This window comes from Protopterus annectens, chromosome 5.part1, assembly GCF_019279795.1.
Source record: "Protopterus annectens isolate FY-2018-M chromosome 5.part1, PAN1.0, whole genome shotgun sequence".
In the NCBI taxonomy this organism is placed as follows: Eukaryota; Metazoa; Chordata; order Ceratodontiformes; family Protopteridae; genus Protopterus; species Protopterus annectens.
The window spans coordinates 476,583,479-476,727,657 of record NC_056736.1 but is presented as its reverse complement, the minus strand read 5'-3'; positions in this window follow the sequence as shown (position 1 = coordinate 476,727,657).

The following is a 144,179-nucleotide window of genomic DNA, read 5'->3' as shown; positions in this document are numbered from 1 at the left end:
AAGTTTTGTTAACTTGTAGTTGTGCTTTCAGTTCCTCTTCTGACGACCTATACAGTTTTAAATCATTGACAAAGAGAAGATGAGCAGTCTTTACACTCTGTTGTTTTCTAGGAGCCAAATTATAGCCATGGCCTAAGCTGTTAGGGAGACAGCTTAATGGGTTAAGTGCAAGGCAGAATACCAGCGGTAACAAAGAGTCACCTTGGAATATACCCCTTTGAATTTTTGTCCATGGAATAATAATTTGTCCTTTATCATGGCTTAATTTCAAAGTAATCTGCCACTGTTTCATGGTCACGTTAATGTAGTCAATCAGTGTAGGGTGTATCTTACACATATTTAAGCACTCTTTTATCATTGAATGTGGGATACTATCAAATGCTTTTTTGTAGTCAATCCATGCTGTACTTAGATTATTTTCCTTTGCAAAGTTCTCCACTATGACTTTATTTAACAACAAATGATTCTTTGTTCCATATGACTTTCTTTTATTGCCCTTTTGTTCTATTGCCAGAATTGAGTTTTCTCCTAAATGACTATTAACTCTGTCGGCATTATTTCCCATGTATAGTTTATATGTCATCGAAAGGCAAGTTACTGGTCTATAATTTTTAGGGTAGCTTACAGGCTCAATCTTAAGTAAGAGAATTGTTGTTTCAGTTACTAGCCAGGTTGGTGTGTGTTTGGGGTGTGTATATAAATAGTTCTTACAAATGGCAAAATCTTTGTGCAAAGATGTTAATACTTTTAGCCAAAAGTTAGGTACTGCATCTGGGCCTGGAGTTTTCCAATTAGAGGCTTTTCTTAACTTTGTTTCAGTCACTCTGGCTGTTAGTTCATCCCATTTCATATCCTGTACCTTTAAACTTCTTATTCTTTCTTTTACTTCTTCTATCCATTAGCATCTTAGTTATGTTCTACAGGATCTTCATAGATACTTCTCCAAAATGTATCTATTTCTTCTTTTTTTGGCAGTCTTTCAGTTCCATTTACCTTGTTTCCCAATTCTCTATAAAACTTTTCTGGGTCATCAATAAAGTGCTTAATTTGTACTTTTCCTTTATATTTATCTGCATATCTTCTAAGTTTTTCCACCTGTGCTGAGATTTCTAGTTTGGTATTTGCAATAGTATGTGATAGATCCTGGTCTGTTCTAATACTGTGCATTGCTTTTATCATGTCTATCTTTCTTAGTATTTTTGTTTATCTGTTCCCTCTTCTATATTCGTCTATCAGTGACACTTCCTGTCTTAATTGCTTTATAGTTTTCGCTATTCAATAGTTCCATGATGGTATTCGATTTTTCCCCTTCATTTCCCTCACTACCCTGTGTTCTTGTGGTAGAACTTTATCAGTTATTAAATGAGCTGTACAGTAATATATCCTGTTTACTTCTGTTATATCACATGGATCTCTATGGACAGTCCTAATTAGTGTGCTCATTTGCTTTATCAAACTTCTGACTTTTTGAGTTTTACTGACCTCCTGAAGTCTATTTCTTTTATTGATCTTAATATGTCTATCCATGTCTATTAAATCAAGCAAGTCTTCTCTTAGCTCATTTTCTTCTAAACTGAGAGCACATTTTTTGTTTTCCATTTCCTGTGAGCATTCTATAGAAAGTTCTATAGCATTTTCCTGTGGCACATTTTCTTGTTTCATCCTGTGCCATTCGTTGCTCTGTCATAGGGGAAATCACTGGACTATCACTCCTCAACATTGACTGCATCAGTTTCTACAGATTCATGTTCCTTCCCTTGCTGTCCAGCTTCAAGCAAACATTTATACTAGTTTCGTGTGGAAGGCACCAAAATATCTTCATATGGCACCTGACCAATTACTTCCCTGGTTTCCCACTGGTTTCCCTGTAATTTGGATATCCATTGTATGATCCTGTTGTGTTGCTTTCTGAATTAGATTTTCTACACTGAATCCTTCACTTTGCAGGTACTCTATAACCTCTTTTCTATTTCTTTGACCTCTCCATTACTGATCTCCTTTTCTACTTTTCCTCTTTGTCTTCTTATTTTTTGTATTGTAAAGTTTCCATGTCTGGATTCCTTGGCTTGTATTTCTCTTCAAATATCTTTGGTGCTGCCCTTTTTGTAATGCTTAGTTTTGCTTTCTCGTTTGCATAAATATTACACCATATTAAATCTCCTTTTCTTTCCCATGTCCATATTTCTTCTTCAGATGTCTCCTGATCTTCCTGCTTCTCCTTACTTTGGGGATTCACTCCATCATGCTGTGATATAACCTGTGATAGACATTCTATACCAAATCCTTCACTTCACAGACACTCCATAACTTTAACTTCTATTTTTTTTAACTTCTAATTTACTAATCTTCTTTTCTCCAGTCACTCTTTGCGGTATTATTTTTTATTGTGAAATTTTCCCTACCAGGATGACTTTGCCTGTATTTTTATTCCAATATCTTCCTTCTTTAGATTGATTCATTTAGCTTTCTCCTTTGCATAAATATTGTACAATATCAAACGCCTCTTTCTTTCCCATGCCCATATTTCTTTTTTATACTTTTCAAAAATCTCTATGTTTTAATGTTTATATTTTTGCACTTCCTCAAATGCTTCTTTTTCCATGCAGATCAAAGTTTCTTGATCTATATATTGTTTTTCACAAATCTGTTGTATTAGTGAATATACATTTTTATTTGAAACTTCTGACAATTTTTCTTGTGTATTTTTCTTTCCTCTAATTTCCCTCTTAATCATTCTTAAGACTTCCTATATGGTGTGTTTGGATAATACTTGGGTATTATGTGTTTTTGTCTTGGAATGTTCTCAAGGTTCAAATCTAGATGTATGCAAAAATGTTTTGACTGTTTTGTATGACACCTTTGGCTGTAAATGTTGGCTACACTTTTCCTTAACACATCAATAACCTGCAGCTAAATTAATGTGTCTATTCCTATTATGAAGCCTGTATTGTATAGATCCTGCCTCAATAATTATGCTGATAAAGCGAACAAATAATACAGCAAAAAATATGTACAGAAATGAAACAAGCACTAGTGTGCTATTACGTCTGCATTGTGTATTCCATTCATCAACTGTCCAACTCATCCCACCACTTCTGTGTCATTGAATAAACATGATTGTTTACAAAATGTTTCCAGAAGCCATGTTTCATCCAGCAATAATATGTTTGGCCCCTCATGTGTTTCATAATATATCTCTAACATTTGTATAAGGAATGACTAAATGCAACTGTTATGACAAATGTGTAAATCATGAAATACATGCCCATAATATATATCTGCTCTTTATTTAGCAGGTTCAAATATGGCTGCATGTATATAATGCCTCTTCATAGGTTCATAGGAAGGTACTAGGGTATCTGCCCGAAGGCATTTATAAGCCTAGCTGGAATGTGTTGGCTTTCACCGTCCCCTTAGATTAGTTCCCTGTGCCTCTGTCCAGCATAGCCATTGAAGTGATTCCTGGGGTAAACTTTCTGTTTCCCATCCACTTGTCAAGGTTTCTCTTGAAGAGGGATAATGAGGAGCTCTCCCTAATGTAGATCAGAATCTTTTTCCAGAGCATGGGAAGTCTCTGGGACAGGAAACTATCCCTCCAACACATCCTATTTATTGTTGTGGTGAGTTTTAGATCCATGGAGCATGTGGCTCGAGGGGATATGGTTTTCTTTAGGTGGAGCATGTCCATCAATTCTGGGTTGGGCATGGCCTTGTATGTCAGGCAGAGATGACCTCTGAGTAGGCAGTATGCACCCAAGTACAGCTGGAGTTTCTTCAGTCGAGCTGCATAGGGCATCTGCTTGAGGTCAGTGATCCTCTTGGTGAGGTACTTCTGTGGTCTTTCCAGTTGTTGCAGGTGTCTTGTAAGGTACATCCCAAATGGGGCATTGTACTCTATGATGGGTCTGATGAGTGATAAGTAGAGGGCCCCAATGACCCCTTTCGATCTGGATGCAAATCCTTTTGTGATTAGGTGGGCCACATAGAAGGATTTTCTAACCACTTTGGCAATGTGATTATCAAAGAAGAGGTTACTATCTACTTGGGTCCCCAGATCCCTTATTACATCTTCCATATTTAGGGGGCTACCACCTATGTGATAGTTTGTGGGTACTTTGTTTTTTCCAAAGGGGATGACTATGCACTATTTGGCATTTAGCTTGAGGCCATGGTTTTGACACCAAGTATTTGTCCCAGTGAGACCCTTTTGGAGGATGTCTGTGTCAGCCGGAGAGTCAATTATAGCCCCTAGTTTGCAGTCATCTGTAAACTTGGTCAGCCATAGTCCTCCTGTGCTTGCCTGTACCTCTGAATAGTATATGCCAAACAGGAGGGGTCCTAGGACTGAGACATGGGGAATGCCTTGTAACCGGTTTAGATTCAGACCTAGCTCCTGCAACTCTTACCATGTGGGTTCTGTCCGTGAGCCAGGTGGCAACCCATCTCATGATGTAGGGTGTTTATGTTCAGGCTGGTGAGCTTGTCTATAATACTTGAGTGGGGAATGGTGTCAATGGCCTTTGCAAGGTCTAGGTAGGCTGTGTGGACCACCTTTCCCTCATCTATAGCCTTGGTAACTGTCTCAAAGATGTCCAGCAGGTTTAGGAGGCATGATCTGCCCTTAACAAAGCCAAACTGGGTAGTTTCCAGTGTTTGGAGGTTCCCAATATCTCTGTTAATGAGATCCATGATGATGCACTCCATAGCTTTGCAGACCAAGCTAGTCAGGCTTATAGGGCGATAGATCCTGGGGTCTGTTGTGGCTCCACCTTTGTGGAGCGGAATAACTATTGCTGTGCACCACTCTGTGGGCACATAGCTTGTGGAGAGGCTGAGTTTAAACAGTGTGTTTAGGTGAGGGGTTAGTTCATCTTTGAGCTTGTGTAGGACACAGCCTGGGACACCGTCCAGTCCTATTGATGCTATGTTTTTGGCTTTGGAGAAGGCTGTTTTAACATGAGTGTCTGTGATTTCAGGGGCACTACATTCTTCTCGTATAGTTATGGGCCCTTTTGGGGGTGAGAGGGGGGCAAAGTTTGCACTGAACCTGTCTGCTAGGATGTTGGATATATTGGTTGGTTCAGTGTATTTTGTGCCATTCTGCACTAACTCTGAGCAGATCTGAGAATTGCCACTTAGATTCTTGACATAGCTAAAGAATGCCTTGTGGTTATCTTTGGAGTCCATGGCAATTTTTCTTTCAAAGTTAGCCTTGGATGATTTTATGAGGAAATGTAGTTTCTTGCTGATACTGATCAGGGATGTCTTCCCTTCTTGGGATTTTACTCTTTTCTGTACTAGTTTCCTCCTTCTATTGTATAGCTTGTTTATGGCAGGGGTCCACCAGACTGGTTTCCTTTTCTTGGAGGAGTGAGTCTTAGTTTTGTTTGGGATAGCACGATCCATGCATTCTTGTAGGTGCCTGTAGAGTACATTACTAAAGGATTTTGCAGCTTGGACAGCATTATCATTTAGCATGGGGCCTTTGAAACTCCCCACCTTGGACGTAAGTAATGTGAAGTTTGCTTTTGAAAAGTTTTTCATGGTGGTTTCTTTGACCAGGGGTGGTGGCAGAATGTGGATATCAGAGTGATTAGTTTATGGTCAGATCTAACTAACGAGGGGTTGATGTCCAGTGTGGAACACCAGTCACCCATGTTGGTGATGACCAGGTCCAATATGTTGTCACCTCTGGTGGGAGTGTTGACCAGTTGATCCAAGGTGCTTGAGTTTATAAATTCTAGGAAATGTTGGGCAAGAGAGTTTGTAATTGAGTAATTCTCCCAGTTAATGATTGGGTAATTGAAATCACCCAATATCAGGGGGTTTGGTAGGACCTTTATGTTTCCCAGTGTTTCCAGGAATGCAGAGTGGGGGTCCTGGGACATGGTGGGTGATCTGTAGCAAGCTATAATTTGAATAGCAGTTTTGCCCATTGTTAGTTGCATGTGGATGATCTCTAAAGCATCATGCTGTGCCACTAACCTGGAGGTGTGGGTATCCTTGATGAATATGGATACTCCCCCGCCTTTTGTATTTCGGTCCAGGTTTTGTGGCTGAAAGGTATGGTATGAGTTGTAGCCTGGTAGTACTGGGGTGCTCTCTGGAGCATTAAACCAGGTTTCTGTTACTGCACATATATCGATTTTCTCCATACTGAGGAGTGCCTCGAGTGCATGCATTTTGAGGTTTAGACTTCTGGTACTGAGTAGCATTACCCTTAGTTTTTTGTTACTTTTGCTATTTATGGTGGTGGGTTTGTCTTTTGAGCCTTGCCTAAAAAAGGCACTATGGCGGTGGCAAGAGCCTTGGCCAGTATTCGAAAGCTTAAGGGTGACAGGTGCAAGCCATCTCTAGTGAAGCAGCGTTCCTTGTCGAGCATGTCATCCCAGGCTGACACACTGGATCCCCTTTGAATGACACCAGAAGCTTAGCCAATTGTTGAAATTGATAATTTTTTCTCTATACCGTGATAACATTCTTGGTGGGGGCAGGATGCTACTCAGGGTCAGGGTCATACGGCCTGGGCTACGTGATTGGAGAGCTCCTCCATGTCTCTTTTCATATAGTCCAGGGAGGTATGGCTCAGGTCATTCACACCAACATGGACAATCACAGTGTCATATTTGTAATTGTTCTGAAGTGACCTGAGTGCTTGTGTTATGTGGCGGATCCTGGCACTCAACAAGCAGCTAACAGTAACCTTCTCCTTGTTCAGCCTAGTGAGTGGGACGTCAGTGTGCCTGACTATAGAGTCACCTATTACTAGTGTGTTGGGTATGTAATTTTCCCTTAAGGGCTGTGATTGCATGGCACACTGGTTTTGTGAAATATGTGTTTCATGGTTTGTGTTGGGGGTGGAGGTTGCTTGGATGTCTGCTTTGGAGGTCTCTGTTGCTTTTGTAGATATTTATTTAGAGCCTCCAAGTATGTTTTTCTGTATTTATGTGGGTTTTTTGCCAGTGCTGGTTTCATAGGTCTATGTGAGACTGGTGGTGTGATGCAAGTAATTCCCTTCTCCTCGTGACTGCCTGGTCCAGTCTTGGATTAAGAGAGCTTACCTTCCAGTTTGGCTGTATAATTGCATCTCTCTCATGTATTAGTGTTTGGTGGAAGGAGGAGAGGGTTGTCTGTGTACATGAGGCAATTGTAACATTGCCTCAAAATGCCCAGATTTACCAGTTGGACCGGAGAGTACACCTGAAACTGCCCTTTGGACATGCCTGGATAGGTACAGTGAACTGTTTTACTGACTGGCTATTAAGGTCGAATAGAGAGCCTTGTCCTTCTCTACAGTATAGGGGGGTCTAGTGCTAAGGTTTATTGGTGCTTGCTATGAGTTTTGAGCAAGTGCTGGAATGAGAAGTGAATGGTTTGAGTGCTTACGTTGAAAGTTTATCTAGTTCCAAGGGAAAAATTGAAGAGGACACTTTGAGTAAAAATTGGCAAAGAGCACAAAGAGCACTGTAGATTACAAGTAATTTGCCATCGACAATGCAACTGAGCTTGGCAGCAAAAACAATAATAATTCTGTTTCAGTTGCACATTTGTATGTCTGTATTGAATTTTGACAGAAAGTTATTTTGATTTCAGAGTGATGTTGACTCAGTTAATTCTGTCAGTTAAGCCTACATGGCTCACTAAAACCATGCACGTATTGCGGTGCAAAACACACATGGTAGCTCTCTGATTTGTAGAGCCATGCAAACACAGTAAACATCATGGAATGCTAATTACAACATAAGCAGTTGAATTGTATGCTAATCAATCAATCCAAGATGGAAGAGCTGTTCAGCAAGTTATATAACAATCATGTACATTATTTCCAGATTTTGGCCTCAAATTCCAAAACCTACTGGAATACAATCACTGAAACTACTCTACACAGAAATAATGTTAGGGGCTGCTGATGCTGTTCTGCATGTGTATGTGCAACAGACTCAAGTCTATGCTGCTGTTGTTGCTAATAGATATTGGCCAAAAAGGAGAAGGGTGTTCAGACTCTGTTTAACTTTTCATGGTCTGCATGAGGTGGAAAATGTAGAGAGCTACAGGGTGGATAGGGACACGCTACAGGGACTCTGCAACCTCTGTTGTACTCAATTGAGATCAAGGGCAAACTGAGGGGAACCAATACCTATGGAAACTAAGGCATGTGAAGCAGTTAGAATATTAGCTACAAGAACCTTCCAGAGACCAACAGGGATATGCTGGGGGTTTCAGAGGCATCAGTATCCAGGATGTTCCATCAATTTCTGAATGTTAGGCTACAGCATGCTAGTGACAACATACATTTCCCCAGTACACATAAGGACAGAGCTACAGCTATGCAGGATTGATTTCTGCCCTGTAGCACACTTGTCTGAAGTCCTAAGTGCAATTGACTGTACACACATTGAGATCAAAGCATGCCCTGGGGAACAGGGAGAGGATTATATTCTACTTCCAGGTCATGAGTAATGTTAACAGAATCATCCTGATTGTGTATTCTGGCAACCCTGAGAGTTACCATGACTCCCATATCTGGCAGAACTCTCAACTCTATCAGAGGTTTACTAGGGGGATATCCTACAAGGGCATTTACTGGGTGATGCAGGGTATGCACTCAAACCATCACTGATGACACCCATAAGAAATGCATACAAACCCACTGAAGAATACTATGATAAGGCATATATGCTCAAACAAGAAATATCATAGAATGTGTATTTGGGCTGCTGAAGTCATGGTTCTAGTGCACAGACACATCAGGCAGAGCCCTGCAGTAAAATTGCTGTACTTATGCTTAAATTCTTACTGTCTGTGCTATTCTTGTCAATATTATCCTGAGAAAACAGCTTCAACAACAACACCAAGGGGCAGGTGTACACATCCCAACATCACTGGCAAGGTCAACATGGCCACACGCAGGTGAGGTGTCAGAGGGGAACCACCAGCCTCTGTGGGTGTCGCTAGATATAGGCATGCACAATATGTCCTTGCCTTGGCCAAGAGGCAACAGCACACATGCTTACCACTGAGAGGGTTACAACTTTCATTCTACACACATACATACAGTAAACCTGATTCCAGGCAACACTCACAACCTTTACTTACCCATGTAATTGCTGTGTACTGCTTTCATCACACAGATTCAGTCCTGAATTAAAACACATGTAACTGCCGGACTATCAAGGTAAGTGTTGAACCTGGAATAGGAAAATAAATGGCTAAGGACATAAATGAATGGCAGATCCATGCATACTTTTACTTACTAATGTACTTAAGCAGAAGGTGGGTGATTTTTATAGCAATGACATCAATATGTGACAGGACTGACTTATGTTGATAGATAGGTTCTGCATCAACTAATAGGTATCATGCATCAAAGATACACACAATACAAAAACCTGTAAGAAAGCAGTACATGCATCCCAAACACATATATACCAAGCACTCAGTCAGCTATGCACCATGTGCATCAAACAAAAGGCTTATGTATCCCTGAATCCAAAAGTTAGACTCAAGGAGATGGCACAGTTATCATCATTTGTACAGGGTATTGTTTGGGGGACAGGAGGCCAAGACTGACAAAAAAGCTAGTGAGTGCATGTGAGTAAGAAAGGCAGGCAGAAATGTAGATAAATTAGAAAATGGCCACTGAGACAGAATGAGCTGTAAGCCTCACAAATGACGCATGTACCTGTTATGTGTGTGTGTGTCTGTATGGGCACTCAAGGTGAAACATATGCGTGAGTGTTTGCAAGAACACAGCCAAGATCTGTGCTAGCTCTACATCCTGGCATATCAGACAGGTATGAGTCATCGATGGTAGAGGTAACAATTCATCATCTTTGTCCCTACTGCAGGAATTGGCTCTGCCAGGAGTTGCACTAGCTCATCCATATCCATGGTCAGATGTACTGTTGCTACTTGAATGTGACTGATGTCAGCTGGATGAGTTCTCCTCATGAGCACACCCAGGACCATGACCCCATAGCTTACAATGTCTGGGTATGGAAACCTCAATCACTGACAGAACAGTAGAAGTAGTGCAACTGCAGGACCATGGTCAAGCACAGCCAAGTTGGTTAACATCAGATTATGATGCTGACCTACATCCACATGGATACTGCCCTCCTTCCAGCAGATTTTTCATCACAGACACTGCCTGCTTCAATGTGCCATTCACCCAATCTATTGATTTGGCCACATGGCAAAGGCAGTCATGCGTGTCATCCTGTGCCACATCTACAGCCCTACGCATGTCTTCAGAAGCCCAAGTGAAATGTGCTTGTGCCTCCCTGATGGTCATAAATATGCATCGAGTGGTACATAAAGAGACACCAGGATCAGGTGGATGGTGGACAGCAGTCCTCCTCCTAGCACCCCAATAACCCTCCTGCATGGCACCTCACCAACACTTTGGTTGCAGCCAGAGACAACTGGTTCTGAAGCCACAGTAACCACACTACCCTGATCAAGTGTGCCACATTCCACCTGTCCAGTATCTGAGAGCTTATTAGAATAGATATGAGTAGGCCTATTGAATGTTTCTGAGGGAAATACAGTGGATGGCTTAATGTCAACCTCAGTGTCAGATTCAACCTCTGTACCCACCAAGTCTGCCTCTGGTTGACTACCATCATCATCAGAGTCTGCTGATACTTAGACATCAGGTGGTAAGTGCCCTACCTTCCACTGTCAGGATCATCTGTGATAATAAACAACAAACACAGGAACAGAATTAATACTACACTATATATTTAAAACAATTTATAAAACAAACTAACAGTGGTTATGCTATCATAGATGGTACAGCAATACAGACACTCATAACACCCACCGCACACATACAGATAAATGCATATATCTGACAAATGGTCATCAATAATCAAATAAACATTTTCGGCATACCATGTGTAGATGACTCCACATTTGGTAGGGAGGATGATCCTGGAAGAAATGAAGCAAGGTAAGGATGCAAATTAATCATCATAACTATAATAACACAGTAGGACAATGAATACACAGTTTTGCCTATATGTCCATTAAGAATAGTTTTAACTGAAACGTGGCCAACACATCCACCTACATCCTATGTGCATTGAACAAGTGTGTCATTAAGTCTATTAATTTTTCAATAAGTTTATTAAAACAAATCCACAGTAAGTGTTAGTTAAAATTTTACTGTACAAGCAAATCATAAAACTTGCCATATATAAGCTTACCTGGAAGCGCCTCCTGGCACATACTTGTCCTCCCAGACACATCAGCACCAAAACCAATCACATATTGGTCTGCAGTTTACACTGTGCTCCCTGGATCTCTGAGGGTGGACAGGAACTCTTCATCTAGTGTCAGTGGTGGCTTGGTAGCAGCCACCCCCCCTTCATAGCCAACTGTTCATAGGCAACTGCAGCTGCTCTCCTCCAGACTGATTAAATCATAACAGTGGCCCTATGATGCACCTGATTGTAAGTCCTGGAGTGACCTCCTACTGCCCAGACATCATCCATTACTGGTTCTAAATCTGCATTCTGGCAGCCATATTCCCACATCCTCTGTTAAACAGAAAAGCACCATGGTGCCTGAATGTCTGCACTATTACATCATTTTCAGAGTCACTGAAAGGGTGTTTACATGGATTTGTACACTTAGGTGCCATAATCCTACATGATATAAAACAGAGAAGGATACAACACATAAATATCACCTAAGTAAATTCCTGCTTATATACACATATTTTTCAACATTAAGCACTGGAGCTACACATTTAAATCATTGAAATTGAATATTATGTGGCTGTATCACATCATGTTCACACATAACAAAGTTTAGTCCAAACCAAGGAATACCACTTTAGTAATGTATTGTTTCCCACTTAAAAAATAGGATGACTACACATTTCAAGAGAAAACCTCTTCAAACACACACACTTTTGTTGTGGGAACACACAAATGGTAGTTGGCTCCCATTTCCCAAAAACAACAAGCAAATGAAAATTTGTACAAACTAAGATATACCATATAATTCAATTGTTATATAAGCTTTCAACACAGTTCTCATAATACGTACACATTTACAACAGAAAAGTCAATTTTATATGATTGCCATTCACCTCTCACTTTGCCCACCACTCCCCTGGATGAGTCTCTGGGCCATCATAGAAGCATAACACCATGTGTCATTGACATAGTTCATTAGATTTCCCTGAAATAACATAGAAGATTGTAATTTAACAATTTTGACAATAACACTTATGACGGAAGTTAATAACCTGTCTATCTGGGAATTGTAAATGCGTGCCAAAAATGCCTATGAGAACAGTGAACTATCGGTGCATAGAGATAAAAGTTCCACTTTCTACTGTATATCTATATATATATATATATATATATATATATATATATATATATATATATATATATATGGGTCCTAGTTGGTTTAACGAAATTACATTTAATTGAACTCTAAATAATTGAGATTAGTTTGCTGAAACAACAATATTCCGAACACTAACTTTGCCAAACCACAAAACACCATAAACAAACCTTGTTAAAAATAAACACAAAAAACACATATTTCCCAAGCCCCCACTACTCCCCACACCCCATGCAAATTACATATACCAACTCCAAGATCACACTACAGTGACAACAAGGATGGATTTCCCAATCTTAACTGTAGTATCATCTCCATTTAAATGCTACAATGCTGTGAAAATAATTTGCTGTATACTCAACAATGCTAACATTACTGTAATGTTCACCATGCCAAAAACCAGTATGGTGTACAAGAAGGTACATAAACCCTGTACACTTGTACTTATCACACTGACAGCTTCACATTTGTAATTTCACTGAAGTGAACTTTCTTCAAAGTCAGTGTCTGGAATACTGTTGTTTTGGTAAACTGGACTCGGTTATTTGGAATTCAATTAAATGTAATTTTGGTAAACAAACTCTAGGACCCATATATATGTGTGTGTGTATATACATATATATATATATATATATATATATATATATATATATATATATATATATATATATATATATATATATATATATATATATATATATATATATATATATATATATATATATATATATATATATATATATAATTTGCTTTGTAACACGCCAGAAAATCTAGAAACTACTTAAAAATTACAATCATACCGTAGCAAAATCTGAAGCTTCCCCTGCAGATAAACCAAAAAGAAAAGCAATGTTCTGTTTTCCCCAAATACACAAGTCTCCTCACCTTCAAGTTCCGAAGGTACATGATTACTTTTCATAGTGTAGATTTGTGCCTTTGAGCATGGTGAATATGCAAATGAGTTGTGAATTCTTAATAATTGCTGAATTCCAAACTTTTGACTTTGTGTCGCAGTTGTAAACATAGTGTAGGCACTACCTCACTGTTAATTGCTAATAGATTGCAACTGTGAATTATTAGTGAGAGGGAGAAGGAAAACACAGCAGTGACTACTTTACATGCATTGGGTTTGTCACCCAGTATACACTTAGAAATAATTTTAGCAAGCTCTTAAATGGAACTAAACAGCACACATTTATCATTTTTGCTCTCTAATAGCCAAACTCTCCTGCCTTTTTTGAAAAACGCTTTTCAATGTTCATAGGTTCATAGGTAAGTACTAGGCTATTAGCCCTAGGGCCTATATAAGCCTAGCCAAAAAGGTACCCTGGCTTTCGCCACCAAAGAAAATTATTTTCCTATGCCCCTGTTGAGCAGAGCCACAGAAGTGATCCCTTGGGTGAATTTCCTATTTCCCATCCAATCATTAAGATTTTTTTTTGAAGAGTGCTAATGAGGAGCTTTGTTTAACATTGAAAGTTAGTCTGTTCCAGAGTATGGGAATCTCTGGGACAGGAATCTATCCCTCCAGCATGTTCTGTTTATTTTGGTGACAAGGTTTAGGTCCCTAGAGCATGTAGCTCAGTGGGATTGGGATTACTTTAAGTGGAGCATGTCCAACAGCTTTGGGTTTGACATAGCTTTGTATGTTAGGTAGAGATCGCATCTGAGTAGGTGATATGCGATGCAGTAAAGCTGGAGTTTTTTGAGTCAGTCTGCGTAGGGCATCTGTTTGAGGCCAGTAATCCTCTTTGTGAGGTATTTCTGTGACCTTTCCAGTTGTTGCAGATGTCTTGTGAGGTACATACCAAAAGGAGCATTGTATTCTATAACGGGTCTAATGAGTGATGAGTAGAAGGGAACAATGACCTCTTTTTTTCTAGATGAGAAACCTTTTGTAATGAGGTGAGCCACATAGAAGGATTTCCTGACCACTGTGGCAATGTGATTATCAAAGGAGAGACTACTGTCCACCTGTGTCCCAAGGTCTCTTATCACACTTTCGGCATTAAGTAGACTGCCACTTATGTGGTAGTTCATGGGTACAGAGTTTTTACCAAAGGGGATGACAATGCACTTTTTGGCATTGAGCTTCAGGCCATGGCTTTGACACCAGGCATCTGTTTCAGTGAGGCCCTTTTGTAGTATGTCCACATCGTTAGGAGTTTTGATTATGGCTCCTAGTTTGCAGCCATCAGCAAACTTTGTTAGCCAAAGACCTTCTGTGTTAGCCTGTACTTCAGAGAAGTAGATACCAAACAAGAGAGGACCCAGGACTGAAACCTGTGGTACTCCACTTGTCACTGGTCTGAAGTCGGATTTGGAGTCTGCTACTTTCACAGTGTGAGTTCTGTGAATGAGCCAGTTGGCAACCCATCATGTGACATAGGGATTTATACCTAGTTTACTGAGTTTATCTATAATTCCAGAGTGGGGGATGGTGTTGAAAGCCTTGGTGAGATCTAGATAAGCTGTGTGAACCACTTTACTGTCATCTATGGCTTTGGTGACTGCTTCAAAGAAGTCAGTCAGGTTTAGGAGACATGATCTGCCTTTTACAAATCCGAACTGAGTAGGGTCCAGAGTTTGGAGATTACCAATGTCTTTGTTTGTGAGTTCCATGATGATACGTTCCATGGCCTTGCAGAACAGGCTCATCAGGCTAATGGGGCAGTAGTTCCTAGGGTCCGTCGTGGCTCCCCCTTTGTGGAGTGGAATAACCATTGCGATGCACCATTCAGTGGGCACAAAGCCTGAGGTGAGTCTATGATTGAACATGGTACTTAGGTAGGGTGCCAGTTCATTCTGTACTTCATGTAGAACGCAGCTTGGGATATTGTCAGGTTCCATGGATGCTGTGTTCTTGGCTTTGGAGAGTGTGTACTTTACCTGTGCAGCCATGATAACAGGAACCTTGCATTCTTCTGGTATAGAGATGGGCCCTCTAGGGGGTGAGAGGGGGGTAAAGTTAGCACTGAACCTATCTGCCAGGATGGTGGCAATATCCATTGGTTCTGTATATTTAGTGCCATTGTGCTGTAACTCAGAGCAGATCTGACTGTTGCCATTGAGATTCTTGACATAGCTATAGAATGCTTTGTGGTTGTCTTTAGAATCAGTGGCAATTTTGTTTTAGTAACTAGCTTTGGAGGATTTTATGAGGGATCTCAGCTTCTAACTGAGGTTGACCAGGGAGTTCCTCCAGTCATGGCATTTTACTCTTTTTTTGCAACAGTTTCTTTCTTCTGTTGTAATGTTGGTTTATGGCAGATGACCACCAGATTGGCTTCCTTTTTTTGGAGGATAGCATCTTGGTTTTATTAGGGATTGCATGATCCATGCACTCATGTAAGTTCTTATAAAGTGCATTTGTGTAGGAATCAGCAGTTGTACCTCTATTGTCTGTCTGCATGGGTGTCATGAAGTTTGCATTTCTTTCTTAAGAGGTGTGAAGTTGGCTTTGGAGAAGTTTTTTTACAGTGGTTTCCCTAATTGACGGTGGGGGTGGGATGTGGATGTCTAGGGTGATTAGCTTGTGGTCGGATCTGACCAATGAAGAATTGACCTCTGGTGTGGAACACTGATTGCCCATGTTGGTAATGACCAGGTCTAGGATATTGCTGCCCCTGGTGGGGGTGTGAATAAGTTGATCTAAGGTGTTGGAATTTATGAATTCCAGAAAACGTTGAGAAAAAGAGTTGTTACATGAGTAGTTTTCACAGTTAATTGTGGGGTAGTTGAAATTGCCCATTATTAGGGTGTTGGGTTGTACCCTAGTACTTTCCAGTGTATCAAGAAATGAGGAGTGGGAATCCTGGGGCATGGTGGGGGGTTTGTAGCAAGCTACAATTTGCATTGCGGTCTTGCCCAGAGTTAGTTGCACTTGGATAATCTTGGATGCATTATGCTGTGCAACTAGCCTGAAAGTGTGGATATCCTTAATGAATATGGACACACCTCCACCTTTAGTGTTTCATTCCGGGTTAGGTGGCCGAATGGTGCGGTATGAATTATAGCCTGGTAACGCAGAGTTGCTCTCTGGAGCTTTGAACCAGGTATCTGTCACTGCACAGATGTCGATGTTCTCCATTTTAAGGAGTGCCTTGAGTGAGTGCATTTTGAGGTTTAGACTTTTAGCATTGAGTAGCATTACCCTCCGATTTTGCTTGCTTGTACCTGTTACGGTGGTGAATTTGTCATTTAAACGTTGTCTAAAAAAGGCACTATAGGGATGGCAAGAGCCTTAGCCAGTATTCAGAATACCAAGGGCGACAAATGCAGGCCATCTCTAGCAAAGCATCGTATCTCTAGCAAAGCATCGTGGTCTGTCGATCATGTCATCCCAGGCAGACAAATACTGGATCCCCTTAGAATGACACCAGAAGCTTAGCCAACTGTTGAAGTCAATCATTTTGTCCTTGTAATGTGGTATCATTCTGGGTGATGGCAGGATGCTACTCAGCGCTAGGGTAATACTTGCCTGGGCTACAAGATTGGAGAGATCCTCCATGTCACTTTTCATGTAGTCCAGGGAGGTACATCTCAGGTCATTCACACCAACATGAACAATGACAGTGTCATATTTGTACATGTTGTGGAGTGACTTGAGTGCATGTGTTATGTGGTGGATCCTGGCACCTGACAGGCAGCTGACAGTAACTTTCTCCTTGTTTAGCCTGGTGAGTGGAACATCAGTGTGCCTGACTATAGAGTCACCTATGACTAGAGTGTTGGGTACGTTATGCCTTATGGGCTGTGGTTGATTAGCACACTGAATTTGTGGGCTATGTGTCATTTGGGTTGTGTTGGGGGAGTGGAGTTTGCTTGCATTTCTGCTTTGGAGGTCCCTGATGCTTGGGCAGGTTTTTATTGAGAGCCTCCACAAATGTAGGTGTGTTTTGTGTTTCTATGTGTGCATTTTGGTGGTGTAGGTTTTGAAGGACTATGTGATGAGTGTGGTGTGGTGCAAGTGTTTACCTTCTCCTCTTGACTGTCTAGCAAAGTCTTGGGGGAAGAGAGCTTTACTTCCAGTTTGGCTATATAAGTGCATCTCTCACAGGTTGTAGTGTTGGGTGGTAGGAGGAGAGGGTTGTCTGTGTACATGAGGCAATTGCTGCATTGCCCCAAGATGCCCAGATTCATCAGGTAAACAGGAGAAATCTCCGGGAGCTGACCCTTAGAAATGCCTGGATCGGTGCTTATTTATTAAGTGCTAAAAACTGATTTCCTCTAGACAAGTGAGGAAAGATGAGTGCTGTAGTAATTTGCAGCTTATTTAGTGCTTACAATGAGTTCTGAACAATTGCTGAGTTCAAAGAAACAGATTTGAGAGCTGAAACTAGAAAAATGGCTAGTTCTAAGAAACAAAATTAAGCTAGAAGGCTTCCCTCCAACACAGAAAGACTTGTGGGCTCAGAAGCCTACAAACAGTCTAGACTACTTACAGGAAAGGCAAGAATCAAGCTTAACATTTTTTTTCTTTCCCAGATGCTCTCTTTGTACACAGTAGGAGTGCCCGAAATCAGAATATGATCTCACTGCACTCAGTTGAGTGAGCAAATGAGATGGGCCCAGAAGGAGTATCCAAACACACATTTACAAGGGGGCAGGCAATTTCAAAGCCACCAAGATTAACACCAAAACAAAACCAGGGAGGGTGGGTGAGGAACTAACTGAAAAAACAGAGTCAAAACTTCCAGTTCAGTTAATATTCAATGCAACACAAATAAATCAATTAAAATGTTGTATTATTTGAAAATAGTGCAGATAAAAGGTACTTAAATTCTCTTATACATCCAGTTGAATACAGCTAGATCTTAGCCGGCCAAAGCTCAGGTTTTAAGCAGAACATATTCAAAAATGTACCACTTAAATAGGCAGTAACAGGATATCAATGATTGAGACAACCCCCAACTGCAATTACTGTCTATGCAGGAATTCCAACAGACAATAAAATCTAGCAAACATTAACTGAAAAAATAGAGTCAAAACTTCCAGTTCAGTTAATATTCAATGCACCACAAATAAATCAATTAAAATGCTGTATTATTTTTAAAAAAGTGCAGATAAAAAGTACTTAAATTCTCTTATACATCTAGTTGAATACAGCTAGATCTTAGCCAGCCAAAGCTCAGGTTTTAAGCAGAAAATATTCCAGAATGTTCCACTTAAATAGGCAGTAACAGGATAGCAATGAATGAGACTACCCCTGACTGCAATTACTGTCTATGTAGGAATTCTAACAGGCAATAAAATTTAGCAAACACTAACTGAAAAAACAGAGTCAAAACTTCCAGTTCAGTTAATATTCAATGCAACACAAATAAATCAATTAAAATGCTGTATTATTTGAAAAAAGTGCAGATAAAAGGTACTTAAATTCTCTTATATGTCCAGTTGAATACAACTAGATCTTAGCTGGCCAAAGCTCAGGTTTTAAGCAGAAAATATTCCAAAATGTACCACTTAAATAGGCAGTAACTGGATATCAGTGAATGAGACTACCCCTGACTGCAATTACTGTCTATGCAGGAATTCTAACAGGCAATAAAAGCTAGCAAACACTAACTGAAAAAACAGAGTCAAAACTTCCAGTTCAGTTAATATTCAATGCAACACAAATAAATCAATTAAAAAGCTGAATTATTTGAAAAAAGTGCAGATAAAAGGTGCTTAAATTCTCTTATACGTCCAGTTGAATACAGCTAGATCTTAGCCGGCCAAAGCTCAGGTTTTAATCCCATGTATTTTAGTATAAATTTAAAGGACAATGATACAAAATGCACTGTAGACTGTATGTCTGAGAATACAGTACAGATAAGAGAAGAAGGAGCATAGTACAAAGAGAAGACAGAGCTGCACTTGTGCCAACATAGTCATAAACAGTTACGTGATCACTCATCGCACTAAATATGTAAGTCACACATGTACAAACAAATGAGAGTGTACAAGTGTATATGTCTTGTAAATACTGTGTAGGAAATAGGAATTGCTTGTATGCACATGATTTGCTTTCCAATGCAAATTTTTTTATGTTTCAAAGATAGATAAGACACGCTTAGTGTGCTTTGCAGGTTCATTAATATGATAGTTCAAATCCAGAGTTTTTTCTAAATATTAATATTTTGTGTGGTATGTGGCTTAGTGTAAATCCTGTGAAATGGATAAATACTTTAATATTAATGGAATGTGCTTCTATAATAAGGATAGTATAAATTAGAGCTGTAAAACAGCTTTGTGTGTGTACCAACCTGGTAAACATGATGAAGCATACAGCACATAGGATATGTAGATCATGGTTCACATCCCCCATTATTCTTTTAATGATAAAAATTTATAATAAACACTTTTTATAAAAATAATTAATGTTTTGCTTCATCTCTCTCATTAGCACATTGCTCACTTACGTGCAAAAGTGAGTGCTGTGTGGCAATCAGCATGTATACACAACACCCGTAGTTCCACAACACTTGCAGACAATAAAAAGACTGCCAATTTCTAAAAAGACGCATTGTAACATGTGTGGTCTTCCATTGTGCAAACATTGTAAGTTAAGTCATCTAACAAGTACAGCAGCATGCAAGCCTTAAACTAATGTTAACGGTCACATTACCATTCCTATTTCATAAGCTGCTTTTCTCTGTTTGGTACTGCTGCTCTCCTCTTAAAATTGTGCCAACTTGGTTGGCATGGTTGTGTGGGTTTGCACATAAGCCATAAACCACTATATCACAAATTGGTGGGAAAGTACTTTAACTGTTGCTGGATGATGTCTGTAGACAGGGCAGGAGCTAAGAAGGAAGATACCCAGTTTAGAGGTCAAAGATGGGATGTAGAACAGTCCAGAATATTAACTGAACTCCTTGCAAGTGCCAAAGCTATAGGCTTCTGCAGGGGAACTCTAACGGGGTCTCAATTTAAATTAGAGGTTTGGAATAGTCTAGCCAAGGCTTTTTCCATTGTGACTGGTATTCCACATACCATTATAATGACCTGAAAAGGTGCAAGCAGGAACAACTCAACTAGTTGCTTGATGGGTTTAGGAATGCTGACATCCCACAGATGTGTAAGTATACAGATAAAGATACTTTAAATCATACACAAAGCTGGAGATAGCCAAGACTGGTATGCATAATGCTATTCTCTTTTCCACTCCTCTTTATTTTACAGCTGTCCATGTGATTTCAGCAAACAGGGAGGCCCATGCTGAATGCTTAGATAGACTGAGAGAAGCAAGGGGTATGCATGCAGCACACATTGATAATTTATTTTATTAAAAGTATTGCTCTTCCCTACATTAGTAGAAAATTCAGCATGCATATCTTAACCATAAAACCAAGCATACATACTTCATTCTGTACCTCAGTGTAATTGTAGGAATCAATTGTAAAAGTGTATTCACATGCCATGGGTTCAAATCCTCCAATATCAAATACATAAATAATAAAAAAATAAATATTAATTTCAACAAATTTGGAGTAAATAGCATGTTAACTTAATCTGTATTATTTTTAAAAGTATATGTGCAATATATGCATATTGAAAGGATTATTTGGAACAATTCCCAGTTCTATTTTGGATTTTTAAAAAGTATAGTTAATGTATAAATAAAAATATATTGGTATTGTAGTAATTTATTGATTGTGACATATGATGGTTCTAGTTATCTTTTTCTTTTTTTCTCTTACCTCACCCTTTGGCTCTCTTTTTTTATTTTTATATGTGTGATCACATCATTCTGATGTCATAATTATTTGATAACTGACACAATTATTTCTAAAACAGGGAGGTAGGCCAACCAGTGTTGCTCAGCCTGCCACCCCTCCAATGGCTGCCACACCAATGCCCACCACATCTGGGACACAATCTGGCATTACTGTCTCTGCAGCCCCTGCAGTACCTGTGCCTTCAACATTAGGTACCATTACCCTGGCAGGTGGCACAGTGATACCTCTGGTGGTATTGGTGAAAACTGGGATTTTGCTACCCACCAGGAGCTGCCAGGCACGGTGCATAAGATTATATAAGGTACTATCGGTGCATGTCTCAGCCATTTGGAGAAGATGCTCATTGGAATACTGAGAAAACAAAAATTTGAGGCACTCTAAAAGGAAGCCAGGGAAGGGGACAGTGATGACAGTTCTGAAGGTGAGGAGTCTCACTGTCCTCATGCTTGATGGGCATAGTGATGCCGCTTCCCTATCCCCGATCATGGTGCCCCCCAACATTTTGTGTTCCTCACCATCCCTGTCTCTGTCTTGTTTGTCCTGCTTGTCTGCTCCCCAATCATGGTGTCCCCTAACTTTTTGTGTCCCTCACCATCCCTGTCTCTGCTTGTTTATCCTGTTTGTCTGCACCCGCTTCCTCACCTACCCTACTTACCTGACCCTGACATACCTTACCCAACATTCTTCTCTTACTGTAATAAAATCAAAAAACTTGGCAGCTGTCCCATAAAAAAAGAAAAACTTCATCCCATACATAGCTCACCACTTCACACACATGTCTTCTTGATGCAATTGATTTGGTCCAATTGGCTATATAACACAATTCCATTGTTATCCCCCATCTGTGTTGTGGTGGCAGTCAAAATCATCCCGTTTTCTATCCATTTTCATATTTCACTTTTGAAAAAGTGGATAGCTGTGTTTTTCCTAATTCCCTCCTGCAAATTCCTATCTTGCTTCCCCTTTGCCACCCCCCCCATGCTTGCCCCCAATTTCACCACTTTCCTATTTACCCCTTTTTCAAACCTTCAATCTGATCAAAAAATAGAATCACACACCACACACATGGCAGAACTGACCCATAATAAAGCCCTTCACTTTTTGTCCTCTGTATTTGTGCAGAGTTTGGCATCTTGCACCAATGCCAAGCAATGGCGAATGGCTCTTAATGTCCTATGGCATAGTTTATTTTACTCCGTGCAATGCTGCTTAAACTTGCTGCACTAAAGGAACACACAGTTACAACAGATTAAAGGCAGTACTATGAAACATTTACTGTAACATATACTTAGACTGCTGAATGTATAAAATGCAAATATATATGTGTATTGTTGACATAAATCAGTTGACTGCTGTTCATTTTGATACAGTACTTCACAGTAGTCTTTGCCTCTCACATTTGCAGAAATTATCACATATACTTATGTAATGGCATCCTGACATGTAAAACAGTTAGAATGAGCTGGATTTGAACCCTGTGTTATTTGTTTTCAAAATATGAACTCATTGCTCTTACACCTACAGTCACAGGGAAAGCTAGGCAACAGGTGTAATTGTCACACTCAGTACTGTCCAAATTGCTGACAGCCTTGCCTCGCCACTTAGTGTGCTTGCGCGAAGGAAGCTGAACCAATAGAAATAATACTAATTTTCCATTTAAGCAGAGAATCATGTTTGCTCATCGCTTAATGCCGCATAAACAGGGAAGGCAATAGCAACAGTCCTTTATGTTATAAAAGTTATGACACAACATTTCCAATGTAAAATAAAATAAGAAAACAATAGTATCTATCAACTAGTTCTACCCTAACATATATGCATAAATAATTTTAAAGTCCAACGTGTATTCAGTCAATGTGAATCTCGCATGTGCAAACACTTTGCCATCAATCTCACAAACCAATTGCTCAGATTGTGCACTATGGAAAGAGCTGATTGGAGTGTATTAGTATGTTTAATGTTCAGTTAGCCTTCATCCCAATAAAATGCATGTAGAAACACAAAGAGAAGGTACTTGTTAGTGACTGAACACATATTTACTCAGACAAATGTGTGCCGTGCACCCATACACTTGAAAAAAGATATGTCAGTAATAGCTCCCAAATGTCAACTACACTGAAAAATAAAAAGCACAACTGCATTAGCACATCATCTAAAGCTTTCTACTGACAATAAACATGCAGACTGTATTATTTATGTCTTAATGTGGACATCAGTTCATCACACATATGAACACACTTATATCCACAGTTGCATCCATGTTGATCACAAAAGATTGTGTGTGTGTGTGTGTGTGTGTGTGTGTGTGTGTGTGTGTGTGTGTGTGTGTGTGTGTGTGTGTGTGTGTGTGTGTGACTGTAAGGGTGTAATGTACACAACATGTTGAGAAACAGGTGCATATATCTAGGTTCTACAACATGCATTCCTGGCAGCTTATTGAGTCTAGTTTAAGAAGCTGTCTTTTAAAGTATTACAGAAAATCCAAAGTCTACACATATGCTGTGTAGAGGTGTGGATGTATGATAGGCCTACAGCAGTGTATTCCAATCTGTGATTTGAGGTGATGTATTGATGTCCATTGCTCCCATTTTATTACATGTTCCTTACATAAAAGTTGTAGTAACATGCCTCCTGAGAACTATTGAAGTGTGATGATGTTATGAATATTGTTTCCTTACTAAGGTATATGTTTTGGTAGTGGAGTATACCAACAGTCTAGCCAGTTGTCATTCAACCATCACAGTGACACGTGCAGTATGGCACAGGTGTGCCTGTGTATATCTACCATCATTAAATGCTCTGTGAGATACATTCATATAACATCATACTGATTACATGGCCAGAGAAGTCTTGTTTCAGCCACATGTAATGCTGTTATATACATAAACATATGAGTAGTCCAGATTCAGTTCAATCTTTGTGAATTCATTGTATGCACAACTGTGTTGCTATTCACAAGGATTATTGAGGTGGTCCCCAACAGCATTGTCTGACTGACAGCACATGTGCCAGTAACTGTTCTGAATGAATCACATTCACCTCATTTGTAATGTGTCCAGACATGTTATCAGGGCACTCACATACAGCTCTACAGTGACATATATGCATATGATGTGCAATTGATGTAATTATGTGACACAGGCAGAGCTGTGTGACTGTGTGAAGACTTCCACTGTGTCACATATGATGTGTACCTAAGGTTGTATTTGGAGGTGCTGTCACAAATCAGTTTTTTAAATAAGTAAAACAATTATATTGGGAATTCAGAACTACGCACTGAACTGTTTGTGGATAACACTACACATACTCAACTGTAGGAAACAGACAATCTGCTAGCTGACAGATTTGGATCCCATGTCCACACTGGATATCACCCACAGTATACAAGCAGACATTACTCAGCTTATTTTTCTCAAGAGAGTAGCTCTTCTGTACACTCTCTAGGGCTAAAAATTGCATTAAAGGGCCCAGACAACATCAGAGGTTGCCTTTTCAGTAACTTGCAACCTGACCTAGAAGACATAGTTGGATCCCTTAACCACAGCCTCTAGATAGGATATATTTTGGCAGAAGGGTGTACAGCGACAGTCATCCATATGACTAAGGTGGGACCATCACCTGACTCAGGGAATTATAGACCCATAAGCTTGACTCACCTCATCTGTAAGGCAATCAAAGTAATCATCATGGATCTTATCAAAAAGGGCACAGATAATCTCTTGACTGTGTACCCAACCCATTTTTGATTCCTTAAGGATACATCATGTCTGTTACACCTGTTTGACTTCTTCAAGAAGACCACCAAGGGAATGGATGAAGGAAAGATGGAGCATCCTGCATAACTAGACTTAGACAAGGTATCTGATACAAATCCACACTCATGTTTTATAGATAAACTGGCCATAAACACATACATCACCAGGTGGGTAACCAAGGGGATCACCAACAGGACACATACTGTCAAATTGTGTGAATTCACCACTAGCAAGAGGCCAGTGACCAGAGCCATACCACAGGGTTCTGTACTGTGCCCTTTCCTGTTTGATATTTACTTCTCAGAAGTCAAGATAAAGTTAGACAGCCTTTGTCTTACCATCTTTGTGGATGACTGCAAAACATGGACAATCACTGAATCCACAAACACTATTGATATACTGTAGAAGCTATTAATGTAAAAAATGATTTGTGCCATTACAAGGAAAAACACTACATGAACACAAAAGCATAATTATTCCCTTTTGAAAACCAAATACCCAAGCTAATTACAGTATAGACAGCACTACTCTATGATTAGACCCAGTGGTACATGACCTGAGAACTCAGTTATATAGTAATTAGAATGTCGACCACGATCTTTCCACAGTGTTGACAAATGCCTTTTATATGGCATAACTTAGAAGTATATTTCGACCATCCACATTAAAGGACATTATAATGCCATTATACTCAGCCCTCATCACACCAATAATTGAGTACAATGCACCCTTTTGCATGTACCTCACCACACATCTGCAACAGCTGGAGCAATTCCAGAGTTTTTGCACAATGAAGACATGTGGTGCAAACAAATCATATTCAGATTTAAAGCCCTATCACTGAATTATATCTGCAACAGACTACTAAAGTTGATTGGTTTCTGGCCTACACCGCACCCTACATTCTGTCCTTGATGGAAATGTTACACATTAATGCAAAGTGCAAACGGGTCACTCCTTCCTAGGATGTTGACCTAGCCTCTGACATTATAAATCATGTTGGAGGGATCGATACATTTCTCAGGCACTACTCCTTCTCTGAAACAGGCTTGCCATTCATGTAATGTGAAGACCTTTCCTAACACTCTTCAAGTGCAGCATATATAAATGGATGCTTAATTATGATTGCATTCCTGGTGTTGTGTCCATGTCCCTCATTGCTAGAAGCAGTTGGTGTTAGATAACATAGCATAGGCACATCCCAGTGTGTAAACTTTTCACTTAGTTATTGAAAACTGTGTAAGTCAGGTAAAATATGGCTAAGCTTTTGTGGGATCTTTGAACTTTAGCCTAGTACTCTCCTATGCACCTATAAACCAATCAAGTTCAATTTTACCCTAGGTACATCTATAGTGTGACTGTACAGCATCATGGACATACCAGTACATCACATCAGTATTACCACATGACAGTTTGCATGAACACATATCCATGCATGTCAAGATTTCATGGTAATACAAAATTTTCCAAGGCAATGTCAGGGTGACAGTGATCATGTGGCACATGTCTTGGGTTTGACATGTGCTGATAGAAAGTATGCTCCATGTATTGACTGATATGTGAACAATGTCACAGTGAGAGCTTCCTCGCTCACTGAAGCTAGACTTTGTAGTGCTTGAGTTTCTGTGCACATAAGTATAAATGATGCATTGCCATAAGTCTCACATAGTGCTGTAACATTCATTATGATGGATCACGTATGAATTCACATATAAATTGCAGATATTATGGACAATATCCATTGCCATTACATGTGTCAATGGGGAAACAGTGGAAAGAGTGAGAAGCATGAAGTTTCTGGGAGTTTACATGGATGAAGACTTGTCTTGGAACACAAATACAAATGCCATAGTCAAGAAAATACACCAGAAATTGCACTTTTTAAGAAAGATGAGGAGAGCAAATCTTCCATCGACAGTTCTCACCAGTGGTGGCTGGTGGCTTCAAATCAAAGGGGGGCTGCAGGACAGCTGAATGATTGGGGCAAATGGTAATGCATGTGGCAAACTAGAAAGGGGTGGAGCTATGCTAAAACCCGCAAAAACAGGGACTTTAATTAAATACGCTGCCCTGGCTGCCAAACCCTCATTATGAGAGTCCAATCAAGACAAAATGAAGTGTAGCTGAAAAAAAAATATTTTGATCCATTGGCTACATGACAGCTTACTTAAAATCTAGATAGAAACAAAATGGTTGTGAGGCATGAAAAAAATAAATTAGTTTTTAAATACATTACTGGAATGCCAATCAAAATCAAGTATAAAAAAACAAGCAGCACTCAACTCAAATCACTTCTCATTGCACTGCAGTTCTAATTAAAATTTATATTCAGCTTTATAAAAGTACCAAGTAACATGCTGAAAGTAGCAATCTCTGTGTTGCCCCCACTTGTAAAAATGTTTCTTATCCAAAAAATACATTCTGCCTGACAATAACTATTTACTTGTTTCATGGTAAAAATATGATCAAAGTAAAAAATTAACAGCAAACAAAAAACAAGCTCAAGATAAATTGCTTAAAGGATTACTGCACAGGTTATTGACCACACATGAGAGATTGGTATTCTGTTTAGTTTATGGGTAAAGCCTGCAAAGATGATTGCAAGTCTCCAACAAATGTAATGGGGTTCCAACAATACTGTAATCCTGTCCTTTATTACAAATATCATCATATGCATTTCAATACCCAAGGTTTATACACTATCTAGTTATGCAAATATTCTCTGCATGGAAACAACAAAAAGGCTTTCAGTGTTGGTAATTCTTTAACAGTATGCTTATTAAAGCTTATTTGCATCTTATAGTCTCAGACAAGCTTACCCGACGGTCATTAAAACATTGCTACTTAAACACAAAGCAATAGGCATTGCAACAACATGCATTTTCTGAATAAGAAGAAACATAAATCAGCATTATAAAAATATGACAGAAAACCAGAACATTCTGCAACATCAAGGATAGAAGAAAAGCAACTGTATTACTTGTGTCTACCTTAGATGGGGGGATACTTTGCACACTTAACACTGCATAACTGCTCCTTGTTTTGCTTGGACACATCCAGAGTCACTACATGGAGGAGTGGGATGCAACAAGTATGTCACAATTTGAATTGTATCTGGCTGATGGTGATAGCCCTGACACATTTGTCATATGTCTCAGCCTCACAGCAAGAAATCTGGACAAAGCCATAAATAGAAGTGGGACAAAGACCCAAAAATTAAGACAATTTTTAAATATTGCTCTTATAAACTTAGAAAGATAACAGAATAGTAGGTTTTGCATTAGTATGAATTTTCTGAAGGGTATGAAATCTGAAACTCAAATGTGTGTCATTATTTTCTAACTTCAGTCTTTAATGATTTCCTACTAATTTGCCAGAAAACCACAATTTTATGAAAAACAGACCAAAAATGTAATGCAAAAATATAAAATAGCCACACAATGCAGCTGGGAACCTATCAAAGAAGGGACACTTTTTAAAGTTAGTACTGTTAACTTGAGCAGCTGACAAAATAAGAGAATCTGCATGCATTTCTGAAATTAAAAGTAATCTATAACTCTGATCATTACAGTTATTTATTAATTGTAAACCTTCCAAGTTTTCTTCCAAATTTGCCATTTTGCAGAAGGATTATTAGGGGCAGAGCAACATTTTGAGCCAAAATCAGGGACAATTGAGAGGTTTGAATATACCTAATTATATGAAGTGATTTATTTGCACGTGCCTTTTAACAGGAAATTTGGACAAGGCCAAATATATTGGGGGAACATACAAATAGTACTAAAAATTGCTCTTGTATAAACTTAGTTGACAGAATAACAGGTCTTGCATGCATTTTTCGAAAGGGTATGAAGTCTGAAATGCAATGTCTGTCATTATTTAGTGACTCCATTCCTAAATGATTTGTCAGAAAACCACAAATGTTATGAGGAACAAACCAAAAATAAAAAGCAAAAATCTATTAATTCTGCAAAAATCTAGACAGTTGAGAGATATAGTTCAGCCGGGACTCTCTGAGTTTGCCACCCTTCCCCCCTCACAAAATCATGGTCAAATGGGGCCTTTCCCCTGCAGCTATTCTAATGTCCCATTACTTGGCTATGTTGCCCTATTTATCATAAACACTGTAATGCACATACTGTTTTACTTTTACAATGATTTTGAGTTCATTTAAAAGTTTTATTTTACATTTTACAGCACACACACTAATATACATCTGCTAAAGAAAGCAATGCAGTCTCACAATGAAAATAGACTTAGCATTAAAATGTCTCTGCCCTTAAAACTCACATTCATTGAAACAGCATTGAAGCCAGCATTCAAAGAAAATACATCTGGCCAGTGGCAGATAAAGATTAACTTTGGGCTGTTTTCAAATCATAGGCTCCTTGCACATGAAACATACATGTGTTCTTTGATACACCTTCCTGATTGTATTAAATTATATTGCTTGTATAATACAGTACAGCTGTTAGAAGGTGTTTTAAATTTATTGTTTTGAACATTTTTCCAGTAAACAATGAAACAAAATGCATGCATCAGTAATGACTAAACTGCCCAATTCAGAACATTTCCATCAAAAAAGTCTATTCAAGCTTCTACAATCCACCAGTATCAGTAAATATGCAAAATCTTTGCAAAAGTAAAAGTCATCTAAATAATTCCACATTAATGAGATATGTAACTAATGAAGAGATTGCTGCTAGCAAACAACTTTATATTTAATTGTTTCATCTACAAATAAAGTGCCTGTTGCCCTTGAGGAATAAATTGCCTATGTTACACAATGCATTTACATACTGTGGGAGTAGAACCCACAACCTTCTGCATCAAAAGCAAGTACACTACCTGTTGTGCTATTAACAATGCAAGCTAACTCATAAGCAGCACTAAACTTCTCTTCAAGGTTTCAGCACCTTGTAAAATCCACTCGACACTCAACTGTATCTCTTAATTTTGAAGCACAAGAAATCTGGAAAAAGCCAAAATTTATTGGGGAGTGGACAAAAGCCCAAAAACTAGGGACACATTTTAAACATTGCTTATATAATCTTGGAAAGCTGCTAGAATAAAATGCTGTACTACCACCATACTTTTCATTGCCAAGTCTTGAACACAGGACCCTAAACATTACAGTCAGAGCAACATACCACTATGCCAAATCAGGTGTTTCTTGAAAGACAAATAGACTGCAACTTAAATGGCTATAATTTAGTGAATTCAGTTCTCACTATAGCTCTCAACTTCTTAGCACAAAACACCTAGACAAAGCCAATAATGGGGGAATACAATCCCCAAACATATTCAGTGAATTCAGTTCTCACCGTAGCTATCAACCTGTTAGCACAAAAAACCTGGACAAAGCCAACAATGGGGGAATATAGCCCCAAAATAGGGACACATTTAAATATTGGTCTTATAAACAGAAACTTGCTAGAATAAAAGGTTTTGTATTACCATGTACTTTCTGAAGAATATGAAGTATAAAATTCAAATGCCTGTCATTTTCCAGAAAACCACAGATTTTATGAGGAACAAAACAGAAATATGAAGAACAAATTTCTAGCCACCAATATTTCTTGAGTTCTTCTAGTCACTGGGGGCATTTTACACACACACACACACACACACACACACACACACACACACACACACACACACACACACACATGCACACCCTGAGCTTGATTCCACTAATTCACACTCCTTTGTTAATTCAAACATCCTACCTGAGCTTAATTCGCTTCCTGCAGCAGTTTGTCCTTGTCCCCACTAGAGCAGGCTCCAGTCTGCATCTGGGACTCGCATTTGTTTCTTATATCTTTTCTTTTTTTTATTTCATTTTTTTCTTTTAAGCTTTGTTTCATTTTCTGTGGGGGCTGCAGTCTGGCAGTCCAATAGTATGAGCCGGCCCTCACGCATGCGCAGAAGTCCGGGACTCGCATTTGTTTTTTTATTTCTTTTCTTTTTTCGTTTCATTTTTTTTTTCTTTTAAGTTTGTTTTATTTTCTGGGGGCTGCAGTCCTGCAGTCCAGTAGCATGATCTTCCCCTGGTTCTCACTACCTTCTACAGAGGTACAATAGAAAGCATTCTGAAGAACAACCTCATAGTATGGTATGGAAGCTGCTCTACCGCTGAGCGCAAATCCCTCTAGAAAGTGGGGAAGACAGCTGAGAGTATCATTAAGACCACCTTCCCACCTATCAGTGACTTGTACTTATCCAAATGTCTCAGCAGGGCCAGAGGAATAATTAAAAACTGCACTCACCCTGCTTCCAGACTGTTCCTGTATCATCTATCATCCGGAAAGTGCTTCCAAAGCATATATTGCAGAACTACAAGATTCAGGAACAGCTTGCTCCCTAATGTCATCAGGCTGCTGAACTCTAGTAACCAATACACTCCATGATGTCCAAATGGGTCAGTAGAAACTGTCTCAGATTGTGCATTAGCCTGGTTATCAGTCTTGTCTAATACTTAGTGCAATATTCACCATGACTGTACCTTATAGGCCATATAGGGCAGTAACAATGTAGTAAAATATTTCTTCTTTCAGTGCAATACATGCTGCAAATTCTTAAATTAACCATAGTGCAATATTCTTAGGCCCATAATGTAATACTCTAATGTTCACAGTGCAATACTCAAATGTTTCTTTCTGTGGAAGGATCACTGCAATGTCTTAACCAAGTACCTGTGCAATACTAAAGTCTCATGCAAATAAGTGTTTAGTGAAAAGTGTTAAAATGTGTTTTTAATTATGTGCAATATTATTCTGTCTACCTGCATGTCCGTGATGTAATATCAAGGTGCTATATGTGTAAATGTCTGTGAAAATAGTCTATATGTTGTATGTACATTGAGTCTGGAGACACATAATTTCATTCAGTTTTTGTACTTGTGTGATTTCTGAATGACAGTAAAGTTTACACTGACTTCGACATTTGACTTTGATGTGTCAGATGCATGTAATACATAGCTATGTGCAGGTATCCACACATATTAGTCAGTTGTTTTTAAGTGTTGTTATCCATATGCCCAATACCTATGTAATTCAGGGATGCTTTACTCAAATGTATCACTTTTGGTACAGTAAGCGCACACACATCCTGTTGGCTATACGTAAGTATTCTTTGTGATGCATAGTCATTAGAACTTGGCAGTGCAGACTTCCCTTCAATGATGCATATGTGATAAGTATGTCTATGATACTCCCAGTAAATACACAGCTCCTTGAGAACATTGATGGCATGGGATACATTCTTGAAGGTGTGGATTTTGGATAATGTGTCATGCAAACTTTTCAACTGGGCGGAATTGTCTCTAATTTAAACTAGAGGTATAACACTGTCTCTCTTAACACCTGAAAAAAGTGGTCATTTCTGAGGAAGTTGTGTTGAATTCCCCTTATAGATTACTGATATATCAATATAGTTGTACAAATTTCTGCAGAACATGTGTAATACCTTACAATCACATATTTTATGTCAATGTCACAGATTGATAGTGGTATTAGTTTAAAACTGTCCATGATTGATGCTGCTTCTGTCTAATGTTTTCCATGGGCCTGTTGCAATGTGTCCCTCATTGGCTGAGACATATGCTGACATTTCACTCATATTCAAGCAACTCATTTTGCACACCTTCACAATATGCACAAACCCCATTGTATATACTGTCCTTGCTAAATGTCCTCTCCAGTGTTTGTGTCAGCATGTTTATATCACAGCCAATCATCTCCATTGATGTGTACCCTTGTGTGACAGTCACATAACATATACTATAATGTGTGATGATATAAATAAAATACTTGCACAGGAGCTGTATATAATGTGTGATGATATAAATAAAATAATTGCACAGGAGCTGTAAACAGCAGTATGTACTGTGCTATGTACATATGTGCTTAATGTTATGCTACTTTATTGCCTTTGGAGTGTACATACATTGACATGCCCTTATGTAGTGTACATTACCATATATTACATGTCATCCTCCACTTTCTTCATGTCAAAACATGTTGTAGTGTACAATCCACTGAGTACACATTTCTGTAATGTTTGATTCTTGCTATCATTGCAGAACTTTTAGCCATGATGATCACTGTGGCTGTCTGTGCAATTTCAAGAACAAGTTGCTCACAGGTTAATTTGTCTGCATGTTCTATACGTGTTCATGCAGCTTTACATGGTTTCCTGCATGAAACCTCACTTGTATTTGTATAAGGGTGATGAAGGGCATGCATATGCAATTAACACTGTTGCTCATCAAGCAAACATGTAAACTCTGTGCAAGCTTAGCATGAAGCCTACATGGAGTTTTTGAATCCCCAGGATAACATCTGCTCTCCAATGGTTATACCTGCAACTGTGTTATAGTGTTGGTTAACCTATTCACATATAATCCCATCACTGTTTCTCTACTGTGCACTATCTTGTGTAGGAAGTGTCTGTTTGTCTTGTCAATGCACATTGTGCAAGAATGAGACAAAAAGTATCCTTGAATGAAGTGTCAGGACAGTATATAAACCTTAGTACAGAATTATGTCATCATATAGGACAATCACGCTGCTATGTTGTCCTGAGCACATGTATGCATTTGTCCCAAAACCTGTGATGCCTGGTACCATTTGTTACAAATAATGGATTTTACCATTTACAACTTTGCTTTTTACATAATTAAATTTAAGTTTTTCCTGTGGAGCTTACGAGTAATACTGTGTTTCTTAGATTATGTAATTAGATATATAGGAGGTTTGATGTTCACCATGAGAAATTTGTGTTTGGGGGAAAAGAGTGACACTAGTAATGTTTGCTGCTGTGTCACCTTCCCCATAGATCTTTGCACACAGCTCCTTTATCCATCTTTTAACAGAAACATTCTCTCTGCAACACAACCATGAGGTCATCCTGTCAAAAGTGCATTATTTCCCCTTAAGAACCAAACTTTTTCTGTAGTACTTGCAAAAAATACTATGCACTCTAGATTGTCTAACTAAATAGGTAGGAGGTTTGATAATCAATATAGGAAACTTATGTGTCTGAGTGTTGCTTTTTGCTGTGTCTTCTTCCCCTAAGGAGAATACATTTAACTTTGCACACAACTACCTTATCCCACTTTTAATAGAAACATCCTCTCTGCAACAAATTGACAAGGACATTATGTCAAAATTGAACTCTCTCCCCTTAAGAAGCAGATTTCTCCTGTGATGTTTATGAATAACACTATGCTCTATATATTTTGTTACCTAACAAGGTAAGAGGTTTGATGCTCAACGTGGGAATCTTGTGCATTTTGTTTGTAGTAGGGGGTGTAGAGTGTCAGGTGAGCATGGACTCCTACACAACCACACTCAATCAACTTCCATTCTAGAGAGATGCTTTAAACTGCTAGATGACTTCACCATCTCCTTATCCTACCTTTTAAAACAACATCTTCTCTGCAACACACTGATGAGGTTTTTCTTTTTAAAGTGCACTCTCACACTATAGAAGTCAGACTTCGAGATTCAAGATGGCCACCAGATAAGAAGCACACACTTCTGCCTGCTCTCAAAATACATATCAATCTAACCAAATCACTTGAGGCTGCTATACTAAATCAAACAAAAAAAGCTTAAGGAATATAAGGTGATTCGTAAGTTTACCTACCTGCTCTTCAGTTTCCGGAAAAAATAAGCCAATTTGGACTAATAATCTCCTAATCACAGTGGCACAGTGGTGATCCTGGATACATGTGCTTGGGCCTACCAGTCTTCAAAAAAGTTGCCTAAACGAGTAAATAAAGAAGAAAAAACATTCCAATCAAAATGGAACAAATGGAATCACAAACTACTAAGACTAGACTTTCTCTCATTAACTCTCCTGAAAAGGAGGTTTCTTCAAAAAGACAAAAAACAAACAAGCTGCATCCCGAAGCAACTAAGCAAGTTCAAAAAGCTAAAAATGAGCAACCATTCACACTAGAAGACTTCAAAGAAGCTCTACTCCCCCTTCAGTCAGAAATACAGACATTCTCTACAAAGCTAACATAATTTGGAAACAATCTGGAACATATGATGGCAAGAATGGAGCAAAATGAAGCTAAAACGCTTAACAATGAAATAAAAATACAAGAACTACAAAAAGAGGCTTCAGACAGAGACATCACCATCACAGAAATGAAACAGAAGATTATCGACCTAGAGGCAAGAGCTAGACGCAACAACATTTTAATCAGAGGCATACCGGAGAAATATGATCAGTCACAGCTTACTGGAATTGCAAAAGAAATCATTGACATTGTGCTGGAAAATAAAGAACTATCTAAAACAATCACAATTGAGAGAATACACAGGGCACTAAGGAAAGCCCAAGTATCTGAAACCCCGAAACAAGTTTATGCCAGAATCCTAAATGCTGAACATGCACAATCTATAATTGTAAATACCAAAAAGAAGAAGAGCGTCATATTGAATGGCTATAGAATAACAATAGCACAAGATTTGCCCCTTCCAATCAAGCAATCAAGACAAGACCTATCTCCTTTTTGTAGTTACCTGCTAAACAAAAACATCAAATTTCAAATGAAATATCCGGCGACTCTCTGCTTCCAACGTAATAGTGTCAATTACTCAGTGAAAACTGTGCAAGAAGCCAAATCATCATTTTCAAATGCATTCAAAGAGCTACCTTCAAATATAGCTTAAATTCAACTTTCCAAACGAATCTTGACTAGCAATGGTTGTTCTACACACATTACTGCTCCACTAATGGTAATAGTAAAGCCAGAAGTCAGGCCAGAGTGAAATTATACTTATCGTTTAAAAATTCCACCTTTGGGCCTAGTCTACAAAGCAAACATTCAACCTTTGCCCTCCGACCTCACAAGCCACATCCAGGTTATGATATAAACATCAGATCGCACAACAGCAGCTCCGGAAATATACTGACTGACTTACAACCAAATGTGTACAAAAGGGGAAAAGAAAAGGACAAGGGAAAAAGAAAAAGGGAAGAAAGATAAACACTGCATGTCACCTGCTAAAGCTGTTGGATCAACCTAAAATCCAAACTAAAATTCAAATAATACAAGCTAAATAATCTACCTTACATACTAGATTGACAAAATAATAAATTGTTACTCTTCCTTGCTTAAATGCAACTATCACCAAGTCAAAAAACTGTAAAATCATCTCACTCAAGAAAAATATACCCATAAAACTAATACAATGGATATAATATTTGCTAAAACTATCTTGGACGCTAATCCTCATTTACAAAAAAGCATAACCTATATGCAGCTGAAACATATTACAAAACACCTCTAGATGCCTCTAGATTGGAAAACAAAAATGGAAATACAAGGCAAATCAATGACTTTATTCCCGGACGACGAAATACAGGCAATATTTACTTTAATATTTACTTTAAATTTCTTTTTGTAAAAACGGAGATGCTAGCACAGTATTAACTCAACTTTACAAAACAAAACGGAGAACTTGGCAAGACAGCACGTACCTGGCATGAATGGATGAGGCGTGACGCTTCTATCCCTGATTTAGTGTAGATCTTGTGTGCGATGCTTCAAGGGACATGTAGAGAGTGCTGCTTGGCTCCTAAAGAAAAGATGAAAAATAATCCTTCCCTTTGAGCCCTTCCAGCTGTAGTGCGCAGAGTTTGTTCTTCAGGTGAGCCGGATGACGATGCGATGCACTTTGGAAGGTCACAGGGGCGTAACTTGCACACAAGTGACGCCGGCTGACAGCTATATGTTTGCGTAGCTTTGTAAGTCATAATGTTATGAATCACTCTATATCCAGTATTTGGGGCTTTCTCTAGCTGGCAGGTGTAGTCCTTTAAGTCTTTTATGCCCTAATTTAAAACAAAAAAATGAAAAGAGAAAAAGTACATAAGGTAAAATGGAAAAAAGGAAAAAAGTAAGAATGTAAGATGACTGTCAAATAAGATTGTGCTAAAAAGATATCCAGGTTACCATGACTAGTCTAAATGGAGAGTAAGATCTGGTTCCCCTTGTTAGTTTACATGCTAGTTGGCATGCCATATCACTGTGGTGTTCTAAACAGATAATTTAGAGAGAAGATGTCTGTAATATTATCGGAATTTCAAATGACATGAAAACAGTATATTAATAACTCACATTTCAAGAAAATTTACTTAATGAACAAAAAAAAAAAAAAAAACTCCCACCAAATACTCCTCTACTCTGATGTATGTTTCTACTTAGACCCTTGGGATGACTCACACTGCAGCCATAATGCAAGTTCCTTACTATAAGAATATGAAGATCTTTCCAATTTCTCTGCCTGTATGATGCATTTTTTGGCTGGAGAAACGAGTCCCTAAGTTTAGGGTGTTTGTGTAATAGAAATGGAGTCTGGCAACGGGACTCAAAACAGTTTTCCCTACCACCTCCAATATCTTGCCAAGCTTATACCAGCTCTTGTCACAGTGGGGATATTTTGTCAGGTCATAAAAATCTGAAGAAATGGGAAAGTATATCAACACATCAGACATACACCTTCTTTACCTTCGGAATATGGTCCTCTTGCAGTTAAAGTAGTTTGATCCAACTGCGCCCCACAGACAAGAACTGGAAATTGAATAGACCAACTTGGCCCATTTACTCCCTTAACTCTGAACATGACACAAAGGAGAATTACCGCTGGACTGCGTGATAAGGGGGCCCTACCATAAAACCTGTCCACTATCTGTTCGGAGGGAGAGAGGAGGAAAAGAAGGATATGGCACTTAAGGAGGATGAACAGTTTTCAAATTTTGACAGGTTTGTACAAAGATGACTGGGAAATAATCTTAATGACAGGCAAACTCTGATGAAGCGTTATTAAGAACCAGCTGTGAATCTACTGGTTGTTACCTCATGGTGCTCTGGAAATGACACTGCATGTCAAAGTGAGACTTAAAAAGTATATAGCACTACGATTATTCTTGACCTTAAATGCTTCAGTTTAATAGTCAAATGACATCTAGTTTTGTTGATACTGTTGCTATTACTATTAATACTATCAATCTCATGATAGCTGCATGAATATTACCATTGAAGTAATTTGTCTGCACAACCTTATAGAGTAAAATACCGCAAAGCTTAGTTATACTAGCAAGGATCTTACATTAAAATTAACAATGTGTCAATAATATATATGTATGGCAGATTAAGACATAAATAATCCAAGAGGACATAATACTATACATTAATACTACAAATTATATCTTGACTATATTGCTTAATGATTAAACATAGCTTAGCTTGGGGATTATGTAGGCAGATAGATTAGTTATGACATACTGGAACCCTCTATATCCAACTACTTCAAACAACCTATATTATTTTAGTTCATATGAGCATAAATGGTAATAAGTATTCCAAGATTTAAATTAGGATTTTCTCAAGCTGTATCTACGAAACTCTCTAAGTGACTATACCAACTTAAGCCTCTTTTAATACACTATATGACAACATAGTTAACCTGCTTAAATAGTGGGCGCTACCTACACTAATACCATTTTAAAGTATTATCTGGACAATGATGTAGCTGGGCTTAAGGGGAAGGAAAAGGAAAGAGAAAGGAAATAGAAAAAAAAATGTGTGTACTGAACTATCCATTGTTTAAGGGATGACTGATCATCTTAAACATAGATTCTAAATCTCATAACATGGTCGACAAACTATATGAGGTATATAATTTAAAAATACTTAATGCATAAATCTACTCCCTTATATTACTTGATCGGGAGGGTGGTCTAAGCAACATCCTTTGACTAGAGCTAAAATCTCTTTCAATAAATCAATAAAACTATTATAAAATAAACTAATATAACATAAGCAGATGCAGGCAAGGAAGTTAGTACCGTGCTAAGTGTCTGATGGATCTTAGAATAACAATAGGATTTTGTAATATAGTTGGGTTTGTATATATGTCTCTAATACCTCTTACAGATAATAGAAGTTCATGGATATGCACAGGTGGGGGTCTGCAAGGGGTGGGTTGTCACTCATGAATTCTAATACTGTTGTCAACACCTCACTACAATTTCCATACCACTTACTTAAACAAATTTTATCACTCCTATAGAAAGGCTAAATTACACCTTAATTATAACATTAGCATTCAAACTCAAATGACAGTAAAGACAAAATGATATTACTGGAATCATGGAATGTTAAAGGTCTTCAGAATAATAGAAAAAAGAAGTTAATCCTACATCTAATTTATAAATCAGAGGCTGAAGTAACGCTTATCCAGGAAACACACATGACTTCAGCTCAATGGGAGAAGGAAACAAAAAAGAAATGGGTAAAATCAATCATAGCTGCCAGAAATGATACTGCATCTAAAGGGGTGGCAATAATAGTTAAAAATTCTTTCAATGGCACTATAAAAACAAGCGACTGCGACCCTAATGGCAGGTGGTGCTACTTAGTATGTTCCCTTCCATCTTTCAACAGAAACATTTTAATCTTAAATGTCTACAGTCCTTGTATGTACCAGACTGATTATATTTATGATATATACTCAATTTTAGAAAAATTCCCAAACCATCTATATCTAATAGGGGGGATTGGAATATGACTACCAGACCTGAACTAGACAGAACCAACAAAGAAAATAAACAACCTGTCGACTTAACAAATCTTATAAATTAACTAATAGAAGACTTTAATTTATTTGATCCCTTTGAACTCTTCAGACATGAATCTGGAATAAGTAAATTCACCTTCTTTTCAACACCCCATAAAACCTGGTCTATAATAGATTTTTTCTTAATTTCAACAAATTTCAAAAAATTTGAAATAAAATTCTACACAGATCCCAGAATCTTGCCTGATCATGCAAAAATTAACCTAAAAATAAATGAAACTAAACTAAACAAAAAAGAGCAATATGAAATAAACTGGACCCTAAATCAGAACCCCTTAAAAAACAGGGAACTCTGTCAAGAAATAAGAGAACTACTTGACCAGACCAACAGTAACTTAGAAAAAACAAATATCCCCTTTGATATACAATAGGCAGCAACCAAGGCAACACTTAGAGGTATATTAATACAAAAAGCATCAATACTCAAAAAAAGGCCAAATCCCACATTGACAACCTAGAACTTAAACTAAAAAATCTTGAAATACAAATACAACATAAGCATGCTTCGGATCTTGAGAGGCAGATCATCTCTGTACTAAAACAACTACAAGAAGCACAAATGAACCAACTCTCTCTTACTGATCTCAGACTTCTACACAAATATGCCGAATGGGCCCAAACTCCCTCTAAAATTCTAGGCAGAATAATCAACATAAAACCCCCATCTTCCAGAATAAAACAAATTAAACATAATAATAAGTAATTCAACTCGGATATGGAAATCATAAAAACTTTCGAAGAAATTTATCGGGAGATCTATGGCCCACACCATCTCGAAGATGAAATAGCAACTAATAATTTTTTAGATGACCTACATTTCCCACAAATAAGTGTCACGCAAATAAAGCTTCTTAAAGCACCAATAACTAATGAAGAAATATTCCTAGCTATCAACAAAATGAAATTAGGAAAATCCCCAGGCCCTGATGGCTATACATCAGAATTTTATAAAGCATTCATGAAATACCTAATCCCAATTTTATTCAAAGTATACAACTCCATAATAAAATTTAGGGACACAGACTTATACATAAATAATTCTAAAACGATTTTTATTCCAAAACCTAATACACTCGGCAATAACCCTAATGACTATCGCCCAATTACACTAATTAATCTGGACATAAAAATACTAGCAACAATATTGGCTCACAGATTGAACAAAGTAATTTCCCTTATCATATCTCCTGAACAGCTAGGTTTTATGAATAATAGACAAGTCTGGGATAATACGTTGACAATAGAAGCAATAACAAATATGACAGTCAAAGACACTTCCCCTAACTATGCACTCTCTGTTGATGCACAAAAAGCTTTCGACAGAGTTAATCTTAATTTCTTGTTCAAGATCTTAAAATGGTTTGCTCTTCCCGAGGAGTATATAGCCATGAATAGAGCCTTATATAAAAATGCCACCACTACATTACATATAAATAAAAAGAACTCACACCCTATACATATTATAAATGGCACTAGACAAGGATGCCTGCTCTCCGCATACCTTTTTAACCTTTACTTAGAAGTCCTCCTTCTAAAGTTAAGTCAAAAAACATTTAACCATTCTATTTACATCTCAAATGTACAAATTAAATACAGGGCATTCGCCGACGATCTCAACATCTATTTTCAGTATCCCTCCACTGATTTGGTAAAAATTCTAAATTCTATTGACAAGTTTTCTGCAATCTCAAATTATGCTATGAATCCATGTAAATCAAAAATATTCCCACTAAATCCTTTTAATCATAAGGGAATTTTCTTTCCAGATTCAAAGATTAAAATAGAATACTCAGTCAAATACCTAGGTGTCACCTTTATCCAACCACATAAGGAAATTATAAAAGAAAATCTTTACATAGTTTGGTCAAAAATTACAAAAGATTTGGATAGATGGGAAAAGTTAAACCTCTCTCTTCTCTCCAAGACATCAATCATAAAAATGAATATACTTCTCAAAATATTATATCAATTCCAAGCTGTTAGCCAATGTGTTTCAAACAAATTCTTCTCAGGAATGAAAACAACATTGGGTAAATTTATGTGGCACCCGAAGAACATTAGAATTAGCTATAAGAAACTAACATTACCCAAAGAAAAAGGTGGCTTAAGTCTTCCTGATTTTCAGACATATTATCATATTATCAATGCTAGCCACATTGTGCGTCTAACCCAATATGAACCTTCTGATACTTCCTGGTACCCTCTTTGGATAAAAATTTATTACCAGAAACTAAACACCTCTAATATTAACCCAAAAGTTATTCCTTTCCTCAGCAGCAAAACCCTAAGAAATTTCAAAATACATCCCATAATAATCAATAAGGTAACATGTTTTCAAATGCTTGTCACTTCCTTAAGCATAAAGAATTCCTTAATTATGGCACAACCAATACACATGAATCCTGAAATCAAATTAAATAACAATATGTTAAACCTAGAAAAATATCCAAATATTAAAAACTGTACAGTATGGGATTTCTAGCAATTAATAGATCAACCCCTAAGCTATATTGTCGATCATTTGGCAGCAAACAAAAAATACCTTTTGATCATTAAACAAATACTATATTTAATAAACCTGAAAATATCAGAAATCAACGTAACTTCACAAGAATTCCAGATATACCAACAACTCATCTCCTATCTACTACAAAAAAAACAAAATGCTATCAAATACCTATAGACTAATCACCCGAACCAAATATCAAAATGAAATCTTATACTCAAACTACTGGATGACCAAAAATGTGAATTTAACTAACGTACAAAAATTAGCGGCGATAGACATAACTAAAAAACGTACCCCCTTCAAAAAATCAATCTATACTGAAATCATGATTAATAACAATGCTTACCATACACCATTTTTTCTAAATAAAATAGATCCTAATTTCTCACCATTTTGCCCCATATGTGTTAACATAATAGCTGACACTCTCCATATCTTATGGTCTTGCAAAACTATCCATAAACTTTGGTGCTCTCTAAGAGTGAAATTGGACAAATCAGGCTATATGAAATCCACACTCTCATGGGAAATGTCAATATTAAACATTTTCCCCAATACATCCACATTAGAATCCAAACATATCATAGTAACATTAAGTACACTGCTCAAATACTACATAGCTCTTAACTGGCTTGACAGATCTAAAATTTCCTGGTCAGAATTCAAAAATATAGCTATTCAATATGTTTTGGCTAACAAACTAAAAACTGTGAGTTAAAAGAAACTGACTTACTTCAAGAAATATTGGGAAAAGCATAGATATCCTATCCTGAATCTATGCTAAAACTAGAATATATTACTTTATTTTACTACCCCCAAAGCATTTCAAAACCAATCCTTCTTCCAGCAAAATGCTGAGATTACGTACATCATACTATAAGAATGCTATGTTAAATACATTAGATATACCAGCGTCCACTACCACCTATATATTCAACTCTTAATTCTATCACAATATCCTTCAAGAGTGACAACCCAATGTAAATATATGTAAATATTGTAAATAGTTTCCTTTGATAGATACAGGTATAGAATTAAAATCTCCTTCCTTATAAAAATAACAATGGTCAATGGCAAAAATTATAAAAAAATTTTGATGTTCTAACTCTTAGTGAGATTCCTATTAAATTCATATTACAGGATGTCTTTGTCATTTGCCAAGGTTTATTATAATGATAAACTGTCTCTTTTTTCTCTTTAAACTTGGTTTATATTCTGCACCAGCAAGGACAAACTCACAGAATTTTGTAAACCATAATATAATGTGTGCTATTTGATCTTATGTAATTCCATTGTTATTTTTTATCTCTACTATGTATTAACTGTTTATAACAAGCAGAATTTTTTTTTTTTTTTTTTTTTTCTTCTTTTGGAAACTGAAATAAAAATTTAATTTGAAAAAAAAAAGAAGTCAGACTTCTCCTATGGTGCTTGCAGTTCATATTGTGATCTCAAAAATGTGAGCCTAATTAGGTAGGTAGTTTGAATACAGCACTGACAACCATCTGTGGGTAGAGCTCATAATGTGTTAGAATGCCTTCACTCACACTTGCATTGGGTAACATTCCACCCAAGTGGCATGTTTTGCCTAAAACTGTCATCCAACATGAAGGTATTGAGTTTTAACCATAGCTTTGTTTCTACAATGAAGTGGTGATATCATCCTCAAAGATTCTTCATGTGTCACTTGTAGCCAGATGGCTGTTGTGGCATGTACCATTTAGTGTAATGACCTGTAGATTTTGTAACTAGATAGGTCAGATGTTCAAATCTCACAGTGGTGAACTTGTTTGCATGGGACTGTAGATTCAGGTAGTTTTACCTTTGACAACAGCTGAAATCAAAACACTTCTACATGCAAGATCTTTATACAGATAGGTAAGTTCCCTTATAACACTTTTCATAATAAAATCTTCTCTGTGACATACAGATGAGTTCATTCTTTCTAAATTGCACTCTCACTCTTTAAAAATCAGACTTCTCCTGTGGCACTCACGTTTCTTTTACTATTCTCTAGGATAAGAAACCAGATAGGTAGAAGATTCAAATACAGCACTGATTATTTATTTATTTATTTAATTATCTTCTAAGAGTGTGTGTGTGTGTGTGTGTGTGTGTGTGTGTGTGTGTGTGTGTGTGTGTGTGTGTGTGTGTGTGTGTGAGAGAGAGAGAGCAACTGTAAATGGACTCCGGACTGGTTTACACACATTTGTAGTGGAAACAGTTACAACCCCAGATGGCTGCAAAAGTCATTTTAGCACACCCATCTCTTTAGCAATACACTGCTGATCTCACTCTTCATATATGCACTTTTAAACAGAATTCTCATCTGGACCTGGCTGCTAATACTGTGCTCTATAGATTGTGCAACTCGATACGTAGGCAAGTGTTTTGAGTCCATCCTTGCTTAAATAATGTGAATATGATTACTTTTATATAAAATTGGCTACCTCACTACCACTATTATATACAATTCCACTTATGAAATATATTTTCATTGGCACTGTGTTGTTAAACCTAACCCAGCCATTGGGATGCACAAGCCAGTGCATTTCTTTGTGACGGTCCCAAGCCCAGATAAATGGGGGGGTTGCATCAGGAAGGGCATCCGGCATAAAAATTCTGCCACATCACTTATGGCGCAAAAATTTCATATTTCCATACCGGATCGGTCGAGGCCCAGGTTAACAACGACCACCACCAGTACTGTTAGCCAACAGGGTGCTGGCAGAAATTGGGCTACTGTTGGCTGAAGGAGAAGAGGAGGGTGAAGGCATGCCCAAAGGCAGGAAGAGAGGAGGAAGGTTAGGAGTGTAGCAGTGAGGGTAGGAACTTTGAATGTTGGCAGTATGACTGGTATAGGAAGAGCTAGCTGATATGATGGAGAGAAGGAAGGTTGATATATTGTGTGTGCAAGAGACCAGATGGAAGGGAAGTAAGGCCAGGTGTTTAGGAAATGGGTTCAAATTGTTCTATCATGGTGTGGATGGCAGGAGAAATGGGGTAGGGGTTATACTAAAGGAACAATATGCCTAGAGTGTTTTAGACGTGAAGAGAGTGTCTGACAGAGTGATGTTTATGAAGCTCGAAATTGATGGTGTAATGATGAATGTTGTTAGTGCATATGCTCCACAAGTTGGGTGTGCGATGGATGAGAAAGCGAAATGTTGGAGTGAGTTGGATGAAGTTGTGGTGAGTGTACCCAAGGGTGAGAGACTAGTGATTGGAGCAGACTTTAATGGGCATGTTGGTGAAGTGAACAGAGGGGATGAGGAAGTGATGGGTAGGTATGGTGTTAAGGAGAGGAATGCAGAAGGTCAGATGATTGTGGATTTTGCGAAAAGGATGGACATGGCTGTGGTGAATACATATTTTAAGAAGAGGGAGGAGCATAGGGTGACATACAAGACTGGAGGAAGATGCACACAGGTGGATTATATCCTATGTAGGAGGGCCAGTCTGAAGGAGATTGGAGACTGTAAAGTGGTGGCAGGGGAAAGTGTAGTTAAGCAGCATAGAATGGTGGTCTGTAGGATGACGTTGGTGATCAAGAAGAGGAGGAGGAGTGTGAAAGCAGTGCCAAGGATTAAATGGTGGAAGTTAAAAAAGGGTGATTGTGCAGTGGAGTTTAGGGAAGACTTAAGACAGGCACTGGGAGGCAGTGGAGAGTTACCGAATAGCTGGGTAACTACAGCAAAACTAGTAAGGGAGACTGCTAGAAAGGTGCTTGGTGTGACATCTGGACAGAGGAAGGAGGACAAGGAGACCTGGTGGTGGAATGAAGAAGTACAGGAGAGTATACAGAGGAAGAGGCTGGTGAAGAAGAAGTGGGATTGTCAAAGAGATGAAGAAAGTAGACATGAGTATAAGGAGATGAGGCATGGCAAAGAGAGAGGTGGCAAAAGCTAAGGATAAGGCATATGGAGAGTTGTATGAGAGATTGGACACTAAAGAGGGAGAAAAGGACCTGTACCAATTGGCTAGACAGAGGGACAGAGCTGGGAAAGATGTGCAGCAAGTAAGGGTGATAAAGGATAGTGAGGGAAAGGTACTCACAAGAGAGGAGAGTGTGTTGAGTAGATGGAAAGAGTATTTTGAGAGGCTGATAAATGAAGAGAATGAGAGACAGAGAAGGTTGGATGATGTGGGGATAGTGAATCAGGAAGTGAAACAGATAAGCAAGGAGGAAGTAAGGACAGCTATGAAGAGGATGAAGAATGGAAAGGTTGTTGGCCCAGATGACATACCAATGGAAGCATGGAGGTGCTTAGGAGAAATGGCAGTGGAATTTTTAACTAGATTGTTTAATGAAATTTTGGAAAGTCAGAAGATGCCTGAGGAGTGGAGAAAAAGTGTTTTGGTACCTATCTTTAAGAATAAGGGTGATGTGCAGAGCTACAGTAACTACAGAGGGATAAGACTGATCAGTCACAGCTTGAAGTTATGGGAAAGAGTAGTAGAAGCTAGGTTAAGAAGGGAGGTGATGATTAGTGATCAGCAGTATGGTTTCATGCCAGGAAAGAGCACTACAGATGCAATGTTTGCTCTGAGAGTGCTATTGGAGAAATACAGAGAAGGTCAGAAGGAGTTGCATTGTGTCTTTGTAGACTTTGAGAAAGCATATGACAGGGTGCCTAGAGAAGAGTTGTGGTATTGTATGAGGAAGTTGGGAGTGGCAGAGAAGTATGTAAGAGTGGTACAGTATATGTACGAGGGTAGTGTGACAATGGTGAGGACTGCAGTGGTAGTGACAGATCCATTTAAGGTGGAGGTGGGATTACAAAAAGGATCAGCTCTGAGTCCTTTCTTATTTGCAGTGGTGATGGACAGGCTAACAGATGAGCTCAGACAGGAGGACCCATGGACTGTGATGTTTGCAGATGACATTGTGATCTGTAGTGAGAGTAGGAATCAGGTAGAGGAGACTCTGATGAGGTGGAGATATGCTCTAGAGAGCAGAGGAATGAAGGTCAGCAGGGCTAAGACAGAATATATGTGTGTAAATGAGAGGGAGTGTAGAGGAATGGTGAGGATGCAGGGAGTAGAGTTGGTAAAGGTGGACCAGTTTAAGTACTTGGGATCAACAGTTCAGAGTAATGGTGAATGTGGAAGAGAGGTGAAGAAGAGAGTACAGGCAGGGTGGAATGGGTGGAGAAGAGTGTCAGGAGTGATTTGTGACAGACGGGTACCAGTAAGAGTGAAAGGGAAGGTCGACAAGAGGGTAGTGACACCAGCTATGTTATATGGGTTGGAGACAGTGGCATTTGCAAAAAGGCAGGAGTCAGAGCTGGATGTGGCAGAGTTAAAGATGTTAAGATGTGCACTCGGTGTGACTAGGATGGATAGGATTAGGAATCAGTATATTAGAGGGTCAGCTCATGTTGGACAGTTAGGAGACAAAGCAAGAGACACGAGATTGCATTGGTTTGGACATGTGCTGAGGAGGGATGATGGGTATATTGGGAAAAAGATGCTAAGGATGGAGCTGCCAGGTAAGAGGAAAAGAAAAAAGGCCTAAGATAAGGTTTATGGAAGTGGTGAGAGAGGACATGCAGGCAGTTGGTGTGACAGACCAAGATGCAGAGGATAGGAAGAAATGGAAAGAGATGATCCGCTGTGGCGACCCCTAATGGGAAAAGCCGAAAGATGATGATGATGACTGTGTTGTTAAACCTGCAAATTCTAGCATCCCCATAGAAAATACAGTTTTGGCAATACAATGTACTTAATGGTTATATAACTGCAGTATCTCAAAGTTTGAGTGCAACTTCTTCTGTGGTGACCAACTTTGATATGTGCTTTGTAGATTCTGTAGCTACATAAGGTAGGAGGTTTGAGTCCAGCTGTGAGTGTGTCTTTCACTCTCACACTGCCTACACTACTCATCAAATACACATATAATGTGTAGCTGTATATTGTTATCATGCCCTTCAAAAAATTGCTAGCATAAACATCCAGCTAATAATGGTGATATCATCAATTCAACTCTGCAGTGTCATATTTGTACAGAAATACATCTATGGCGGTTGCAGTTTGGGCAATAATCTGTAACTTGTGGTCCTAGTTATCTCAGATCCAAGTATTACTGCTCAGACTACATTGTGTCAGTCTTATTGTGGATGCACATGCCTCCAACACTGTCATCAAACACATCTGCTACATCCACATATAAATAATGATTCATCTTACAATAAACGGATGATTTCTTATATAGCAATACTTTCATGCAGCGTAATGAAAATAGTGATTACATATTCCTTACTTAACATTTGTAGTCAGCATTCTCCTCTGGCATAAGGGAATATTCAGTATGTTGTTGCCTAGCAACAGCAATTACAGGTACATGTGTCTGTTGCAGCAAAAACATGATGTAATGCCTTGAAATACGGACACATATCACAACCGTAGTGTACTTTCTACAGTGCCACACTCATGCAGTACAATATCATGCATTTTCTGTAGTCAAATGTTCAGGCGCTCAAAATCCATATTCCGTGACTTTTAATATTTTGTTGTGCCTTATACCGTAATGCATGAATGGCATCCATGACAGTTATAATGTGTACATTTACAGTGGGAGAGCTCTTCTGCAACACTTTTATCTCATCTTAAAGTGATTGCGACACAATCATGTATTGTAATGACTTAGCATTGATGAAGTATCACACTTGTGTTAAGACTTCCACTGTAGCACTTGTGTTTCATCCACGTCATTTGTCAGTAGGCTTACTTAGCTTGCTGTTCAATTCCAGAAAAGGACATTATATGAATGTACTGATATTACACAAAACCCATTTTATCTAGTCATTCCTGTCCATGTTATGTTGGATAATGAGATATAATCACATGTTGTGATTGCATGGCAATACTGTAAATGCTCTTGTGGTGCATGCATTGAGTACTGGCTTGTATTGCATATCTAAACACATAGAATGTGGTTTAACTCTGAGACAGTGTATATACTGCTCAGTGTTGTGTGGACAATAACATGTTTAGCATATTTTCCACATTATGAATAAATCAGATTGTTGACATGATATTCAAAACTCCTTTTTTACTTCACACATTGATTTCAGTTATTTGTGACAGCTTCCATTGCTATCTCCTGTGGTACATGCAGTCAATACAGAGGTCTATAGAGAGCTTATTATCACAGGCAGAGGTCTGAATCTTGTAACGTCTGTCTGTCAGGCAACTGTGTCAGACAGTAGTAGCTTGCACACAGAAAATAGTTATGGCACAGTCAGAGGGCCACCATTTTCAGGCATTTCCTACAAGGTAGGATGTCCATATCCCTTATGATAAGAAAGTTCTGTAAGCCTTTCCTGGGTGTTCTTCCTGACAGAAACAATACGCATATTTTTGTGGCATCCATGATTGGTATACATCTCTGGATCATAGGATCATAGGAGGTTACTAGGCTATTGGCCCTGGGGCTCTTATAGGCCTAGCCAAGAGTGTATCCCATGTTTAGACAAGTCAGCACTCAAAGTCCCTGTTCAGCAGGGACACCGGTGGAATCCCACTGGTGTATTTTCTGTTTCCCATCCAGTTATACAGGTTGCACTTAAAAAGGGATAATGAGGTAGTCTGCTTGACATGGAGAGGGAGTCTATTCCACACATGGGGAAGTTTATGGGACACAAATCTGTCCCACCAACAAGCCGTATTGATATTACCAACCAGGTTGAGATCATGTGTATGGGTTTCTCGAGTGGAGCTTGACTTGCGGATAAGCAGTAGTCCCATCCAAGGTGGGGTCTGAGATTGCTTTGAATGCCTAACAGAAGTCACCTCTGAGGAGTCTGCATGGAACTGAGTAGAGGGCCAGGTCATTTAGCCTATCTGTGTAGGGTAGATGTTTGAGGCCCTGGATTCTCCTGGTGAAGAACCTCTGTGGTTTCTCCAGCTGCTGCATGTGCTTTGTGGGGTACATGCCAAAGGGGGCATTTTAGTCAATAATTGACCTTATAGGGGAAGAATACAGGGATGTTATGACTGCTTTGTCCCTGGAGGAGATACCCTTTCTTATGAGGTGGGAAATGTAGAAAGCTTTCCATACAAAGGAAGCAACATGGTGGTCAAAAGTCAGGTTGCTATCAACCTGGTTACCCAAATCCCTCACTACTGATTGTATACTTAGGACATTGTTATTAATGTGATAATATGTGGGGACATCACTCTCCCCAAAGGGGATGATGATGCATTTTTGGCATTCAGTTTGAGGCCATGTTTCTGGCACCAGTAATTTGTTTGGGTGAGACCCTCTTGGAGGATGGTCACATCACTAGGGGAATTGATGAATGTGTCCAGTTTGCAGTCATCTGCAAACTTGGTCAGCCATAGCCAGCTGGTTTTGATCTGCACCAAGGAGAAGTATATCCCAAATAACAAAGCCCCCAAGACCAATCCCTGGGGTACGCCGCTCATTACAGGTCTACTGCTTGAGGTGGCTTCCCCTATTTTGATTAGGTTGGTTCTATCAGTGAACCAGTTTGCTACCCATCTGGTAACATATGGATTGATGCCTAGCTGAGAGAGTTTATCTACTATGTCCGAGTGAGGAATAGTGTTGAAAGCTTTGGCCAGGTCAAGGTAGGTGATGTGTACCATCTTTCCCTTGTCCATGGCTTTGGTGACTGTGTCAAAGAAGTCAGATTTAACAGACATGACCTCCCTTTGACACAGCCAAACTGTGTGGGGTTGAGTATTTGGAGGTTGTCAATGCCCATGTTAGTGAGGTCCATGATAATCTGTTCCATGGCCTTGCAGTTCAGGCTAGTTAGGCTGATGGGTCTATAATTTCCCAGATTGGTGGACACTCCACCTTTGTGTAAAGGGATGATTGTGGCTGCCCTCCACTTGGCTGGGACAAAGCCAGTACTCAGGCTTTGGTTGAATAGGGTGCCTAATGTTGCTGCAAGTTTATGCCTGAGTTCATGTAAGATGCAGCCTGGGATGTTATCAGGCCCCATGAAGGCTGTATTATTTGCCTTTGAGAGGGCAGTGATGACTTCTTCCCTAGAGATAAGGGGTGGAGGGCAGATACTGGGGATGTCCTGGTTTGCTGATGGGGTCACAGAGGGGAGAAGTTTTCACTGAATCTGCCAGCTAGTAGATTGGCTATATCTATAGCATTTGTGATGTGGTGTCCTTGACCATCAGTTATGAACAGATCTGGGTGTTTCCTTTGAGATTGCTGACATATGTGAAGAAGGCCTTATGATAGTCTTTAGTAGATGTGGCCAATTTGGACTAGAAGCTGGCTTTAGGGGGTTTCACTAGTGCTCTTATTTGACATGTTCAGGCTAAGGAGATATTGCTTCCAATTGCCTGCTCCTTCTTTGTCCTGGACAGCAATTTTTTACTTTTGTTATATAGTTTATTTATTTTAGATGTCAACTAGGCAGGTTTACTCTTCCTTGCGGAGGATGATTTTGTCCTGTCAGTTATTCCTGATTCCATGCATCTATAGAAATGCTCGTATAGTACTTTGGTGCAGCTTTGGATATTGGTGTCAGTTCCTACTGGGGTGAGAGGGATGTGAAGCTGTTTATATCATCCCTCAGGAGGTTGCAATCAGTTTTGGAGATTTTTTTTGTTTGACCCTAGCTAGGGGGAGGTTAGGAGAGATGTTGACATTGAAAGTGACTGTTTTATGGTTGGATCTTATCAGGGAGTATGATACTGTAGGGGTGCTGCAGTGGTTATTCATTGTGGTTAATACCAAGTCCAAGATATTATCACCTCTTGTGGGGGTATCAACTAGCTGTTCCAAGGAATCTCAGTGATAAAATCGAGGAATCTCAGGTCATTTGTGTTCTGGTATGAGTAGTTTTTCCAGTCTATGGTTGGGTAATTAAAGTCACCCAGGATCAGGGTAAATGGATGAATCCTGATAGATTCCAAGAGGTCCAGATAGGTAGAGTGGGCATCTTGAGTCAAATTTGGGTGCGTGTAGCTAGATATAATTTGAATAGGGGTCTTGTCAATGATTAACTGCACCTGGAGTGTGTCCTGTGTATCATACTGTTTGACCTGCCTGGAGGTGTGTGTGTCTTTAATATATATTGAAACTCCACCAACTTTGACTTTGCTGCCCACAGTTTGGGGTCTGAATGTATAATAGGATGAGTAACCAGGTAAGACTGGGGTGTTCTCCGCAGCTTTGAACCAGGCTTCTGTGACTGCACAAATGTCAGCATCTTCCAGGGTTAAGAATGCTTGCAATGAATGCAGTTTTATGTTTAGACTCCTAGCATTTAGCAGCATGACCGCTAATTTGTATTTTGTTGAAATTTTTATGTTCCTATTATCGACCTTATGACTTTTCCTAAAAAAGGCTCTATGGGGGAGACAAGGGCCTTTGCCAGAAGCCTGAAGCCCCAGTGAGACATATGCAGGCCATCTCTAGCAAAGCATCATGGTCTGTCAATCATATGTCCCCAAGCTGTCAGGTACTGGATTCCCCTGGAATGACACCAGAAACCAAGCCAATTGTTAAAGTCAATCATTTTTGGGTGATGGTAGAATACTGTTTAAGGCTAGGGACATACCTGCCTGGGACACATATTCAGTGAACTCAATCATGTCTCTATTTATATAGTCCAGTGAGGTACATCTCAAGTCGTTCATGCCAACATGGACTATGACAGAGTCATAACAGTACATGTTGTTGAGAGACTTGAGTGCATACTTGAGTGCATGTGTGATTTGGCAGATTCTGGCACCTGATAAACAACTAACCGTGACTTTCTTCTTATCCAGCCTGTTGAAAGGCTCATTTGTGTGTCTCACAATGGAGTCTCCTCTGACTAATATGTTGGGTTTATAGTTAGGCCTTAGTGGTTGAGAGAGACTGCTGTGGGGACCATGCATGGTATGTGGTGTGGAGGGTTTTGGAGTTCTCATGTGTTTTTGCCTCTGAGGTCTCCTTTGTTTGGGTTTTATTTTTGTTGAGAACCTCTGCATATGTGGGTCAGTGTTGTGTAGTTGCTGGTGGTGTTTGAGGTGTAGTGATTGTGTTGACAACCTTCTCAGTGGCAGATATACTGGCTCATGAGGGAGAGCATAGACTCTAGCTTCTTTATGTAATTGCATATGTCACAAATTGTGTTCCTAGGTGGTAGTAGTAGATGGTTGTCCTTGTACATGAGGCAGTTGTTACTCTGTCTCAGGATGCCCATATCAAACAGGCTGGCAGGAAAAAACGTAGGACATTGTCCATCCATATTTGTCAGAATCTGAGGGAGAGAGGTCAGGGAGATCTGAGGGATAGTCCTAAAGCCCAAGAGCTTAAATCAAAGCTAAGAGGTTTAGAATAACACTTAAAATATAAACAGGCTAAAAACAACCAGTAGTAAATGCAGCAGAGAAGATGCAATTGAACACTTTAGAAAACAAGTAGCAGAAAAACCAAGATGAACTTATAGAGTAGGGAGGAGGAAACACAAATACTGTAAAAACAGCTGAATATATTTTTTAGTAAAATGGAAAGGGATAAAGGAGGAACAAAAGGCCATAAGCAACTACTTAACCACCTTCTCCATAACAACTTACTTGCCAACTGTCAACATGGATTTAGACCTTTCCACAGTACCACCACTGCCCTGCTATCCTTCATAGACTGTATCAACAAAAATCGTAACAGAAATATTCTTTCCTCTGCAGTCTTCATCGATTTATCTAAAGCTTTTGACATGGTCAATCACCAACTCCTTTTACACATACTGAAATCCCTTTCACTCGATCCTCCAGCCATGAATTGGTTCAAATATTACCTAGAAAACCGGCAACAGGCAGTACTCTGGCAAAATAAACTATCTAATTACCTTCCCATTCCCCTTGGCGTTCCACAGGGCTCCATATTAGGCCCACTTCTATTTTCCATTTATATTAATGACCTCAATCAGCTATTCCACACACTAACTGCATTCAATATGCAGATGACTCTACTATAATCTGTTCAGCCACTTCTCAAACTGAAATTCATTCTCTGACCCAAAAAGCTTTCAATACTCTAGAACAATGGTTCTCAAACTGCTGTCTCCTCCTAAACCCCCCAAAAACTAAACTGTTACTCTTCACACCAACCCGAAAGTCCACCTGTATACAATTCACACTCACATCCAATAATGGCACTTATTTCTCCTGACCTGACTATTAAACTCTTAGGAATAACAATAGACAACAACCTCAACTTTGATACTCATATTAACAGCACAATAAAAACAGTTAACAAAAAACTTGGATCCCTTTACAGAATCAAACCCTTTCTTTCACCAGCAGCTAGGACCGCCATAGCCATAACTCACTTAATCTCCAGTCTACTCTATGCTTCACCTATATACACTAATCTTTCTAAAAACAACCTCAACATACTGGCAACATCCTATAATGATATTGCTAGATTTGCTACAGGCTCTCCTTTCAGAACTCATTACTGTCTTAACCTAAAACAACTTGACTGGCTAGAATTTCTTAACCTGCTTCAATTTCACCAGATTGCTATAACCCACAAGACCCTGTATCAACCCACCAGCACTCCAATACTTTCTAGCCTCATTATACCTTACAATAACCTTAAGAACCTATGCTCCTCAAACAAACTGCTGATCAATACTTCCAAATCCAACAACTCTGCATGTGACTCCCTATTCTCCAACACAGTTGGAAAACTATGAAATCAACTACCCACTGATCTCACAACTCTGACCTCTCTCTCACGCTTTAAAAGGATTATAAAACTATTTCTCAATACACACTGGTTATGCTCCTGTACTAACCCTGACTAACTTTTTTTCATTTGCACTAATCACCACTCTACATCTCTTTAATCTTACCCTTAAAGATGTTATTGCAAATAAAAATTATGTATATATGTATATTGTACCCTCTCTTATACAGTTCCTATGTTATGCTCACTATGAGTATGGTATGTTGTACAAAAAAAAAAAAAAAACAAAAAAACAATGATTTTATGAAACAATAGCTGTTTTGTTTAGTTTGATCTGTTTTGACTTTTATATTAATTCTGTATGTTTCTTGGAGCATTTCTCCCCGGGCCTCTACTGAAAATGGACATGTATCCAGCTAGACTAGCCCGGTCAACAAATGTAAAATAAAATAAAAGAAATAAAATAAAAGAAAAGATAATTCAAGGTTAAGAAACTAAGGGAGTTTATCTTCCCAAATGTTCTCTCTGTATTAGGTAGAATGAGCTAATGATACTGGACTGGAAGGAGTGTCCCAGATCAAATTTACAGTAGGGGTGGGCAACTGCAAAGCCACCAAGTATAAGAACAAGACGTCAATAGTGAGGGAGGATGGGAAACTATGCTACAGCTACTAGCTATACTATTTTAGGCAGAAAATACTACAGAAATGTTTATGACAGCAGAAAAACAGCAGTGAGGCACTAAATGAAAGTTTTAAACAGATAAAGGAGTACAGAGACTCTAGAGAATGCTTTTAACTGCAAACAAATCAGTTATATGATACACTCCTTGGCAGGAAATCATAACAAACTAACAGATGCTTAACAAATGGAGAAAATTTCCAGTTCATACCTTTCACACAGTGAAACTAGCTAAAAAGGCTTTACAAATAGTGTGACAGCAGCAAAAGTGATTTCCAGGCCGTGTAAAGGCCCTGTAAGGCAGACGAGTTCAGTGCAACAGTGCATATTACTTTATAGCAATAAAATGCAGTAAAAAGTAGGCAGCAGCCAATAAAAAAGTGCTATAAATGATTAGAATAAGTAATAACTAGTAAAATTAAGCAAAAAATAAAACAGGATACTTATTGTTATCTATCACAGATCAGAGTTGTGGTCAGTGACACACCTCCATTCATCTCAGTGTGAATAAACATGAATCCTCTCAAAGGTAGGGCTTAAATACCAGAAGGTACAACCTGAAACAACTTTAAAAAAGCTTAAAAGACCCAATGAGTGCTTACTCCAATTCTTAGACCAGCCAACCTTTACCAGCCAGTGGCCAGTCAACACAATCCTCTCATTAAAGTGAAGAAAGACTCTCTGATATCTCTTCTGGAATGTGGAATGACAAGATGCAAATGTATTGCTTGTAGGCATTACTTGTTTCCAAAATAATTATACTTTGTGTTACATCTTCCTCCAAACATTTCCTTTTTATTGCAATTCTTTTCTTCACACTGTGCAGCTTAATGGTAGATAAGGGATTCCATAAAACATTTCTTAATATATGGCATGTTGCCAGATCTTCAGAAAGTGTGTCTGGGCCACTGTTATGACACTTTCTTGTGTGTTGCTGCAGTTGAACTGCTGCTATATTACTGTGCCTTGTAATTCCTTGTAAGCATGCCCAGTATAACAGCATATTGAGATGTGTGCCATTTATCAGTGGAAAACTTGAAATCATGAAATGTCATACAAGCTGTGCTGTCATTTGTCACTTATGTATGTTGAATGTTATTATATTATCATTTAGCCTTTACAAGACTATATAACACACACTTGCTTATTGCATCTTTGTAGGCGATAAACCCCTTTCCTATGGGTGCCAATAACAGTTTTAAAAACACATCCTTTTCTGATGTGATGTGCATGAACCAACAGCTGTAAGGCTCATTAGTTCTTGTGTATACATGGTGAAATGGAGAATACAGCAGTGTTGTTGGCTAGCATACGTACATTTCCTGTAAATACATCTCATATAAAATAAGCACAATCTGTGTATTTACCCCATAATGCATATACTGTCTTTTCCAACTGTTAATCTCAACATAGCATTTTAACATGTATGTCACAATAACCTCACTTTGCTACACTGTAGTTTATGCCCCCTCACATCCTTTGTTAGCATGTCCATTTTTATGTGCAAAAATCAAATATTGTCATTAAGATTAATTATCATTACATCAGTAAGCCAGTATTTGTGTTACAAATGTTTGACGTCAGCATATTTGCCTGCAGTTTCTGAATATAGTTTTTTTCAATTGTTTTCTCCCCTCTTAATTTTTTTATGCAGTACAACACATGTTATCTGTGTACAGTTCTCACATTTCATTTCCCTTCCTTCACAGTTCTTTTACTGTACTTGCCTTTAGTATTTCTGGGCTACAACACAAGCTCATGTATTAGATTTGCCTATAAGCAAGCCATTTTGTTAACATTCTGTGGTTATGCTCACAAACACACTTCCATGCGTGCGAACACTACCGCTGGCTACGAAAAGGTGCTTGCACATGTGTAGGTAAGATAACGAGCATACATACTCGATTAGCACTGCTGCTTGTCATGCTAACATGCTTAAATGGCTTAGGCTTAGTGCAAAACCTACATGATTGTTAATGAATCCTAGAGTATTTTTTTCAGCTTTTGCATCACATCACTAGATAAAGCAATGCGTGAGCTGAATAAATAATTTTTTTTCTGTTACTAGTTTTGTCATAAATACTGTATCTGGTGTTGAATGCAGGTAGAAGCAATGGCATTCAGTGTCAACTAGCTTTATCTCTAACTCATGCTGCAAGAGAGTGCTTTGCTATTTTTGTGAATAATGTACAGCAGGGAGAGTTAAATGCACTAAAAACTACAGCAAACTGAAATGATTAATTATACTGCATTTAAAACTGACTGCTTGTGCTGCAGTATAGCTGAACTAAGAGACTTTTAAAGAAAGTTGAAGTTTCTCCTGTACTTAGAAACGAAGTAGGCATACCTACTGTATGTCACATTCCAAACTGTTTATAAAAGAAAAATAATAACCCTGCAAAAAGCTGTGGGAATCAGACCGAAATTGCAGTTATCAAATACACCACTGCATCTCTGTTTTATCCGTGCTGGCAGAACTTGAGTAAACTGTGGAGAAATTCCTGAAAACCCTAATTCAGAGATGGAAGAATATAGACCACCATTTAATAAGCTTACAGAACCATGTGAAAATTATTGTCAGTGCACCATGCAGTCCCAAAACTGTCCCATCTTTTAAAATGGTATAGGGTGGCATTCATAGTCCCAAGGTTTGCAGGTTTGCTGGTTATCCACAAAGGGCACCACTATGCCTGTATGAAATACATTGAGCACACAGTTTATTGCTAGGGGCTAAATAAATGTAAAGGTGTTATAATATTCATGCTTACTTGATGCAAAAGTGTAAAGTAGCTGAAGTTAAGTATGTGCAAAATAACTCCATGAAAATGTTAGGATTCATATGGTTTTATATGTACATGGATATTGTGAACGAATGTGTCCTTATGTGGATACCCTGCCATTTGCTTTAAAGAATAGAAAGGGGAAGATGGGAAAGACTGAAAAGGGAAGCCATAACAAAGAGAGAAACAAAAAGGGAGCACATCAAAAAGGTTGTGCTGGAGAAGATGGGAGAGGATGGGTATTATGTTTTTGTTTGGGATAGACTCCATTTTTTTTTATTTTTCTACATAAGAGAGTAGTTTAGGTGGGATGTAGGCAAGAACATATAAAAGATAGGATATGGGTAGGAGGAGGGTGATCAGGGGTTCAGCCCAGGAGGAACCCCTGGTCAATAAGACCTCAAACGTTTCCCCATCTGATGGTGTTGCAGTGGAAGACCCTAATGTTCATGATGCAGGGACCTGTCGTAGAGTAGTATGGTAGGCATCAATTAGGGTAGCAAGTCTTCTACCCACTGCAGAGAATCATGGACTGGCTGAAGATGCCTGTGCCCTACCCCCTCCACCTGCATTGTCAACCAAGTCCTGAAGGCAACCTTCAGTGACGCTTGCCAGACTGCCACATGCTGTGCTTCCTACAGGACCAGTGCCACTACCCTGACTCTGTGACAATGTCTCTGAACAGACAGGGGATGAATTTTCCCTAGCCTGGGAAGATTGCAATTTGGCTGCTCCTAAGGATTCTAGATCTGTAGAAAAATCACCCTAAATTGGAGAGAAGGAAAATAAAGAAGGACAAAGGAATGTGCAATTTGGATAAAAAAAACAAAGAAAAAAAGGAGGAACAAAGAATAAATGCAGACAATAAATTCACACAATGTTATACATCATTGTAATCTCTATTATTACTGAATTTTTATTTTTATAAAATCTTTATAAAAATAAAACACAATTTCTGGGAAATGGTTATGAATACATATGAACCATTGGTAGACTGCTATGAAGTGGTGGTGATTTTTACTTTTGCAGTCTACTGATACAAATGAGATATGTTGGTTTAATATAAGAAATGGTAATACATTTGAAATTTCTGCCTGATATAGATTTGGCTGCAATACTGTACTGAAAGTACTGTACTCCATTTATTACCTTTGTGTATATATTCCTCTTGCAGTTTTAGAAGTGAAATCAGTTAACATTTATTTTTTAACATGAACATAATTTTTTATTCATACTTATGGTGCTGCAGTAGCGTTGTCGCCTCACAGTTAGACGTTGCCTGTTCGATTCTCAGTTAGAGCATCTTCTGTGTGGGGACATGCATGAACGGGCAGTCCTTCGTTGAAGGTTGTGCATTAGGCCCAGCAAGCCAGCATGTAAAACTCTACTGCCAATCATTAGCGGACCGGAGTTCCTCTGTGGTGACCCCTAACCGGGAAAAGCCGAAAGACACAAACACAAACAAACTTATAAGCACCATCAACTAGCCTCACCAGTCTCTGGTCCTGCTGATCTGAATTCAATTTAATTTCCTCATCAGCTGTATAGAGAACACATAACAGTGTAGTTGTTTATCTGTTCCTTAACATATCTGACATGACAGTTTGTACTATTCTCAAAGTCAATGAAGTTCTTCTTGCATTTGCTTAGTATGTAAACTTATTTCATTAAACATTTATTTTCAATTTTGAAAGATGTTTTCATTTATTAAGCATGGAAAAAGTAAAGCACAGACTGTTATACAATCATTACACATCCATCTCTGCTAATGTAAGTTGAAATAGTAGGAGTGCATCTTCTTTCAAATTATTACACTGTTCTTTGTATGCCAGATTATCTGCTTGAGGAAAGGTTGTTTTTTTCTGGACTTTCCACGCTGTAGGTTCTGCTTTCCACTATGTTTTGCAAACTTAAGGTGCATTTTTAAGTAATAGCATGTGAATTTTGTTTATGAAACAGTTTTACATTACCTTCAAGGGCAGAAGCTGTACATTCATAAAAATGTAACTGTTGAAAGGAAATTTCACCATCCTTCCAGATCAACTTTCATTACTCAAAATACATTACTGTTTACATGGATGCAATACCTATACTTCTTGATAAAGTGTGCTTTGATAATTTGCTGCTCACCATGTATGGGGATTATGTAGAAATGAGTATAGAAGTAACAAAACTGGCTGTCTCTCATTAAACTATGTACTAGTCTTTCACTTTGCACTTCGACCTTCACCACCTCCCGAACCTCCACTTTAACTAAGGTGCAGTGGCTGTCTGAATTCATCCATTTTGTTCATGCAGTTAATGACGTGGAAGAAGTTAATATGTTATACAAGTATCATACTAATAAATATTTTCTAGCCTATACAAAAAAAATCCTTTCTTTTCAAAAATTGTCCTGCATGCAGTTAAACCAATAACCAAGATAACAGCTACTGTACATGAAATTGTGTGTCAATGCAAACATTTTTTGTTCTTTTTCTTCAAATACATGCATTTATATACATGAAAAAAATAATTTAAGTATTCTCATGCAGATGCACACTTGTACTTTGCAGATATATATGCGCATGCAACTATTTCTTTACTAATACATGTACATTTGTGCTTATACACAAAAGTATGTCATCACATAAACATTCCATATTTGCAAACATATGCATTTATGTTTGCAGATCAATTTATGCTTACTCATGTATTACAGTTACATAAAACATATTGGGCCGGATTCACGAAGGCTTGCACAGAGTCTAAGAGTAGAGTAAGACTCCATGCAGCCAACATGTCCACTGAGCGATCCAGGAACAGCCGGTAGGGGCGTGCAACAGAGCTCCTAAAACGAATCTTACACGGACAGGGCTAGGATATGCAAATTACCTCATTTGCTGCTGAAAGGTATGCAAATGAGGTAAATTTGCAATTCAGAAAACCCTAACCTGTCTTAGTAAGAGCAGTGTTATTTGCAGAAATGTACTCCGTTGACAACTGAATACGTTTCTGCAAATAGCAAAACAGAGCCATGACAGCTCCAAAAAAAGGATGCATCCAGTCAAGGAAGCATGCCAATGGCCAAAAATATGGCCATTGGCAATGTCCATCGATGCAAAAATAAAATAAATTAAAATATTTTTTTTTCCCGATCGCCGATGTTTAAGCATAGCGCAGTGCCGCGCAAATACAGTGCGCTGTAAAAACCAGAAAACCAATAATTAAAAAGCATAAATGTTGATTTTATAGTAATCCCTAATATACAATGCAAGGGAATGGCAGTCCAAAGACAACATGGCTACTGAGAAGAGGTTGCTAAGGGGGGAAGCTCAGTCTAAGAGTTGTAACCAAGCATTAGTAGGCAATCCTATGCAAATGAGGGTAAGGATAGTGAATCCCAAGTTTACATAGCAAAAGAGCACAGTCAGTGTAGTGTAGGAGTAGGATAAGGGGTGTAACAGAGTAGAAGATAGGTGACATCATAAGGGGGTATGTCTGAAAGAAGTGAAGCTCATTGGTGTACAGTGGCATGTGTCTGCTGTCAGATACTAATCACTGGAAGAGGAGTGTCTACAGGTACCCTAGCTAAAGGCAAGAAATTGAAAGTGTATGCCATGAACAACACCAAAGTTCCTTGTAGAAATGCCTGCACCGTGTATGCGTGCGTGTGCGTGCCTGTAAAACCGAGTAAGCCTGTGTTCACGCGTGTGTGCCTGTGTGCATGCGTTTAAGCTGGAGTAAGCAAGTGTAAGGATGTTGAAGCCCGTGTAAGCGTGTTTGTGCCTGTGTGCATGCGTGTTAGCAAGAATAAGCAAGTTGTAGTCCGTGTAAGCATGTGTGCACGCGTGTGAGCTGGTGCGTGCGTGTTTGCGCTTATTTGCGCAGCACTGCCCCCTGAGGAAACAGAAAGGGAAAAGGAAACACAACAAATAGCAGGAAGTTAACCAGGGAGTACTAGCAGAGCTACCAGGTGAAAACAATCAGAATCAGGCAATTACACAGGCAGTACACTAGCCCAGCCCAGCCCAGCACTTAAAACTCAGCAAAAACCATTCTAGTATATTTTATCAGACACACTGCAACACTGCAGTAAGCTAATAGAAGTGAAAACTGAAAAAGCATTACTGAGAAAAAGAAATGTTAGGGGCTGCCACTGCTGTCATAAGGTGACATATGCAACATGCTGAGGGTGGTGACAATGTAAATGCTGCTGAGCAACCCACAATGAGGAGACGGAGAAGAGTGTACAGGCCTAGGGTAACCTATCAGGGGCTACATGAGCTGGAGATAGAGCAGTGCTATAGAGTGGACAGAGACCTCATGCAGCAAATTGTTGAGCTGTGCAGGCCACTCCTCACACACAGAACCAACAGAGGGGAACCCATCCCAGTGGAAACCAAGGTATGCATTGGCCTAAGAATATTAGCAACAGGTACCTTCCAGAGACCAACTGGTGATATGATGGGGATTTCACAGGCATCAGCATCTAGGGTACTGCACCAGTTCCTGAATGCCATGGCAGCACATGTCGGTGATCATGTATATTTCCCCAATTCTCATGAGATATTGGCCAGCAATATGCATCTCTTCCAGCAAATAGTGGAATGCCCTGAGGTAGTGGGTGCAATAGACTGCATGCACATTCACATCAAAGCACCAGCCGGTGAGTGGGGTAGGGTCTACTATAACCGCAAGGGTTACCCCTCCATCAACTGCCAGGTTGTGTGTGATGCCCAGGGCATAATAATTAATGTGTGTGCTGGCTGCTCTGGAAGCTACCATGACTCCCATATCTGGCATCTGACACAACTGTACCAGACATTTGCCGATGGGGACATCCCTCATGGTCACCTAGTAAGGATGCTGGATATGCACTCGAGCCGTGGCTGATGACACCAATCAGAAATGCACACACACCTGAACAGGAACGCCATAATGAGGCACACGCAATGTAATCGAGCATGTGTTTGGGCTGCTCAAGTCATGGTTCCGGTGCCTGGACACATCTGGTGGAGCCTTGCAGTACTCACCAACTACATGTACCCAAATAGTCATGGTATGTGCTATGCTACACAATATGATCCTGTGAAAATGGCTGCAGCAGGAGCAGCATAGGGCTAGGAACAACAGCCCCCCACCATTGCCAAGGCCATCACAGGCAGAGCGTGACTCGGAGGAGGAACAACCTGAGCCTGCCCCAGTAGGCAGAAGAAGGCATGCCCAGTATGCTTTGGCCATGGCAAAGAGGCATTGCATAGCATATACACTGGCTCAGTAGGAAACCTGGAAATGATACCTCTCTCCAACTCGCACATATAGTAAAAGTGATGCCTAACTTGACACTACCTGTTAACAAACATGTATAGGGAGTGTAAAATGGACATCCGACATAGGCAGCCCTGCAGCACCACCTGAGGCATGATTGCTATGTTAAGCAATATAAAGCACTTCTAAACAGCTTTCACCACTATTTAGTATATGTAAACAAAATTGCACACACTAAGTAGCCCAACTACAGGCAATGTTCAGCAATATTGTTCACTGTCCAGCAATGTTGGGCAACATTGAGCAATGTTGTGCAAGTCTGGTCAAATGTGGGTATAGTTCATCAAAAGCAGGTTAACATGTTCCTATTTGCTTCACTTTTCTTGAAACAGTCTGTTCTGGCATGTATGAAAATATGAAGCAGTGAGAGTCCTCGAACCCAGAATACAGTGCACTATAGTCATAGTACAGAACCACTAAACCATGACAGTATGTCAATGGTCAGCTTGTATGAAAAAATATTGATAAGTCAATGCTAAGTATCTCATGGAAACCTTGCAGGCATAGCATAATCCCCGTCAAGTTAAGACACAAAGGTGAGGCCTGCAGTAATAATAGAACCTGATATTCAATACACATATAGTATAAATGTTAATATTGGTAATGTTCACACACATCAACAAATGTAGTGGACCTCAGACAACAACATACTGCAAGGTCACACTGGGCATGCTCACACACTTGAAAATATGAGACAAATGTCAGGCAACAAAACACTGAAAGTCTGAACTGGGCATGCTCACACACTTAGGGAAGTTTGAGTACAGCAGTGGGCCACACATATCCCTCAGTTGCATGTATCAACCCAGGAACCTCGCACTATTCACCAATCTGCCATGTGCACACAGTGATATGGCAACAGACACAATATAATATAGTGAAATCCTGTCACAATCAAATATGTTATGCAGAAACCTAGGTTGTTCATAGGAAGTGGTAAAGCAAAGAAGAAACAAAACCTACAGTCAGTACCATCACTGAACAATGTGCATCCCAAACATTAGCATAGGTTCAGAGGTTGACACTAGGCTATCTGCCCTAGGGTATGTAGAAGCCTAGCCACAGTGTGTTTGCATTTTGCAACCCCACTAGATCAGTAGACTGTGCCTGTTAATAGTGGGTCACACAAAATATCTCACATATGTTCATTTCACTCTGCCTCTGTCTAGCAAGGACCCATAACATATCCCAGGGCGAACCATACGATCACCCATCCACCTGTGAAGATATCACCTGTAGGTGGTCAGCGTGGGTCTGTGTGTATGTGGGACTGTGATCACATTCCTGAGTGAGTGGAGCCTCTGTGATGCTAATATGCCCCGCCAGCATGTCCTATTAACATCATTGCACACGTACCTGTCCCTGGAGCATGTAGTTGTAAGGGACTTTGATATCCTCATGTGGAGCCTGTCCATCAATGTTGTGATGGACATGGCTTCAAACAAAAGGCACAGACTGCATCCAGGTAGGCAGTAAGCAACTGAGGAGAGCTGCGGTCAACATAGCCAAACTGTGCATACCATCTGTGTGAGTCCCTAGATCCACTTGGTTTTGTAAATCTGTGTACATTCCAGTTGCTGCAGGTGTTGGGTAAGGTACATCCGAAATGGGGCATTGTGTCCAAGCATGTGCCTGATGACTATAGGGTCATAATGACCCCACCTGATCTGGATGTAAAACCGTATGGGATAAGGTTGGCTAAATTGAAGGTGTGTCCAACAACATTGGCAATGTGAATGTCATAGGCAAAAGTATTAAGTATTCATGTCCCCAAATCACAAATCACACACACACTGTATGTGATGTATCAGCTCCTATGTGGTAATGTGCGTGCATGATGTTACTACCAAAGATGATGACTATGCATCTAAAGGAAGGTAGCTGTAGGCCATGGCTCTGGCACTAGTCATCCATGTCTGTGAGACCTTTTCTGAGGATGCTTGTGCTAGCTGTGGAGTCAATTATGGCACACAGTTTGCAGTCATCTGCAAACATGGTCATCCATATTCCTCCTGTGTTAGCCAGTATGTATCAGAAATATATACAGAACAAGAGAGGTCCCAGCACTGAGCCCTGTGGGATGCCATGTGTAACTGGTGTATAGTCAGACATGGCACCTGCAATACTGACCATGTGTGTGCTATCCATGATCCAGTTAACAATCCATCTTGTGACATATGTGTAGATATTGAATCCGGTGATCTAATGTATAAAGGCCAAGTAGGGTATTGTGTAGAACTGGTGTGCGAGCTCCAGGTAGGCTGTGTGGACAACCCTGTGTACGTCTATGGAACTGTTACCTGTTTAAAGACATCAAACATCTGCAGGAGGTAAGATATGCCCACAACAAAACCAAATTGTGTAGGATCCAGTGTCTGTAGGTTCACAATGTGTATGTGTATGTGTTCCATGATGATACACTACATAGCATAGCAGACCAGGATAGTTAGGCATATATTGGGGTAATGTCCAGGGTCCCTTGTGACACCAGCACTGTGGAGCAGGTACACCATAGCTATACGCCATTCCATGGGTACATATCCTGTAGTAATTGTGATATTGAACAGTGACATAATGTGAGTGTGAAGTTTGTCATGAATCTCGTGTATGCCACAGTCTGCAACACCATCTGGTCCTACTGATGCTGTGTTGTCTGCTATGGAGAGGGCAGCACACACATGTTCATTTGTGATGTCAGGGAGGCTACACCCTGTTGTGATGGACATGTGCACTGCAGGGGGGATGGTGGGGAAACATTCCCACTGAACCTGTTGTCCAGGATGTTCTCAATGTTAGTGGGTTCACTGTATCATTTGTAATTATGCAGTAACTCACAGCATATCTGTGAGTTCCCACCCAGGTCCCTGACATAACTAAATAAGGCCTTGTGATTGTCCATAGTGTCTGTTGCAAGTGTCCGTTAGAAGTGGGCCTTAGATGAATCAACAAGTGATCATAGCTATACCATAATACTGATCAGAGATGCCTTCCTGATTGTGATTGTACTCTATAATGTAGTAGCCTCCTCTTGTCCCTGTATAGCTCAGCAATGGCCATGGTCCAGTAGACAGGTCCCCTGCCTTTGGAGGAGTGAGTCTTGTAGTTATCTGGGATAGCATGATCCATGCATTCCAGTAGTTGTCCATAGAATAGGCTTGTAAAGTATGAAGTGGTCTGAGCTGTAATTAACACTGTCCCAGGGTCATTGAGGGATACCACCTCAGTTTGTACAAGTGTGATGTTTGCTCATGAGAAGTACGTCACTGAGATCACATAGGAAGTGTGTGTGTATGGGATATGTATGTCTAGTGAGATGAATGTATGTTCCGACCTTAACAATGACAGGTATACCTCTGTTGTGGAACATAGAGTCCCCATGTGGGTGATGATCAGGTCCCACATGTTTTAACCCCCTGTGGGTGTGGTGACCAGGTCTGCCATAGCATTTGAGTGTAACAATCCTAGCAACTGTTGTGCGAGGGTGTCAGTGCTTGAGTAGTATACCCAGTCAATGTTTGTGTATTTGAAGTCACACAATATAATGGTGTTTGATGAGACCTTCACATTCCCCAGTGTTCCCAGGAATAACGAGTGTTGTTCCCGAGTTTGGGAGTGTGGTCTGTAACAGTCTACAAACTGAAATGCAGTTTTGCCCACTCCCAGTTGCACATGTACATTCCCCAATGCTTTGTGCACTGCTATCAACCTGGAGGTGTGTGTATGAATGATGTATATGGATATCCCCCTATTGTTGTTGTCCAGTCCGAGTCTTGTGTCTGAAAACCATGGTATGACGTAAAACCTGTTAGTGCTGCTGTGCTTTTGTGAGCCTGAACCAGGTGTTTGTTACTGCACATATATCAACATATTCCATACTGATGTGAGTCCTGAGTGCATGCATTCTGAGGGTTAGACATCAGTTGTTGAGCACCATCACTCTCCCTTTCCTGTACCCTGTAACGTCTATGGCTGTGGTTATATCTTCTGACCCTCGCTTCAAACAGCCACTACGTGTGTGTCAAGAGCCTAAGGTAGTCTGTGAAAGCCTAGGGGTGACAGGTGCATGGCGTTCATAGCAAATGTACGTGGCATGTTGAGCATGTAATCCCAGGTTGACAGACACTGGATCCCCCATGAATGACAACAATATGTTAGGCAACTGTTAAAAGTGATCATTTCATCTATATACTGTGACATAGTACTTGGTGAGGGTAAGATGCTACACAAGGTCAGGGTCATACTGGCCTGGGCTACATGATCAGAGAGCTCTTCTATGTCTTGTCATGTAGTCCAGGGAGGAACGTCTGAGGGTTTACACACCAGAATGGTCAATGATGGAGCCATATTTGTACTTGCAGTGGACTGACAACAGTGCATGTGTCATGTGGCATATCCTGGCACCCGACACACAGCACAAAGTGACCTTCACATTGTTCAGCTTGGTGAGTGGGATGTCAGTGTGACTGACAATTACAGTCACCTAATACAAGTGTATAAGGTGTGTTGTGTAGGCCTAAGGGTAGTGACTGTGTGGCACAATGACTTTGTGAACTATGTGATATGTGTGTATGGTTGTGTGTTAGCAGTTGTTTGTGTGTCTGCTTTGGATGTCTCTGCTTCTTAGGCAGAGTATATTTAGATGCTCCAAGTATGTCTTTGTGTGTCAATGTATATGGTTTGCTGTTGTCATAGGTCCATGTGCAACTGTATTTGTGGTGTGTGTGGTTACCTTCACCACCTGATAGACTGTGCTAGTCATGGCTTGGGAGAGCTCAGCCTCCTGTCTGTCTATACAGTTGCACCTCTCACATATATCTGAGTTTGTTGGTAGGAGGACAGTGTTCCCTGTGTATATAAGGCAGTTGTAACAATGCGTCAAAATTCCAATATGAACCAGCTCTACTGGAGAGTACACACGAAACCAACCTTTGGACATGCCAGGATATAATGATGACATATACTGTCGACTGATCACAAAGGATCAGTAGTGTGTAAAGTGTGTAAAAGAGTATAACAGGGGTTTAGTGTTCAGTTTTGTTATTGCTGTGGAAAGATAATCTGGAAAGGAGTACAGACAGAAACACTACACCTCCTTCAGCTATGTCAGAAATATCAATGTACAGTAATGCAAATAGTGCGCTCCGCTAATGCGTCCGTCTCGAGTGTCATAACATAGTTAGGTAGGGGTTTGAATCCTGCAAATGCTCAGTGTGTGTGGAGGGGGGGTTAGGGTGTGTGTGCAAGTCTAAAAAAAAGAAATAAAAAATTAAAATCATGCTTTTCGCCCAGCCGAATCCACAAAGGAGGGTGTCCATATTCATCACATATTCACCACCAACACCAGTACCTCCACACAAGTGAAGCATCAGAGACCAGAGACAACCATAGGCAAGCAACTAAAAGGCAAAAAAACTAACAAACTGTAGCAGACCACCCTCAAGACCCCTCCAAATCCTCCAGCCCCCACTCAGCCATTGGAAAGACATTGGAGCTACAAATATATCACAATCTGGAGCTTCAACTACCCAAACATAGATACACAAACATTCAGACTGCACACATTTCTAGCCCTCTAGCCCTAATACAAAGGTTCAATGCACTCCTGGAACTCATCAATTCCTCTCCCACTGGGGAGATAATATACTCCCAACAGGGATGATAATACTAGACCTGATCATCACAAACAAATGGACAAAATGCTCCACACCGAAGTCACCCCCTCTACTAGACCACATGGATACAACCCTCCACCCTCCCTACATATAAAAATCCCACCAACACAAAAACACTTCTCAACCAACTTCTTCTCTAAAAAGCAGACTTCACTAATTTTTTAAGACAGATGGTATCCTCTTAAGCACATGGCACAAGTGCGGGATTCACACTACACAATGCCAAGATCCTTCACAATGCTTTATGGACAATCCAAGTCCCAATGCACTCCCCAAGCACCACCAAATCCCCTATCCTCCCTAGTGGACCTCAAGTAGCATGAAACAAAAGATACAAGCATTAGCACATTGTAATAGCAAAAAAGCATGCCCACTGCCACATCTAAAGCAAATGAAGAATCTGGAAGACATTAAACATCCAACATCAACTTTGAGAGAAAAGAAAAACAATAAAGGAGAGAAGGCCAACTAAAAGAGAGAGAAATCGCTAAATTTACTAACCATAAACATAAAGCCTTCATTCAGACAAGTTTCAAAAACAAAACAAACACATACATAAATTCACAGTACATTTAGTTCTACAAAACACAAAAATCTTCTCAGATTCTCAGCAAAGCAGAAATTCCGCTGACAGGCAAATTGCAAATCCCTCTGTCCCCTACCCCCCTGTTTTCTCAAATAGCTAAATGTAAAAACCTGTACCACTCCTGTCATCTCCGGTATCCAGGACCGAACTAACCACTTAACAAAGCTGCTAAAAAACATGAACACAATGGGTTAACAATTACATCCTTAATATGGTATACTGAACTCCAAGACAAAAAGGACCTACACACAAACAATGCTATTTCACCAGAGCCCCTGAACAGGATATGCCCACCTGAAAACACAGGTCCTGAAAAACAGTGGTCCTACTCACTTAAGGGGTCTGGAAAAGAGACATAAGGACCCTACAGACATGGACATACCAGCCTAGTCTGCAGGGACCCATAAAACTTCAAACCCAGTATATAGGCTTTTGACTCTTTTAGACTGCCACTGAGTTTCTTTGACCCACCCAGCAAACCATTGTGCCTGGCGATCCTGCCTGACAGCTTACGTTGACTTCACTAAGTGGCTGGACAAGGCATTGCCCTTCCAAAGCAGTCCATACATCCTACCTGGACTCTCTACAGCCTTCGGACACACAATGCCACTGCAGCTGTGTCAGATAAGCTCAACAGCCAAACCCAAAACCCTTAGGTCACTAGATGGGACCTGTCAGGCTAAAAAACAGAGTCCATCAATAAAAGTGCTGCAGCAACTGTCCTCTCAAAGCAAGTTTTTGCCTCACAGGATCAGTTATTCAAGGTCCTGGGTTCCTTGGGATTTTACAATCCTTCAAAAAAACTAACAGCCATGGACAAATAGTGGCCACACCACAGCTTAAACTATGCAACAAAAAAGCCTAGTCAACTGGTGCGAGGTCACATATTACATCCAAAAAAAAAAAATGTATAGTCACCCAAGTTGGGAAAACCAATCAACCACAAATTAACACATATGCCAAAAATGACCAGTCATCCAAAAGTAATCAAAAAGTAGGGGACCCAAAAGGGCAAGCGACCACAAACCCACTGAGTACATTTGAATTAATCTCAGAGACCTAACCAAGTCGACGCATACACATCTCATCACCCACGCACATCCGATGCAGGGAAAAACATTCTACCTATACTACCTCCCTCATCAGACAGGGATTTGAGTTCAGATCCAGGGATGCCCATTTACCCCTCTATACTTCCTCCAGAGACCCATGATTGGAGTACATAAAAGCATTTGCAGTATCAAGTCTCACCCGCATGAACAACAGCTGGAGAGACCACAAAGTACCTCACCAAGAGGATCAAGGGCTCCAACAAATATGTCTATGCCTGGCCACTAAAAGAAACTTCAGTCCTGTCAGTAGCATGTGGACATGTCAGGAAGTGAGAGGGATAGGACGTGAGGTTAAACACTTCCCAACAAGATCTGAAATCAGGATCTGTATTCATAGATCCACTCTCAAAGAGGATTCATGCATCAGGACCACAAGAGTTAAAGACTAAACCTCGCACTCACTATCTTATTAGGACATGCTGGAGGGATGAGTGGAAGCAAGAAAGATAAAGTTTATGCTTTCGTTGTATCCCAGTTCAGACAGTGCTCTCCTCACTAACTGTATCTTCAAGAGAAATCTTGATATCATGGGGGGTATCGGTCACACATCTGTAATTTTACAGTGTTCACAGTTAACAGGCACAGTCTACTACCCATTATATATTTCAACATATATGTCCTGAGTCAGGGTCAACTGTACCTGACTGACAATGTCGACATCCTGTCAGACAGGCCCATACATACATACACACCTCCCAGTGACAAAAGGCCCTAACATCATACCAAGAGATATCACATGCAGAATGTGTAAACTGGTCCTCCCAATGCCAAATGAATCCCATCACGTGGATGACATTGTTTCCCCATATGTGTCATAAGTGAACAACAGGACAAACAGACACTGCACCCGAACAGTCTGTTGAGCCTCACACTCTCTACAGGATTTTACACCATTGAATGTGTTACAGAAACATGTGGCACACCCCAGAAGTGTTGGTGCACAACACACCATGGGAGCTATGTTCCTATAAGCCTATGAAGTCCAAAATGCTAGCCCATGGAGTCCATCATGATTGCAGTCAGGAACAGAGATATTGTAAACCAACAAACACATAACCCAAACGTCTGTGGTATATTAATGAGCACATCATGTTCCCCAAACCTGCTAGATATCTTGCAAGGCAGCCACCCAGGACATACATCACTGACAGGAGCAACACAGGTCCCACATAGACTTTGAATAGCCCTTTACCAACATCACAGACACATGTTGTATCCACAAAACCTACAATCCGTGCATGAATATGTATTGTCATATGAAGGAATGGTAATTTGTCCACAGATAGATCACACAAGCTATGAATTGTGTATTCCTGTTCAAGATGTTCACACTTGCTGACCCACAAGGTTCATTCCTGGGATTGCATAACACTAAGTGCACACACATCACCATGTCCAGTCTGATGATGTCAGCAACCTACAAATATAGCATGTGAATAGAAACCACACAGTAAAGCATATCGCATCGTGTTAATGCGTATCTCACTAGTATCATAACATAGTTAGGTAGGTGTTTGAATCCTGCAATTGCTGAGTGTGTATGTATGTGTGTCTGTGAGGGGAGTGGCCTTTTTGGAGACTGTGGAAACACATTAGGAGTGGTGAATACCTCTTTGCCAAGTGTGATGATGTCAGCATCCTACAAATAGAGCTTTGGAATAAATGCTCCCAGTAAAGCAAATAGCGTGTTGTGTTAATGCATATCTCACTAGTGTCATAACACAGTTAGGTATGGGTTTGAATCGTGTGTGTGGGGATTGCCATTGAGAGGAGTGGCCTTTTCAGAGACTGTGGAAACACATTAGGAGTGGTGAATACCTCTTTGCCAAGTGTGATGATGTCAGTATCCCACAAATACAGCAGTGGAGATTAAAGCACTCAGTAAAGCATATAGCGCATTGTGTTAATGTGTATCTTACTAGCATCATGACATAGGTAGGGGTTTGAATCCTACAAATGCTGAGTGTGTGTGTGGGGGTGTACGTATGTGCCTGTAATACTATAAGAGGAGTGGCCTCTTTTGATAATGTGAAAACACATTGAAAGTTGTGAATACCCCTTTTGCTGGTTTGATGATGTCAGTATCCCACAAAAACAGCAGTGGAAATGAAAACACCCAGTAAAGCATATGGCACATAGTGGTAATGCATATGTGTCTAGTACCATGACATAGGTAGGTAGGGTTTTGAATCCTGCAATTGTTGAGTGTGTGAGTGTGACACTGTTGAACAAAGTGTTGTGTGTTTTGCTACTACTACTGTATGACATATCAGTAAAACAACAGTATGTGCATTGCACACTGCTGGTATCTGTGTGGCAAATACACATATGTACATGTGACCTAAATTGGTAAGTGTGTGGACAAGACATATATGTACATGTGACCTCATTCACATCATAGGTGTGAAGCCTGCTGTCAACACAACTACATCTGTCACCATTGACATTTTTTGCTCCTGCTTCTAGGACGGTAGCTCACATATGTATGTATGTATGTGACAGGTCCAGCCACTGTAGTGAGCTGTGCCCTAGGTCATCTGTGTCACACACACACATGACAGTTGTTATACAATAGTGTGAGTGTGGGTGTATGCCTGTGGCATATGACAGACATGCCCAAACACAACACAGTCTGTCAATAATGGCCATTCATGGTAGGTATACAACAAACCCGTGTATATGCATACAGACACCTTATTACTTATGTGATACACTGGGGGACATCAGCATAGCCTTGGGGATGTGGATATCAAAGGACAGATGAAATCACATGTGGCTGTCTGTACACATCGGTACCCCTGCTACACGTTGTATGCTACTACCAATGTGGTACAATCAGGATACTATGTGTAGCAAATGTGGATGAGTATGCTGTTGTTGGATCATAGCTTCACAACATGTGTTTGTTAACAGGTATGTGTCTGTATGATACCCTCATGGAAAATAGGTGTCTAATCCGGGGAATGCTTTGTAGGCCACTGTATGCATCACCAGATGTGGATGTACATATCCCTAGTGTGTCTGCGTGTATCTATGATGGACAAATGGCAAACTGGAGTGGTCACGGGAATGTGTGGTGGTCATTACCACTGGTAACTGGTATAGTACAAAACCAGAATGATTCTAATGCAACAGTGTATCCTACAGCTGTGTGTCAGTTGTCAAGACATCATGTAACAATTTGTTAATATCAGGCTGTTGAGGTTATGTACACTACAAGAATGCTAACCAATGACCAGTATCAACACTATCACCCACAGCATAGTGTCATACCATGTCATACACACATGTGTACCCAAGTTGTGACATGTGTAGTGACATGCATATTGGACACCAATAGGAAATGTGAAGTATTAACACTGTGTAGTACAGGGCATGTCACCCTTTACATGTGCCCACCATGCACATACATGCAAACAGTGCACCTCCACCATGTTCACAAATGTACACCTTGTAATCTGTACAGCACACATCATAGATGTTACATCCACTCAACAACACATGCTGCCAGTACCACACACATCAGCCAACTGTCACATGTGTGGACAATCCATGTCTGGTATTACCACTGGTGTATACAAAACAAAATTGATAATCACTGCTGGGATGCATCATGCCTGCTCAGATACACATACAAGGATATCATTACCCATTACTGTTCACAACAAGCTAACATTGCTATACTGCTAGTAGGTCACCCTGTGCATCAGCACCATGTTATCCTGTTCCTGCATCAATGTCACAGATGACAGGAGGGGCACAGTTTCATCATATGCACAGGGTGTGTGGTTGTTTTTCCAGAGCCCGACAATGACCCAGCCAATCAACATGTATGTGTGTGTGTGTGTGTGTGTGTGTGTGTGTGTGTGTGTGTGTGTGTGTGTGTGAGGGACAACAGTACAGTATGGGTCAGTGTTGATGTGATGTGTGTGTGTATGTGTTAGCCCTACGTGTTGGTAGTATGTGTGTGTGTCTGCATGCACACAGTACCCCCTTGTGGCTGCCAATTACTGGAGTTTGTGGAACAGCCACAGACTGTACCTGCCAGGCTGTACAGATCACTGTCTCCGGCCATGGACACAGTACCTGTGCCTGCCAGGGGTGACACGAACTGTATCGAGTACTAAGCCAGACTGAGTACTATCGTCAGAGGCAGAGGGATGTTGACTGGAACCATGTCCCTGCTGGGACTGCCCAGAGCCACATGCACATGGTCGTCTCGGACGGTCTAGCAACAGCCCAGCCACAACATTGCTGGGGCTGGCACTACGGGAGTGGCTGGCACTTGGTTGTCATCCCCATCGGCTGCCAGCTGAGGATGTTGCTGGCATACATCCACGTCGATGTCCCAGCCATTCTGCACTGTCCTGTCACATGGACATAACATTGCGGAGGACATCTAGTGTCTCCCCCCAATGACTATCAATGACATCGGTGTAATTGCAGATGGCACCGGCAAGGTCATGGATACTGTCATTCATCGCAGTGTTATGAGCCCTCTGTGCCCTTAGTCCCTGCCTGATGTACCGTTCCATACATGCCTGTGCTTGCATCACAGCCTGGAACATATCTGAGGTTGTGAGACCTGTGCGGGCACACCTGCCAGGGGCATTATGCCCAGCGATGCTCCCATGAGAACCCCTGGACGTATGCCTATGTGGTACCATTCCATGTGTCTGGGCATGGCTGCTGTGTGGGGTTGCATGTGCCATGGATACCACACTTTCCTGGTCAATGCCTACCATTTGCTGTTCCTCACATAAGGCCATTGGTGTCGAGGGATGTAATGGCAGTACGTATGTGTGCATAGATGGAGTGGAAAGCTGTGTACTGTCAATTGGTGGACCACCGACAGACCCTGTCAAACATGCCTGTGCCACTACACATGTATCATCATGGTCACTATTAGTGGCAGTGACCTCAGGGTACCCCGCTGCACCCATCCAACATTACCTCAGCACCTGTAAGAGGGAGACAGAAAGCACACTTTACCATCTGTACAGGATGTTCACACACATGCACACATGAACACATGCACATATGCACACATGCACACATGAACACATGAACACATATACACATGCACACATGCACACATGAACACATGAACACATGCGCACATGCGCACAAGCACACATGCACACATGAACACATACACACATGAACACATGCACACATGAAGTATCAACAATAAAAAGTAGAGACACCTCCAAAAGGTAAAAGCTGCAGTGCCTCCAATGATAATGTAAAACAGTACAAAAAAATGCATCCACAGCAGCTACACACAGCAGATATAATCCACAGTATAATGACCGAATTTCCAAACAACAGTAAAATTATAACTTGATTTATGGTAAAGTTAGTGCTTTCACCACAAAGGCTTCATCAGACTTATAAAAACAAAGAGAATTCCAAACATTTAAATAGCGTGTCATTTCAGCTGATTATTGGTAACAGCTTGTGACATCCTACATTAATGAATAGCTACTTCATATTAAAAATATGAGCGTTCAGAACCAACAACAAATACATCTAAAAAATTGAAAATCAAAAATTGAGACATATATATGAACAATAAAAACATGACATAATAAAAATCTGAGCACTTCTGAAGATTATCATATAGTCATCCCTATACCAGACTAAACTATAGCAAACTGTGAATTCTAATATAAATGTCACATGCTGGAAGGGAGTGAAAATGTACTACCTAACAAGAAGTGCATATAATATCAGGGCTTAAACATTACACATATTCAATAAATTTGGATACAAATATCTCACTAAAATAAAAACAGATTTGTTGATGGTATAACAGAGTGACCTTCACTTTAATATTCTTACTTTCCTGTTCCGTAGGATGGGTTTCAAAGGAGTTTTGTCATTTAATCATGGTGGTCTGTCGGCCCTGAGTCTAATGATCCATCTCAACTCACATTCTTCAGTATAATTTTCAAGGTCACCACCTTGTATATTAGGACTAATGATCTGTACTACTAGAAATTTGAAGACATGTGCAGGACCTGCCTGTCTAATATGTTTGGCCAGAGCATTGACTTCAGAACCGATGCGCACTTGATATAGATGTTCCCTAATGCGCTCACAGAATTTCCTATTGGTCTTACCTATATAAAACTCCTGGCCAGAAGAAGAATGTCTAAAAATGGACCTAGTGTCAATATATTCACATTGGTTACATTTGGTACACGGTTTGGTGTTACCATCATTAGGTGTATAATGACTGTTCACCCTTGTATGTGTTTGATAACATAAGATTTGTTTTAAGTTCTTTTTGTTTTTAAACGAAAACTTCGGGGCAATCCCCACTATCTTTCTTATATCGTCATCCAAGAGTAAAGTCCCCCAGTGTTTCTTAATAATGTTGTTAATAGTATGCACGTCCAAACTAAAAAACGTAGGGACGCTCATTTGAAATGTACCCCTGGGCGTCGAACATGATCACCAGCATTATTATCAGAGAAATAAGGAATCGCTCTGGTAGTTCTTAACAGGTTAGTCTCCCTAATAGCTCTGTTTACTTCCGTTGTGTTATATTGTCTGTCCACAAATCTTTTGGTGAGGTCACCTAATTCCCGTTTGTATCCTTCGTCAGATGGATTGAGCCTGGAGGCTCTCATAACCTGACTACGAATCACATTGCCAAAAACAAAATGAGGGTGCATACTATTCCTGTGTAACAACGTGTTCCTGTGGCATTCTTTCCTATGCACACCTGTATTTAAAAGGCCACCCTCCACTCTCTCAATATTCACATCCAAGAAAGAAATATTATTTCTAGATGAGGACACAGTGAATTTAAGGAAATCAGTCAGACCATTAATGGTTGTGACAAATCCTGTAAGATCACTCTCATTCCCCTTCCAAATCAAAAACAAATCATCAACAAAACGTTTATAAAATCCAACATTTATTCTAAAACTCTCTAACGGGAATAATTGTTCTTCCTCCCAGTTGGCCATAACAATGTTGGCATAGCTATTGGCACAAGAAGTGCCCATAGCTATGCCATCATTCTGAATGTATATACAATCATCAAACAAAAATATATTGTTTTGTAAAATTGTTTCAAGAAAAAGAGTCAACAAGTCTATAGCTTTACTGTCCAAAGATGAGTGTGTAGATAAATATTGACGTGTCTTCTCAACACCCACTTCATTGGGTATTACAGTGAATAAACTTTTGACATCTAGTGTTACTAGGATATAAGGTTCATCATCTTTTAGAATCTTCATGTACGTGTATAGGTCCAAAAGAAATTGTTTACTGTCCTTCAAAATGACTGGGTTTGCTTCAACAACAGGTCTTAAAAAATGCTCTAAATAAATCGAAAATGGTTCCATCACCCATCCCCGTCCTGCCACTATCGGACGCATGGGTGGTGCGGATAGGCATTTATGGACCTTAGGTAGGCCTTGAATTACTGGTATTAAAGGCTTATTAACCCTGAGGAACTTAAACAACTCTGTATTAATATCAAAACTTTTCAATAAATCATCCAGCATATCATATATTCTGTAGACCTTGTTGACCACCTCAGTCATCTCAATTTTAGTATAAAAGTTATCCTCTTGTAATAGACTTCTCATACTATCCATATAATTAACTCGGTCCATTACAACAATGGGCCCACCCTTGTCAGCCGGTCTAATGGCTATAGAGACATCTCTACTTAAATCATTAAGTGCTTTCCTTTGTAGGAAAGATAAATTGTTTTGCTTATTGTTATTTGATTTCTTCATTTCATAAACATCGTTCTGAACTAACTTTACAAAAGTATCTATAAGGGGATGTAATGTAGGAACATATACACTAGGGGGTTAAAACATCATTGTGTCCCTGTGACCACTATCATTCCAAACTCTAACTTAAGTTGGATGTTACGTGCAAACATCTTATTCAAAACTTGCATTTCATAGTTAGTTAAATTCCTGTTGGATAAATTGATAACTAATGATTGTCAATCCATTCCCACATTTTCTTTAATGTGGGACCTGCATGTTCGCCCCCCCCACCCCTTCCGTTTCTGTCTCCCTCTGCTGAAGGATCTCTGCCTCTGAGAATATTGATGGGAGTCTATAGGGAAAGGGGTATGTGTACTAGTTTCATTACTTTGCGAGTCTGTGTGAGGTGTAATATTGCATGCAGTTTTTCTCTTGACTACTTGTTCAAGACCATTAGCAGTCTGAGTAGCATGGTTGTTGTTATTGGATGTAACAACTAAACCTTTAATATCAGGTACACCATTAGGTTCTATCAATACATTCAAAGGAGCTACTGTTGGAACATTCTTTCCCAAAACACCAAAATCAATATTCAAATCACAAACATCATTCACTTGATTACGAACATTGGTACTAGTACTTACTTTTGCTGCGTTCATTGCTACATTAGAACACTGCCTACATTCATTCACCTCATTACCATTGCTATTACCACCCCTAGACCAAGTGAAGACATGGCCCTGTTTAAAATCCCTTGTATCTCTGCTAATTTTGTTCTTTTTTGTTCAATCAGACATTTTTCATACAACATCACATTGTCTAATAGTCTCTCCAGACCTGCTTCAGTTTTGGAGCTAGAATATTTCTGTAAAATAATCTGTTGCTGTTTAATAACTTAGTTTCTAAGCAGTTCCTCTTCAGGACCAAAAAATGAATTCAAAAGTCTCATATAGTTAAAACTGAGATCCACGTTTAACTGTTTCCACTTAAATAAGAGTTTAGGCTGGAGATTACCTGTAGTCGGCATTTTCAAGATGCGCAGCCCTCTAGGTACAATTCTCTTTTGTGGACATGCTTCAGAATGTTGGCGCTGCAATTGCATCCGTTTCAGCTTTAAAAAATCGAACTTCAGCCTGTTCCTAGCCTCAGAGAAATCTACTTAGTTCTCCTCTTCCACGCCGTCGATGTTATTATCAGCTAATTCCTCATACAGCATCAGTAAATTCTCAGTTCCGGATACACAGTTTTGAAAACAGGCTAACTTCCGGTCTTCAGTAGCTTGCCCGTTTAATGTATATGGTAATTCAACAGAGATACTCAATGTTTCTGCCATGTCCCCTTGGCAGTGTAAAAAGAAATGAAGTATCAACAATAAAAAGTAGAGACACCTCCAAAAGGTAAAAGCTGCTTTGCCTCCAATGATAATGTAAAACAGTACAAAAAAAAAAACGCATCCACAGCAGATATAATCCACAGTATAATGACCGAATTTCTAAACAACAGTAAAATTATAACTTGATTTATTGTAAAGTTAGCGCTTTCACCACAAAGGCTTCATCAGACTTATAAAAACAAAGAGAATTCCAAACATTTAAATAGCGTGTCATTTCAGCTGATTGGTGGTAACAGCTTGTGACATCATACATTAATGAATAGCTACTTCATATTAAAAATATGAGCGTTCAGAACCAACAACAAATACATCTAAAAAATTGAAAATCAAAAATTGAGACATATATATGAACAATAAAAACATGACATAATAAAAATCTGAGCACTTCTGAATATTATCATATAGTCATCCCTATACCAGACTAAACTATAGCAAACTGTGAATTCTAATATAAACGTCACATGCTGGAAGGGAGTGAAAATGTACTACCTAACAAGAAGTGCATATAATATCAGGGCTTAAACAATACACATATTCAATAAATTTGGATACAAATATCTCACTAAAATAAAAACAGATTTGTTGATGGTATAACAGAGTAACCTTCACTTTAATATTCTTACTCTCCTATTCCGTAGGATGGGTTTCAAAGGAGTTTTGTCATTTAATCATGGTGGTCTGTCGGCCCTGAGTCTAATGTTGTTGGTTCTGAATGCTCATATTTTTAATATGAAGTAGCTATTCATTAATGTATGATGTCACAAGCTGCTACCACCAATCAGCTGAAATGACACGCTATTTAAATGTTTGGAATTCTCTTCGTTTTTATAAGTCTGATGAAGCCTTTGTGGTGAAAGTGCTAACTTTACAATAAATCAAGTTATAATTTTACTGTTGTTTGGAAATTCTGTATTTTGTGAAATGTTTAACTGAGTAACTTGTAAAAATGTTTAACTAAAATATATTTAACATATTTATCTTAGACAAAAAACATTTCAAATTAATAGATTCATTTAGACCCGGTAACCTGTCTGCAGCTAAACAAAGCTGCCATAATGTTTCTTTGCATTCCAAGATGTTATTCAAATCCCCTCCAAAAGGCACTTCATTTACTTTTTCTGAAACTGAGAATTCAAATTTTTTGAAATTTGGATAACCAACTGCATGTTTAGCTAATAAATTTGACATATCCTTGTTCTTAATAGTTAAATTATGTTCGTATATTCTGCGCTTCAAACTTCGTTTGGTTTTTCCTATATAGAAATGTTCACATGATGCTCAACATGCAATATATACCACATATTCAGAATTGCAGTTGAAATATCCTTTAGGCCATATTGTATAATTTAAACAATGTATGAATACAGAAGAACTCTTACTTATAAATCTGCATTGTTTGCAGTTTTGACATGCAAAGGTTCCTTTTTTAATACTTGCAATTCTAGTGCTGACATGATGTTCTTTATTAACTGTTTCTAGCATACATTTTATATTAACCACCCTTTTGTAAGTAAACCTAGGTACTAATCCTATTTTCATTACTAGTTCTTTATTTCCAAGTAAAACTTTCCAATTGTTTTGGATAATTTCCCTTATATACCCCATTTCATTTACTATGGGTAGTGGAAATGAGATATTATAGCTGGTATTAGTCTCTGTCACCACTGGAACTGAACTTATACAAACATCTTTTGCCATAAGAATAGGTTTGGCTATCCCTTGTCTTAAAGTTATAACTTCCCACTCTATGTACCCAAAGAGTGGCGTACAGCAACAGTGGTCCCCCTCCACAAAGGTGGTGCCTCAACGGATCCTGGAAACTATCGCCCCATAAGTCTCACTAGCTTGGTCTGCAAAGCTATGGAAAGGATCATCATGGACCTTATAAATAAAGATATTGGGGACCTACAGACACTGGATCCTACCCAGTTCAGCTTTGCTAAGGGCAGATCCTGCCTCTTAAACCTGGTCGATTTCTTTGAAACAGTCACCAAGGCCATTGACAAGGGGAAGGTGGTCCACACAGCCTACCTGGACCTCGCAAAAGCCTTCGATACAATACCCCACTCGGGCATTATAGATAAGCTCACCAGCTTAAATATAAACCCTATGTCACTAGATGGGTTGCAAACTGGCTCAAGGACAGAACCCACATGGTTAGAATAGCTGAAGCCATGTCAGACTCCAAACCAGTTACAAGTGGCGTCCCACAAGGCTCAGTCCTGGGACCTCTCTTGTTCGGTATATATTTATCGGAGGTACAGGCCAACATGGAAGGACTGTGGCTGACCAAGTTCGCAGATGACTGCAAACTGGGTGCCATAATAGACTCTCCAGCTGACACAAGCATCCTCCAAAAGGGCCTAATAGAAACAGACAACTGGTGCCAGAGCCATGGCCTCAAGCTAAACGCCAAAAAGTGTATAGTCATCCCCTTTGGCAAAACAAAGTGCCCACAAATTACCACATAGGTGGTAATCCATTAAGTACAGAAGAAGTAATTAGGGACCTGGGGACCCAAGTTGATAGCAATCTCTCATTTGACAACCATGTGGCCAAAGTGGTTAGAAAAACATTTTATACAGCCCACCTAATCATGAAGGGATTCACATCTAGATCAGGGGAGGTCATCATGCCTCTTTACTCATCCCTCATCAGGCCCATAATTGAGTACAATGCCCCTTTTGGGATGTACCTTACCAGACACCTGCAGCAACTGGAAAGACCCCAAAAGTACCACACCAAGAGGATCAAGGGGCTCAAACAGATGCCATATGCTGCCCGGTTAAAGAAACTCCAGCTCTACTCAGTGGCATACCGCCTGCTCAGAGGCGATTTGTGCCTGATGTATAAAGCCATGTCCAACCCGGAATTAATGGACATGCTGCACCTCAGAAAATCCAAATCCCATCGAGCTACGCGCTTGAGGGACTTGAACCTCAGCACTGAAATAAATAGGACATGTTGGAGGGACAGATTCATAACCCAGGGGCTCCCTTCACTCTGGAATAAAATCCCAGTCCAGGTTAGGCAGAGTCCCTCATTGACTCTCTTCAAGAGGAATCTTGATGAGTGGATGGGAGATCGTAGGTTTACCCCGGGTATCACTTCTGTGTCACTGTTAGACAGAGGCACAGTATACTAACCTCGAAAAAGGGCATAGCAAAATTAATTTAAAATGGGTGGCGAAAGCCATACACACTCTGGCTAGGCTTATAAATGCCCTAGGGCAGATAGCCTAGTATGAACCTATGAACCTATGAACCTATATTCTTTAACCAATCTTCCCTGTACCCCCTATGTAAAAATAGGGATCTGAGGAATATAATTTCATCTAAAAAGATAGCCTCGTCAGTTGTCAACCTACTTAAATGGATGATCTGACCTTTTACCACCCCTTTCTTCATATGTGGTGGGTGCAGTAAGGGGAAGTAAACAGAGCTATTAGGGAGACTAACCTTTTAAGAACTACCAGAGTGATTCCTTATTTCTCTGATAATAATGCTGGTGATCATGTTCCACCGCCCAGGGGTACATTTCAAATGAGCGTCCCTACATTTTTTAGTTCGGACGTGCATACTATTAACATTATTAAGAAACACTGGGGGACTTTACTCTTGGATGACGATATAAGAAAGATAGTGGGGATTGCCCCCGAAGTTTTCATTTAAAAACTAAAAGAACTTAAAACAAATCTTATGTTATCAAACACATACAAGGGTGAACAGTCATTATACACCTAATGATGGTAACACCAAACCGTGTACCAAATGTAACCAATGTGAATATATTGACACTAGGTCCGCTTTTAGATATCCTTCTTCTGGCCAGGAGTTTGTGTTTCACACAGCCACCAATTGCCAAAGTGAACATCTTATTTATCTTGCGAGTTGTTCATCTTGTACAGCGTTTTATATAGGTAAGACCAATAGGAAATTCCGTGAGCGCATTAGGGAACATCTATATCAAGTGCGCATCGGTTCTGAAGTCAATGCTCTGGCCAAACATATTAGACAGGCAGGTCCTGCACTTCTTCAAATTTCTAGTAGTACAGATCATTAGTCCTAATATACGAGGTGGTGACCTCGAAAATTATACTGAAGAATGTGAGTTGAGATGGATCATTAGACTCAGGGCCGACAGACCACCATGATTAAATGACAAAACTCCTTTGAAACCCATCCTATGGAATAGGAGAGTAAGAATATTAAAGTGAAGGTCACTCTGTTATACCATCAACAAATCTGTTTTTATTTTAGTGAGATATTTATATCCAAATTTATTGAATATGTGTAATGTTTAAGCCCTGATATTATATGCACTTCTTGTTAGGTAGTACATCTTCACTCCCTTTCAGCATGTGATGTTTATATTAGAATTCACAGTTTGCTATAGTTTAGTCTGGTATAGGGATGACTATAAGATAATCTTCAGAAGTGCTCAGATTTTTATTATGTCATGTTTTTATTGTTCATATATATGTCTCAATTTTTGATTTTCAATTTTTTAGATGTATTTGTTGTTGGTTCTGAATGCTCATATTTTTAATATGAAGTAGCTATTCATTAATGTATGTCACAAGCTGTTACCACCAATCAGCTGAAATGACACACTATTTAAATGTTTGGAATTCTCTTCGTTTGTATAAGTCTGATGATGCCTTTGTGGTGAAAGTGCTAACTTTACAATAAATCAAGTTATAATTTTACTGTTGTTTGGAAATTCGGTCATTATACTGTGGATTATATCTGCTGTGTGTAGCTGCTGTGGATGCGTTTTTTTGTACATGCACACATGAACACATGCACACATGCACACATGAACACATGCACACTAATACACTACACATTCAAGTTGATACACACACACACCAACAGAAATATGGAACATAGTCATTAGTGGTTGATGGTGGGGTACAGTATCACAATAGAAAGAGTCCTCTCACACGTGTCAGCATGCAGGATGTGTGTTGCTTGACAGCATGCAGTGCGAGTGTAGAGAGTCCTTGTAGTTAACAGTATACATGTCATTGATGCATGTGTGTTGTTCACTGATTGCCCTCACCCTGGTAGACAATGTGTACATAGGTTCATAGGTTCATAGGTTCATACTAGGCTATCTGCCCTTGGGCATTTATAAGCCTAGCCAGAGTGTGCTTGGCTTTCAGCACCCATTTTAAATTAATTTTGCTATGCCCTTTTTCGAGGTTAGTATACTGTGCCTCTGTCTAACAGTGACACAGAAGTGATACCCGGGGTAAACCTACGATCTCCCATCCACTCATCAAGATTCCTCTTGAAGAGAGTCAATGAGGGACTCTGCCTAACCTGGACTGGGATTTTATTCCCGAGTGAAGAGAGAATCTGGGTTATGAATCTGTCCCTCCAGCATGTCCTATTTATTTCAGTGCTGAGGTTCAAGTCTCCCGAGCGCATAGCTCGATGGGATTTGGATTTTCTGAGGTGCAGCATATCCATTAATTCCGGGTTGGACATGGCTTTATACATCAGGCACAGATCGCCTCTGAGCAGGCGGTATGCCACTGAGTAGAGCTGGAGTTTCTTTAACCGGGCAGCATATGGCATCTGTTTGAGCCCTTTGATCCTCTTGGTGAGGTACTTTTGGGGTCTTTCCAGTTGCTGCAGGTGTCTGGTAAGGTACATCCCAAAAGGGGCATTGTACTCAATTATGGGCCTGATGAGGGATGAGTAAAGAGGCACGATGACCTCCCCTGATCTAGATGTGAATCCCTTCATGATTAGGTGGGCTGTATAAAATGTTTTTCTAACCACTTTGGCCACGTGGTTGTCAAATGAGAGATTGCTATAAACTTGGGTCCCCAGGTCCCTAATTACTTCTTCTGTACTTAATGGATTACCACCTATGTGGTAATTTGTGGGCACTTTCTTTTTGCCAAAGGGGATGACTATACACATTTTGGCGTTTAGCTTGAGGCCATGGCTCTGGCACCAGTTGTCTGTTTCTATGAGGCCCTTTTGGAGGATGCTTGTGTCGGCTGGAGAATCAATTATGGCGCCCAGTTTGCAGTCATCTGCGAACTTGGTCAGCTGCAGTCCTTCCGTGTTGGCCTGTACCTCCGAGAAATATTTACCGAACAAGAGAGGTCCCAGGACTGAGCCTTGTGGGACGCCACTTGTAACTGGTTTGGAGTCTGAAATGGCTCCAGCAATTCTAATCATGTGGGTTCTGTCCTTGAGCCAGTTTGCAACCCATCTAGTGATATAGGGGTTTATATTTAAGCTGGTGAGCTTATCTATAACGCCCTAATGGGGTATTGTATCGAAGGCTTTTGCGAGGTCCAGGAAGGCTGTGTCAACCACCTTCCCCTTGTCAATGGCCTTGGTGACTGTTTCAAAGAAATCAACCAGGTTTAAGAGGCAGGATCTGCCCTTAACATAGCCGAACTTGGTAGGATCCAGTGTCTGTAGGTCCCCAATATCTTTATTTATGAGGTCCATGATGATCCTTTCCATAGCTTTGCAGCCCAAGCTAGTCAGGCTTATGGGGCGATAGTTTCCAGGATCCATTGATGCACCACATTTGTGGAGAGGGACCACTGTTGCTGTATGCCACTCTTTGGGTACATATCCTGTAGTAAGACTGAGATTGAATAGTAGGTTTATGTTTGGGTTTAGCTCTTCTTGGAGTTCATGTAGGAAGCAGCCCGGGACACCGCCTGGTCCCATTGATGCTGGGTTTTTTGCTTTGGAGAGGGCAGCTCTTACCTGAGCATCTGAGATGTCAGAGGGGCAGCACTCTGCTGAGATAGATATTTGCCCTTTTGGTGGGGAGGGGGGGAGAAGTTTGCACTGAACCTGTCAGCTAGGATGTTGGCAATGTCTGTGGGTTCGGTGTATTTTTTGTCATTTTGGACTAATTCTGAGCATATCTGGGAATTCCCACCCAGGTTCCTAACATAACTAAAGAAAGCCTTGTGATTATCCTTAGTGTCCTGTGCAATTTTTCTCTTGAAGCTGGCCTTAGACGATTTTATGAGTGCCCGTAGTTTTTGCCAATACTGATCAGAGATGTCTTCCTTTTGGGATTTTGCTCTATCATGTAGTAGCTTCCTCCTTCTATTGTATAGTTTGTTTATGGCTGGGGTCCACCAGACAGGACGTCTGCCTTTGGAGGATTGGGTCTTGGTTTTATTTGGGATTGCATGATCCATGCATTCCTGAAGGTGTTCATAGAATGCATTTATAAAGGATTCTGCGGTCTGGGCCATATTTTCCACAGGCTCGGGGGCTTTGAAGGATTCCACCTCAGTTTTGAGGAGTGTGAAATTTGCTTTAGAGAAGTTTTTCACTGTGGGTTTCAGAGCAGGGGGTGGAGTCGGGATGTGAATATCCAGTGAGATTAGTTTATGGTCTGATCTTACCAGTGAGGGATGCACTTCTGGCCTGGAGCATAGAGTCCCCATGTTGGTGATGATCAGGTCCAGTATGTTTTCCCCTCTTGTGGGAGTGGTAACAAGTTGTTCCATAGCATTTGAGTTTATAAATTCTAGGAACCTTTGGGCTAGGGTGTTGGAGCTAGAGTAATGCTCCCAGTCTATGTTTGAGTAGTTGAAGTCTCCCAATATAATGGTGTTTGGAGAGACCTTCATATTTTCCAGTGTTCTAAGGAAGGCCGAGTGGGGTTCCTGGGTTTGGGAGGGTGGTCTGTAGCAGGCTATAAACTGGAAGGCAGTTTTACCCACTGTTAGTTGCACATGGATAGTCTCTGATGCTTTGTGCTGTGCCACCAACCTGGAGGTGTGGGTATCTTTGACGAATATTGATACTCCCCCTCCTTTTGTGGTTCAGTCCAAGTTTTGGGGCCGAAAAGCCTGGTATGAGGTATAACCTGGTAGTGCTGGCATGCTCTCAGGAGCCTTGAACCAGGTTTCTGTTACTGCACAGATATCGATGTTCTCCATGCTAAGGAGAGTTTTGAGTGCATGCATCTTGAGGTTTAGACTTCGGGCGTTGAGTAGCATTACTCTTAGTTTCTTATCCCTTGTGATACCTATGGAGGTGGGTTTGTCTTTTGAGCCTTGCCTAAAAAAGGCTCTATGGGGGTGGCAAGAGTCTTTGCCAATATCCAAAAGCCCAGGGTTGACAGGTGCAAGCCATCCCTAGCGAAGCATCATGGCTTGTCGAGCATGTCATCCCAGGCGACAGGCATTGGATCCCCTTTGAATGACACCAATACTTAAGCCAATTGTTGAAATTGATCATCTTGTCTTCATATTGTGGCATCATTCTTGGTGAGGGTAAGATGCTACCCAAGGTCAGGGTCTTACCGGCCTGGGCTTCATGATCAGAGAGCTCCTCTATGTCTCTTTTCATGTAGTCCAGGGAGGTACGTCTCAGGTCATTCACACCAGCATGGACAATGACTGAGTCATATTTGTACTTGCCTTGGGGTGACCTTAGTGCTTGTGTTATGTGGTGGATCCTAGCGCCTGACAGGCAGCTCACCATGACCTTCTCCTTGTTCAGCCTGGTGAGCAGGACGTCAGTGTGCCGGACGATAGAGTCACCTATTACAAGTGTATCAGGTGTGTTGTTTAGCCTTAAGGGCTGTGACTGTTCGGCACACTGGCTTTGTGAGCTATGTGTTGCACGTGTTTTGTTTTGGGTAGCGGTTGCTTGGGTGTCTGCTTTGGAGGTCCCTGCTGCTTAGGCAGATTTTTATTTAGAGCCTCTGAGTATGTTTTTGTGTGTTTATGTGTTTGGTTTGCTGCCGTGGTAGGTCTATGTGAGACTGGAATTGTAGTGAGTGTGGTTTCCTTCTCCTCCTGACTGGTTTCACCAGTACTGAGTTGAGAGAGCTTAGCCTCCAGTATGGCTATATGGTTGCAGCTCTCACATGTGTTGGAATTTGTTGGGAGGAGGAGGAGAGTGTTGTCTGTGTACATGAGGCAGTTGTAACATTGCCTCAAGATTCCCAGATTCTCCAGCTGGACCAGAGAGGAGATTGACAACTGACCTTTGGACATACTAGAATAGTATTGGGAATTCCTTTATAATTGAAAAAAAAGGGCCAATGGGGAACGAGGTACTCAAGGGGAGTTTGTGAGGGTGTAGTGCTTTTAATATTTTAGTGCTGACTTATATAATTGCTTTAGTGAGCAAGTGCCAGGTAACTTAAATGCAATGTGTTACAGGTAACTTAAATGCAAAAATGACAAACAGTAACTTTCTTTCAAGCGAAGCAAGGAAATAAGTACAGTAAGCAATGCAGATATCACTAGGGATCCACAGAAGCACTGAAAAGCAACGTTTTAGGTGGAATTAGCATTTCAGGGAAATAACAAGCAAACAATCAACGAGCATACAAATAAAGCTAGATTCAGCAGGCCTGGATCTAGTCTATGCTACAGCAAACAAGGTGTACCAATTTCAGTAAAAAAACAGTTCAAATATGCAGGCACTATAAGCCTTTAACCAGAAATTCCCAACTCAGAAGGGCAGAGTCCAGCCTCTCCTCCCACAAGAGTGCAGACCACAAACCTTCTTAATGTAAAATAACTGGCTTGAAGCTCAAGTGCTTAAACCAGAACTAATACACTTTTAGAATAACAGACACTGAGCCCTCAATCAGCAGTTCACAACTTAGAAGGATGTAAGCTACCTGTCCTGCCAACACAGTGCAGGCCAAAAACCTTCCTAATGTAAAACAACTGGTATGAAGCCCAAGTGCTTAATCCAAAAGACTTAGAATGATAGCTACACGTTAATCAAGTTACTACCTGGACACAGCTTTGCACTGCAAGTCTGAAACACTTTCCAATGTTGTGTGCACCATCACTCATAGGTATACAAACCATGTCCGGATGCATACAACTGTCAGGTGTCTAATGATGAATGCTATGTGTAGTACAGCAGGTACTGTAACTGGATGTAGTGTAGTACCATGAGCCATCATCAGGCAGCATCATGTGGTCACTCAACGACACTGATGCATGTCATACTGGCAACTATCTTGCTGTACCTGACCTGCACCACTTAGGCTACATTAAACAGTTCACAGACAGTCGTTGCATGGGAATGTCAGGTGTTTAGTAGGGAACATTGCCTAACATGACTGTGTTGTGTGTTGACGCATGTCACACTGCCCCGTGATAGGGCTCTACCCCCAGGTATAGTATGTGTGCTGTGTTGATGACATATGGGATACTGGAGTTCGACCTTACAGCAGGTCTCTACATACACCATGTGTATCATATTAACACATACTGCATATGACAAAGTGGTGTATGTTGTGTGCATGTGTATTGACGATGCCTATACAATGTCCACTACAGTGTACCCCACTTGTTTGTGATGCTCTGTGTGTTGCATGTGTATGAGTCAGCTGCTCATGTCATTGTGAAGTTCATAGTCACACAGAGAACATGCAGAGCATGCACTATGTGCAGGTGTTTAACATGTGTATATGGCCTACAACTCTCCTATGACATGCAGATGTTATATGCTAAATTGACTGTAGCCCACTCACCAGCATGGGTCTCCTATCTTACTATCACACCAGAGGGACCTGCAAGAATATGAGACAGTATGTCAGTGTCAACAACTATGGCATTGCTGCTGTAAGTCTGCAATTATACAGTAGTACATAGGGTGACAGTCACAGGCGTACAGATAATGTCCCGAATTATCAGTATTGCATGACACCAGGCACCACATATTCTGCATACACAGTACACATCTGATTAATGCATATTACAACACTTTGGATAACAGTGGTCTACGGATATGCCATGTTACCTGCACTCTCGTTGTCGCTGTGCTGTGTGACTCCGGCCTCCATGATGACACAGGTTTATTGTAACGGTTGGCCAGGAGCCACCACGCTGAGGAGCAGCTCTTTCACTCTGGTGAGGGGGGGATGTGTGGCAGCACCACCACCTGTGGCAAGCTGTTCCCTGTGGACATTGGAGGCATGCTGCCAGACATGTCTGATTAAATCACTGCAGTGATGGCGTACCTGCTCATAAGTCCGGTTATGCATGCCTACATCATTCACTCAATGGACAACATCCTGCCACAGTGCAGTGCAACCATGCTGGTCCTGGCAGGATCTTGAAAACAGTAGACTGTAATGTTGGATGAGTGCATCTCTGATGACATCCTCCTCCTCAGGGGTATATGATGGCTTTCGGTTATGTGCCATAACACTGGAAGACAAACAGTAATTGTGAAAAAGACATGTTGCACACTCAACATTGTAATGTACAGACATCATTGAAATGCCATATATAGCAACCTGTTGGCTGTCAGCAGACACACACTTTTAATAACACATATGACTGCTAAGACCACAACTGCATGACAGTGCCTGGCACATGCTAAATACAAGACCATGTTCTGCACAGCCACAAAGTGAAACCAGTATGTAGGACAATACAACAGTACATGGCACACTGTATGTGACACAATGCAACACCTAATCACAGGAGGTGTATATGAAGCTAATGCATACAGACATTTGTCATCCATTTAAATCTATGTACAGTACGGTTACGGTACTAGCAGTACACCACATGACTAATTGATAGCAAACCCCTCAGTAACATATGTGCACATTCACCACTATAGGTGGCATACTACTGTACTACACTATACATGTTGCTAGATACGCACCTATATCCTGTGACACACATACCACCGAGGACATGTTACAGGCATACCCACACACACATCAGACATACCTACAAAACACAAGGGTATGGCAACCCAGATTACTGTTACCTGTGTACCATACATTACTGTGTGTCAGCACATACATAACCTCATGCCTGAGGTATGTGATGTGTGTCAACTACAGGTAACAAACAAAAGCGTGTTACCAAGCCATGTGGATATAAACCACACTGTGCAGTTGAGGCATACAGCTTCAGGTAGTACTACAGTCCATACGTGACTTGTATTCACTAGTTTTAAGAATCAATAAGCATACATGTACTGCTTTAGCCTACAAAGGTACACTCCATTCGACAACATGGGACTACATCACAACGTATGCCATAGTAATTTTCAGCCCTGACAATAGCATACGGACCTTTGGATGGGATTAGAGCTACAACACTACATACCATGGTATACACAGACTCCCAGTAGGCTGTCACACATATACACATCATTGATACATTCACATACACATTTTCCATCACACACAGTCAACCTCACATAGCATGTGTTGCAACAGGTGCATGCGTATGTGTATCATGTCCTAGGTAGCTGATAGGCTGTTATCTATAGGGCCTGTGGAAGCATAGACATATGGTACCCTGCACTACGACACACATGTGATGTAGGTTCCTATGCCCCTGTCATGCAGAGACACAGGGGTGATTACCGGGTTGTGTTTCCTATCTCACATGCAATCATCATGGTTATTGATGGCAACTGCTAATGAGGACCTTCATATGCTGTTGATAAGTGGTTGGTTCGACAGTATGGTATGTGTCTGTGATGATGATGTGCCAGTCAAGCATGTTCTGCTTTTTACATTACAAGGTATTGGGTAGTAGAGTGTGTATCTTGTCTGGTGTTACATCTGTTTACATGGAGCACGTCCAACACCTGTGGGTTTGCCATAGCTTTGTATGTTGGCCAGGGGTGGCCTCTGAGTAGACGGTATGCGACACAGTGTACAATTGGTTTGGTAAGACAGTCAGCATACGGCATCTGTTGTAATCCGGTACCACTCTTTGTGAGGTATGTGTCTGGCATCCACTGTTGCTGTGTATGTGTTCTGAGGTACATACCAACAGGGACATTGTACTCTATGATGGGTGTTATGACTGAAGAGTGGAGTGGAACCCTGACCTCTGTTTCCATGGATGACACAAATTTACTGACGACATATGGACTGTACTAGTTTTACATGACTAGTGTGGCACAGTGATCATCATTAGGGACACTACTGTCCACCTGTGTTCCGTAGTCTCTTATCACACCTTCGGTGTTGAGTACACTACCACCTATGTGTTAGTTCATTGCTACAGGGCTTTTAACAACAGGGATGGCAATACATGTACAACATTCACCTGGGGCGTACATTTCAACATCCACTGGTGTACACATTGATATGCATATCAGCACATATACAGTCCACCTTTCATGGTGGGAATATCAATAATGCTAAGGTTGAGGGGGATACAGTTATGTAATGATATTGCACAGTCTTGTGCAGAATGCATGGAAGGTGTTCTCAGCCCATATATGTTTAGCAGGACCCCATACCTGTGAGACTATATACCTAACAAAGCATACCCATGGCATTTGAACAGAACATGTCATATGCCAGCACTGTATGCTGTCTTGTTTGACACACACTACAACCTATATGGATATATGCACATAACCTGCACCAACATATAAATGTCCGCCTTTCACAAACACTTGCAGTATGTCCCTTGCTCTATGGACATGTTCAGATGCTCAGAAATCAGACACACATGTATCTCGACATATGTGTGTGCCATACAGACACAAGGTCCACAATGTTGTAAGTCCATACACCACACGGATGACCTGTTGGGCCTTGCTACAGGTAGGACAGTTGTCACATGTGTGCATACAGTAATAGTACAATGGTATACATAGCTGCAAATGATACATCACTATGCTAGCCTGCTACAGCGGTTGCCAATGCTAAGCTACACATTATGTGACTATCATGCATGGCTTACTCTGTGACATCCAAGTTTATCTAGGTGTTTGCAATACTCCCCAAAACTGCCATTAAACGCAGTACTGGACAGACCATAGATAACATGTTCAGATGTTTGACATGTACTGCTGACCTACAACTGTCACACTTATGTCTCACTGCACACAGCTACCCAACAATTTCTCCATGGCAATACTTATGCATGGCATCAGTGCATACATACCTACTGCTACCACATATGCATGTATCAGAGGATCAACAGTGCCAACCATAACCATCTACTACCTGCCAGTTACTACAAACTGTTACATACCTGTATGTCCATTCCGGGTCTGTCTGTGTATGTAATTTTTTTTTTTTTTTTTGTGTACTGAAACGTACTGTTTTTTTTTTTTTCCTGTTTGCTATGTGCAACTTGCAATGTAATGATTGCATGTGGGGATAGCAAGTCCTATCTGCTTTTATAGGTATCTGCACATGTGCTTGTGATGCCCTCTGCACCAATTGTTGGCCAGCATTTGGTAAATGCATACAGCCTGCTGAGTGGTAATTGCAGTACTCACTGTCATAGCAACCCAATGCTATAAATTGCTAAGGTATGTAGGCGTAGCCCTTTCAGATATCCAGAGTGGGGCCCATGCTTGTTTGCTGTGGAGACTGTTGTGTAAGTCAGACGGTTGGTATATGTCTTATAAATGAAGCTAGAGGTGTAGACAGTGCTGTATATGTTGTACTCAGACCTGACTCTTGCCACTTCCAACACTAAGCTATCAGTGTAGAGTTTTACTCATCACTACAAATGCTTACACAACATTTATGTGACTATACTGGGAATATTAATGTACTGACTTCTGCAGGGTTATGTTTTTTACTGTTGACATTAGCACAGAGTTCGCAGGCTAACTGGAAAATTCCTGTACTGAGTATGCCTACCTACACAGTTGGTGGACCCTAAACGCACAAGTATCTTTTAATTGGGGGGGGGGGGCTTACATACTGAGAGCATTATGCATTAATGTGTGAATATTATCTTACTGGACTTGCAGGATTTGTGTGTACCTGTGTGTTTATCAGGGCAGGTTGTCTGTCTGCATGCTTCCCACCTGTGAAATTACCAAGTTGGTAGCCAGACGTTACACTATCATTCTTTGTCTGTGCAACTCCCAGGTGTTTTCAGCACTGTTACAATGGCATTGTTATAGTCAGTTGCTACCAGTACATGGCTACATCCATTGGTATTTCTGTGTTATACTCCTACATAAGGGTATGCTTGGGGAGGGCCTAAAAAAGCTATTTGCAGAGTGTGTAACAGCAGTATAGCCTATATGCCTGTGTGTTTGGGCCTCTGCCGGGCCTATAGAACAGTCACATACATCTTTGCATGGTGTCATGGATATGTAGTTGAATGTGAGGTACACCTTACACATAATAGGAACAGTAGATGTATACTTCAGTGAAGCAGCGCATATGGATTAGTACTCCTTTCATGACATACACGCAGTGTCCACTGTAATTATTGTCAGTATTCATTGTGTAATAGCCCACCATTCTGACTGATGTCAGTATTTTTCTGTGGGATTCTGAGGGGCATAGCTAAAATATGTTTCACAATCAGGGACATCCCTGGAAAGTTGACTGAGTTAGGAGGTATGGCCTCTGCCCTACTCAGATATGCCAGTGTTTGTGCTGCTATGATACTGTGTGGGGGTTGTAAATTGACTCTGCAACATTATTTTCTGCTTGATTGGCTGCTTCTCACATCACAGTCATGTAATGCAATCACACAACATTTGCTGGTAAAGATCCACAGAACAGGCTTTGTGTTATGGCCTTCCTATATTTCCTTTACATTCACTCATAATAAATGATATATTTTTTGCAGCACAAAGTTATTGTATATCTGTTGTGGCTTAGTGGTACTTCATGCAGTCTTATGTGTCCAAGGTCTGGGGTTCGAGACTGACAAAGGTATTTTAATTTTGCTCCTGAGCAGAACAAGGGCCCTGACACAGAGTGACTAAGGCACTTTTAAGCAGTTGTAAGTGGGTTTGTGCGGGTTTGCATGACGCTTAGCAATGCTTAGCTAAGCGCACAAATGCACACACTCGCTTAATCCTGCTTACTACTGCTTAAAAGTGCTTACTCCCGCTAACACCTTGCACTAATTTCTTTGAAAGAAAAGAAAATGGGAAGATAGGAAAGTGGTGAAAAGGGGGGCACAAAGAGGGAAAGACAGTAGGAAAACAAGCTCGGGATTTGCAGGATGGTGTAGGGAAGGTCCATAGCTGCCCATTTCTTTACCAGCAACAGCTGTGCATATGTTGCAAATTTGGAGTGAAAATTTGAAACCTTCCACCCCCTGAGAGAGGGGTGAGGACAACATAGTTTGTTGTACTGCCAATTAGAATTATCAGTGTACATGTCCAATGGACATGTGTGCAAAATGGGAAGCTATGTATGGGGCATATTTTTTTCAGGTACAGATTGCCCTTTTTTTTTTTTTCAGGGGAGAGTGGAAATTGAGGTAGAGGAAGTAGGTATATTTGGAGAGGTAGGTTGGTTAGGTAAACAGACAAGACAAACAAGACACATACAGGGGCAGAGTATGACACATGGGGTGGGTGAACACAATTGGCGGGGACAGATGTTTGGAAATCGTAAGCCCATGAGCCCACAGATGGTAACAGTGGGACTGAGATCCCCACCCATGGGCAGTCACCACTGGACCTTCACAGACCCGAGGGTCACTGTGCTGGGGGCTGCATAGGAGGGGCAGGCTCCCCCGTGAGTCGCGCCACTCTCACCTCGAGCTGGTGTAGGGAATCAGCAACTAAACGCTGGATCTCCCTACGCACCACAACCCAGACCCTTCGGAGGGTGACAGGAGGCCCTTCTCCACCCGCGCTTGCAGGGGGGGTGAGCCCCATCCCCTGCATTGCTTCCACCCGAAGGTGGCACAGGACCTACGGAGGAGGGTGGCCCGGGCTGGGCACCAGACCTGCTGGTGTCAGGTGCAACTGGCAGCTGAGGAGGGACAGGTGGGTCCACTGGGGCCGGCCTTCCCATACGTTCTGTGATTAGGTGTGTTTAATTACAACATAGACAACAGCATTCCAAGTTAGTTGTAACAGCATGCGGTAATATTCCCATTAACCCAACACACCAGGGTTGCAACAGTTGAACAGCAAGCATAACACATGCATGTATTGAACGACAGTGGACATTACAACAGCATGCAGGGATGATTGGTGGCAACAGGCCACCAAGATTGTGATGTTTTAACAGGGGACATGCATCAAAGTAAGTGCAGATTTTATATAACAATAGGGCATATGTCCCAACAAATGTTAAGAGATTAGACATATCCATTGAGGTGTGGAATTGCATTGTTTATGCACATGGAGCAGGGTGTAAAAAGAAACCTCCATTAACATCTTATTAGTACTTTAACTGTACACTACATTCCTATTGACTGCAGGTGTATATCCCCTACATGTTTTCTTACACTAGGCAACATGCATTTGATTGCGTTATGGGTTTTGCTACTTCATGATATACCTGACCTATATCTGGCATAGTAACTGTCCAGGATGCAGATGTTACTGCTACATACTTGTATTAAATTGACTTGTTTATGTATTTGCACATCTGGATGTGTTCACATGCCTTTTTCACTTGTTTTCTACACAACCCTACTTTTCAGGTAGCACACTAACATTTCTGGGGAACACCTTGACAGGCTACTCGTGTGCCAGATTTACCTATGCATGTCAGCCATTTCACAACTGTTGAGGACTGTTGCATACTTCACAGCTACTGGCACTTCCTTCATCCACTTTATATGGGACTGCACTACTGGGGGTTGTCAGCACTTACTACAACAGATTAACATTTCTTCACTGCAAGGGTACAACAACATTTCTGAGTAACTGGCACATACACACTGCAAGTATTATACCTTTCTTATTTACATTAAAACTCTTTTCTACAGGCTCTCTCCTTTATTTGACATTACACTGCATACAGTAGACCTATTCAGAACATGTTATACCTTTATTGATAGTTTACAAGACTATTTTACAGGCTCACTCACTTTTTATCTATGACTGTGCATGCAGAGATACTATTCCAGACATGTTTTTGCTTTATTCATGGGTTACTACACTCTATTCCTGGCTCTCTGACTTATGATATGTAACAGTACATGCAGAGGATTTATTCTGGGAATTAATGTTTTATGCTTCACAGCTACTGCCACTTCCTTCATCCACTTCCTATGGGACTGCACAACTGTGGGATGATAGCACCTAATACAACAGTACTATTTTTTATTGCAAGGGTACAACAACATTTCAAAGTAAGTGACACAGACACACTCCAAATTTTATACCTTTATTAATTACATTGACCACTCTTTTCTACAGGCTCTCTCCTTTACTTGTTATTACAGTGCATACGGAATACATATTCAGGACATATTAAACCTTTCTTGATAGGTTACAACACTCTTTTTCAGGCCTGCTCACTTATATGTTATCTCAGTACATGCAGGGATAGTATTCCAGTATTATTTTACCTTGATTGGTGGGTTAGTACACTCTATTTCTGGCTCACTGACGTTTGTTATATAACAGTACATGCAGAGGATTTAATCAGGACATTTTATTGCTGTATTATTGGGCTTAAACACTTTTGTCATGCTCACTCACATATATCATGTAACAATACATGCAGAACATTTACTAACCTGCCTGGTGGCACAGCCTTAGCAGCCTATCTGCATAAGCTTGCTGATTTATAGCACGAGCACCTGCAGCTGTGGAGTAAATAAAGGGATATTGAGACATACCTATCCATTATTTAGACTATATTAGCTTGTCTTACATACTGCATTCCATGGCTACCTACTTAGTAGTGGGGCATCACGCATTTGACGGGCCTCCTGGATCCACTGGTTCAGAAGGTCCTGCTTCCACCTCTTCAGGTCTGCATGGTGGTGACGAACCTGCTCACCAGTCCGAGGGACACCTGTGGCACTGGTGAATTCATGAGCCAACCGGTTCCAAGCCTCCGCCTTATAAACCGTTCCTTGGAACTGGCCCTGCAGGAGTCGAGTCTCATGCCGATGGACTAGGAACCAAACCATATATCTTGACTCCTCGATGCCCCAGCATTGCGCTTGAAAGTGTGTACCCTCTCCAGCACCAGACATTCTAACTGCAGATGGGAGCTACAATCAGTTATGGCGAGTATTCCCACCTATGCGGCTTAAATATGCCACATTTCCCACAATTTTCTGTGATTGGCCATTTTTTAATATTCTTGGCTGACTGCAGACCTGCTTAGCAATGGTTAATCAAACATTTATTACTATATATATGTTAACAGTAGGTGTTTATCCTAAGCTGTTGTGGCTTAGTGGTTCAGTACTTTGATTATGGTGTACAGTGTCCTGGGTTCAAACCTTATCATTGCTTTTTATTTTACTACTGTCCAGACAGGTTAGGGGGCATGGCTGTGTTTAAGCAACTTTGCTCTATGTTGCCCGACTGTGCACTGATTGGCCCGGTGCTCACCTCCGCGCAAACCGGTTGCGCTGGGTAAAGTGCGATTTAGCTATGGGCAACTTCATTGCACTGGGTAAAGCATGATTTAGCTATGGGCAACTACATTGCGCTGGGTAAAGCGCAAGTTAGCTAGGGGCAACTATATTGCACTGGGTTAAGAGTTGCTTAACTGCGGCCAATTATATGTCAGGTTCCTTTATAAATATACATTTTGTTCACTGATACATAAGCCATTGGAATGCTTTTTAGTAAAAGTTTCAGCATACAGGTCAGGAATTATTTCATATACTAATTTGGAACAGAAAATAGGAAAGGAGAGTGGTGGGACTCGAACCGCGAATGCCTCTTCTTTGTGCGAACGCTCTACCACTACGCTATTACTATTTGGCGTAATTTGCATAAACATTCCTTATTATGCTCTTCCATGTCGAGATTGCTAACTGCAGCTAAGCAATGGGCACACACGCGCACACACATGCAAATACGGGCAGCTATATTGTGAATTTGAAAAAAAAAATTAATAGTTTTACTTTTTAGAACTGTACTAGGGTTTACAATGTCAGGGAGTGTGGTGTTGGGTACATGGATATTTGAGCGGACTTGCTCTTGTGTGTTGACTGACATTTTGTTTTTTAACACACTTGCAGGGGCGTAGACATTTCCACTGCTCAGCAGTCGGACACGCCCCCTGCTTGACTGCACTGTCCGTGTTGGACTTGGGTTTGAGTCAGCATGCCCTCATGAATATTCATGGCATGCTGACATCATACCATTCAACTGCAGCCTCCGAGTAAGACTTATTTAGTCTTACACGGAGGATTCGTGAATCCGGGGGATTATATTTGCAGTTACACATACTAATGGAACTGACATTATCATCAAGACTGGTTTTACCAAATTGCTTTATCGCATACATACTTTTTAAAGAAATACTTTCACATTTCTTTTCCATGGTGAATAAGACTGATTTATGAAATGATTAATTTTTAAGTTGATTACATGTATGTTTGCATCTGTCATTTACTTTTATTTTTACAACTCGTAAACATGGTGGTTATGCATAAATAATTTGTTTAAGCAAGTCCTTTCCAGCTTTGTATCAGTGTAAATCATTTCCATTCACATTGCCATTGTTTGCTTTATTACATAAAGATATGCACTGTATATGCCATTATAAATCTATATCAAGTATTGCCTGTTTTTAAGTAATAAAGTGTATCACACTATTCAGGAAGGCCACTGATTGCATTTCCTAAGCATGTAGACTCTGACATCTGATTCCATCTTCCTTTTTCTAATCATAGGGATGTTTGAGAATTAATAGGGTTATTTGAGTATTCACATAGACAGTTGAGGTGTGCTGTGGACTGCTACATACTCTGCCTTTGCAACAAGCATGCTCACAACTAAGCATATAAGGTGTACTTATGTGGATTGATGACTTATGAGCTCATGCATTACTGTAATTAATAGTGATAAGGGTAAATAAGCCTCATTTTCTTACAAGCATGAATTTACTTGAATTTATGCAAATAAGGTGTTGTTGACCATATTAACTTGAGATCACTGAAGATGGGGAATGCTTTAGGAAATCGCAAACTTATTCAAGTAAGAAAACAATAATAAAAGTAACAGAAATGATTTCAAAGCAGTTTATATAGATTTTAAATTTTAAAAAAGTTTACGAGGTATTATGTGTATTTTACAGATCTGGCAGTGAGATGCAAGCGATTCATATCTTTACTCTGGGCACGAATGCCATTTATAAATGGGAATTCATGACACCAACACTGAAATTGTGTGTGGAATAATTTCAATGTGAAATGTTTTTTGGAAATTATTTTGGAGGCATTTATTGATTATGATATGCAGGACATAAGTTTATACTTTGAATTAATTGAAGTTGCTGTGCTGTATTTTCACATACTAGTCATGAATGATAAATAACAGTATAAATACAGAAACGTGGCAGCAGAATGATAAAATTCTGTTATCAATGCCAAGATGACGTTGTAATTTTAAGTGCTTGCCATAGCTCTATGAAATTGGTGATGTTGTACAGGTTATTACAGCACAACTTTTAACTAGCTGAATTTGGACTTGCAGTACATGTATACGAATATGCGTGATTTATGAACATACATATTTTTGTATTCAGATCTTTGAGTTATTTCAAATTAAAGTAGACTTGTTTCTGTTGTTGTGCTGTCTGGCTGATGAGTGAGTCAAAAGTTTCAGTATATGATTTTGGTATATCATATTAAGTAAATGAGTGATGCAGTAGAAATCCAGACAGAGAAAGGACTTTAGTCTTGAATAGAATCACATCCTTATGGCAACCTTTATGATATCTGGCAGAAGCATTTCTGGAAAAGGGAGATCCAAACAAACTGAGAGAGAAAAGGCATGAAACTAGGTATTTATAGATATAAATGTTGCTGGTTAAAGAATCTACACATCAGCACAGTGCTAGAAGAGGGCCACTGATATGGTAGGATGTGCAAGATCCAAGGCAAGGCAGAATGCAATTATTTCTTTAACACCTGGTGAGGAATACCTCCTAATCATTTGCAGGGTGTCTATGTTTAGTGATCGAACAGAACATTCATTAAACGGACGTTCATTGCAGATAGACCATTGAACTGTCCCTTCATCAAAAGGCCAAATGATCATACATAATTTCATTGCACAATCATAGTTGGCCAACATGAAGGACTGGAATGCAGTAGGTAGTTATCAGTAATGTTGGGTAAGGAAACCTGACATTTTCCCACTGTAGTGCGATCTCAGAATTGGTATATATAATTAGCTGGGGGGGGGGCACCGCCCACATAAGGGGAGTGTGAAGAGGTCTGGTGTTCAATGAATCCTGCTCCCCCACTAATTATATATACCAACTCCAAGATCGCACTACACTGGGGAAACGGCAGGTTTCCTTACCCTCTGTTACCAGTAACTGCCTACTACATTCCATTCCCTTCATGTTGGCCAACTATGATCATTCAATGTTATTTTTTTATGATCATTAGGCCTTTCAATGAAGGGACAGTTCAATGGTCTATTTGAGAAGAGTGGCCATTCCATGAACATTGAGTTTGTTTGCTAAACATAGACCCATTTTCAAGGATGATTATGAAATAAATGACAGCAGCACTACAGTAATCAGAGGTGGTATGGACCTTGGCTGTTGCCCACTTCTGCAGTATCAACAGACGTCATTCCAAGAAGGACGATTTCACAATGACATATACACACACACACACACACACACACACACACACACACACACACACACACACACACACACACACACACACACACACACACACATATATATATATATATATATGTATAATATGCAATAGAGGGATAGCATGCAATGAATAAATGCAGTACATGACTATTACTATTAACAGGTGAACTGCTCATGTCAGCACATAGTGGTACTGATGAACCCACTGTGTATGATAAGTGTCCTCCAAAATACATTACACAACATACACTAGTGTACCCCACCATCTGAGTAGTAATGTATTTAATAAATTCTTTTACAGGGACAGCAGAAGAAACAAACAGTTACAATACATCAATACATTTGTAAGACAGCAGCAGCAGAATGATGATGATTAGGTTCATAGGTTCATAAGTTCATAGGTTGATACTAGGCTATCTGCCCTAGGGCATTTATAAGCCTAGCCAGAGTGTGTTTGGCTTTCGCCACCCTTTTAGATTAGTTGACTGTGCCTCTGTATAGTAGGTCACAGAAGATAGCCCTTTTAAGGTTAGTTTACTGTGCCTCTGCCTAGTAGGGACACAGAAAAGATCCCAGGGGTAAACTTACGATCTCCCATCCACTCGTCAGGATTTCTCTTAAAGAGGGTCATTGAAGGGCTCTGCCTAACATGGATTGGGATTTTGTTCCAGAGTCTGGGAGCCTCTGGGATATGAATCTGTCCCTCCAGCATGTCCTATTTATTTCTGTGCTGAGGTTTAAGTCCCTGGAGTGTGTGGCTCTAAGGGATTTGGATTTCCTGAGGTGGAGCATGTCCATTAATTCTGGTTTGGACATGGCTTTATACGTCAGGCACAGATTGTCTCTGAGTAGGCGGTAAGAAACTGAGTAGAGCTGGAGTTTCTTTAGCCTAACTGTGTAGGGCATCTGTTTGAGTCCCTTGATCCTCTTGGTGAGGTACTTTTGAGGTCTTTCCAGTTGCTACAGGTGTCGGGTAAGGTACATCCCAAATGGGGCATTGTATTCAATTATGGGCCTGATGAGTGATGGGTAGAGGGGCACAATGACCTCTCTTGATCTAGATGTGAACTCTTTTGTGATAAGGTGGGCTCTATAGAAGGTCTTTCTAACCACTTTGGCAACTTGATTGTCAAAGGAGAGATTGCTATCAACTTGGGTCCCCAAATCCCTAATTACTTCTTCCGTACTTAATGGATTACCACCTATGTGGTAATTTGTGGGCACTTTGTTTTTCCCAAAGGGGATGACTATGCACTTTTTGGCATTTAGCTTTAGGCCATGGATCTGGCACCAGTTATCTGTCTCTGTGAGACCCTTTTGAAGGATGCTTGTGTCAGTCAGCGAGTCGATTATGGCACCCAGTTTGCAGTCATCTGCGAACTTGGTCAGCCATAGTCCTCCCATTTTAGCCTGTACCTCAGAGAAATATATACCGAACAAGAGAGGTCCCAGGACTGAGCCTTGTGGGATGCCACTTGTAACTGGTTTAGAGTCTGACATGGCACCTGCAATTCTGACCATGTGGGTTCTATCCCTGAGCCAGTTTGCAACAAATCTTGTGACATAGAGGTTGATATTTAAGCTGGTGAGCTTATTTATGATGCCCGAGTGGGATATTGTGTCAAAGGCTTTTGCGAGGTCCAGGTAGGCTGTGTGGACTACCTTCCCTTCATCTATGGCCTTGGTGATTGTTTCAAAGAAGTTGACCAGGTTCAAGAGGCAAGATCTGCCCTTAACAAAGCCAAATTGGGTAGGATCCAGTGTTTGGAGGTTCCCAATGTCTTTGTTTATGAGTTCCATGATGATACGCTCCATAGCTTTGCAGACCAGGCTAGTCAGGCTTATAGGGCAATAGTTTCCGGGGTCCATTGATGATGATGACATAGTTATATTTCTGAGATGGTCTGAGGAAAGTGCAACTGAGTCACCAAGTTTAAAGTTACACTGCATCACAAAGTCAAAACACACGGTAACGGGTTCCTATTAGATGACCGAAGACACATTCTATCGAATGCATCTTGGTCAAACTTAAAACAATGAAAAGGCAATATTGCGAAGTGCCTTTTAAGCGAATTCTTTCCCAGGGAAAAAATTTGCTTGGCCGCTTTCATTGCTTTGCCATTTGCGGCACTGTAGTGCGATCTCAGAGTTGGTATATTTAAGTAGGAGGGTGTGGGGGGCAAAGCCCCCCACTTTATGTATTCTTTCAATTTTTTTTTTGTTTTTTGTTTTGTTTTTGGACCAGTGATTTTTTTTTTTCCCTTGGAAAAAAAATAGCTGTTCTGAGCTTTCGAGATTGTAAGCTTTCGCTTACATGGGGTTGATTATTCATCGTTCACTTTTTTAAGCGTTCAGTGATATAATATAGACACATGGTAACTTTACACAGCAGACTGCACAGGGTGAAAATCCATGCACCTGTACACCGGTATCTCAAAACTCACAGGAACACCTTATGAATGATAGCAGAAGCTCTTATGCAGCAGTGTCCACTGTGACAACTTTGCAAAGGGGTGCCAGGTACAGGTATCATATATCTAAGACAAACATCTGCATGCATTAGATTTCAGTAATGATACTGGTTACAAGTTAATGAAATGTCTTGAAAGAAAGCTGCATGTCACAACATTCAAACTGCTCCAATTTATACCATTAAGGGCCTACCATTATCATAACTTTCAATTCAGCAGTGCTAGAGGTGACAAATTCCCAAAACATAAACTACGTAAAATAGCACTATTAACACTTCACCCTCAGCACTGCATAAATGATGAGTCTCATAGGACAAGATGTCTTGTGTTAAGAAGGAACAAATAAGTCATTTGAAATCTGTAATAGTATAACTTAGAAAACATTGCATGATACTAAAAAAGCCTGTGACAAATGTTCTATTAAAGTGGAAAATATGAACTTATGTTAGATAAGGAAATAACACTATTTATTCAGTTTACAACCTTATGATAATCAATACATGCATGCTAATGTAAACCACCTAAGCACAGAGTCTTGGGAAAGTCAGTCAAAATGTAATTATTCTTTATATCATATTAGCACCCAAATAAGTTGAAAATTGTTAGCTAACCAACAATGTATTATTCATTCTTTACATAATACCTTATGATGTCAATGAATAGGTGCTGATGAGCACTCAGATAACATAGTAATATGCAAACCTGCTCAGATATACACACACACACACACACACACACATATATATATATATATATATATATATATATATATATATATATATATATATATATATATATATATATATATATATATATGGGTCTACTTCAGTAGACTTAATTACCAAACTGCATATGATAGAGACAACAACACTGAACGTTCATTTTAATGAACGTTCATAACATTGCAATTTTAAACCAGGAAAACAGTCAGCTGGCCACCACCAGAATAAAACAAACCAGAGCAAAGAAAACCTACCCAATTGGGGGCTTCACCCCCAACACCTCCCCAACTACATATACCAACTCTGAGATCGCACTATAGTGTGGAAAAGGGCAAAGTTCACCATGTTGGCTAACTGGCTTTTTTCCCATGTTAAAATTATGATATTCTGAATGTTTTTTTAAGTGAAGGTACCATGTTGCCATCTCAGTCATATGCAGTTTGTTGTTATGGTAATTCAGTCTACTGGAGTAGATGCATACACACACACACATATATATATATATATATATATATATATATATATATATATATATATATATATATATATATATATATATATATATATATTTAAAGACAAGATGGAATGTCTGATAAACAATGACAGTAGACCATGCACTGCTCAGCATACCCCTCCAATATCACTGCATGAATGAAAACAGTGACCTGAATACCATGGTCCATAGTTCTGTGCACAAACCTACTGAATGATATCCATTAATACTGCTTCTGACTGATCATCATTAGAAATAGTGGGACTGGAGTTGGGAGACTCATTGACATAATGGGTCACCTCACCACCAGACTAGCAAATTATCATGTTAAGCAGACTGTAACATGCAGTAAATATCCTGCATGCAGTATCTAGCTCATACAGAAGGGCATCCCTAGACTCATCCACGTATCTAAATCAACAATTTAGCATTTCAAATACATGCACAATAACAATGTGTGTTTGGGATAGGTCTGTATTGAAACTGTCTTCTGCATCTCGTCTTGGATGATTTCTCACTAGTGTCATGAGGCATGGCTCTAGTCAGCATCCAATATGACCTGAAAAAAAAAGAGAAAGAGTGTGTGTGTGTGTGTGTGTGGGGGGGGGGGGGGGGGCAAAACAAAGAAAAAGTGGTTTAAAATTAAGTAATACATTTTACAATGAATAACAACTTGGATAATAATAAAAACATTTTTTCCACTTATCAGCAAGATGTCCAATGATTATCCTAACATGAAAGAAGGGATACAAACCAAAAAAATGTATAAAACACAAACAAATATAATTCCACAAAAATGAAGTGCAGAAAGATGTAAATGCCCACAACCAATTCAGACCATTACTGTAACCCAATCAGCAAGAGGTTCTCCCGTTCGATTCTCAGCTTGGCTTGGGAGGGCCATCTGTGTGGAGTCTGCATGTCCTCCCCGTGGTTGGGTAGCGTTCGAAAGACATGCGTGTGTTAATGGGCGTGCCTTCGTTGAAGGTTGGGCGTCAACTGGCACCTCGGCATTTCGTAAAAATCTACTGCCAATCATTAGCGGACCGGAGTTCCGCTGTGGTGGCCCTTTACCAGGAAAAAGCCGAAAGACAAACAACAACTGTAACCCAATCAGAAAGGGTCACTGGTGAATACGTAAATAAATTAATACATAAATAAATTAACCAATGTCATCCCACTTGAACACTCAAGATGAACCTTTTTCCTAAAAGTTATACATGCCTATGCACATAAAACCTATAAATAATGTAAAGAAATGTCACTAAAATGTTGTTAAAATGACAAATTCACATATGTGCAATATGCGTCAGCTAAAAGCAAAAAAATCACAATACCCTAAAAATAAAACAAATATATAATACATAAAATTGCATGGAAAACTTTGTAACAACATACAGTCTCACTCTACTATGCAACATGGATACATCCATATTAGATGTATATTGAACAAAAAAGAAGAAGGGGACATGTTCAGACTGGGAACAATATATAAGAAATACATAATAAAATTATTACATATTAATAAAAATTTATGACTATGAAATTTCATCAGAATTCAATAAATATATATACAGGAATTTCATACAATAGCAGCTGTATATATAACAATATGAACAATTAAAATTATTAAACACAAAAATATATGCAATAAATGTGTAGAATACAAATATATAAATACATAAAAAACTGTAATCTACCAAAAAATATATATGTATATAAATATGTATATAAACGCATATCATATATTATTAAAATAACCTACCAAAGACAATAAATAATCATCTCTCCAAAGATTTCAATTTTAAAAAATAAGTAATAGAGAACGATTCATTAAGCCCGGGCCATTGCACGGCATTAGTTCTAAGCTGCCATAAAGCTTCACTTCTTTCTAATAGCAATGGCCAAGGACTACCTCTTGGATTGCGCTCAAAAGGTTCGATCACAATCAATTTGAAACCATGACCAACAAACTCTGCACAATGTTTGGCCAAGGTGTTGGACCCTTTTTTCAATCTTATGTCCCTCAGATGCTCATAAATGCGACTCTTTAACTTCCGCTCACTTTTCCCTATATAAAAAAAGGGACATTTTTGTCATTTTAACAACATTTTAGTGACATTTCTTTACATTATTTATAGGTTTTATGTGCATAGGCATGTATTACTTTTAGGAAAAAGGTTCGCCTTGCATGTTCAAGTGGGCTGACGTTGGTTAATTTATTTATGTATTCATCAGTGACCCTTTTTGATTGGGTTACAGTGTGGGCATGCTTACTTTTAAATGGTGTCATTATGTTCTACATTTTAACTTGATAAAGTCTCCTAATGTGGAGATGAAAGTGCTTGTTTTCTTCTTTTTTGTTTTATTATTAAAGAGTGTTTGATTTACTGGTGATGCTCTAAATTGGTTGTGGGCGTTTACATCTTCCTGCACTTCGTTTTTATGAAAGAAGGGATGTTAGAGTGAGCTATTGTGTCAGATATGGGAATCGTGGACTGCCATTAGATCCATTTGTAGTATCACTTCCCCCATGGACCAGATGGGGCCTTAATTGCAGCATGGGTACAGTCTATTCCTTAGAGTACCTCAGGGAAGAGTATATCCAGTAACTGTTGAAGTATCCTCAAGGCAGAAGCTTGTGGGGTACCCAATGTGTCCACAATCTGTTTCTGGAAATTACCCCTGGCAAGTATAATGATGGCTATACATACATTATTATCCACAAGGATAGGAAAGTCACACATCCCACCAGTACTCCTATAGGGTTTATAGATGTTCACCAAGACCTTTATAATATCCGTTTTTATTCCAAACATATCAAGATTTAACTATTCTCAAAATTATAATTTGTTATGCTCTGCATATATCTTCTCCTTCTTGGCAGTTTTGTCTCAGCCAAGACAAGTATCTCATGCTGGGAAATAGCTAGCCTAGTAGCAAAGGACCAAATTATCTGCTATGCAAAGTATATAGAAATTATATGAGTCTGCCTTTTATATTGAAACTTTGCACAGCACAGAAAGTTGTCAGTTTATGACTGAATCACAAACAGGTGGGAAAAGGAAATATCAGCATACACAGTTTTACATCATTTTTTTATTTACATCTCATTGTTTGCTTATTAGCATAAGTACATTCATGGACATCATGAGTTGACATATATTAACTCTATAAATTGTGCCTCTGCTGTACATGTTCAAAAAATGCACAAATTGCCTTTACATATCCATTTAACATGTATGAATACCACTCACAGTCATACTTTGTTACTTTTGAATATTATGGTACTTGGGAGGACTAGAGGAAAAATGACTGGATAATGATCCATTTTTCCCAATTCACTGGAGATTCAAAGGTGTACATGGAAATGGAAGCTGACATTCTAGACAATGATAAATTAAAAAAATTAAGTTTTGTGTAGAGCACGTGCTGCTCCTGAAATGAAAACTATGACATTTTGCGGTTACATTTTATTGCCTATAAGGTGGCAATAACTCAAATGCATGATCTTGAACATATTGCTAAACTGTGGATAGAACCAAAGACTAATAGAAAAAGAAAAAAAAAAAAAAAAAATATATATATATATATATATATATATATATATATATATATAAATATATGTGAACTTTTTACATATTTTTCATAAGTGTCTTCTATTGATAGCAGTGCATGCTTGCATGCATTTCTTTCATTCAGTAGGGTAGTAAGCTCACGTTACACCCTATGATGTTAATTGTTTTTACCTAATTTGTGTCATGTGACTACTAGTGCTTGCTAGAGGTTGTATAAAAAGAAGCACATTTTAATTGTATTAGCATCTGATGAAGCAGATTTTTCTGCAAAAGCGCTTATGTTTTAACATTAAAACTTCAGTTGAAACTGGAAACCTTGGTCGTATCTGAGTTCTTCTGTGTTTTTATCAGCTCTAAAGACATGTTGAGTGTAGAAAAGTAGGTTGTTGTGTGTATGGTGGATAAGTTGTAGGTGGTGGATAAGTTGTAGGTGCACACATTATTCTAGAATCTTAGAGGGGGGACAAGATTGCAATAGGATGAAAGTATGTGATGTCAGTGAAGTTGTCTCCCTTATGAAAGGGATCATTTGTGATCTTTTCCAAAGGTTAGGGACATGTGATTCAGCTTTGGATCTATTAATTAAGATGCTAACAGGGAATGCTGCTGCTCTGTGGCAAGCTTTAGATATTCTGGTGGGAGATTGTCTGCTGAGGTTGAGCAAGGTTTCAGTTTTTGTAATAGTTTTTATCTGAGATAAAGGGATGGGCTGAATAGTAAGCTGGCGATAGTTTGGTTTATGATTATAAGTGAGGGGTTTGTTGTGTGTGTGTAATGTGTGGAGTGTGTGAAGGTTAGTATTGGGGGTATTAGTAGAAGTGAGTTGGGCTGGATGAGTTGGGTTTACTTTTAGACTGGATATGTGTTGAATTTGGTGATTGAAGCGGTGGTATATTGTGGTATGGACTGGGATCATTTTATTTCCTTGGTTGACTAGTGGACCAGAATTTTCTAGGGTTGTTTTGTGGTTATCCTGAATGTAGCATAGTATGATTTTTTGTCATGCAGTATATTTGTTTTTTGTTTTTTTTGTTTGATTGTGGAGTTGTCTGTATAACTGAAGATTCATGTCATTTTTATTTTTAGCCAGTTAGTCCATGCTTTGCCCCTGTCTTTTATTAGAATTTTACATGATTTGGTGAGGCATGGAACATGGTTATTTTTTATTCTTTTTATTTGCTGAGGGTCTAGGGAGTTAACAATGCTTAGGAAGGTGCTGTTAAAATGATCATTTGCATCATTAAAGGGAAGCCTTTTCAAGATGAACACATCTATCACTTTGAGAGATTCATTTAATACCTCTTTGCTGAATTTTTGTAAATTGGATATATTTTGAACTTGTGTTGCATTGTGAGTTGAGTGATAGTCCTGTGAGTAAAGGCTGGCAGGTGGTCAGTTAAGGAGTCGGGGAGTGCGCCTGAGGATATAAAGTTAGAAGGGTTCAAGACTAGTATCCAGTGCAGGGTGGAGTGTTGGATGTTATTTTTGCTATATCTGGTAGGAATATTTATAAGTTGAGTAAAACCACAGGGGGTTGTAATGTTTGTTGGGTGGTATGAGGTCAATGTCTACCAGTCAATGTTAACATCCCCTAGGATAACAGTTTCATTCAGTCAATTTATTGAAAAGTCCTTATTTGCACAAACATAAACTTAATAACAACCAGAAGGTAGTTATTTATATTCAGGGTAAACAAGAATATCACATTTCATATTACATCTGTACAGTATCAGAAAAAGAAATGTATCCTCTGCCAGTGGTAGCTGAAGTAATTAATTTTATTACTGAGAAAGTGTTTTCCAAATTTAAAATCCCTTACAAGTTATACAAAGAAGTAAAGATGAAAAGCTTTCCATCAGGAAGGTAGCCTTTACAGAAAAAGAAAGAAAGAAATTTCTAGCCAAGCATAGCATTACCTCAGAATGAAAATGGGGGAGGAAGCATGTACTAAACAATGTTTTTGACAGATATGTAGGAACATCAGATAAGAAGAAAGGAAAAAAGAGTTAGCTTAAAAACTGCTAAGGAAACTACTATATGGGTATATCTAAATGATAAACAAACTCCATGAGTTATCAGAATCCTATAATAACATGCAAGAACATTCCATGTATTTGGATAATTACAGATATGAGAATAAAACATAAGGTAATGAACTAACTGCACAACAGTTTTTATCAGAAATAGAGAAGCAATGCAAGTGCATAGCTGAAAGGAAGTTACTTATGTGAGATATTAGATATCTACTCTTAGAATGGCAGAGAAGAAGCATTACATAAAGGAAAAGTAGATGTATGTCCTTTGCAAAGCAGCCTGCTGCAACTGAGATAGTAGTGAGAGGGTAGTCACATAGTAAAACATTATAGCCTAAAGGTGATACAAAGCGAGGAATGGAGATTACTAGAAGAAATGAAGAGAAAGAATCTCATAATAAAGGGGTGCAGTCCAAAGAAATTGAGTTAATGGCTGGAACATGTACAGCTGTATAGAACTCAATATTGTCCACGCTGATTTCTAAGGAGCAGATATGCACTCAAAAGATTATCTTAACCAATAAGAAACGATTTATCAGCGCAGTAAAATGAGAAGAAGCACAACCTTTCTAAAACCATTCTTTTCAATTTAAATCAGAAACTCAACTAAAGAGGAACTCGAAACAACAGATATCTGTTAGTGAGGAAAAAAGTAAACCTAAAGACATTTTAGAGTAAGACAATGTTTTAGACTACTAAACTAGCATATAAGTAATACTGTAATTTCCATTGTCAAAGAGAACATGATAAAATCTCAAGAAATTCAGAAAAGTGTATGTAATTGGAATGCTAAAAAGAAAATATTCAAACCAGGAGGCAAAATCTTGGTAATGGCACTGTCTTCAGAAAATATATCCTCAGGCAAGTGTCAAGGACCCACTGGCAGTTTGACAACAGTTAAGAGGTTATAAAGTCAAGCAGACCAGTAAAAGCAAACCAGATCGAATTATTGGCTCTGCTCTTGTATGATCTCCAGGCTAATTTCACTGTCTTATAATTTCATATTTTAGTCTTCCCTTTTCTCACATCGTTCTCCCCTCCTCACTATCTACAACCTCCATTTAATCCATCTTCATTCCCCATTACTCTAAATTATCTTCCCTTTTCCTTGATGTTCTAAGTCTTCAGCAGCACCTACAAAATGAATCTAGCTGCACATGTTTTTATGGCACAGGCTAGGTCTGCAGGTTGTAATGGCTGGTAGACACACGTGTATTAATGATACCTCTTCTTCATAACATAAATATTTCACTCCACTGTTGTAACCATGTCGTGGCTCAAAAGAATCAGTAGATTAGCCCACCTACATGGTTACTGAATTGTTAAAATAAAAATAAAATAAATATTATGTGCCTATCCATTCAATATATAACATTTTTAAATGTTTATTAATGACATGCAACTGTTTGTCGTTGCGTTCTGTTTCTTTATTTTTTTATTCTTTTTCATCAACTTTTTAGTATAATGCATTTAATTTTAGAGATATTCTCCCTGGACCTGCACTAAAAATGTATCATTTACGATCCAGTCAGATTACCACTGTAAAGAAACCCAATGAATAACTAAACAAATCAAATGTACCACATCAGTGTTGTGAATGAATGGAAAAAAAAGATGAATCTTTGACAACAGGTTGTAGTACTATAGTAAGAAAGTGCAGCCCAAAAAGGAATCCATTCCTCTTGTTCAGGTAACTAAGTGTATCAAGAGGTAATATAATTTCTAAGCAGAAATAAGGAAGCATTTTTAGATTGATCAGGAAGGAAAATCTGATTATTCTTAATATCGGGATACTTTCTGAATGGAATGTGCACTCAAATTCCCATAGAGTACCTGATGCACAAAATAAAAGATTACAGAAAGATACTGAAGGCCTGCCTGTACAGAAGGAGTTAGCCAGAAATTTCAAACTACAAAGCCAAGGCTGGATGAGGAAAATGAAGCAGAAATCAAAAATAATAAAGCTGAGAACTCTATACTGAAAGGTAAAACACTTGAAATGTAAGTACAACCATAATAATTATGATTAATAATTACAGGGCAATAATTACAAGTATATTAAGTACAGGGTTTGGAGGGTGGTTTAATGGTCAAGGTGTTCACCTTCCTGATACAAGGTTCAGGGTTTGACTCTCAAATGAGATAACTGGCTAGGCTTAAAAAGGCCTAAAAAGTCAGTTATTCTAGTCTGAGCCTATAAACCTCAGTAGGGTGTAAGGATTCCTTCAATGAAGTCAGTGTTGTCTTTGAACAAAATAGTGAAGAGCTGTTACATGAACAGACTGACTGACTACATGATTTCGGTTCACAGCCGTATGAATAATCTTTAAAAAGAAAAAACAAACTACCAAACTGTGTTAAACATAACACGGTAGAAGGAATTAAAAAATAAAACTCCCATAAGATGTTGTAAAAACAGGGAAATATTTATAGAACACAGGGTCAGTCACCTGACAATGAGAATATCAGAAGGAACTAAATACTATTTGTATTGCTGCGTAAAAGCATTATGTTAGTACTTTTGATTTACTAAATATAGCTTTGAGTCTTCAGAAGGGGTTCCATTGATAGAATTTAGCATTGCAAATATAGTGTTCAGCTGTAGAGTAGCAAATAAAACAGCTGGGATTACTTTTCAGGATGCAATAGCACTGTACTACATTGCTTATTGCATGGGTTACTGACGATGCCAGTAATTCTACTTTTGCGTCATTCTGGCTTGCATTCCACCCTGACATTTAGCTGTCTACTAAGCTGCCAGCAAAGTGAATCCAACCTTATGTTTATAGCAGAATTGGTGGACTAGGCTTCACAGCCCTCCAGTGTAGTTCAAAACCCTGGGTTTTGTGCTGCAAAATGAACCATATAGCATTTTGAGGCAGTGAATGTTGCATGCAATTCAAATAGATGTTATATTTATGGAGGTTTTGGCTTTTAAGCATCACTATTCTAAGTGTGTGATAGAAATACTGCATAAATAATGATATTTGTTTAAAAGCAGTCAGGTAATGGTACTTATTAAATAGAGGAGACATTTCTGCATGTTGGGTTAATATGCATGGTACCAATCATAATATTTGTTCTGATGCAAAATGAGTGTTTGTTTTATTCATAATAGATGTACAGATTTGTTAGACTTTTAATGGGGAGGCTTATTCTCCTGGACTGGAGCTCCAGTAGAAACTGTCACTGTACCACAGTTAGAGGTGGGTCTTTATGCTTACAAAGGGATTCCCTGGGAGGAAGGTGTCTCCAACTACATAGAGTGTGAAGCTTTAGAAATAATGTGTAATCGTGGTCTTGCAAACAATGCTGTGTCTGCAGACTATGTCTATTTTGAGACTGTATTAAATTCATTTTAACTGTACCAGAAATTGGATTTATGTTTGGACTTCTTACAAGAATGTATGTGGACATTTTCTTTTGGAGAGACTATGCTTTTTTCAACATATACTTTGCAAACTTAAATAAAGTAGTAAATGAGGTGAATAAAAGCAGTATATTCAATGCAAGAGGTTCTCCCGTTCGATTCTTGGCTGGAGTGCGGGGAGTGCCTTCTGTGTGGAGACTGCATGTCCTCCCCACGGTTGGGTGGCGTTCGAAAGACATGCGTAAATGGGCATGCCTTCGTTGAAGGTTGAATGTTGAGCTGGCACTTCGGCGTTCGTGAAAATCTACTGCCAATCATTAGCGGACCGGAGTTCTGCTGTGGCGACCCCTAATCGGGAAAAGCCGAAAGACAACATTCAGCTATGTATGTATCAAAATACCAAAGTAAATTTACACACACATACACACACACACACACACACACACACACACACACACACACACACACACACACACACACACACACACACACGCGTGTGCATTATAAATGCACACATATATCACTACTGTTGATAATTCATAACTTTTCTCAAAATGTTTCCTAAGACAACTGTAGTCTCTATGTCACTAAATGTTAAAAAGATCATATTTTTCTAAACTGTCTTGGCTCTTCAAATGGAAACTCACAGAAAGATCAATGTCTTTAAGTGATTTAAATACAGTTTGTGGCAACATATTAATTTGACGATTATTATGAAGATATATGCAGAACACAGCATGGCACGTATATATGGAGAAGATACTTAGTGTGATTCATAAAATTAAAACTAACTGTAATGTTCAGCTAAGCATGCCTACATAAATATACGACAATTAAATGTGTGCCACTTAATAATGACCTGGAGATAGAACATCATAAATAGTTATATGCAAAATGTGATACCCAGGGTTCTGATAAAGATCCAGAACAGCTCTCTAAAGATACTGGTGGCAATACCCTTCTACAATGATATTGTTTCTTAGAGAACAAATCTTCCTTTTATATCTAAGGTGGTTTCAGACTTTACCTTCAGTTACTCTATTAATCTCCTTATATTATTTCTAGACGCTAACAATGAAGGACAATGACTCCTACATACTTTGGATGTCTACAGGCAGCTCAGATACTTATGAGGAAGTAATATCAAGAGACAGTCAAGACTAAATATTTCTCAGAACTAAAACCTTCATGAAATTTGATCAGCAATTTGTTTCTTATGAAGATAATTAAAAAAAAAAGATGACCAGTGTTAAACCAGACTGTGTCTAGATGGTTGTCTCTGGCTATTTTGTTTATTTATTTCTGCATGTATGTATGTATGTATGTATGTATGTATGTATGTATATATTTATTTATTTATTTTATTTAATTAATTATTTATTTATTTTTTGTTATTATCACGTAACAAGCCATCCCAAAGCAGGGTTAAGGCCCACTCTATTATAGTTTTGTCTTTTGCTGTGCCCTTTTGGAAAGGAGTGGACTTTAGATAAAATTTCTAATCAGCAACTTGGTCTTCAGTAATACTTTCACAAAGCATTACACACTGGATTCCTTTTACAGCTTCAGAACAAGCCAGGACTATTCTCAAGGGACTTCTGAACTCTTGGATTATTTTTTCCTGGCTGTATATTCCTAATCTATGTTATTCTATCCATGTAGCTTAGGCTACTGCAACAAAACTCTAATGTTGAACGTATTACAGTTGCATAAGTAAACTTATGAAAACAATAAAAGTTCAAATAGCTCATTAACATACGAAGAATGTTTCCAAACAACAACTACACCACCCTTATCAGTCATAGTCACAGTGACATCCTGCTTATTTTTAAGGGTTTGTACTACTATTTTTCAGACAGTATAGTACTGTAACCATAATTCTTAAAAAGACACTATTCATTTTATTTTAGTCAGCCATAACCATTTGATCAAAAGTTGTTTTTTTTTCAGAAGGGTGATGGGGGGAGGGGGGTTGAATTCAAGTGTTCTAAATCTAAAGTTAGGAAAACAGGTAGGTCATATAGCATACTAGTATTAAAGGCTGTAGAGAATGATTTTTGAACAACAATGATTCAAAGCTTTAAAACAGACTGTACCCACACTGACATGGGAGACGTCTTAATCAACACTTGAACAACAGCTTTGTTATCTAATCAAAATATCACTTTCTTGTTGCATAACCATTCTTACCATGCAAGCACTGCCACTCAGACAGGCATTACTTCTAAAAAATATTATGCTCTTTTCTGTCTCTTGAGATCAAGAGGAAAGCCAGGGCTCTGAAAACCACTGCCCATTGAGGTAAACAGCCATACCAATTCTTGGCTGCTGCATGCATAAATAATTCCAGGGCATCACTTGGTATGCAATCATCATGTCACTTTAGAATCTGTCACAAAATTGCCAAAACGTCAGCTCTGATCTCACTCTCCTATTAGCCCTAACTCTATGGTCCGTCATATGATCACCACAAAGGAGGTTGTACAATGCTGTGATAAATGCCCTATTAGGGGCCACAGCTCTACATGTGAAATTCAGCAGACCACACAATTCTATTTCTTGCCTAAAAGTGACATTTTTGACTGACAATAAATAACGAATTCAAGAAAAAATTCTCTGCAATGTATACTGTGACAAACTAAATGAAGCTAACAGCGCACCTACTTCAAGCCCCAGGAATGTGAGCATCTTAGAAGGACCTTCTATTTCTACATGTGCCAGGGTACCTCAGTCTAGTCACAAAACTCCTGAAATGCAGAAAGACCTTCCCTGGCACTGAGTTTCCCTTCTGCTGCAATCAGGTAATCATCCAAGTAGTACATACAAATTTGTAAGGGTCACATCTACTTCCAACACAACTGCAAGGTTGAACTAAAGTTCTCAAAGGTGGCAAAACTACTGAATATCCCCTAGGCATAGTCAAACTAAAATAATAATGGCCATCAAATTGCAAACCCAAAATATACAGGTTTTGGGGGGTAATTACAGAAAAGGCAAAAGGCAGACTCTACATCAAGCTTGGCAAGCCAGGGATCCCTAAACTGATGATTGATACAAATAGCATCATCTAATGAATCGTACGTGGGTCTATATCACATTATCAAAGTTTTAAAAGTTTGAATCACTAAAGGTCTAACTTTAATGATCAAACTTTTAAAACTTCGAATATGAATAAAAGCATTTTTAAACAAATCAAGAAAACAAATCTGTAAGCAGGGGGGCAAGCCCCCCTGCACACCCACACCCCCCACTACTTAAATATACCAACTCCAAGATCGCACTTCAGTTCACTATAGTGCGGAAACAGAAGATTTTCATTTCCTACACTGTAGCATGATCTCGGAGTTGGTATATCTAAAGAGCAGGAGGTGTGGGGGGTGCAGGGGGGCTTGCCCCTCTGCTTCCACTTTTTTTTTCTTGTTTTGTTTCAAAAAAATGTTTTTGTCATATTCAAAGTTTTAACAGTTCGATCATTAAGGTTTGACCTTTAGTGATTCGAACTTTTAAAACTTCGATAATGTGATATAGACCTCTATTGTAGCTTCACATTTCTTTTGCCTATGCCATCAGTTCAGAAGTACTACCTGAGAGATTATGAATTAATTGAAATTTCCCACATCTCACATTTCTTTTGACACAAACTTCCGTTAACAGTTATGATGATATATTTGATGAAATTCCTGACTAAACTGCTGTAACCACAACATGCTGTAAATATGCGATTCCTGAGGCTCTTGAGCAAAAGGCATAAACTGTTTTTTTGTAATTTACTTCAACAAGGTATTATTCAATATACTTACAAATTAATTGTTTTCACCAGTGGACATATGACTATGTTTTGACTTCCATAAGTTAAACAGGAATTCTTATTTTGACAGCTACTCTATAACCTATTTTGAAGACATTTTCTACTGATCAGCCTCTACTAAGGTCATGGATGGTGCAGTGGTGCAGCGGTAGTGTTCTCACCTCACAGCAAGAGGTTCTCCGGTTCAATTCCTGGCTGGGGTGCCTTTTGTATGGAGTCTGGATGTACTCCCTGCATTCATATGGGTTTCCTCCGGGTGCTCTGGTTTTCTCCCATGTTGCAAAGACATGCATCTGGAGCCTTTCTCCCTGGGCCTCAGCTAAAAATTGGCTTTTTTCCAAGTCGGACTTTCCTGGTTAACAAATGTTAAACAAATAAAATGTAGATACTGGCACATCACAGTTAAAATCTGATTGAAAAGACCAAGCAGCATTTAAAACTCCTTTTGACATCTTTCATTTTAATGCTATACCCTTTAAACTCCATGTTGATCTTGCCACCTTTCAGTATTTGCTGACTCATGTGTTAGAAAGCCATGCACAATATACTGCTGTATACCTAGATTATATTAAAATTATTTACTGACAGCTGGAAGGCACATAAAAAAATCTACAAAATGTGCTGGAAGCTTTATATTTAGCAACAGTTAGTCTAAACAAGTAGAAGACAGAAAGGACAACATTTTTGGGATATGAAGTTGGTAATGTGTTTATTAAGCCAAACCAAAATAAAGCAGTCAAAATTATGACTTTTAAGAATTCTTAAACCTTAAAAGAACTCAAGGACTTCATAGGCCTCACCAGTTATTATCTAAAAGTTGCACCCCAGTTCGAAACATGTATGGATCCTTTAATTAAATTTACCAATATAGAGTGTGAAATAGCCTGTTAAATGTGGTTTAATTTCTCCAAGTTTTGGGTTTCTAATACCATGATGGGAATGGACCCCATTCCTAAGTCAAAGTATAATTAAAGTTCATGAAATTAGTATTACTTCAATCTTTGATGTTAGTCAAAAGTGCTCTTTGCAGAACCCACAAAGCGCCAAGAATTGACTCCTTCTGCAATTCATGTGGAGTTGCATGTATCGCTAACATATTTAAATACAACTGTATTTTTTTTTTTAATGAAATCCATTGCTCCTGCTACTACCTACGTTTTCCACACTGCCCTCATTTCTGCTTGCAAATCCTGGTATCATATAACTTTGTGTCTCTCTGTACATAAGACACTGTAATCATTGGGTGTAACAATTTCAATGATTGATGTTACTTTTGTCTTCTTTTCATGGATTTCTATATTTGGTTTTCTTGTATCAGTTTTTTAAACTGCTGGTAATGGGTGATCCCATGTGATATATACTTCATCAGTTTCTAAAATACTTTGTGTCTTTCCAATGCTTCTCAGCTATTTCAATATTATAATGTTTGTACACTTTCCAATGCAACAGTCTTGTCACATTATTATGCATTTCAGTATAGAGGTCTTCTGACATAAGATAATCACATCAGCAACAAAACGTGCATCTGTTTACAATTCTGTTTTGCAAAACCTACAGTTGTCTGTTTCTCCGACATCTTCAATGGACTTTGTAAAGCAACATGTATGTAGTCAACTATCCTGAGCTACCAAAATTAACCTTTCATCTTTGGTTTAAATTCACCTCTCCTTTACCATTCTTGCATTTGATCCCAATTGACATGAGGTTGTTACCGGAGTTTTCTGTACTTACAACTGTATTTATGCATTTTCCACATTTCTTGCCTTCTTATCTGATCATTCACCTGATATTATTTCTTTTGTTTTTTGGCACATTCAGTTGCTGCCCGATTTTTGTCTGCATCTCATTTGATTTCCATTCCTGTTTGATACTATGTTTCTGTTAAACTAAGCAGGAAGTCATTTTAGACTTCTCCTCAAATTATAAAACATTCTCTATGTTTGGGTCTTAAGAGGCCAGCAGATATATATACAGTCCTATAGTTCCAGATCTATATATGTAATCAATTTCTAGGAGGCCCATACCTCCTTTACAATGGGGATTATATAATCTTGGTATAAAATAATTTTTATAAATCATTTGATAAGCCTGCAGCATTTTTTGTTTTCCTAAAACAACCCTTATAACTATATAACATCCTCAAATAAACTTTAACCCTATAGTTAAGACTTTTACAAACCCTTCATATTACAAAGAAATATCTCAAAAGTAAGTTTGGAGTATGTATTATTATAAAATAAAGATTAGCAAAAATTATCTCTATTTAACATGCCAGTAGGATATTAATGGACACAAAAAGCAAGCATGCAACTGAGGTACATGATTATCTTGCTCAATGAAATGTGCTATTTATTATCTTAAGTACTATTTTTTTATGTTTTGCTATTATAACTGTCTATAATCCTTTATAATTGCAAACTACAAAGTTGGTATTTGTTACTACAAGTGTATGATTATGGTGTTTTGTATGAATCATGAAAAAATAATATTGTAGCCAAATTTTAAAGGAAACTGAGATTCAGAGAAAATGTCCATGGCCATGCAAACTGCCTTCTGCAGGAAGATTTTATGTACGCAATCAAGGAAAAAGCAATTCACAGACATCTTTAGCCTCAATGAGGTAAACATCAGCAGCAGCTAATTTGCATGTAACAAACTCTTTATGATTGCAATTTCCACCAGCAGCCCATGATTCATGTTGGCACAGGAACACCCTTCCCACATTCTCGCAAACATTTTAAGACATGCATGAACACATACAGTCACACAAATGCACAATCTCAGTTAATCCATTACCTAACCCCCTACAGTGAACACCCTGCTACCACTATGAAACCACTGAGCATTGCTCTACTTACCAGTAACATAACCTACCCCATTGATTACAGTGGGTGACCACAATTGTTTTTCCTAGGCAGCTTACTCAATCAACCACATTAACTTATGTGACCAAGTGAGTCAATCTTGGAATCACTCTGCAAAACAAAGGAGTACCTGCAGACATGTCCGTAAGAGAGCACATAACTAATTAGCATTAGCCGCTCTTGCTAATTGCCTTATTATCCTCCAGTATGGCCTGTAGGACCACCCTCATTGAAGAATTTTCCACATGCAGCAAGTCACTACAATAGGACAGTCTCTTAATTCAAAAGGGCTATTGTAAGGGCTGCCAGCTAATAGAAGGGCTCACTGCTCAAAGTAACCCTTTCTGAATCCCATGGCTTGTGTTTTTGAGTGTTGAGGAGTGGAGTACAATGAAAAGTTTTCTTGTTTTACTCCAGAAAAAAAGATTTCACTAGAAAAAAAGTATTACTAAAAGCAGGACAGCAGAAGAGTACTTTAAACTGAGGTCATAAAGATTGTCAAATGGAGACAAATGATATCCCTGAGAGCAGTTGCCAGACAGAAATGTGCATGAATGCTACTGTCTCTTTAAATCTGATATTCACACCCTGAGAAACAATGTCATCACTCTATTTTCTCTTGCTCAAGCTTAAGAAGACCATTATTTTACTTAAATGAATTGATTTACCTATTACTCTAAAAGATTATCAATTCAGGATGCAAATAAGCTAGTACAGACACAGAACATGCTGAAAGCAATTCTCAGTGTTTCATACATGTAAAGACTGCACAAGATGACATGGATTTGTAGAATTCATTTTCAATCCACTTTAATACCTATAAATAGCTACATGGAACACAAATTATCTCAAAAGGTAGTAAATACATTTTGACTTCAGGACACATACCATAAATGTATAATTTACAGTAAGACATGCATGGTCTGTGATAATAAATTATAGTAAAACACTGGGCTGAACTCATAAAGAGGTACACCAACTGTAGCTATAATGTTGGCCTTGCGCAGTAACACCAACATGATATTGTGCTATTTGGTATTCATTAAGTGCCTTTGCACAACATGTAGAACTGCCAAACTCAGATAATTAGCAGGATATACTAATGTTAGCATAAGCCAAAATACATGCTAATCAACCAATCCAGCATGGCAAAGCTATAAAGGAAGCTATAAAGCAATCATGTACACTCAGTATAGTCTTTTTCCATGTATACCAAAACTCTTGGAATATAGCCCAATTACACCTCAACAAGAATTAGGGGATGCTGCTGCTATTATTATACTATAAGTGCAACAAGCATTAAATCAGAGTGCTGTTGTTGCTGCTATGAGACCTCAGGCAATTAGAAGAAGGGAGGTAGGACCCGGTTTAACTTGTCATGAACTCCGTTAAACAGAAATTGTTGAGAAATACAGTGTGGACAGGGAAATCCGGAGGAAATATGCAACCTCTGCCACCCCTCACCTCAGGCAACAGGGAAATTGTGGAGAACCCATTCCAGGAGAAACAAAGGTATGTGCAGCATTATGTATACTAGCTACTGATACTTTCCAGAGACCCACAGGGAATACATTAGGGATGTCATAGTTATTAGCCTCTAGAACATTACATCAATTTTTAAATGCAGTGCTGCATCATGCAAGGGAGTATATATGTTTACCATAAACACCACAGGACAGAGCAAGAACCTTGCAAGCATTATATGCCATAGCACTCTTCCCTGAAGTTTTGGGAGCCATAGAAACACATAGAAATTAAAGCTGCACCTGAAAAACATGGGAGCCACTACATCAACAGAAAGGGTTCCCACTCTGTAAACTGTCAGGTTGTCTGTAATGCAGCAGTTTCTATGACTCACATAGATGGCATGCCTGCGAGTTGTACATCAGGTTTACTAGGGTTGACATTCTTCAAAGGTCATCTATTGAGCGATGCAGTTTATTCACTGAAGTCCAGAATTATGACACTCCTATGAAACCCACATAAACCCACTTGAGCAAGGAAACAATGAGGCCAACACTGAAACTAGGAATATCATAAAACATGTGCTTGATTAAATCAAGGTCCTGGTGTCTAGGTAAAATAGAAAGTGCACTGCAGTATGACCTGTGTGCCTGTGCCAAAATCTATGCAATGTTACAAAATATAATTCTTGAGAAACAGCTTCAACAACGACTGCAAAGGGCAGGGTCATACTTTCAAAGACCACTGACATAGCCAGCAGCAGCCGCAGCAGATACACATTAGGAATCTGAGGGACAGCCACCAGGTGCAGATGTTGCTGGCAGATGGAGGCATGTACAATATGTCCTGGCTCTGGCTAAGAGGCAAAAGACAGAACACAAAACTACCAAGCTCAAAGCCTGAGATCCTATACATTTACACATAGGAAAACTGATGCCTGTCAGACACCACGATGTTTACTTACCAAGGCTGTGTTTTGATAATATTAGATATGGACAATTCCCAAGGACACAGTTGTTAATTGTAGCAATGACAAGGTAAGTGTGGAACCTATAAAGGAAAAAAAAAAAAAACAGGCTATAAAACTGATTACTCTCACATATATGAAAGCATAATGAGTAACTGCATTGGCTGGCTAAATAATTACCAATGATAATAAAACCAAGACCACACAGGTAAGGAACAGGTGCACAGCCAAAATAATTGAAAATTCAGAACTTCAGAATACCAATGGCCACCACTCAAACATCAGCACAAAGTCTTTATATCAACACATAGAAAATGACCATGATGAGAGCAATTACAGCATGCCGGTTTCGGCAACAAAGCCTTCTTCAGTGCAACAATCACATATACCCCCACCCCCATCTTAAATAACATCACAACATGCATCACTGGTTAATCAAATGTGTTTGTTAAGGCAAGGAGACAAAAGTGCTTCCAAATGAATAATCCATTTCTTCTCTTTTTTATCCAATATATTATGTCAGCCTGGTTTATCCTTATTATTAAACATAATTCTATTTGTAATAACAAATCTAAACTTAGCTGTTGGAAGTTTGATAGTATGTTTGTACAAGCATAACAAACAATTTTCCTCTTACAACAGCTTGCATGTATTTGATAGACAGAATATGCTTATAGAAATTATGAGTTGGATTGGGTCATTTATTTAGTTCTATGTACATGTCCTGCTTTTCATGTGGGGCAAACTTCTCGCCCACTTAAACTATGCATTTCTGAACATCTTAATGATGTTAGATGTGCTCGTCATTAGAATGTTTTGTACAAATATACTATTAAGCATCCAACAGCTACATTTAGGTTTGTTATTACAGATAGAATTATGTTTAATAATTAGGATAAATCAGGCTGGCATAATATATTGGATAAAAAGAGAAGAAATGGATTATTCATTTGAGAGCACTTTTTTCTCCTGGCCTTAACAAACACTTTTGATTAACCAGTGATATGTGTTCTAATGTTATTTAAGATGGGGGTGGGGGTATGTTTGATTGTTGCACTGAAGAAGGCTCTGTTCCCAAAACCAGCATGCTGTAATTGCTATCATCATGGTCATTTTCTATGTGTTGAAATAAAGACTTTTATGCTAACGTTTGAGTGGTGGCTGTTGGTCTTCTGGAGTTCTAAATAATTACCTCCATATCATAGACAGGTTATGGGTCAGTAGGGTTTATGTTCAGCCATCAAACGGAAAAAGCATAGAATGGCATGTCTCATCGAACATGCTGTTCATTGAGCGATTCAGGTAAGATCACAGTACAGTAGGGATCAGGAAATATGCCCTTTCCCCATTGTAACACAATATTGGCATTGGTATATATAATTAGTGGGCGTTATGGTGGGTGCAGCCCCCCACATGAAGAGTTTTACTGAGTAGCATTTTGAATATAATGCTGTTCATCAAATTTTCTTTTCACAAGTTGAACCTAGACCCGGGTCAGTATACTTACATAACTGGGGGATGTTGTCAGTCCTAAATTCAGGCTCCAAACAGCTTAGGACGTCCTGCATGCAATTTTTAAGGTCACTATAGTGGTGACCTCATTGTTCACCATTGTGTGGAATGGTAGTTGCAGTGAAGACAACTTCGGCTAAACTATTCCAAGCCTTTGCCTTATACTGAAACCTGGTATAATCCTCCTGTAGCAGCCTATGGTTGTAGCTCTTCTTGAGGAGTGCTGTGAATATCCTGGATTCCTCAACATCCCAGCTTTTTGCTCTAAATTTAGCACCGTTCTCTCCCTCATAAGCTCTGTCTGCAAAAATCATGTTAACAAAATATGTCTGAATTCACACCTGTTTCATATCTCGTCCGTTACTGGTAATGTGCAAAGACACAAAGCCTTGCAGCTGCATTTGCCCAATTGAAAACAGACAGACTCCTTGGCAGTTGCCCATTATGCTTTCATATATTCTTTTTCTTTTGTGATGTACAGCTGCATAGGAGATAGCTGCAAACTGTGCAGTCCACCAGGAGAGATTAATTGGCCTCAGAGATGCACAGGGTAAGTATGATTCATTTAAAAATTCAAGAAATATTGTTATTTTCATTCCCTCAAGCACTAGCATGCATTGAAGGCATACCTCATCCTTCATCTCAAGCATGCGTGCCTTCCCCAATAACTCTTGCTGCTTTACTTTGTGTGGGTTCAGTACTCAGAAGCAGCACTTTTTTTAAATTGATAATTATTTATAAAGATCTTAACAGCAGTCTGTCAGGAAGAATTACATTATGGTAATTATAATTATTAATTTAGAATGCATAAATTGAACCAGTTATAGTGAAATAAAGGCAGCTTTTGCTTATATCAGAGCAGTGACATCTAAAATATACAGTACTGTGAAGTGCCATGCATGTAATTATTTCTTATTTTGGCTCCCCATCCTTTTTCTCTCTTATTTTTTGTGTGTGGGACTATAATTTATTAACAATCTGATGTCTGCATAACTTTCCAATGAAAAATTAATGATCAACAGCACAGATTGGTATACCAACCACTGCAACTCAGCCTGCCATACCTCTACAGATGGCAGCACAGATACCTAGCACTTCAAGGTCACAACCTGTCAGTGTTGTCTCTACAATCCCTGCCCTACCTGCTCCAAGTGTGTCAGGTAACTCTGCCATGGCTGTTGGTGCAGTAGTACAATCCAGGAGCAGTAGAAATGAAGGTAGTGATTTTGCCCAGGCTGCTAGTGCGGTGGTATAATCCAGGAGCAGCAGTAAAGAAGGTGGCAATTTTTCTCAAATGGCAGGAACTGACATGGCTGGTCAAGAATATAATGAAATGGGGCCTCCATGCATGTATCAGCAGCATTGAAAATGTCCTGCATCGCATTGCAAAGACAATGCCTAGTCTGGCACTTAACTAGGGAGCTGCTGCAGGAGACAGTGATGTCAGTTCTGAGGGTGAAGACTATGAAGCTCGGCGCAAGGCCGGTGGTAGGCTTGCACCGACAGTGCAGCATGAAGATGGCACAGTAGCACCAAAAGCATATTAATGAAGGTGCGTTGCCGCCACAGCCACGTGCATAGGAAAGGAGCACGAGTGCATAGGGTGTGTTGAAGTGCCGCACGGAGGCGTGGAAATGCCAGTTGTCGACGTGCAACCTAAAATGCTAGCATATAACAACTTGCAAGATAGTAATCACATCTGTCAGTGTCCGTGGATACTGAAATGTATGCAAAGCATGCAAGATAGTTCCTGTGAACACAAAATGAAGAAGCAAACACAAATGCACGGTAGGGAATAACGGGTCCCTATCCCTCAAACAAATGACATGGAAAACCGTGTGCCCGTAGTCCAACGCAGTGTAGATAGCTATACCAAATGGAAGTGAAATGCATCATATATTAGCGCGCCGCCAATAGGTACGTCCAGCCCAATGGTTAGTGTCACCAGCTGACCCATAGCATGACGGAGGGTACACAGCTGGGCAGATGTGTCCATAACAAAATACACAATAAATGTACATATCTAGCAACTGTATGACTGAATCATATCCCACAAGGCATGTAATAGTCACATACAAAAGGTATGTCCGTATTTCACATACCAAATGTGACAGGAAATAGAATAACCATGTAAACAAAACAGAAGGAGCATATAAACTGCTACAACAGTAAGGCAACATGTAGGCTGAAAGGAATAGTATTATCCGTACCGTTAACTGTGGGTACGTGTTGTCCAGTACATTCGGATATGTGTCCGGAATATATCCCATCCTGGACATAGGAAAAAGTGGCATCCTACCAATGATTAGAACAGTCTGCCAAAATCCGCACATCAGCGGTACAAGCCAAACTTGTCAGGATGTATCACAGTTGAACGGGTATTACCCGGGTATACCAACCATGTAATGAAAGTTAAGTATGGATGTGTACCTATCTGCATGAGGTATAGCATGTGGAAAGCAAACATGGCAGGGTAGTCCAAACAACCATACAGGTACCTGAAATATGTAGGGTATGCAATGTGTTACTCTGGCCGTGTCATGGGCCAACAACCAAAGCAGTGATGTATGGAGTGTCAGGAATATGTGTGTGGGGGGGATGGGTAATGGTACAATCCTCCAAGGTGATACTGTGTCATATGCAGAATAGGTAAACCGGAGGTGTATGAGGGAGCAGCAGGTGAAGCAGAAAGAAACACAAAAACATGTATAAACATATGCAATACAACCAGACAGGCCATACTGTAAAACACAATCTCACAAACATATGAATATTAAAATGTGCGATACAAATGTATAGATATATCACCGGTACATACCCACAGATTGGACCTGATGGAACTGGCCATATCAAATGCAACACACCTGGATGCATAATGGACTACCCAGCATCCCCTCCATAGCACACAACCTGCTCCCATACCTGAACATCCACCAAATCCAGCCATAACTGGCCTATTGGTTTGGTGCAGCCACATCTACACATAGTGACCACTACGCATATGTAGTAGGTAGTGTCACCCTAGGCAGTTTCAGGATTGCAAACTATGTATCCCTTGCATGTAAAACCCCCAGCACATTTTCATAAAGCCAGAAGAATGGTCGGTATTTGTCTTGTTTCGGTCTTGTTCAATTTTTGGGATATCCTTCATGGGATAAGTAACCTGTCTAAACATTAGAATGGAGGACACGAAGTCCAGTCCTGTAGATATCTGGACACATATTTGAATGCGCAGTAGTGGTGCAGGAGACTGTCCAGCCCTAGATGGTCATGCATAACCTACTACCCAGGATCAAACACCTGCCCATGACGCACGTGTCCCGACACGAATAAGTGAGAGAATATATTGCACACATTTGCATAGTGGCACATGGTATAAGGGTGATGAAGGCACTGACGTAAACAGGATACTCCCTGATCCACTGTGTGAGGGATAATTAATGTGTGCGTAGGTGTGACCTGACCAACAATGATACAATGCCAAATGTCCTTTGATCGTAGGAAATAACTATGTACCATACTGCATGTAACAGTTGCCTAAAGCGGTCACGTCAGGATAGAATAAATGTAATTCATACAAGAAACAGGCAAACAACAAAAGTGCCAAAGGTATAAGGCTCACAGCTAGGAAACAAATGAATGTTCTAAACCTGCACTGACCGTGGCTATGTGTTGGCCGAAACAATCTGGTGTCTGCAGTAGGGTTACCATCTGTCCCACTTTGCGAGGGACAGTCCCTCTTTGGACAGTTGTGTCTGGACAAAATACATTACAAATGGCAAATGTCCTGGGATTGTAGGACATAATTATGTCCCATATGTTATGTAATAGTTGCAGAAAATAATTATTGCAGTATCTACAATACCTAAATGTTACAAGAAACAGAATAAGCAACTAAACCGCTACAACAATAGGCTTTTATGTAGGCAAGTAAGTAAAGTTCTATCCGTTGTACTGACCATGGGTATGTGTCGGCTTGTAAAATCTGATGTGTGTTCCGAAAATGTCTCATCTTGGCCATTTGAAAACGTGGCAATCCTAGTCCCCAGAATACATCCCAACCTGTACATATGACAATGTCAATGATACCAATGGTCAGAACATTCGCACAGTAACTGGCCAGCCCCTTAACCACTCACAAAGCCAGTGATCTTTGGGGGAAAGGTGTTGAATGAAAATAACTACTTACAACAATGAAGAGTAATAGACGCATTTAACTGCAGAAAATTAGCAGTATTACGAATCTGTCAACACGTTCCAGGTTAATAGTACTAATATGGTAGAAGCGTCCGTGATTGTCCCTGAGTTGTCATAGCCTTGTCCCTGTCACTGTAGAAATGAATCCCCAAGTATCAGAGAGGTCTGTACACAGAAGTACACCAACCAACTGTCACATCTGTTGACAGGACTATTGCATACCTGTAGTGAATTTATAACAGATGTCCAGAATAATATTCATTGCATCTATAAATGAACAAAATAGTCAAATGGGAAGGGAAACATGTGGAAACCACCCCCCCAACCTGCATTAGGTAGTGGAACCACTCCCCGCCCTAAATTATGTAGCGTTGACCCAATAATGTGGTCAGAGGTGCCCAAACACCTGCGTCTGTAAACACAGGTAGAATGTTAAACTCTGGACTAACTCTGTCCATGTGCTACATCTGATCTTTGAACAGTGCCAGGGCAGTTCTAGTCACCAGTCGGCTGAGCCTAAACCCGGACCAGCACATGAACACCCTGACAATCAAACACGTGTATGTGCGAGGACTGTAAGTGTAGGAGTTATGAATATCATGGGAGTGAGTAGACTTGCAGCACGGGTCCAGAGCAGTAGGAAACAGGGAATGTCCTAATTGTAGTACTGCAGTTTTCCCAGCAGGAGAATGGATGCGTGCTGTGAAAGGGAAGTGGTGAGGCGTATGTCAAAGTAGCTATGAACCATGGGTATACATATAAATGAGCCAGGACACCAATAGTGTAGTGGTTACAGCATCCGCCCAACGTAAAGGCATTCCCGGTTCAAGTATGATTATAGCACATATTAATTGTGTAATGAATGCCTCTGTGCTGTAAAGCCAACATTTATACATGTAAAGATGACCCCGTTCGCATGGGTCCGTTAACCGGATTCCATCAAAGTGGTACTGTCATAAGGAATAAGGCACATGTAATCCCAAAGAAGTGCCTGTAAACATATGTAACTCAGAATAAGTAGATGCAAGTGGGCCTGCACAGGTGTATGCAGCTATTAGCATAACAAATGTATGTTGTCTTGTACAGCTGTAACTTTTATATATATAGATAGATGTGTGTATAGATAAATATCCACAGACATAACAGAAATATGCAATTATATATCTACATATTTATCTATATATACACATATATATATATATATATATATATATATATATATATATATATATATATATATATATATATATATATACAACGTCGACAAGCCACAACACCGACAACCAGTTTACCGACACCACATAACCGACAGTCCACAAGATCGAAAAGCCACAACATCGACAACCATTTTACCGACAGCACATCAAAACAAATCCCCTGTCCAAAAAGCACACACACAACACAACAACACCAAAATCCTTACAAACCCACACTAAACCTCACATACACAACTATCTACAACCTTAACCCAAACCCTAACCCTAAGGTCCGTCACTATCACACACTTACCTAACCCGCCCTAACCCTAACTCACTTAACCCACCCCTAACCCAAAGACTATCACTACCAAGACACTTACCTAACCCCGCCCTAACCCTAACTCACTTAACCCGCCTAACCCAAAGACTATCACTACCGACACTTACCTAACCCGCTTCTAACCCTAACTCACTTAACCCGCCTAACCCAAAGACTATCACTACCGACACTTACCTAACCAGCCGGCCCTAACCTAACTCACTTAACCCGCCCCTAACCCAAACACCGTCAATATCGCACACTTACCTTACTCGCACCCTAACGTCCGTCACTACCGCATACTTACACAGCCTTTTCCCATGTCGGTGTTCTCAGCGTCGGTGTTTTCATCCGTCGGTCTTCTCAATCGTCGATCTTCTGGCGTCGGTAAACTGGTTGTCGGTGTTGTGGCTTGTCGACGTTGTCAGGTAGACCCATATATATATATATATACATATACACACATATATATACAGATATATATATATACATACATATATATATATATATATATATATATATATATATATATATATATATATATATATATATATATATATATATATATATATATATATATATATATATATATATATATATATGTATATATGTAAGGAACTCCGAAAGACGAAAGCAAACATAAGAGTTGTGAAGGGAATCCAGAGCAAGTAAGGAATTATGAAGTGCTTGCAGCGTATGTCACATAAAGCTGCACAAGTGTGAGTAGAGCACCGCTCTTCACACCAGAGGCAGGGCTATACCAGTGGCCATAACATCGTTGAAGTGCTACATCAACATTGTAAACAGACGGAATGTAGTACATGTTGCGACCACCTACACTTGTAACCCACAAATCGTTCATAATCCATAACACCAGGAAAGGCACGTATGTGCAAATATGAATGGATGGTGAGCCTGTGAATACACGAGGTAGTACAAAATGTGTGTAGGGCCCCAACGCTCATGAGAGGGCAATGTGTAAAGGTGTGTCATGGCTACGATATCAGGTGTATAATGGCTGTTACGCGTGGAAACTCAACACGGGTGTGCAGGAGAAACTATGGATATGCGACTATGGACACAGGAGTGCTAGGGTATGTTGCACCGGGTGCAATGGAGTGGCCCATGGAGGTCAGCTAGTACATAGGTGCAATTCCCAGATAGAGCGTCATTTGCGTGGAGACATGCATGAATGGGCGTATCGTTGTCAGATGTTGTGCGTCAGGTCTGGCAGCCCGGCACGTAAAACTTATACGCCACCCATGAGCAGAACGGAGTTCTGCTGTGACAACCCCAAACCGGGAAAAGCAGAAAGACACAACTACATGAAGAGAACAATATGTTGACGTATAGTCACAGTAACACAAACACACATCCTATCAACAGTAATAATATGAATGTGCACAGAAACAAACACAGTAGCAGGAATAATAGTCTACGTATACGAGTAATAGGTCGAATGACACTGTATCACATCCCACTTAGCAGCGGCACCCCAGACATGAAAAACGTGCGACATCTGTCCGCTGCATAACGTGCAATATACTGAGCACAAGTTCACTGGAGTGAAGTGTTGGTGTCAGAATGACTAAAGCAATAGTATGCAGTTAAAGCAGAGACCAATATGCATGTGTAAGTGTCCATGTCCAGGAAATATATAGGTTAACGGACACACAGATGTATATATAGATAAAAATGTATATATAATATATCTATATTAATTTACATACACATATATATTCATACGGACATATAAATATATATATATATATATATATATATATATATATATATATACACACACACACACACACACACAAGGATATACTACAGATATATATAGATAGATATATATACACAAACAACAGGTAGTGATATATACACATACACACAAAACAAAATATATATGTCAGTGTAGATATACACATGTACATAAATAGGTTACTTCACAGCAATTAGGGGTAACATATTTACAGCCCGGGCATATGTGACTGGGAGGTCCAATAAATAAATGTTGTAGCCCCCACATTGCCCAGCTAGGCCGGACAGACATACAGACAGGCAATACAGATCAATACACTGCCGCTGTCCAAAACACCTGTAGGAAAGGACCAGTGGGAGAGTTCTGCAAGGTCTACACTTTAAACATGGATAACGGTGTCCCTTGCGAGACCCCAAAAATTCAGGGTATGTGTGAATCTGCTGACATTATTACAAGCAGGATGTAGGTGTACATGGAACAGTAGGTTGTGCAAGTGTGATAATACATGGGTTGACAAAACGTACGACATGTGTCCCGAGATGGGGAGAGTGGGCAATGTGTAGGGGAGTGCTCATACCCCAGCTGCGCTTGCAGTATTTGTCATGACTGCTGTAGAGGGGTGACAGGTAGGTGGACCATGAGTATGCATTAATGGGCTTAAGTGTGCAGGTGTTGGTTGGCAGAGATGTAGTAGGCCCGCCCAGTGGAAGTCATTAATATTCCTATGTGGGCATAGCATAAACCTACACCTCCCAAACCTGAAGAGCACATCCACTGGATAGTCTGTAAACCATCAGGGGAATACATAGAGACCTAAACAGTGCCATGTACCCGATTAGCATGGACGTCCATAGTTATGTATCAGAATGTAACAAAGTCCAACTAAACACTGCCAGAACTAGTGATATTAGGTGAACAGATGGCAGAATACAGGTAATGACAGATGACAACATGTATGAGTCATAAGCAGCATGTACCTCAACAAACGTGAATGAATACATATGCTCTGTGACTGTGAATGTGTCTGGTTAATAGAACCAATCATCTAACTGTGTCCCACAGGGTGTTATCCATTGTTCCTGATACAGTGTTCATTCACACCCATTGGTATGTGAGTTCTGCTACTGACGGAAAGTGCATAATTAGCTGACCACCTCGGGTAGAAGAGGTTCAACACCCGTACACCTGTGATGGACTCGCCCGTCTGGGCAGTTGTGTCCTGCAAAATGACAGTTATGGCACATGGCCTGTGTGTTCAGGAATGGAGGCTATATAGTGTGTGTAGTGGTGTCAGACATCAATTTGTTGTATCAGTAACAGCTACATGTAATAGGAAACAGTATTATCAATTATAATGCTACATGAATAACCTTAACGTATGCAAACCGTGGAAGTCGTCCATTTACTACTGGCTGTGGGTATGTGTTGCCTTGACACATGTGATAGCTCTACATATAGGGTCTATAGGGCCACCACCAGACTGAATGGCCAAAATGGAACCTGCTCTGTAGAACTGTCAGATGTACCAGGGCAGAACATACCTACAGCCATGCATAGTACATAAATATACATATCGGAACAAATCAAAGCGTAGTCTAGCAGCAGTATAGTTCCTTATGCTACTACATATGACATATTGACATGTCAGGTATACAAGACCTGTAACAAGCAACCAGTACAGACACCTACAACATGAGAAGGTCCCCTAATCAGGACAGTTGCAATGGCTAGAGTATTGTACATACCACTCAACTGTCCCTGAGTGTCAGGTACGTCCCTGAGTTTGACTGAAAGTCTAACTCTGTCCTTCTTAATCCCTCCTAAAATTAGTGGCTGTTGATGGAAAGGTGGTGAATTACACTTACTGACTAATGACAATAAGTAAGAGTTATAAACAACTGTTACTTCAGAATATGTGTATTAAGTCATATGCTCTGATTCTGTTAATGTGTCAAGTTAATAGCACTACTTTTGTAAAAGTGTCCCTGATTTTTCTTGACCTATCCCTGATTCTGCAGAAATATGTCCCCGATTGGTGGAGAGTTCTGGTATTGTCAAATGAGATGTGTGATGAGGGACCATCCCATGCAAAGTGGGAAAGGTGTCACTCCTACAGTCTCCCGTCGTGCAATCTGAAAGGTGGTCAACGTGCAGTAGGTATGCGGTAGCATGACTCGGCAGAGTGCTGCGTTAACAAACTCAAGTCACATGTCAGCATTGCAGAGTATCGGTTCCCATGTATCAGGCAGATGGGAGCAGATCGTATGAGGAACACGCATATAATATGATTACATCACTGGACAGGCTGCCGAGTCTGTACAGTCGAACGCCTGCCGTCGCAAAATGGTTACACATACCCAATAATGTAGTCATGTAGTCCGATGTAATACACATCACAAGCGATCGCACACACCCAGCATGAGTGACAAATGTAAGCGGAAATGTCAGAGAGCGAGCGGCTGTAAGCGTGTTTGTCTACCAGTATGCCAGTAGTGCACTGTCAAAGAAATGTGGAGTCTAAACATGTATAAGGTGCTGTGACCACAGGTCAGCAGTGCTTAACACTGTGCAAATCCATGCACAACAGCTCCCACCTGCTGGACTGTGCCTTACCCGGTCTGTATCCAAAGGCGTCGGCCTGTCCACAAACAAAGAACCGCCCTATACACGTGATGGTAGAAGTACCCTGCGCACATAGCTCATGTGAATTAACAATAGACCATGGCATATGTACAGACGATAGACCACACACACACCATACAGTGCAGACATCCAACAGTATAGCAATGTACTGGCAGATATGTCCGGACCACTGGTGTATGCATGCCTGGCCATCCTGTGTTTCAGTGTGTGAGTATGCCCAGTATGACTGTTACGCATGTTGTCGACCGACAATACCGTCATACTGTCATGTGTGTGAGCATGCAAAGTGTGGTCAACTGTATTGCATGTGTCACATGTCCAGATAGTTAGTACTGTGTTGCTGACCCCTCCGTTCTACACAGACAGGTGTCATGCTGTGTCTGCAGGGTAGCTAATGGTCATGTGGCATTGACAGTTGCTACATGTCTGCATAGTGTGGGGGGACATGTAACCACAACCACAGTCCTACACAGCACCGTGGATAGTGCACATGACTCTCACATGTGTAGGTGTGACGAGGGGCACAGCCAACAGTTGTACACATCTGCTGCTACTGTACTGGTATGCCGGGTACTCCATGTCAGTGTGTGGACCTACCTAAATTGCTGTTTGGAGGGATACCAGGGTACGTCAGTTCCCAGCTTTAATTACCAGCACAGTGGTGTTGGACGTCCTAGCTTACACAACCTACATCAAACTGCCTGGCCTGCTGTCGTCTGTGTGTGTCTTAGAGGGTTGGGGTCATTCATTGGGCATATCCGGACTTGAGGACGGTGCTGGAGTGCTTCCTATGTCGGATGCACACAGTGCACCTCCTATACATGGCCGAGCACAGGTACTGTCATGTTTGGCATCCATTGTACTGTGTGCGGGTCAGAGAGCGGAACTACGTGGGTACCTACTGTGTCAGTGCATATGCCTTGTGTTGCCTCTTTGCCAAGGGCAGGTCATACTGTGCATGGGCTTTCGCAGACTGTGCCCTACTCAGGTAGTTCCTTCATCAAGTCACACTGTGCCTGTACAGGCCTTGGCAGTGGTGTTGGGCTGTGTGGCCCTGCCCCATGCTGTTCCTGCTGCAACTGTTACTGCAGGATAACATTGTGTAGCATAGCAAATACCATAACAACTTGTATGCATGTAGCTTGTGAATACTGCAGAGCTCCAACGGATGTGTCCGGATACCAGAACTGTGAACCGAGCATCCCAAACACATGCACAAGTATATATCTTGCCTGTGCATCCAACTCAGTATGGTGTGAGTGTTCAGGTGTGTGTGCGTTGCTGATGGGTGTCATCAGCCACTACACCAGTGTTTCCCCAGCATCCCCCACTAGGAGACTGTAGGGGATGTCCATTTAGGCATTGGTGTGCTACAGCTGTGTCAGAAGCCATATATCGGACACATCATAGCTTCCAGGGCAGACAGCACACACATTCAATCTCATGCCCTGGCCAACGCATATGGCCTAGCTGTTGGAGGGTATGCCCCTGCAGTGACTGTAGGCCCTACCCCGCTCCTGGGTGGTGCTACGTGTGCAGGCTATAGCACCCAGTACCCCAGGGTAGTCATCCATGTGGTTGAATAGATGCATATTGCTGGTCCACTAATCACGTGTGTTGAGGACATGTACGTGCTCACAAGCATGTGTTGACATGGCATCTGTGAACTGGTGCAATACTCTGGATGCAGATGCCTGTGTGATACCCATGATATCCCCAGTTGTGCTGTGTGAGGTACCTGTGGCTAGTACACCTAGGCCAACACACCCCATGTTATCCACTGTGATGCGTTTCCATTGGCCTGTTTGATGTGTCAGGTGTGGCAGGCACAGGTCAACAAGCTGCTGTAGGAGGTCTCTGTCCACCCCATAGTGCTCCAACATCCCCAGCCCATGTAGCCCCTGGTAAGTCACCCTCGGTCTATAAAGTCTTATGTCACCCCAGCAGTAAGGGTTGTTCGGCAGCATACACATCCTCACTGCCCCAGCCTCCTGCACATGTTGGTATATATTGCCTGCTGCAGCCCATGTCATTTGGTTGGACTGTGTCGTGAAATGTCCCTGCAGGTATACACCGGTGGTGTAGAGTGTGGATGAAACCTGTGTGTATGCTGCTTGCTTGCATTAATGTAATGTTCATGTGTGGGCTGGCCATGTCATCTGCTGATTGTGTTGATCAACACCTGCTTGTGCAGCCGGTACACCCTGACTACCCCACCACTGCTGTCATCCCTCCCAATGTCACCAGGCAGGTATAGACACACCCTTAGCTTAGGTGTGCTAAGGCAGGAGCACTCCCGAGGCACATTTCTGCAATGTACGTACAGTATGCCTGGCCCCCACTCCCATGCTGTCAACTATTTTCGAGACCTGCACCCGGCTGACTACACACATACATTCCAGGGACCAGCAGCACACCCTGGTGATAAATGTGATACACCATAGTCAACCTCATCTGCATAGTATAGTCTTCTAATGGATAGTTATATGACTGATACCGAACCTCCACATTATTAACCACTGCTTAGTGTCGCTCAGATCCATACACAACTGGCAACAGGTGCCTTACCATCACCATATTCGATGGCCCATGGTCTTCCCAGCAATAAAATAACCGGTGTCTACACGACTACAACCCGTGGCCCTGCACACTACAGACGATGTGCTTTACCACCACTCCATGGCAGATATACATAGATCCCAGGTTATCACGTACAAATCATCTGGCACAAACATTTAATAGTGATGATGTCCCCAGACATATGTTCACATCTATGTCCACCTCTACATCTACAAGTATCATATATATTATTTGTATACATATATACATGGACATATATATATATATATATATATATATATATATATATATATATATATATATATATATATATATATGTATGTATACATACACACATATACATGTACACACATATGTAGATATGGCATTTATATCACAACAGCGGACCACATGACAGCAATGCATTAGAAAGGAATGAAAAGGAAACATGTGCCACCTGCATCATGTAGTGTTGTAACTATCAAGGCACGTGTGTTATGTTGCGTCACACAGGTCAGACCGTATCAAGGGTAACAGTAGGGCTGCTGACAGTTACTCACCAGACCTATTGGCAAATGTATGTGTTGACAACCCAGTATCTTGGCAGAATATGCAGGCTGTGGACACTATATAGGTCAGCAACAAAACAAACTGAACACATCCCACAGCTAGCCACCCACAGATACCAACACATATGGTATAACTGCCAAACACACACACCTGCCATGCCTTGGAATCGAGCACCTACCTGTCTAGTCTACCACACTACAGCATTATGCAGTAACAGAACACGCTATCGAGATTACTGGTACACAGCACTCCCAGAGGCATACTTCTAGGTGGATGACATCATCCGCAAAGGCAAAGACGCCGATAGGGACTGTATGTGGAGTGAGCCATCTAAAAGCATTACTCTGTCCCCAGGCAGCTGGAAACACACACACTTGGCAGGGCTGGGAGTAGAACATACACCTAACTACCTTATCACACTACAGCATTACACAGTTACAGAATGCGCTATCGAGATTACTGGAACACAACACTCCCAGAGGCATACTTCTAGGTGGATGACACATCCGCAAAGGCACAGACACCGATAGGGAATGTATGTGGAGTGAGCCGTCTAAAAGCATATTACTGTCCCAAGGTAGACGTAGACAAACACACGGCAGTGGTGTGAGCAGGACAACTGCCCATCTATGGAGCACTATTACAACACTACATAGATTCAAGACACGCCACAGACAGTACACCCTTCAAGACAGTCAACCAGTGTGTTCAATGTAGGCATCCATCCTGATGTGGAAAATGGACATCTGTTGCCTGGATGACCACCATCGCTATACAGGATGTCAATGGCCATGCCCATACACAGAGGCACATCGCTGACACAAGGTGTCACTGGGCATGCTCACACACTTAGTATCACACGTCCGTTTGGAATGTACTGTGTGTCCATCTACACAATGGCGTACTGGGCATGCTCACACACTTAGCAGTTGCAAAGGGCCGTCTTGCATGCACACAGATTCTAAACATGGAAGGGCACAGTTTGGAATGTACTGTGTGTCCATCTACACAATGGCATACTGGGCATGCTCACACACTTAGCAGTAGCAAAGGGCTGTCTTGCATGCACATGGATTTGAAACATGGAAGGGCACAGTATGGTGTTACTGTCCCCACGTACATGAAGGCCACTCACATGTACTGACCAGTACACACTCAAGAGCCATCACAGATGTCTCAGGTGCAGATCACAGAGGTAAACACCGCAGTCTACTATGTAGCCCTCAGACATCACCATGTCATTGGACCAGCAACACACAGCCATACATTACGACAACACCATGTGACTCATGACCAGTGGACTGTACATAGGTCTACAGCAACTGTGCAGACTACACATGTACTGACAGGGTTCCATCATGTGTTATGCAATGCAATGATACCACTGTACATGACCAGGTCGGCTCTACACATAACAGGGGCCCTGGGTCTTACACAGCGGTGACAGATGACTGTCGCTGTGCACCAAAGAACACACATGTTTGGATATGACATACATGTAATCGCAGTGGATATTTGCATGGACCACACACACACACACACACACACACACACACACACACACACACACACACACACACACACACACACACACACACACACAACACATATGTACATAGCATAGCTTTTGCTGTCCTCCGTGCAGACAAGTGGCTACAGCAATCACACGCATGCAAATGGAAGGTAGGTCCATGGCTGTTGAATGCTAACAGTACATGAGGTAGCAATGTTGACTGATGGCACATTCCCTCTGTACTAGTTACCCATGACAGCCATCATATCATACAACAGTCCAAGTGTTATGTATGTCATCACACATGTCCACCAATTGCAATTCATACAAACATGGCTACATGACAGGCATGTAGGACCAACACACATGTACATGTAGTGGTGTGCATGCAGCTACCATGCAAGTGCAGTAGCTTATGTAAGTAATTCATCTGTGCCTAACTACAACATGCAGTTGCAATGCAGCCCCTTCATTGACACCTGTATATGGTGAAAAACTGACAGTATGGTAGGATGTACATCAGGTATGGATGGATGTGTGTACATAAAGTGGTGATCCACCTTTGCAGATGGATGTTTGCCAGGAACGGCTCACTGGTGTTTCACACGCCATCCTACCATTACATGTGCAAACAGTACACTATGTTACTGTTACTTGACGGTGAAGACATAAAACCTACACAGCGGTCGGGTGTTACTGACTGTAAGTCACTTGACACCTGTAACACTTACATCCTCCCGTGTGCATATAGCAGCACAATTGCTGGAGGTAGCGTTGGTACACAGAATGCGGCCAATACTGCTGCATGTCTGTCAGATGTATCATCATATAGCAGGTGTATCATTCACAGTACTGCCATGTGTGTTTGCTTGTGTGACCATATATGCCACATATGGTGGGAATACATCCCAATTGTTGCACACCCCTGTACACTGTTGTAGAGATCTGTACATACTGCAGTGTGGAAAGCATGACGTAGGCAGGGGTGGTGTGTGTATCACACACATGTCAGCTATCTGTATGTGAATGACATTTGTGGACTCCACAGTGTGTGTGTGTGTGTGTGTGTGTGTGTGTGTGTGTGTGTGTGTGTGTGTGTGTGTGTGTATGTATGTATGGCTGTCTGGTGCATGGAGTGAGGATGTATGCTACCATACAGAACAGACAGGATCCCTAACCCCTCATGGTGATGCAGTCTACTACCCTGTTGATGCCATCGGTCTCAGCCTTACTGGCTACCTGTACATGTTCATTCTCTGTGTCACGTCGTGTGGGTGCACAGTACCATGAGGGTGATTACCACATAGGCAGGGGTCCTACCCGCAACACTATGGAGTGTGCATTATAGTGTTGTTGACCCCATGAGTGTGGGCATGTTCCTGTAATGTGACAGGGTATTACTGCTACACAGTGAGGCCTCATGCTATCAAGTGGCCTCTAACGTTATCATCGGCCGGACCACTGTGTACACCCCCTGCACCATGTCAACATACCTGTGATGTGACCTGGTATGGATGTCACGTCTCTAGCCACTGTAGCCTATTAAACAGCCCACATGCTTCTATATCAGTAGATGTGTGGACATTTGTGGTATGTTAGCCTTTCCAACAGTCAGGTTGAGGCTATGTATAGCATGCTGATATTGCCATATGTGCCTGTGAGTACTCCACATTTATACATGGGAAACTGCAAACACTGCTACTTGTTGGCACATGCAAGTAGACCATAAGGAGGGAACCAGGGCATCATTACTAACATGCTGTTGCTGTTGTTACCAAGACACATACTGTGAACATATAACAATGCATGATAAACCTGTACTACATGGTATGTCTGGTGCATGTCAACAGTACACAACTAATGTAATATACACTTCTCTCACTATTCTGTTCACCCTGTGCATCAGACCATTTGAGCATGTCCATGCACCGATGGTGTGGATGACAGGGATGCGGCACAGGCTTCATCATATGCACAGGGTGATAATGTTTGCCAGGGTCATAGGCTGCACTAATGGATGACATCATGTTTGTGGGTAAGGGCCGGTGATCTGATTGGACATGTGTGGTCATTATGCATGTGGGTGTTGTGGTGCCCTACAGATGTTTTTGCCGTGTGCATGTATGTGTGCACACAGTTTTGCCTTTTGTGAGGCCTACACAGGGGTATTATTGACAGCTCCAGATTGTACAGACCAGGATGTACAGCTCACTGTGTCCAGCCACAGCCACATGCCCTGTGCCTGCCAGAGGTTGCACGGGCACTACCAGGTGGAGGTATGGATTGGCTACTGCCCGATGACACATGTCCACTGGAACCGTGTCCCCACTGGGAATGTCCAGGGCCACGTCCACATGGCCTGCTGTGTCCTGGTGTGGACAGCGCAGCACCAGCTGCACTGCTACTGCTACCAGCACTATGGGAGCGGGCATGTGAGGTGGCACGCTCATGTTGACCTGCACTAGGTGGTGTAGCTGGCCTACCAGATGTTCCAGCGCAGACAGCTCACACTCATGGATTGCCATGCCACGGTCAAGGATTCTGACCATGTCACCCAATCGCCTGTCCAGAACATCAGCAATCTGCTGTTGAGCATTTGCCAATGCCTGGATGTTGTCATTTAGAGTACGGATAGCAGCCCTCTGCAGCCTCTGCCCTTCTCTGTTCTGCCGTTCAGCACATGCCTGTGCCGCCATTACAGTCTGGAACATGCGTCTGGTGACACCAGCTGCTGCGCTCTGTCCTGCAGGTGCATGTCTGCCAGAGGTCCTCCTACGAGCAGCACTGGCCACATGCCTGTGTGGCACATCTGCAGTCATTACACTGACACCATGGTGTGGAGACACACCTTCTGTAGCCACCACACATTCCTGTTCCACGCTAACAGACGTTGACTCTCCTTCCTCTATGGCCACTGGTGACACGGTATGTGTTGGCAGCAGAACTGTGTGCGGGGAAGAGGGGGACATAGCTGGGATGGCAACCATTGGCACAGATTCAGCCCCTGACAACCCTGCTAGTATCTGTGGGGACACTAACATCAGATGGACTGTAGGAGGGTAACGCACCTACATCATCTGTGAATGCAAAGAAAGACTCTAAATTACAATAGACACACACACACACACAGACACACACACACAGACACACACACACACACACACACACACACACACACACACACACACACACACACACACACACACACACACAGACACACACACACACAGACACACCATGCATGTGATTTAACAGACAGCATGCAGCATGCATGTGATACAGCAGATGGCATGCAGCTCAGACATTAATAGTGTTAGTTAGCATACCTCCCTGGGTTGCACACAACAGCAAGCAGGTGTCATATCAGTAGCCATGGAGTTCACACAATCATGGTAGTAAGCATGCATCCCCGTGATACACCATGTGGACCAGAACAGGTTAACAGTACACATGGCTGAAGTGACCTTGACATGTAATCTGCTGACGTGTGCATTAACATGCATACATGTCTGACACAATGGTGTCCTGAAACATGTACAGCATTGTAATGGGCATCACATTGCAGAGTTGTCTGTATGCCCTATACATAGAATGCATGTTTAGCAAATGTGCATGAGCATGGAAGGGCAGTGTGAGCCGTCTACATTGCTATACAATGTGA